Raw genomic sequence first — 144,179 nt, forward strand, 5'->3', positions numbered from 1 at the left:
CAAGGGAAATCTTGTCTACAAAATGCTGTATTTTTTACTGACAGAAGAAATCTGGTATTAGGGCAGCTTGATGGTGCGTATGGGCTGGTATTTCCTTAGTGCTGATGTTGTGGAAGAATGGAAAGGAACCAGCTGGAGAGCGATTTTATGTCAAATTTGCAATAAAGCACAAATGAAGCACAATCTCAAAGCGATTATGATTAAATCTCAAAGCGGCTCTGTGCTTCTGAAACTACCATCAGGGGGCTCAGGAAAAGGGCTCAGTAGGCCTCGGCGGGGCGGGGCTGCTAGGAGACGTGGTTGCTAGGGGCGGGGCTTCGAGGGGGCGGGGCTTCGAGGGGGCGGGGCTTCGAGGGGGCGGGGCTTCGAGGGCGGCCGCCGGCAGGCGGTCCCCACCCGAGCGCGCATGCGCCGGCGGCCGAGGGGCTGACGGGGCTTGTTGTGGGGCGGGGGGGGGGCAGCACGTGAGGAGCGCAACGTCACCATAAACACTCGTAGGCAAGATGGCGGCGCCTCCGAGCGGCAAGGTAACGGCCGGGACGGGACGGGACGGGGGCGGCGGGGGGAGGCCGCTCCCGGCGGGGCCCGGCCCCTCTGCGGCCCGCTCCGCCGGTGCTGGGCCTCACGGCTCGGCCAGGAGCCGCCTCGGTGCGGTGGGGCGGCCTTGTGTCCGCAGGGGCGGGCGGGGGAGGTGTGAGTGCTCGGGGGCTGCTCGGGGGGGGTCGTGACTGCTCTGAGGTCTGGTGGGGGTTGAGGTAGGCGCGCTGACCTGCCCGCTGCTGCCAGGCAGGTAAATGCAGCCCTCGCTTGTGTGAGGTAAGGCTGCTGTTACGTTCGTTCTCTGATCAATCCTGAAATTGAAGCAGACTGTTTTTGTTCAAGGCTCTTGGCGTCTTGATGCAGGGATGCTCATCTCACTGAGGAATGTCGTGGAATCACAGAGTGGTTTGGGTTGGAAGGGGCCCTAAAGCCCAGCCAGTTCCAATCCCCTGCCATGGGCAGGGACACCTCACACCAGACCAGGCTGCCCAAAGCCCCATCCAGCCTGGCCTTGAGCACCTCCAGGGATGGGGCACCCACAGCTGCTCTGGGCAGCCTGTGCCAGGGCCTCACTGCCCTCTGAGTGAAGAATTTTCTCCTGACATCTAATCTAAACCTACCCTCTTCCAGTTCAAAACCATTACCCCTTGTCCTGTCATTATCTACAGGAGTAAAGAGCCCCTCTTCATCTTTTTTATAAGAACCCTTTAAGTATTGAAAGGCCACAGTGACGTCTCAACAGAGCCTTCTCTTCTCCAGGCTGAACGTCCCCAGCTCTCTCAGACTTTCTTCATGGGAGAGGTGCTCCAGCCCTCTGATCATCCTCATGGCCCTCCTCTGGACCCATTCCAACAGCCCCACATCTTTCTTGTGCTGGGGGCCCCAGGCCTGAATGCAGCACTCCAAGTGGGGCTTCATGAGGGCAGAGTAGAGGGGGACAATCACCTTCCTTGACCTGCTGGCCATGCCTCTCTTGATGTCTTTCCAAAAAGTCTGGAAAATAAACTTTGAAATCTTGCTGCTCTTTAAAAATCCAACTTAAATGAAATTTGTGATATTTGACCATTAAAAACATTCAGTAGCTTATTGGGTGTTAGTAATTATTTTCATATTTTTTCACATTTTTATTAGTCTGTCTACTTGGGACTTTTGTAAGTCTCTTAAGTTGCTGCAAGATTCTGTTCCAATTATTCTGCATCTACAGTGCTCCTGCAGCTTGTTAACATGACTTCTCATTGTGCCCTTAGCGTTCAAGCACTTTAATTGTGGTATCTCAACTAAGTAAAAGCTCTTGATACAGAGAACAAAATGACAGTTGTGTTTTCTAAAACCTCACAAAGTCGCTGATTTGAAGTTTCGCTGCTGTCATTAGAAGCAATTTCACTTTTCTGTGGCTTTCCCCACCTGCGTGTTGCACTTCTGCTTGTTTGGATACTGTACTCGTTTGATCTCTAAGTGATTTGATTTAGCAAGCTGAAAAAAAATACATAAAACTGTGAATTTATTTTTGGGTGGGTTCATTTTCTTTAGTTTGGGGAATGCGCTGGACCACAATTTTTTTCTTTGGACGTCAGCAGAATTCTAGACGGGCTCACAGAGTAGTAAACCTTCACTCAGGTGGAATGAACAGTGTAACTTGGTACAGACTCAGTATTCTCATATAAGGCATTCTGCATTTTGGTATGTTTCGAAACTACGAGTGTCCTAAATCGATTCCACTTTTCCTTCTGGCTGTGCGGTGTTTTAATGAGGTATTGCAGGTGGTAGGTGTCTGGAAGAGTGGTGGGTACTAGCTCGTGGGGTGCTTTAGTCGCATTTGGTGTGGTAACATGAAAGTGATGTATTCTGATGTATAAATTCTTTTTTGAAAAATATGACACCAGGTAATTCCATAGAGTGCATGGGGTGATAGATTAAATTGCTGGGATAGCCTGCATTGTCTCAGACTTCATGAAATCTTATTTCAGCAAACCATATAAGGTTGAGGGTTTTGGTCGCACCACGTTCACTTTCCTTTCTGTCATGTTTATTTCCCAGACATCGTTAAAAGAAATGGATTCACAACTCAGCTATTTCATATTCTCATCTCTTTTTGCAGAGCTCTAGTTTCAGCTTCATATACGAATGTGGTATTAAGTGTAAATTTAGTCACCTCATGTAACTGTATGTACTGCTTACCTTAGAATTTTGTCTTTTTTTTTTTTTTTTTTACTGTGAAGGTTCTTTGGTTCTTTTCAGTGCTTTTCTATATACAGTTAACTCAATTCCAGAAGACTGAGGTTATCGCCGGAGTTCTGGAGTCCTGACTCATCCTTTATTAATGACCACTTGCCCTAGAACAGTGTGAACTTCATTTTTTTTTGCCCTTCCTTAGAGCTTCTCGGTTTTTCTGTGTGTAACTTCGCAGTAAGGTCTTTTGGTTTCAGTGCTTCTTACATGAAAGCAGGTGTATTACCTCTTTTTGTTGCTTAGCAAGTGGTATTTTGTTTCCCTGATTTCAGAGAAGTCTCTGGACCGTCTCTCACCCTTATAACAGAAAACTATGTTAGAAAACGAGGCAAAAAGTTGTGTGTGGGGACAAGTATAAATTTAGCCTGTCAGTGTATAGGCTATTATTACAGCCGGTCTAAAGGCAGAAATGATTTTTGTTTCATGTTCTTGGAGTTGAGTCTATCTTCAGCATATGGGCTGTTAGATCTTCCTCAAATTACTAGTTGGCACACGAGCTGTCAGAAGTTGTTTTTCATTTGCTTGTGCCCTTCCTCTTGAAGTTAAATCTTGGTCTAAGCTCAGCTATTTGGCTAGTGTAGAGCAACTACAAGTGTTCAAGTAGTACCATATGTGTTACTAAGCAGTAATGTAAATGCTGTAGTGTTTGGGGGGGGGGTGTGGTTGAGTTTTTTTAATGTTAGGATCAACAAAGTTTTACAATACCGTCTGCTAAAATGAGCTTTGTGTCCTCTAGGTAGTTTGTTGGCACGTATGCAGCAGACTTTTAGATGTAGATATACTCTGGTGTAAGCAGCGTTTTGTTGCACCGTCAACTAGTTGAATTTTGGGGCTTCAAAACTCCCATTCTGTGGGTTGTACTATGTTATGAAGCACTTGATTTAAAGTCTTCATTATATCTTTTTCACCCTTTATCATTTACTATGGATAGAATCGTAATCATTGCTGAATATTTTGTACTTCATACGTTTTACCTGTGAACAAAGCCTCTGCCTGCCTTTGCCTCTTTTTAATTTAGTTAACGTTTCATTATGTTTGACTAAAGCAGTTCACTGATCATTCTGAAATTCTTATATATTCTTTCCGTTTTTTAGTTATTCATTAAGGGCTTCTCTTGCAGAAGGGTTTGTGGTAGAAATGCTGTGTTCTGTCTCAAGCACTTACTCTACACGTGTATTTTCGCTGATACCCCACAGCTGTTGCATAAGTAGCAGAAATACCTGATTCCTGAAACTTGCAGAGGCAGAACTTGAAAAACTTACTGTTGTAAAGCAGGAAGCCTTTTCTTACGACATGTGGTTCCCACTGTTGGGAGCTTTGTCATATTTATCACAATATGAATATTTGTGCTTTTTTCCGCCCACTTAGAAACTTGGTGTGAGAGTTTCACGCTTCTAAGACCAGCGGGGTGAGAAATTTTACTGTCCTAGGAAGCAGGTTGAGCACAGGCGCAGCAAACACGACGTACACGGGTATGGTTTTGTACTCTTACTAAACCTTGAATTCAAATGCCAGAAGTTCTTGGGTATCTTTGGAGCAAAAGATGATGTTGGTCAATAATGTTAGCTTGATGCTTGGCAGAGCACTTGAATGTAGTGGTCTCTGGGCACTGGAAGCGGGCTGTTGGTGCAGTTTGGATGTGCCCACTGACAGCTCAGCAGTGGTTGTGTGACTGCGCTCTGGGGAAACCTCAGCTATTCCAGAGAGGGAGGTGGAAATGAAAGCAGCACGATGCAGATCTTTAAATTGAGATTCATTTCTTCTGACAGCTTATTTTAGAGCTTGGCTTTATTATGTTTTGATGGTGTAAGGTATCTCAGAACAGCCATTGACTAAATTGAATTTATTCTACTGGCCTGTAGTTGTTTCCTCAGTGTTGCATCTTTTGTTCTGTTTACCTTCTGTCAGGATCTGGAAATAACAGATAGAGCAGCTGATTACCATCTTGTTAATATTTGCAGACAGACCAATTTTTTACTTAATTTGTAGTCTGGGGAGCATTCAGACTTTCTAACGGAGTTACTTTCTTATGAGCATGCCTGCTTGCTACTTCAGCTGTTGAATCCATGATGAGGTCCTTTACCTGATGCTATAACATAAGGCAAAAATGAAAGAACCGCTCTTGAAAAGTTGTTAAGAGACCAGACTTGCACAGTGCCACAATTGCTCACTGACCCCAGCGTGGTGGCAGTTTCACTGCGTAAGTGCTACCGGCTGTGTCTGTCATAAGCTGGATGGCATCTGGTGGAGTGACAGCGGTCCCAGTTCGTACTCTGGCAGAAAAGGAGAATGTGATCAAGAATATGGGGAGAGAATATGAAGTATCTGAAAGATGGGACTAGTTCGTAGAGTTGCAGTGCTTCTCCATTCTCTGAAATGTCCTGTGTTTGATGGGTTGTTGGTGTGCGACAGAGGTAAGAGGAGGAATGTGAGGTACTAACATTGCATGTGGTATCACAGAAACACAGAATGGTTTGGGTTGGAAGAGACCTTAAAGATGACCCAGTTCCAACCCCCTGCCATGGGGAGGGACACCTCCCGCCCCATCTAACCTGGCTTGAACACCTCCAGGGATGGGGCATCCACAGCTTCTCTGGGCAGCCTATGCCAGTGCCTCACCGCCCTCTGAGGGAAGGATTTCTTCCTTACACCTAATCTAAACCTACCCTCTTTTAGCTTAAAGCTGTTACCCCTTGTCCTATCACCACACTCCCTAACAAAGTCCCTCCCCAGCTTTCCCGTCGGCCCCCTTTAGGTACTGGAAGGCTGCTGTAAGGTCTCCCCAGAGCCTTCTCTTCTTCAGACTGAACAACTCCCAGCTCCCTCAGCCTGTTATAGGAGAGGTGCTCCAGCCCTCTGAGCATCCTTGTGGCCCTCCTCTGGACATGCTCTAATACATCCATGTCCTTCTTGTGCTGGGGGCCCCAGAGCTGAACGCAGGGCTCCAGGTGGGGTCTCAGGAGAGCAGAGCAGAGGGGGACAATCCCCTCCCTCGCCCTGCTGCCCACGCTGCTTTTGGTGCAGCCCAGGGCACGGTTGGCTTTCTGGGCTGCAGGCTCACGTTGCCAGCTCCCGTCAGCTACTACTTTGTGCCCAGCACAGACAGGATGGGAAATGGCAAGTAAGGAGGGCAGGAGTGCCCTGCTGTGGGGTCGCTCTCCTTTTTTGTTGCCTACACCTCATTGTCTTTGGATGCAGTGTTGTCAGTCTCTCACTAGATGGTTGCAGAAGGCCGTAAATTGCCTTTGAATGACAAGCATTTAATCCAAAAACCTTGCTTGTGTTCTGGCATATGTTGTAACTGTTGGTGTGGTTTTGGTGAAGGCCTTCTGATGGATGTCCCTGGCAATAAATGCTGTAAAAGTTGCCCATTGAGTCCTTATTGTAAACAGCATAATGAGCTGGACATAAACATAAATAAATAAAAAATTCCATGCTCTGTCCTTACAGTATTAAGAATGATACCTCCTGTTTCTCAGAAAATGTTACTGGGATAATAGTGGGACTTCAGAAAGTTACTCTGCTGGACAGGGATTGTAAATACTTGAACAGTTTTCCATAACCTGAACGAGCATAAGCCGTGATGCCTCCCAGAGGAGCACAGCGGAGGGTGCTTCTCAGGGGGCTGTCTTGGGTAAACTGAGCCGACATCCTGCTTCTTCCTTCTGCTTTTCATAGGAGGTGGTAAACAGCTCTTCTGCGGCTTTCCTGAATTTTGTGCTGTGGTTCCCTGTTTCTGTGGACCCTCTGTCAGTTTACTTGGTAGAATAGCTGCTGTCCCCACGTGGCACAGAGTTGTTCATGACAGACCGGGATGAATTGTGAATTTGCCTTTGACTTTTGTAGTACTTAGAGGGAAAAAAACAAACAGGTCAAGCAGTGGCTTTTTTCCCTGTAAGTACAGGAAAAAAAACAATGAAACAAACAAAACAGGTGGCTTAATAGTGTTTGGGAACTCTTGCATCAATTTTTTATCTTTTGGTAAGGTTCTGCATGAAATAGGCAGCGTGTCTCATTTTCATTCTACAGAATTAGGAAAATAGACGTAGTACAATTTCATGCTTACAGCCGGCAAGCGTGAAATTTTAAGATTATTAAAAAATACTTAAAGATTTTTTTTCTCCACCATTTTTTTTAGGAAACAGTTGCCAACTGAATGCTTTTACAGTGATAGCTCTCCTTAGATGATAATACTTATTTAAACGTTTGAGGAACTTAAGGATATCATAGATGGATAAACCTGGATTTGGTTACACTTATTTTACTGTGGTATTAAGGAAACTTTTTCATAGAACTGTCTGTAAGTTATAAGATGTCTAAAAACCTTTGAATTATCATATGTGCAGTTGCAAGACAATTCAAATGTATTTAAAATCAAGTTATTTGTAAAGTTGTTTAGCTTGTCACGTTACATCTTCATTTGTTTTAGTTGCATTTGTGTTGAATGTTCTTCCGTTCATTCTTCATTTTATTTTAGTTGTGGGACCAGCAGGGTCTGACTTCTTATGTGCGTAGTAACATCTAAGCCTGAGGAACTCTGGACAGTCCAACATACACTTTCAAACAGGCGTAGAAAAAAGCAAGTACAGTTGTTTAAATCAGTATAGTTAGGTTGGACAGCTTTGGATGGACAACTTTTCTGGCCTCAAGCAGGTAAGTAACGTGCTGCTTTGCTTCCCTGGGGTTTTGTTTCTATGACCCATCCTTTGACTCTGCAGAGCACGGCTTTCTTACTGGTGGCCGTGGGGGTGGACGAGTGGAAGGGCTGTAATATTCGGATAAGGATTACCTTTGGGTTTAAAATCCTAGGGGCACGTCAACTTACCTAGTCACCTTTGTTGTGCGCTTATTAACCCCAACTTTTTCATGATGGGGTTGTTAATGTATAGATTCAGAGGAAGTAAAAGCGATGGCTTTAATCATACGAAAAGAAAACGAAAGATTAAGCTAGATTCCACCTTCTTCTTCTCTTTGAAAAAGAGACGGATGAAATATGTAAAATAAGGAATAGTACAAAACCAAGGTGAGCTAGTAGCACGCCTTCCTGCCTTGTAATACAAGAAGCATAGTCAACGAACTGAACAGGTGGGGCTCCTGAAACTGCTGAGTTCTTCCACATAGCGGATTACAAGACCTTTCTAGATCAGACCTGTCACTGAAGCCAAAAAGTTATCAAGATTTAAAGGATAACAGGATGCTTTACTGCACAGAGGGTGTTGACAGGTAACACTGATAGGATTAAGTTATGTTTTGGGGATCACGGTTACTTTAACTGCTAATAATGGGGCAACTGGAGCTCATTATGCTGCCCTGCTCATATCACTTCCTTCACTGTCTATACGTACCAGGAGCTCACTACATAGATTTTGGTTGCACATCTTACGCAAGTCCTAACTATTTTAATGATGCTTCTGATTGTTCTCCAGCATTTGCTGTCTGTTCTCCCTCATCTTCTTTAAAGGTTCCCGTCGTACGTGTTCTGCAGTAAAGTGCTGTTCAGGCAAGAGACAGTAGTTGCTGCAATTGCCTGGTTTTGAAACATCAATTTTCTTGGCCGTTCAAGAAGTCTGTGTGTGGTGATGAGACATTCGCCTGATCGCTGGGCTGCGAGGCACTGAGCAAACACCTTTGTGGGCTGCATGGTGCACTGGGTCAAGTTGTGCAGTGTTTTAGTAGTTGTCTACTGAGGGATGGCTTTTATTCAAATCTAACTATTGGTATACTGGCTTTTAATTTAGTAGTTTCCTTAGTACGTGTATGTGTAATTTAACGTTGCTTTCCATCTTTTAATTGACTAATAGCTTGCCATTGCCGTCATACAAGAAAACAAAAATAAGTCACAAATTACATCTTGCTGTAACGTGCTGTAAGAATACTCATGGAATTTTTGAGTTCTCAGCTCGCTAAGAACATTGTGTGAAACACAGCCAAGTGTAGCCAATCTTCAAGTGCTACCACTATAAAATCATACTCTCAAAATCAACTTATTCAAATTCAGTTATGTAATTACTTCATAAAGTGCAGCTAAAGAGAGCAACTCAATATTTCAGATAATTCAAATATGATGACTTACAAAATGTTTTGTAATGGAATAAATTGTTAATGCACTTTCTAGGTATTCTTTTGTAAGATTGATGCCATATTTTTCTTCAAACTAGTTATGTTATTGCATCTTCTAGACTACCACCTATGTGTGACTCAGAGTCCCAGAATATCCTGAGCTGGAAGGGACCCACAAGGAACATCAAGTCCAACTCCTGGCCCCACACAGGACCACACAAAAATCAGACCCTGTGTCTGAGAGCATTGTCCAAATGCTGCTTGGACTCCAGCAGGCTCCGTGCTGTGACCACTGCCCTGGGCAGCCTGTCCCAGTGCCCGACCACCCTCTGGGTGCAGAACCTTTCCCTAACACCCAGCCTGACCCTCCCCTGTCCCAGCCCCATGCCGTTCCCTCGGGTCCTGTCGCTGTCCCCAGAGAGCAGAGCTCAGCGCCTGCCCCTCCGCTCCCCTCGTGAGGGAGCTGCAGGCCGCCATGAGGCCTCCCCTCAGCCTCCTCTTTTCCAGGCCGAACAGGCCCAGTGACCTCAGCCGCTCCTCATAGGTCTTCCCCTCTAGGCCCTTCACCATCTTTGTAGCCCTTCTCTGGGCACTCTCCAACAGTTTAATGCCCTTTTTGTATTGCCCTTTTGTGGCACCCAAACCGCGCACAGTGCTGGAGGTGAGGCCGCCCAGCGCAGAGCAGAGCGGGACAATCCCTTCCCTCGCCCGGCTGGCAGTGCTGGGCCTGATGCACCCCAGGGTGCGGGTGGCCCTCCTGGCTGCCAGGGCACGCTGCTGGCTCGTGTTCAGCTTGCTGTCAGCCAGAACCCCCAGACCCCTTTCTGTGGGGCTGCCCTCCAGCCTCTCACCCCCCCAGTCTGTATGTAAAGCCAGGGTGCCCCTTCCCAGGTGCAGAATCCAGCACTTGTTCTCATTAAACTTCGTATAGCTGGTGATTGCCCAGTCCTCTGATTTGTCAAGATCTCTCTGCGAGGCGTTTCCACCCTCAGTTGAGTCAACAACTTCTCCCAATTGTTGTCTGCAAACATACTCAGAACACCTTCTAGTTCTACATCCAAGTCATTTATGAAAACATTGGAGAGACTCAGCCTTCTTCACTGATTGAAACAAGTTTTGTTTTTTTTTTAAAAAAACACTCTAAGCTCAGTTGTGTTAAATACTTGATAACAATTGGAAAAAAATACAAGATTATACCTGTTGTTGAATAAGGATAAAACCTGACAGCTTGACTTTCTGGTGTTTGAAACTTGGAGAAACTTTTTCTTGAGTAATGGTACGAAGGAAATAAACTGCATTGTGGAAAGTGCTCTGTTTTACAGATGTCCTCTTCTGAGCATGTTCCTGGTTCTTTGATTTCATCATGTTATAACAGAGGTGGATCTGGTACGCAGAGCAATATGGGATTACATCGTAGGAATAGGTGTGTGGAGCAATGCAGGACTTTCCAGTTAGGTGACCGCTGTGGCATGGAGTCAAAGAACCGGGGCACGGGGGTCACTTTGTCTTCTCCTGTGAAAGGAAAAGTTTGTCCTTCTGAGAGATCAGTGGATGGAAAATAATAAAAGCATGAATTGTTATACTGTTAGTAGTAGGGCTGCTTTGATGGCATGGAATAACTGGTATAATATGTTAGACGAAGTGTTTTTAGACTGAGGAGGTGTACTTTGATAATTAGTAAAATTATTGGCAGAAATGCAGGTCTACCAGAGCAACTCTGATACGGGCGGTTTGTCTGTTCCAGTGATTGATTGCTTCTTGGTTCAGACTTAATAGATCAGGTCCAAATACCAGAAGGTAAAACTGAAATGAATGTACAAAGTTGCAGAGTTTAAACAGGGACTGAATTTCAAAGCAGGTTTTTGGTAGGTACAAAGGGGGGATCATTTTTGGTAGAAAAAAGAAAACCTGCAATAGAGAACAGGAAAGAAGACTGAGTATTTGGAAGGGAATTTAATAAAGTGTTGGCAATAATCCTTCATGAGGGAGATTAGAGTAAGTAACCTCTAAAGGTCTCTTCCAAGCAGTATTTTTGTGATTACACCTGACAGTTTAGAAATTTCTTGCTTCTGTTGAAGAGAAATTTAAGAAATATATATACAAAAGCAAGGAAAAGTAAAACAGATTTTTATTGGTATTTTTCAGTACTGTTAAGCTTACATACCAAAACTTGTAGCTTACTGGCCTGACTGCAGTTGTGATGATTTAAAAAATTTGATGAATGAGTAAGTTGAGAAAAAGAGATACGGATGTTTTAGTACTAAAGAAATGTAATCTCTCTTTCTGATAAAATGAGAAATTATTTTATTTTTAAAAATATGTATTTCTTGAAGCAGTGGTTGCTGCTTGGTTTGAAAACCTAACATTATTATAGAAAATTACTGTTACTTCTTACGTATTTCACTTCCCCAAAATCTTAGCTTGGTGTATTAGGGACTTTTCTATCTTCTCTTGAAGAGCTGTTTAAAAAAGAACTTTTTTATGTTGTTTATACGGTTCTTAGGAACTCTTATATAGAATGTAGCTTTGAAGAACCTGCTGAATCTTGACAGAAAAAATGTTAGTTTTATTATATTAAGAGCATTATCAGAATTTTATGAGGAGCGTTGCCCCTGGTTGTATTTCCGTTAACACTTAAATGCTGCAGTTTGGTGGGCAGTGCACAGTCCTGCAGGCCACTCTTATGTGACTCACACATTCTACATTTGCAGTGGAACCTTTGCTATTCAACCTGAGTGTATGCAGCTGCTATTTAGTTTAAGGCTGCAATTTTAAATGTCTTTGGAGTTCATCTTTTGTAAACTAAAAAACGGACAGTTTAGTGTAAATTTAGGTTATCATTTCAACGTGCTTAGGTAACAAGTGGGGAAAAGACAAACTATGTAAGAGAGCCTTCAAATGTTTTAAATGCTGTGTAGTGCTCAAACTTACTGCTTAGAGAATAGGTTTAATCAGTTCCAGTTTCTATTTTTTCTTGACTTATGTGAAAGACTCTTATCTTAGAAGGGGAAATAAAAGGAGAGGTAGGAAACTGTAACAACTGCTAGTTGATTGCTTCAACTTAAGTAGGTGAATCAAAATGCCAATATAACAGGAAATAAAATTTTAAAATCTTCTATTTCTTCTTTGTTATAGGTTGTATATGAGCAAGAAGGAGTTTGCATTCATTCATCCTGCGGAAAAAACGATGATCAGGACAACTTAATATCAGGAGTATTACGTGTCATAGAAAAGGTATTGGTGTGATACAATTATGGAAACTTCTTATATTTGTTGGCCAAGCACAAAATGTATTTGGTAAATCTCAAATGTTCTCAAGTACTGGAACTCATTAATGAATGAACATTGCATAATGTTTGACACCGTCTGCATCATTTATATATATATATATATGTACATATATCTATATATATATATATATATATAAAAAAAATGTAAGTTATACCTGAATCATACTGTGGGTGTATAGGGAGATGTGTACTTTATGTAGATTGATTGTTTTTATTGTAGGAAAATGAAGTAATAGTAGACTGGAGGCCACTGGATGATACTTTGGATACTTCTAATATTCTCTGTGCTGGAAAGGTATGTTTGTTAGTTGTGAGTGTTTTTCTTTCTGTTTCCATTTTGTGGTAACTTTGGGGTAGATGATCTCAAAACTGGAAGGAAAATCTATTTCCATGACTATCGGTATTAATAGCTATGTGTAGGAATCGCATTTGTGGACTACAGCCTGGTTCGGGTTACTGGGGTATATATTTAGGCGATTGTGCTTGGTTCATACATGAAATAGAAGGGAACTATCTGCTTGAATAGTAAAGACCAAATGAATGTAAAGCAAATCACAGTCACTGGTCCCTCTGCATCTATTATGCTGGGTTCTGGTGATTCATTCTTCAAAACAGAGAGGCACTGTTCTAATGCAAAGTAAAGAAAAAAGTCTATGGAGGTTCCAAGAGCCAGTAATATTTAAGCAGTATTAAGAGAATGTGACTAAAGCAGAAAGATTAAAGTTTTACATTTAAATAGAGTTTTATGTTGGTAGAGTCTGTGAGAGAGGCTAGGATATTTTAGCACTAAATTTGAGTAAAACCTCTCAGTCTTTGTCATAAGTAAAATTTCCTGTGTTGAATTGTGTTGTTTCTTAGCTCAATTTTCATGTCTTGTGCTTTTTTAACGGTTACCTTTTTCGCTTAGGATTCCAGCTCTGTTGTAGAGTGGACTCCAGCTCCCAAAGAAAAACTTGCCCGAGGAGCAGACCGTCCAAATAGCTATGAAGCAGAATGGGACATGGTCACCACAGTCTCTTTTAAAAAGAAACCTCATTCAAATGGAGGTACTTCAAAAATAAACGGATTTTCATTTTTCTTTGTATTAACCTGTACCTGAAGAATTGTCTGCTATATACAGTATATGAGCGTAAAAAAACAAAAGCCCACAATGGAATACCTGTCTTCTGCTTCCAATCTCATTTCTTCTTTAAATTAGTAGAGAAGTGTATAGAAAGTAAATGTTAAATCTAACATCATGCTGTCAGGATCTTTAAATGATGCAGCAGTTTTATGTGCATTGTGCTCTTCTTAAATTCTTTCAAACAAATGGAATTTGAACGTGATGCTTTACTAGGAAGGAAAATGAAGAAGAAAAGTTGTTTACTCAAATGCATTTCAATATTGGAGCAGCAGGGGGAGATGGAATGTACAGATATATTGGTACTTGGGTCTCTTTATGTGAAAGCTTAGAAAACCTGTTTTTGTCTAGAGAAGGTACTTTGGCAAAATAATTTCATGGCTACATTATTCAGGTTACACTGTTGCAGTAGATGTGCTTAAAAAAAAATAAAAAATCTCCAGTCAGCTTTTCCCTCTGATTCTCTTAGTGTGTAACTGGAGACACTTGTTTCCCCCCCGTCTGTGATGGTTTTAAATGGTGCTAGCTGTCATATATGTTGTCATATGTCATTTATGAGTTCAGGGTTTGGACTTAAGATTGTGAAAGTTTGGGGGTGAAGCACAGTCTTTGTTTACAGAATACTTTTTTGCATTTTTAAGAGGTAGAGTACAGTGAGCGTTAGTGACAGGGATGATACTCTTTGTCACTTTCTGCTTATTTCCAGTTACTGTAATTTGATCAGGGTAGGGTGGGATATGTGCCAGTCCTTGTAGGCACTCTGGCAATTTTGTGTCCCACGGTAGCGTAACCAATCCTTTAAGTTTTTAATGTATACAGTCTTGCACAGTATTCTTGCATAGAGTGTATATATACTTGCACAGTAAGAGGTGTGGGCGAAGCTTTTCAATTCCTTCTTCTGTGTCTTGACTGCAGCCTGACAAGACATGTACGTGGTGTGCAGTGCACAGCATACAGTACTGTAATGTATATTACATTTAGCTCTAGTGAGTACTACTACCAGGCAGAGGTGCTGATGGGATTCATCTTGCTGCTGCTATTTGATACAGCAGTTACATACTTACCTGTTGGATTGCTTTCTTAAACTGTTGACAGAGCTTTAGGGAAGCAGTCTGACGGAACTGCTTATTGTTTTAAGGCCATAGAAGACAAGAAGGCACAATGAGAAATCATTGTAGTAGTTACAGTACATTTTATTATTAGAACTAATGCTGGATTTTGAGTTTTGTGTGTGTTTTTTTTAGTTTGTTTTTAGAAACAGTGACAGATAAATCTTTGTAGTTGCTAATAATGGAAGTCAAACTAAAATCATGTGGTAATTTTGTTTTTAAGATGCTACAGCTCATGCAAACGGAGAAAGCAAGTGGTCGTTCCTGTTCAGTTTGGCAGATTTGAAATCAATCAAACAAAACAAAGAAGGCATGGGATGGTCTTATTTGGTGTTCTGTCTGAAGGATGATGTGAAGCTTCCAGCTCTTCACTTTCATCACGGAGATAGCAAACTCCTCATCAAATGCCTTGAAAATCATGTAGTGCTGAGTGAGTAAGTATCAGACAACTCTTAGTTCTGATTTAAAATATGGATTGTTTGTTTACTTTTTTAAAATTCTGCAGTGAGGTTCAGATTAATGCATCCTGATGTACTTTCATGTCCCTTTTCTATTAGTAGAATCAATTGTCAAGGTGACTAAACGTACACACTCAGAATGTGGGCTGAAGCTTTAAAACTTGGATCAATTTATAAACTAGCTCAGAATCTGCAGAAGTGTAGCTCCCTCTAGTGGATACAGAAGCTTCTCATGAACACTCAGATGATGTAAAGTTAAATCCTTCTTCATGAACCACTACGGTTAAATGGGATAACTTGTTTAAAATTTTGGATCTCCTACTATAAGTAAAATATCTGAGTATTGACATTGCTCTGTGAGTTAACTTAAAGTATTTTCAATGGAATCACTTTATATATAAATATTTTGCCTCAGAACTCAGTTCCCTTGTAATTTCTTGCTGTGGGGAATAGGTACTACATTTGATCTTTATTCTTCAAATCAGTTTTTTGAAGGTAAGCATAATTAGATCCTATCATGGTGTTAAATACCTGAGTTTTGTTATGTATTTATATTGTATTACCTCCAGGCTTTTTACCTGGATAAAAGCTTTTTTAACAGACATAGTGTAAACACAGAATAAAATAAAATGTACTGCTTTCATCTTATAGTCAGAAGTATAATTTAAAAAGGCAACAGGGTATCTAAGGGTAGGTAGAGCATGAAGAAACCATGATGTATTTCATCAGTATAACAGGTGTTGTGTTTTCAGATGTGGTTTTTTTAGCATCACTTGCAACAACATATTCTGATGAAAGATTTGAAGGCAGATAGTGAAGTGAATTTGAGAATGCTTATGGAGAACTGTTCTCATGTTGGGAGCATTGAGAAGGTCAGAATTTTCTTCTACAAGTAGTTAAAGCTGAAGCCTTGGTAATATTGTTAGGTTGGAGTGCAAGCCAATGGGATATGAGTGTAGTGTAGTCACTGAGTTGATTTGCAAAAGACTTTGGCAGTATGGTGGTGATTGAATTTGGGATACTGTGAAGTTGTCAACTGCTTGGAGAAGGTGGCACAGTCAGTGAGATGAGCTGGTGAAATGGTACTGTTGGTAGCATTGTTGGTGGGCTTTTCAAGAGGGAAAGTTCATGAACACCAAAGCAGGAGGGCATTAAGGAGCCAAGGTAGAGGTAATTAAGAATATTCTCTATATAATTAGAGACTAGGAAATCCTGGATGGCAAATTTATTTACTTCCAGTTCTACAGAGTCATGTGGTACAAATAATTGTAATTCATATTGCTATGTAAAATTGGTGCTTCTTGGTGAGTCCCTGAATGGAAATGGAGCAGATAATGATTTTTGTTTCTGTTCAAAAGACTCTTTCACATGGTCTGTGGTGAGTGATTGGGCACTTCAACGTTCTTTTCTTTGATCCAGTAGATGTTTGATTCTTGCCCTTCATAGCCTCTTGCCAGGTAACGTGGATGTTCCTGCTGGGACAGTGCAAAGCAACATTTCTCCTCAGGCTGAGGAGAAAAGTGTAGAAAGAGAGGCTCTCATGTTGGTTCTTAAAAGAAGGCAGTGCGTAGAGCTTGTGCAGTCTGATCCAGCAGGTGTGCCCACTGGAGGGTTCAGGAGTGCTTACCAGATAGAGTTCCCTAGCCAGGGAAGACGGGGAAACTTGAGGGCATGTTCAGGCATTTGGCATGTGCTGAGCTCCGTAGTATAGCTGCCTGAAAAAGTACTGAGTGTTGCAGAATGGAACAGCAGATAGTTTGGAAACTTTAAATAAAAAGCTGATGCAGCTATGGAAATTAAATTTGCATGAAGTCAAGCATTGAGTTGAACAGGAACTTCCAGTTTTAGTTTTCTTACTTAGATTCCTCTTTTCCAGTTAAGATCTGTTTTTGGCACCAAAGTCTTTTCTGTGGTCTAGTCACATATGATTCTTTTATGATTCTTTTCTTTTTTTTTTTTAAAAAAAAAGATTATGCCACAACTTGTGCAAGTGGCGAACTTTATTTTTTAAACGTTCCTGTCCTTTCCTAATAGTTACTTATGCTTTAATATATAGTGTATGTAAGCTAACAGTCTCTTTTAGGGAAAGATGCTTACTCAGTTTTCTGAATTGCATAGGGAAGTACATGGCAATGTAATTACTTGTTCTTCCAGCCTCTACATCTATCTAGATAGCAGGTACTGATGTTATGACAGAGCAGTCTCCTAAAATACCTTTCTATTACTTCAAAGCTTTTTGCATTTCTTTAACACCATTATAAAATGTCATGTCATTGCTGAAATTGGTATGTGTGAAGTAACTGAACCTGAACAAGATACTTGTAATCTCTTGCTTTAGAGATTTTTTTTTTTTCCTAGTTTGGCTGCACCAGGGTAATATTGAGGAAAATGCCACACTGATGACCCTTTCTAAGCAGTAGTATTATGAATAAATGTTTATTGAAGTGTCTAGCTCACAGATATGTTTTGAACATTATCCAAGTAGCTGCCCATATTGAACAAGCTGTCCAGAGCAAATGTTTAATTAAAATGGAAATATTGTACAAAGTTTTTGTTCTTTTAGTTAGGAAAAGGCATAGTACATGACTCAGCCTGTGCCCCTGTGCTGCTTTTTTAGCACAAGCCAGCTGAGCTTCATTAACTGTTGCTGCTTCATATCTGTGACTATGGTGTGTGGCTGTTCCAAAATGAGATCTCTTGTCGGATTTCATATCCGTCAGTGTTAACAGTGTCCTGTCATGTTGGAATTGAAGACAGATAAGGCTTATTAAAAAATTCTTATCATTGACTTTAATAACATGGCAGATGATGCAGGTACTCATAAAAATAAAAGTATTTTTTTCTTTCTAAAACTACAAATAGTGGATTTAAACTTTGTGAGAGAACAACAGAAAAACATATTTTGTAAATGTAAGTCTGTTCAGTGGATTAGGATCAGATGGCAAAATGCTTAGTTTTCTCCAGCCTGGCTACTAACTCCAAGGCTTGTACGTCAGAGTGACTTCTGAACTGTTCTCTCTGCTGTAATATATTAAGCTGTAAACTGTGGTGATTCAGAAGCCGAATAATGAATTGATCAGGTGTCCATACCAGAGGAGTGAAGAGGATGTAGAGGGAATGAGAACAAAAAAAAAATGGATTAAAGAAAAAGGAGCAGCATAGTCCCAGCTACCTTTGCTATAGTTTTCATCTGACTGTGCAAGCCTGAAGTACAAGACTATAAAAAAGAAAAAAACAACCCCCAGAACAGTGAATTAAGTCAAATCAGTTGTGTTCATTTAGCATTTGGAGTCTGCACAAAAATATGTTTGTGTGGCTGTAATGAGGTGTTCCTGTTTCACAATACAGTGGCTGCGGTGTTGATAAACTCTTACTGATATGAATTTTAAAAATACGTTGACAGTAGCTGTTGTAGTACTGTTGGTTAGAAATTTGTTGATGTGCTTTCGTACATTGAAAGGCAGTTTGGATTCCTTTATGTAATGTTTTACAGTATATCTTAATGTAAGATTTACTGATCAGTAGAAAGAATTTCTTAACTGCTTATGGTGACATGGGTTCTTTCCATTTGCCCAGTTACATTAGAGGTGTTTCAGTGTGTGTATTGGGGTTGACTGTCTCTCACTCAATTTCCTTTCCTGTGTCACCTCTCTTTGTCCACTATCAAGCGTAGAAAATACTTGCTCTGAAAAATAACTTTTACAACTCACATGTAATTTCTCAGTACAGCATTGTAATATTTTGAAAACCTAAAGAATGTAATTGAGAATGAGTATGACTAATCTTATGGAACATGAAAGTCCTGTTGTATATGTTAGCATATGGACTTTTGCCAAGAATGATCTTGTATCAAGCCTGTTTTCCTCGCACAAAACCTGAAATGTGACTTCCAAAACCTTTAAAAGTTCTAAAACATTTTCAGGAAAAACTGGTGGTACTTACAGAAACACCATGCTTTGATTTTCTCGCAGATCTCCACAGGATAAACGAATTCTTCTTGTGAATTCTCAGAACAAGTCTCTGTCTCAGTCTTTTGAAAATCTCCTTGATGAACCATCATATGGCTTACTGCAAGTACGCGTTGTTTGACTTTTTTTTTTTTTTTTATTCTGAACCATTTATTGAAAGAAAAAAGCCAACCTTTCTGTATCATAAATATCCCCTGAATCATTGCCATTCTGGAACCGTTGATAGTATCCTAAAACAAATGTTTGCTATAGAAAGTACGCTTAATTGTAAGTTTAGTATGCTACTCCTTTCTTTACCTCTCTGTGGACTATTTCAAACCTATTCAAGTTAATTTTGCCTGTGTACATTTAGGTACAAATAGTTTTAGAAATCGAAAGAAGGAAAAAATGTAGGTGTTATCAAAATGTATCAACTAGGATTTCCTAAGCTTTCCGTGACCAAATATTCTTTTTCTGTTTTCTAACAGTTTTGAAGGGATACTGGAAATACACCAGCAAAAAGCACAGTATTGCTTAAGAGGTTTTTAATCTTAAAACTGGTTGTCATTAGGTGGAGTTTGTGGCCTTATGAAAGTTAGCAGCAAAATTTCTAGTGATTGAATGAGGCCAGAGTTCTGCCCCACTGGTTCATTTAATTAAAAAAAATCTTCATAAGTGAATTGCATTAGTTTCTCAACTTACTTATCAGAAAAAAGTTTTGTGTGATACTGCTAGCAGAGTATGTGGTGTTTCAAGATGCTTTTCCTCTGCAGGTAGAGAAGGTAGGCAGATGGAAGATGTTTTGTGGCGTTAATCACAGGAAAGTAAACACTAAATCTGATTTTATACATACATCAGCATACTGCTATCCAACCTTTCAAATCAATCAGTAGTATTATCTTAATACTTACGATCTCATACTTCTTTTTATTGTATAATGAATGTACTGTATGAAAGTACTTATACATGAGACTTCAATAGCTTTGAGACTTACTATAGATGTTAATACTTTCTGTCTACGTTGAGTACAAGAATTCCAAATAATCTGAGTTTTTTCATATTTTGCTTGTTTTCCTTATTATAACACAGAAATGGAAGAAAGATCCATACACAGTAACAATGGGAAGATTTTCCAAAGTCACAAACTATATTTTTGACAGTTTCCGATTAAGTGACCCTTCAACTCAACGGCGACCACCCTCAGAAATGGCAGACTTTCTCAATGATGCTATTCCAGGGCTAAAGATAAATCAGCAGGAAGAACCAGGATTTGAAGTCATTACACGAGTGAGTGTGTAAACGAATATGATACAGATACGTTGGTTCTTTTTATGTGTACGTTTAAAGGAACTGTAGGACTTGAAGCTTGATGAGTTGTAGTGTTTGTTTGGCAGCTGTGGCATGTTCTGCCCTGCCATTTGCTGATGAGATTAGGATCGGCAGCCACTTCTTGAATATCAGTTTTATCCCTGCAAGTACAAGTTTTGTTTAAAAAGAAAATTGTCACAGCTGAAACAGGGAAAATCCTGATTATCCTTATCTTGTAGAATAACTGCCCTACAAACCGAGCTGTCTCGCTTCATGCTTAGTGTTCCCTCTGTGGTCAGATAGAGAGCAGTATTAAGTAAAACTGGGGTATGCAAGCTAATACCTAACTTTCATGGCTGATCACTTTAACTTTTCAATTTGTTTTAAGAGATCTAAGATGGTTTAAAAACATTAAAAATGAAATATTTAATTGGATGATTAATGTCTGTGGTGTATAAATGTACAGATTGATGTATCACTTGAACCAAAACTAGAATGAACTTGTAATTGTGTCATGAATCGCTTTTGTGGGCTCCTGTTGTTGTCTTCTACAGATCAGTGGAAAAGCTGTATTTTTAAATGCTTGTGATTACTATTCAAGCAGCTCATGTTTCTAGTGTTTCACTGTTTTGTCAGTTTTTCCTTGAGCTCAAAATAGTGTTAATGGCTTGCCAGTAACAGTATGAACTATGTATGAACTACATATTAAAAACAATACTGACCTGTTTGTGTTAATCTGGCTAATGCCTTTGACTTCTCAAAGTCAAAAACTTTGAAAATGTGAAAAACAAATTGGTTTGGTGGTTACTATCATTGAAATGATTCTAGGAAATAAGGTTCAGCTGTCTGCTGAGTTCTTTGGTGCTTCAACATGCAACTTGGAGTGAGACTAAGAGCTGAACTATGGAACTTTAGGCATTAGGAGTTCTGAAACAATTTTGTTTTTAAGGGATAGTGTACTTCATTTGATCTTAGAGCCACACTGTTTGGACTGTGTGGGCATAACATCTGCAAACCTGAGTTTGTTCTCTCTTAAGAGAACGTGCTTTTGAAGGGAAGCTCCCTGTTGACCTTGTTTGCTGTGCTGCACATACCTAATGCAATTCTGGTTGCTTAGAGGCATTCAGTCCATGGGACTAGGCTGAAGTCAGTTCAGAGGTGTCTGGGGATGGTGGAAGGCTATTTAAAACACACAACCTCCTCCAAAATCTGCAATAGTAGCATAGATAGCCAGGTTCTTAGTGCAAAGTGTCTTGTTCTTTCTGCCTGTATTGGTCCACGCTACTTGCTAATGTAGATTTACTAACTGTAAGGATCTATGGCTAATTTGAATATGCACATGGAAAAACATAGTTGAACTAAACATAAGGAACTGGCAAGCTTGTAGTATTTGTGTGCTTGTTCAAAAATACCGAAGCATTTCATTGGGATTCATATAACACCTTTGTGTTTGTTTCAGATTGATCTAGGAAAACAACCTGAAGTTAGTAGAAGAGAGCCTGTGTCAACCGAAGAATGGGCTAAGAATATGGATTCCGAAGGAAGAATTTTAAATGTTGACTACATAAAGCAATCAATATTCAAAGGGGTAACTTGTTTTTCTAAAGTCGGCAAGACCTGTGGCTGGCTTCTGGCCCCTTTTTTCTCCATTCCAAACCATGGTTATACTGTATTCTTTATATATGTAATGTTTTATATGCAGGACTTCAGGCACAAGCCAGGCGGTATTGTTGGAGAGACTTTATAAAAAATGATTTAATGTTAATTGAATACCTCCTGAGTCTTGCTACCAGACATTGTGCTGTAGAAGTAGAGAGATCTTACGGTGGATGGCTAAAGGGTGTGAGCTGGAAAGACAGAGGCCTGAGTGATTGAGGGGAGAAATCAAAGTGCCTTTCAGAAAAACACTGCAATGTTAGGCTATCTCTTTTATTCTTTTCTTCTTAAGGGTGTTTTCTTTTTCCAACAAAAGGTTCTTTCTTTGCTGAGCAGTTTACCTGGATTTTTCCTTCAGTACTCATCATCTGCTGATATTTATTATTGAACTGCAACATGAATGTGAATTCAGTCTCAGCAGCACAATTTTAAAAAAATTTAACTATACTGTAGCTATTCTACCCTATATACTTGGTTTTTTTTTTAAACAGAAGTGTTTTTTTAAAGGGAATCCAGCTGCCTTAATCATGCATTCTTTGTGCACCTGTCAGTGCATGTGTATAAGCATGCCGTCTCCTGTTCTGGGAGTTTAAGCAGGGATAGAGAATAATAACATTGAAATTACAGACTTTTTCTTAAAAATACATATTAAGGAATGTACTGTGAAGAGGGAAAAGCAAAACTGAGGCCCTTTACAGCTTGTTTGACTGTTCTTTCATATACTTTTGCCCTGAGGCATCCAGTTGAGGACCCTTCATGACGATTCCTATAAACTTTTTTTCCCAGCAGCTGAAGTTTCCCTGTCCTCTCTGTTGTCCGTTGCCAGAGGAGTGAGTGACCAGTGTTATTCGTGACTCTGGAACCAATGTAACTTCCAATACGTTAAATGCAGATTCTCTTATAAGAGCATGATTCTCCTAAATTGTTTGCATGTTACTGGAAAAGTTCCAGTTACTGCTTGGCTAGAGCACCAAATTTCAGTGGCTGATGATATTTGCAGCAATATCTGCCTTGCCTCAACTTAATGGTAAGTGAAGAAATACAGTGAGGCATCAAGCATTGTGTCCCCAGCATGCAGACTAGCCTTGGACTGGTAAATTCTGGAGTGTTCTAGCAGAAATGCTTTATTCTTGTGACTGTACTGCAGGAGTTGGAAGAATCTCTTTTGATAAGTGGTATAGGATTCAGCTACTGCATTTTTATCATATAGAAATGAATTTTACTTAGATTTCTGGAAAATAGTGTCCTTGAGTAGACAGTGGTATTTTTGATTGGATGGAAGGTTCATCTGCATGTTGGCCATATCTTGTTAGATGTAACTATTTGTTTAAAAAAAGTAAAATTAAATAAAAGGCTAGTACTCAAGAGCAGTTTGTGGAGAGAGCAAAAGTTTGGCAGTTACACAGCATCATGTTTAAATATATAAATTTTAAAGGTACTTTTTTTTTTTTTAACTTCGTAGTATCTGTGATGCCCTTAAGGTTTTTATTCCAAGCAGTGAAGCAAAAATATATAAAGAAACACCTTTTGTAAAGTTTGCTTTATGTTCTAAGGATAAATCGAGTGCTTCTGTGGTTTGTGGGACATGTTAAACTGGTTTTCATTCCAGTTTTTTTACTAGTCTAAGTTGTATTGCTTCTTAATCATATTCTCTCCCTCTTTTTCCTGCAACTGTGTTACGTAGTTAGCAGATAAGATTTGACTACAATGTAGAAAGAAAAAACAGATTTTTTTTAATGTTGCTACTTCGAGAAGCATTGTATTCATATAGAAGCATTTCCTCCCAAAATTGAAATGGTCTTTTTGTTAATGTTTCATATCTATTTTTTCCTAGGGACTCTGCCATACTTTAAGAAAAGAGGCATGGAAATTTCTTCTGGGATATTTTCCTTGGAATAGCACTAAAGAAGAGAGAGCAAATTTGCAAAAGAGGAAAACGTGCGTACGGTTTTATTAAGTTACAAAATACATGAAAAATTTCTTTTAAAACACATCTTTAGAGACAGCTTTTAAAGTTCGTTCAATGCAGTGAAGTGTTTGATAGACCTTAAAAAGATTGTTCTATTAAAGGAAAGTAAAAATGTTACATAAACAGATTGCTCATAGCCTGTTTGGTCCAAATAACAAGTGGAATGAACGCTTAAATTAAAAAAAAAAAAAAAAAAGAGTAATGATTGAGCATGTTTTGGTTTCAAAATGATCTTTCTTCTTCAGGGATGAATATTTCAGGATGAAACTGCAGTGGAAATCTGTCAGTGAGGAACAGGAAAAACGAAATTCAAGATTAAGAGACTACCGGAGTCTTATAGGTAAATTTAGTTTCAGAAACATCTAACTATGAATTCTCAAACACGTACAATTCAACATGAAATTGAAGAAATATAATCTTGAGTAACGTGCATGAAGAAACGCTAAAAAATAACATGCTGCTATTCTCAAAGGTGTCTTAAATTCTGTTATACGCTCAACATTAAAACTTCTTTAACCGGTGTAATTCAGAGCTTTACACCTTAGTATTACAGAAAGGTTGGACTTTTTTACTTCCTTAATAGCAAAATGCTTTTTACTTCATGTTGTTACATAATTTAATTCTACTTGAAATTTTCATTAAATTAATGGTGATGTAACAAGGATTTTCTATGCTTCTTTATATTTTAAAGTTTCTGACAGGGATTTGTACATAAGCATTCTGACTTTTTTTCAGGTACTTTATTAAATTTCACAAAGTTCTGCTGACTGTATTAGCAATTTGTATCCTTAGTCCTTTTTGGTGGTAATGAGATGAGTGATTTGGTGGTACCAATACTTAAGACTACTAAACGTATAAATAACTGTTTCTGGATATAGGGTAAGATTTTTATGATAACTCTGAATTATCAACTAAACTTACTCAGCAAATTATTCAACAGACAATCTAGAGGTTGAGAAGGGTCTTAGATTAGTAAACTGCCTTATTAGAGTCTGTGTGCTTGTATGTGTTAACAGGAGATAACTTTTGGAGTTCAAAAAAGGCTGAAGTTCTGTTGCAATTGAAGGAGTTCTGTTCCAAGAATTTGAAACGTAAAAGAGAATAGGCTTTCGTAAACTAAATCCAACCCTACAGAATAGTCCCTTTCTTTCAAGTGCGCTCAATTTTGCTTGTTTCAATACATTAGTTTTGAATTTCAAATTATTAAAGAATATACTGTGTGTTTGGTATGTTTGAAGCATGAGAACTGTCTGATGAAACAGGTGGTTTCACCTCAATATGGGTTATAGGAACTTGTTAAAAAATATAATGTGCTGTAGTGAACTATAACAGTGTCTTTTTGCTGATGTTGTCGTAACTTCCCTACTGTGCCTTATGCTGAATATCATAAGTATTCATAAATAACATTGCATCTATAACTTACATAATATTGTTCTTAATCCCTGTAAGTAAAGAACATGTCCTCTGAATCATAATCAGTAATTATTCCATTAACAAGTTTAACTTTTTTTTTTAAAGAAAGGGTTTCAAATCCATTTACAAGTGAATCTTTTCATTCAAGACAGGAAGGATTATTTTACTTTATTTCAAAATGACATTCAGTGATGTAGTTGTTGTCTTACAGTATTCAAACCTTTGCAACATTGTTTGACAAAAAAATCACTTAAACTATCCTGAATTCATTAGATGCTGGCTTTGTAGAACATGTTTTGAAAATGTTTTTAACTCTGAACTGTTTTTAGAGAAAGATGTAAACAGGACAGATAGAACAAACAAATTCTATGAAGGTGAAGATAATCCAGGATTGATTTTACTTCATGATATTTTGATGACCTATTGCATGTATGACTTTGACTTAGGTAAGTTGCATTCCTCTGAACTTAGTCTTTTTAGATTCTGATTTACAGCTTTAATTGTGTTAAGGACAGTTAATACAATTCAACTTGTTTTAATTACAATACTTTCTTCAAATGTCAATGTTTATATTTTAATAATGTAAATAACTTTGTTTCCTGTCTGCTGCTTCTTCCTCTCTTCTATTTAATATCACAGGCATCTGAATTCAGCTGAGTTGGGGTTAGGACTTAAGTGGCAGTCTGCCTTCACAGTAGCTTTACTGTTGTTTTCGTAGAGTTGAAGCAAGTTTGCTTTTCAGAGTTTTATCTGGGGTTGGATATTTGGAGTTTGAGCATTATATACATTTTTAAGACTGATACACTAATTACGATTATAAACCAGCTGCCACTGCTGTATTTAAAGCTCAGCATGCTTAACCAGCTATTTGTAAACATGAGTGTTGTTATGAATACTCCAAAAGCTGATTCTCGAGGAGTACACTTAGCACTCTGTCAAAAACTATGATATAGAGTATGCATCTGTTGCGGAAGGAAGAGTTCATAACTTCTTCCTTTAATTACAGTATAGCTGAGATGTCTGTCTTGACTTTTTTTACTTGTCTTGGGAGGGAAAAGAGATTTCTAGCTGGTTCCCCTTCCTTCACCCCTGGCATGACATTGGGCTGTTCTGTACTTGCAGGTGGGCTGGTATTCTGTTTCAGAAAAGTGTTGGGATTCTAAAAGTCTGCTTTGACAGATTTTGAATGCACAAAGTAGGAACTAATCTTTAATTGCTAATAAACTTGCTGCAGAGAGTAGTACTTGCCAGATTTTGTCCCTTCTGTCAAGTCTGTAAAGACACTTGATCTTTTGGCTTGAAAAAGGGAAAATTAGAAAAGACTCTGTCTAAAAGTACAGCTCTTCCCTGTCTTCCCACATTTCTATCTGCATTAGCATGCAGTGACATATATCTTAGTGAAATAAAGGCTTGTTCACCACCTACACAGTGGTGGAAAAATTATTTAGATGGCTTAAAATTATGCAGGGGAGAAGTCTTATGTTTTATAAACAAACAAGAGTAATGGAAATGCGGTACCTTTGACACCACTCACTGTCCAGGGTTTATAAGCTACTCAATTGTTGATACAATGCTGTTGATACAACCTATTGATACAACATTTTTCCGAATGAATTCCTCAAGTCAAATATTAATAAAACTGTTTTTGATCGTTAAGGGACTTAAGCTGTCTTGAACAGCATTTTCTCTGGATTTATTTTAATTGGCTTGTAGTATTAAATTCAGGGAGCAGAACTTTTCTTTTGACCTTTTTGAATTATTTATCTGTTTTCCGTTCCTTTCTCTGTTTTTCCTTCTCACACCTGCTCCTATTTTCACATTCATTGACTCCAGTTCTCTTTGGTTACTCAGTTATAATTGCATTGTGAAGAAGTGCAAACAGCCAAGCTTGAGTCTAAGTGAGAAATGTAATGTTGTGTTAAACCAACCACTGATGATAGACATGCACATCAATTATTTTCTCCCTTGCTTAGAAAAGTCTCCAGCAGCAGTGGGGCAGTAGATAAGTTGACTATAGCAGCAGTTGTAAGGTAGCTGAGAGGGTGAGAAGGAAGGGGAAACAACGAGCCCTAAAAATCCTTTTCTTCTACTCTTCTTAAGCGTGCTGTTAAGTACAATTATAGTGTCTGTACAAACCTGAAATGCAAAACTTGTTTTGCTTGGTTATTCAACACACTTGAAAAAAATTAACTGTTTAACTGTTGAATTTAACTAAATTCCTATCTGCCTTTTTTGTCTCCATCGAGGTTATGTCCAGGGAATGAGCGACTTGCTTTCACCTGTCTTGTATGTTATGGAGAATGAAGTAGATGCCTTTTGGTGCTTTGTGTCGTACATGGATCAAATGGTAAAAATAAGTTGGTTTTTTTTGGCTTGCATAAAACAAAAAAGGAAACCTAAAGCTTCAGATAGCATTTGGGCTTAATTTTTTAAAAAAAATGAAGTTTATAAAACAAAATACTTTTAAAACAAAGATCATCTTAAGTTTGAAGCCAACTTTTTTGATTGTTGACAGAAATTACAGTGGGTTGATGGTATTCTTACTACACAATACAGATGAATTTAGCTAGTACTCAAAAAAAATTCCGAGGTAACTCAGAGCCAGAGTGCCCAAATTCATATCAATCAGGAGTCCTCCAGAAGGATTTTGTACAGGGTAATGGTTCTCTGTCAGAACTGCCTTTTGGTACTTGTTAAATGGAATTTAGACTTCCCAGAAACAGAAGCTTTTCTGAATTGTGCCTGTGGTGAAACAGTATGTGGTACAGCACATAAAAACTGGTACAGCAATAAAAGAAAAGTTTTTTTTGTTTGAGTACAGTGATGCTGCAGTACAGAGTGTGGGCTTATTTAAAATATCATTTATTATATACCAAAGTAAACAATGTTGTTAGAGAAACACAGTTCACTGCTTTACTCAAACCTTTCAGTAAAAGGCAGACATTTCATTAAATACAAGTGCAATCTTTTAAGTGCTCCACACATGAAATACGTAAAGGGTGAGATCCACTTGCTATGATAAATTTTTTTTTGTTATAATTAAACATATCTGCAAATTTTAATCATCATTATTTGATTGATATAAATGACACTGCTAATATTTTATTTAATCCAGCATCAGAATTTTGAAGAACAGATGCAGGGTATGAAGACACAACTAATTCAGCTGAGCACTTTGCTTCGTTTACTAGACAATGGATTTTGCAGTTATTTAGGTAGGTGTGTTATTCATGCACAATAACTAAAAGAACTTACTGCATTCTGTGAGCACTGATATCCTGATCAGTCTTTAAACATATTTCCAATAATAATATTAAATGTACACAGGACTCATTTACTGGACTTCTAAATTAGAGACACCTATGAGATTTTCATAATTTTTCCGTGAGTGTTGAAAAAATGTTATCTTCTTACTGAATTAAAAAATACGCCATCCTCCACCAAGCATCATTGATTTTGAAGAGGGACTACCATACTAAAGATCAGCTGTATGATTGTGCACCTGTAAATGTGTGTGTGTGTGTATATATATATATATATATTTTTTTTTTTTTTTCCCCCTCTGTCTTAACCAAATCTGGTATTTTTGACATGTAACACTCTTATTCCTAGAATCTCAAGACTCAGGCTACCTTTATTTTTGCTTCCGATGGCTTCTCATCAGATTTAAAAGAGAATTTAGCTTTCAAGATATTCTTCGACTCTGGGAGGTAAGCAGGTATTTCATCACACAAACTCCATCAGTTTTTGGATTTCTGTAAAGTACCCTTCAGTAGAAAAGCATGGATCATTCTACAAAGTAATTAATAGGCTCATAGAAGAAAAAAAAAATCTGCATCAGTGTAATAAAGAGAGAACATTAGCATATGTTATGTCTTTTTAGCCAAAACAACAACTTGGGAGTTTAAGGAAAAAATCCTTCTAAGATGTGATGGGGACAAGTCAGCTTTTTCGTAAGGTTTGGATAGGATCTCTCAGGTGAGGCTCATAAGTGAGAGTAGTTACTGGAGAATGTCAGCTTACTTTTTTTTGTGGAAAACAGAAGAAATAGCACTTGTGTCTCTGATTATTAGTTACTCATCTTTCTGATACTCGGCTTGATATTGGTGTTGCTTTATAGATTATGAGGAATGAAGCTGTGGCAGGTAGTTTTTGTGCTTGCCAAAGCCATAACCAAATCTTCTGACATTATCCTCTTTAACCTTGATGATGAGGCTTCATGATGCCAAGTAACATACTATAAAGGATATCAAAATGTGGAAGTTCTGATAATTCCAGGTTAATGAGATTTTTTTTTTTTTACTGAAGTGATCTTGGGTTCAGATAGCAAAATTAAGATGAACAAACTTCTTTGAGCACTGTTTAATTCTTTGTTTCAGGAAGAAACTCTAACAACAGTACAGCTCTATTGTCCAAGATGCATTTAACAAGAGCACAGTATACACACACTTGGGAGTTTTCCACGTAAACATTCAGATGAATGGGAGCAGCCTGGAAATGAGTATTTTCTAGGACATAACATCACATAGAGTTGTGCTGGGGAGCAGAAGGGTTATGAAAAGAACAGGACCGAGATGCATAAGATTTCTCCTATAAAGAAAACTAATGTTGTTTATGGTATAATGAAATATAATGTCGGTGCTTCATTCATTTTTTCCACTTAAAGAGGAGGACCAGTATATAAAACTGTCTAAAGGAAATCATTTAGAAGTTCAGTGCCTTATATCGAAACAAGGAATGGAGAAGATTCTTCACAAGGCTGGCGATGAGATGTTCACCCTAGAGATGGGGTATATCAGTCTTTATCACGCTGACCAGTGGCTAGAACCTTACACTCTCTAAGCAAGAGTTGTAATCATCAGATTGGGGTAGAAAATGTAGGTGGTTATATCATCACTGCATGGGGCAGCAGGGTGTGCTAGGCAGTGCATGCACTAGAGGGGCGACATTTTACCTTGTGTGGTTAAGTTGGGCTGCACAGCATGACTGCAGAGTCATGTGCAGTGCTATGAGCAACATTATATACTCAGCATTTTTTACAGAAATATGAATGCAAGTTAAGTTGTTCCGCTGCTCTGTCTGGGTGGGATTATGTACAGTGTTTTAGTAGTCTCTCCCAAATTCAGCCCAGATAGCATACTGACCAGCTGCTGAGATGTCCTAAAATTGAGAGCAGCTCAGTCCTTCCTTCACACTGGATACCCTCGACATACAATATTACCTGGTAATTCCAGCCAGCCCTTTGATCTTTTTCCCTTCCACAAGCGAACTGCCTCATTCTCAAGATGGCACAGGAAGACTGGGTAGAAAAGGAAGAATTAGGCATTTAGTGATTCAAACTTGCAGTTGTCACTAATTGGCTAAAAGAAAAGTTTTAAATATTTCTAGAAATACTTAGATGCCATCAAAAATAGCTTGTTCTTAAACAACTAGGCTTTAGGGCTTATTGAAGCTTCATTAAAATATTATTTTCTAACATTTACCCTTCTTCTCAGAGGAAGAACATAAGCATTTCAAAAGTTTTTCTCATATTTTAACAGGTCATGTGGACAGAATTGCCTTGCCAGAATTTTCATCTTCTTCTCTGTTGTGCTATCTTAGAATCTGAAAAACAGCAAATAATGGACAAGCACTATGGCTTTAATGAAATATTAAAGGTATTAAGTTCTTATGCATTATTTTAAATATTAATTAACTTTCTGGAGTGAATACAGTATGTTTGCATTCATGTTTAGGGGGAATAGGTGTAGGGAAGGTACATACTATCTTCAGAAGTGTTAAATTTGAATATATGTTTTTCATAATTTCAAAAAGGCTTATTGGATGCCTGTGGATTGTAGTAAGATCATTAACAGATGGTTCTCTTGCTTAGACTGCTGCTTAGTATGTTTATTCTTAATATTTGCTTTGTCTTCTATAGTCTTATTTGATAAATGTCTGAAAAAGTGAGCTGGGGTTAACTGGAAAGGCTGGGTAGTTTGTCACATTTGAAAATACCATGGATTCTCCTGAAAGGTCTCAGATAGTGATGAAACCTAGCTGTTAAACGCATCTTTCAGTACCTATTTTGTTAATGCAAATAGAGTATGTTTAGCACTTCACAGCTTAAGGGGAAAGCCTGTGATACTTATTAGCAGTGCAGCACAGTATTACTATATTTTACAATACAGCATATTTCACACAGCTTGTTACACTTACTGTTATTTGTGAATGTATTTTCAGCATATCAATGAGCTGTCCATGAAAATTGATGTGGAATATATACTCTGCAAAGCAGAAGCAATTTCTATGCAGATGATGAATTGCAAGGTAACGATATTTTGAATCTATCTGTGAGCATTTCTAGACAGTGAAAGTAGTAGTTGGCTCTAATTGTATATGTATGACTTGTGAAACAACTAAATGTTTGGGTGTGATAAAGGGTGTGCTGTATCTATATGGCACCTACGTTCCAAAAGTCTATAAGCAAGATTAATGTTACAGGGAAATACTGTTCACGGCGGGGGGGAGAAACTGAATTGTGCCTTTTGATTGTAATTTCTTAACTCTTACTACCTTAGTACAAGTAGTTTGATATTTGGTGTGCTCAGAAAAGATGAGGTGAAAGATCCATTGCACTGAATGCATACCGAATGAATTTGACATCACCTAATGGTTCACTTGATTTAAAAAAATATAATTTCAATAATTTGAAGTGTAATTATAATAGTTATGTGGAGTTTTATTTTTGTGATGAAGATGATAATCAGTAAATGATTACTGAGCCTTTTACTGTCTTTTTGAAAAGCAGATGCAGAAAACAGTCTCCTTAATGGAAATAGTGCTGGGAGAGATGTTTGCAGTACAGCCAAATTCAGATGAATGATCACTTATTTTGGGGAGGGGGGAATTTGTAAATTTTATTTTTAAATTTAATTAGTGTTGGGCTGTTTTTCCTTCTCTTTTACAGGAATTGCCTCAAGCAGTTAGTGAGATCCTGGGCATAGAAAGCAGTTCCGTAACACCAGATTCAGATACTGGAGAGGATGAAAGTGCAACAGTGCTGAGCTGTCCTACGTCGTTGTATCAGAGTATCTCAACACCTGTAACTGCTGCCAATGGAACAAGAGAAAGCACTCAACAGATGTCTGAGACGCAGAGCTTGACACCTGCATAATTACAGTTGATTAAATTGAAGAAAGACTTTACTGAGCACGTTTTTTCCAAGCACTTGAGAGATGGATATTTAAATTTGGTGTTGATTAAGCTTTAAGGTTGGAAAGAAAATCTGTACTGTAATGCTCTTGCATTAAAGCTTTACGACATGACTCAACTATTTTTGTAGTTTATTCTACCAAAATAGCCTTTTGTTTTCAATAACATTCCTTAATATTTTTGTAGCCAAGTGCATTTTCTTTTTGCTGGTGAACTGGAAATGAATGGTGATTAAGAAAGAATTTGGAAAGTACATATTTGCTGAGCTTTCACACATTGATCTAAGATGGTGTGAGTTCTTTGATTTGAGCAGATTCACAATAGGCCAGCTGAAGCTGCTGTAAAAAAATTTCAAGCTGAAGAGATGCTGATATGTTAAAGATCATTTTGTAAATGAATGGGTTTTCCTTATCTCAAATGTTTACAAAAATATTTGTAAGTATTTGTTGCTGGTTGAATGTAGATTTGAAATGGACATTTTTACATACAGTTTAATGTCCAAATACTGAATTTTGTGTATCTGGGAGTGGATGAACAGTATATTTTTACATTAACATATCTTCACTTTATATATGCATATATATATATATTTACACACATACACTATATACACAGATGTTTGTGAATACTAGAAGGATAGTCATATTTTCAATATCTGAATAAGCTTGACTGTTCATTCATATGAATCAGTTTGACCAAATTAATGCGCAGCTCAAACTTGGGCTCTTTTTCAAAACTATTTTCTAACTGAAGGAAACTTTCATGTGAATACATTCAGTCTTACGCTTGAGGTCATTTTGCAAATAATTTCTTGCAAATTTACTAATGTTTATCTTTGCTAATATATTAACGGATCAATTAACTACTTACACTTTTTATGCCAAGATTATTTGGAGAATTAATAAGCAGGTTATTAAAAAAAGTAATCACAATTAACGTTAATGCATTTTTTGTATATGCAGAAGGCAGTGTGAGTTTATTCCATGCCACGATGATGTCCGTTGACGTTATGTGAAATTTAACATAACTGATTCAGTGTATTCATTATTTGGTAACTACTGTACATATATAAAATAAAAATCAAAGCTGATTTAGTGTTTTTAATTAAATCATATTTAGAGAAAAAATCTAGTTGTCTCGTTGTTGATCTAATCATGAGATAGAGGGGACAGCTAGCAACCATTAGTCCATTGGTATATATTTTATGTGTAATGAAGAGCAGGGGGAATATCTGTTTCTTGTGGAGTGAAGCATGCCTGTCATCTCTGGACTGTTGATGCTGGATACGGAGGAGCTTTCTTTTCTTTTGGAGCAGTTTGCTATTGCAAATGGTATTTGTAACACGTAAAGCCAAATACAAGCAATACGAAAAGGCTTTAATATATAAATCAAGTTTCTACAACAATTTGAGACCTGATCAAACTTCTCGCACCAGTTGTGAACAGACACTGAAGAGCTGAATCAGTATAGGCTTTGTTTTTAATATCGTCAATGCGCTATCTCTCATCAGCTAATAAGAAAATCTTACGCGTTGAAAGTCAAGGATTCACCACAGCTCAGCATATCTATAGCCTTTCATTTCCTGCTCAGGAAATTACTGTGAAGCATCATGCCTTTGTTCACTGTGGAGCATTGTGCTTCCTGGCAGCTCATTTAACATGGTGTAGAATACAAAAAGGCATTAAAATTTATATAATCAACACCGTGGTTCAAATATACTAAGCAAGTTAGTTTCAGTATTTTTGGAGCACCTAGTTCACTTTGAAGTGTACTTGATAAATAATTTTTGACAAAAATAAGATGAAACTAGGGAAGGGAAGCATCTAAAACTGGGAAATGTAATGCACGAGTCTGTCAATTAACTATGCATGGGTCTTAGTTATTCGGGGTATGCAGTCACAAAATTATACGCAACATTAGGATCGTGAAGTAATAATTGGGTGAATATTTAAGTGCTTAGGAAAAGTGTATTTAAGGGGGATTCTGTAATTTCTTCAAAAATTTCAGTTGTGACTAACAAATACTACCAGCCCTGTGAGGGGGAAAAAAAAGTTTGCCTTTGCTTTTTGGGTATAATTATTGACCTCTTCCCTTTGTATGAAGCACTTGGAAGTCAAGGATGAGAAGGCTGCTCCTGAACTACAGAGAGCAGCTGCTGTAGAAGGCTTGGAGTAGGTAGGCTTACTGTGCTTCCCAGCAGTGAAATGCCCATTGCAGTGTTCGTTATCTGTAGCTTCCTTCTGCTGACAGGCAACTTGCAAGAGTTACAATCAAGAGCAACCTCATCCTCCACCAACCTGTTCCCGATCGTTAGGGATGGATATAGTCTAGGCTGAGACTGCAGGCACTGTGAAAGGCCTTAATCAGGATTGTGATTGTTAGCAAAAATGCCATGGGTTGGAGGTTCTGGATGTGTGATTATGTATTTTTTTTTTTTTAATTCTTGCATTATTTAGATTGCTTAGAATTAACAAATATGAATTAATTCCGAATATAGTTTTGGCTTCAGTTGTTAGGATATAAGGCAATAATTGTAAGCAGTTTCCTGCAAACCTGTTTTTAATGCTTGAACTTGAAGATAGTTATCTTTTGGGGGTGTGTATTTAAAACTTTATGATTTTCAGTCTTAGTATTCTAATAGTACGTGTTTTAAGGTAAGATTTACACTTACATACTCTTCTCCTTAAGAGATGTTTTTCCCTTTTGAGCCTGTTTGGGCAATTTTATTTGCCTAGAAAGTAATTTATTGAGGCTTTGAGAGCAAGAGGTTACCATACAAAAGAGAATTTTCTAAAGGTTCTTGGGGGTTTGGACTAATGTCAATGTTTATAGAATGGATTTGGTAGTGGCAGGCCTAAAAATGTTATAAAAGGGTGTTGCTGTACTTTATTGCTCATCATTAATACTCCAGTTATATTGAATAGATTTAGCAGAGGTGTGCCTGTCCTGTTCATCTATAATCACTGTATTTGTACCCGGCAAGCAACATAGCAAGTGGCCTTCAAACCCATGTCAGGAGTGGAGGTCTAGTGTTAGTAACAGTTGTGGGTAATTTCTCTAAATATCAAGGCTACATATAGTAACGGGTCCTGACTGCTTTAAGAACCAGATATGGAAATCCTGTGATGTTGACTGTATTAGCAAGTTGTTCCCATTGATCTGTAGTTTAATTAAAATGAAGGTGTTAATGTTCAATAAGGCCAGCTTTCTTGCTAACTTTTTTTTTTTAATAACACATTTGCTTTTTTTTTTTTTCTAGCGGACAAACTTGTAATGTTGATGTTGCCTCCTCAGTTACTCTCTCTAGGTTTTTCTCACATATTGCTCCCTGAAAAATTCTTCGGCTCCCAATCAACCTACGCAGTGAGGATACTTTCAGATGCGTTATTGAGCGCTGAATCGAAGTTCCATTGTGGGAACTTACTAGAAAGCAGTCAAAAGTATTCTTGCAACTTTTACTTCTAAAGACAACAGTTCAAAATAAGTTTGAGACACTTTCTTCACATTTTAAAACTAATTTTCTGCTACAGGACTCCCCGTAAACTTGAAAAAGAGATTTATTGTAAGTGATTTGGCATTCAGAATGTAAACCACAGACAGAAGTTTTGGTACCACTGACACAACTCGTGCATGTCCTGGTGTGCTGCAAATGGAGCCTTGCTGAGTTATAGGGACTGCATTTCCATAGGCAACGTGTACGTTCTCATCTTGTTCCATGTTGGACAACAAAGGAAAGTGCTGATGAGGTTACCGGAATTTTAAAAGTATTGATTGACATTATTGACATTAGTATTGATAAAAGTATTGATTGGCATTAAAAATGTGGAAATGGGTGATGTAACTGGGCTATGAGGAGGAATAATCGCTTGCTTAGGACAAGTGTTGAGCATTTTTCAGTCTCTCATTTAACTGATATTTTGGTATAGATGCAATTTAAGACTGAAGTTATTTCTTCCATGTTCATATGGCAGAAATTCTTTGAGCTGTTCTGTGGTGGGAAATCCCAACCCTGGGTTCTGCACGTGTGCTCATGTACCTATATTGTGACTGTACATGAACATTGACGTGACACAGCTACATAGCAGAGCATTCAGATTTCATATATGCCTGCAATTAGGTTTCATTTAAAGATACTTTCAAATGCTTTTTCATGGTATTAAAAACCCAAATGAATTGTGCTTCATGTTTAGTGGGACCTGATAACATCTGCTATTCAATTAAGTGATGTTATTGCAGTGCATATCTCATATAAATTAAGCTTGAAATTCATTTTTCATTTAAGTGGGGATTTTAACCATAAACATTTTCTAGAGCACGTGTGCTATGTTTTCATGTTAAATCACTATCTTCATCACAAATTGGATTTTCTGATGCATTCCAAACAAAGTAGATTGTAGGGTGTCACTTTTTGCCTCATCCCAAATAAATTTTAGAAATTAGTCATAAATGTATATTTCAAACTGTCCTTGTAATTCAAATAAATTAAATCTTCTAAAACAGTTATGTTTTGAAGGAATTGGATTATAATGCACATTTTGATTATACAGGGTACATGTGCCACACGGTAACATTAGTCCTTTTCCATACGTACCTTATTATTAACCAGCTGCCTGCCTGCCTGTTGGTTAGAACTTAACTTTCTGCCCAGGTGAGCACTTCAGGAGACTGCTGTCACTTGTTTCCTCTGTGTGCGGTGTGGTTGGCCCCAGCAAGGAGCCGGGCACCTGCTCAGCCTCTCACTCCCCTCTCATGAAATGTAGAGATAGTTGGAGAAGGTGAGAAGAGCCATGGATGGAGACGATGACAGGGAAAGCAAAAGCTGCTCCTGCAAGCAAAGTGCAAAGATTTCATTAACTACTTCGGTCAGTTTGGGTCAGCTGTCTGCTCCCAACCTCGTGTGCATCCCTGGGCTAAGAAGAGACAAAACCTCAGTGCTGTGCACGCACTGCCCAGCAGTAGCCAAAAGCCGGTGTTACCAGCACTGCTTTAGCCATGAATGAAAAGCACAGCACCATGTGGGCTACCGTGAGGAAAGTTACCTTCATCCCAGCCAGATCCAGCACGATATGACAATAGCCACACCTGATGGTGTGCGACCTCATGCTACCCTAAATTAATCCTTCCTATTGAAGATCATACTTTTTAAATGCCCATTTAGACTTGATACCGAAATGGTTGTATTACATACAAGCAACTTTTATTCAGTCATTCTGTTGCCTGTCATTAACTCTGCAAGGTGAAACACCAGAAACTTTGCCACAATACTCTTGGTATTTTAACTAGTCCACTTGTCCCTTAAGTTACTTGGGTGCATGCCAGCTTCGGGCATTGGCGTAGGAGAGCTTCAATGCTCTTCAGGTTTAAAAGACTCTTCTTAAAAGATTCCACACTCTTCAGTTAAAGTAACTGATGCAGGAGACCAAGAAGACCTTTAAAGTATAGGTATGTGATTTCACGGACTTGATAATTCCTCAAGCAGTGAAGCAATACAGCTATTGCTAGAAAAAGTGGTTGTCCAGATTGTTTGTTCTCTTCCTTGTGCTACTACCCTGTTTGTGTGGGTATGATCAATTTGTGCAGGTGTGTGTTAAATCATGTAAAGGATCTGATAAGTTTCAGAGCTAACCAGTTCTCTTAGCCAGATCAACCATCCTGCACATTTTTTCACCACGAGTGTGTATACCTGAGTATACACATACAGCAAGTTTGTTAAAATCACGGATTTGCAACATTGGAAGGCACTTTTAAAAGCTTGTGACTATAGACTAGCAAGAGCATCTGTTGGAAGGCATATCTTGCTTCTGCCAGATGCTTTCTTGTCTTAGCTCTTCTTAAAGGCTTCCAGTAACGCTGGGTCCACAACTGCTGCAGACAACTCTTCCATGGCCTGGTGGTTCTTGCTGTCAGAAGGCCTTTGCTTACACTGAACTGGAAGAGCTTACCAACAGGGAAAACAGTGCTTCTTCCAGCAATCTTCTGTGTAGCTAGTTTTGTCCTTTTCTCCTGCTTAGGCCAAAACCCCACAAACAAACAAAAAAACCAACCCAAACAAACCCTGCCATAATTGCAATAGATTTTTATGTACAGATCACCCTTCTTTGCACTCCTATAGACGTTCTCTGGACAAGAGATGATCCATATATATTTTTTTTTTCGATCTTGGGATATAAACTGGCTGGAGTAGCCTGGGTGAGATCACCATATTGAAGAGGACTGGAGAATAACTGTAATTCTTGCAGGCTATTACCCAAACACTTTTCAGGTGTTTGTATGCTTCCATGGTAGATTGAATGATCACATTCAGCTGGTGGTTTTCTGTAGCCTCTGACTCCCTGGATATGAGCTCTGCTTTCTCTTGTAATTGTGCAGCTGGTCCGTAAGTAGCTTGCCACCATCACCTGCCCAAGATCTATTTAGATTTTTGGAACTGTTGAGCATCTCTGAGTTAGATACAATCTGGAAATTCAAGGGTGGTCATTTTGTGGTCCTTTGGCCTGTTATTAAATAGTATAGGAGTGAGGGTAGGTACTTGCAGCTCCCCTGTTCTCTACACCCTTCCATTTAACTCTGAACCCACTCCTTTGTCCCATCTCTTGGTTTCATCTGCATTTTTCCTTATCCGTCTCGTGGGATTGTTATGAGAGACCATGGAAAATGCTTCACTACCATCAAGATTGATGATGTGAGTTGTTTTGCCTTGGTCCACAGGACTGGCATAGGAGGAAATGAGATTTACTTGATTTGATTTGTTCTCAGCAAATCCATCTTGACTGTTTAATCATCTGTTATCTTTTAGGTTCTTACAAATAATTTTGCTACTACTGTTTTCCCCCCAGAATTAAATTAGGCTGGTCCAGAACTCTTCAGCCCTTCCTACCCCCATATCTTTTCAAAGATAGGCATCATTTAAGTATTTTTTCATGTGTCCATCCTCTGAGTTATCAAAATAATTATTGATGGCTGAGATTTAATGCGCCTACTCTGTTAGCATAGTTTCTGCACCATGTTATTTCCTATGATCAGATTTAACCCAAGTATTCTCCAATAAATTTTATCCTGTGAAAAGCTGAGAGCTTATCTATCTGTCCCTGCTATTAATTATGATAGCCCCCTGGTCACAGTAGATTCTTTTAGCAAAGCATAATTTAAAATAAAAAAAAACCAAAAACATTCAATACTTTTTTTTTAAAGTTTCTTTTCTGTCTTGTCTTTTCCTTGTAGTGGGCTAATAGTTTCATTATTTTCTGACTGCTGCTGTATTTATAGAAAAAAAGCAATCTTTTGATGTCCTACACTAGCTGCTGTGAATTTTGTACCACAGCTTTTGTCTACATGTTAATGTGTTATGCTGTTTGTATGTAGAAGCTCAGCCCTAGTTTTCATCTTGTGTAAGTTACTTTTTTGAATTGAGGGAAATGAAACTAATGACTTATGATACTCGCAGTAAAAGTATAGTAGAAGACCCCACTTCATCTACAGTGAAATAGTGTCCCAGTGACACTTTAACTTTGTCCTTAAGTGAGCATTGCAGGTTAACCTCAGTAGGGAGCTAAGCCCCACACAACTGCTTGCTCACTCCTCTCCAGTGGGATGGGGCTGAATCTGAAAGGTGAAAGAAAACTCTTAGGTCAAGGTAAAGGCAGTTTATTAGGTAAAGCAACGGCTGTGTGCACAAAGCAAATAAGGAATTCATTCACTACTTTGCATTGGCAGGCTATTTCCAGGAAAGTAGGGCTTTGTTGTAGCATAAGTACTTAGGAAGACAAGTGCCATAACTCTGTATGTCTCACCTTTCTCCTCTTTTCCCTTGTTTTTATTTCTGAGCATGACTTTGTATTGTACAGGACATCCCTTTGGTCATTTGGGGCCAGCTGTCCTGGCTGTGTCTCCTCCCAGCTTCTTGTGCACTCCAGCCTACTCCCTGTTGGGGTAGCATGAGCAGAAAGGACCTTGATGCTGTGTAAGCATCCTTCAGCAACAGTTAAAACATTGGCGTGTTATCAGCACTATTTTGGTTACAAATCCAAAACACAGCACCATATGAGTGACTACGAAGAAAATTAATTCTGAGACAAAGCCAGTACTGGAAGGAAAAGGCTGTCTTTCTGCACTGGGTTTCATCCCTTTGGAAGTTGTAATAACTCTGAATTTATGGAAGTTCTTTAAAAAAAAAATCTGAAATTGTCAATTTCTGCTTTCTTTTCTGACCTTTCTGCTGAAGATCATGAATTCATTTTATGTTCACTGTCACACAGTCCACATTCTGCATAATATTTTTCAACCAGTTTCTCTCTGTTAGCTCAAATCAAATCTATGAGAGCCTTCTATTTCATTGTTTTCTTCTAAAACCTGCATCAAAATTTACCACCTGTACTTCCAGACCTTCCTAGTCAGTCTATCATTTGGTAGATATCTTTTACCAAAAGCTGTTTTTGATTAAAATCTCCTTAGTGCTATTAGAAGCTCTAAACTAAATTTGTAGTTTAGCAGTATTCCCAGAGCCATATACTGTTTGTTGTACTGCGGCTAGGAAAAAAAGAAATAAACATTTTCTGTCCATAAATATGTGTCCTTCATTCTGGCATTGATATGGAAAAGTCCACCTACAAAACAGAAGTTACAAAAGAATAATTTCCTCTCCGGGGATAGGCAATCTGTCTGTGGGACTCACGGGCAGGCAGCATTGTTAAAAGAGTTGAATCATTCAGTAGTCCCTGCCTGTTATATAGTTCATGCTGACATAAAGTAGCTTTGTTTGGTTTGCATTCATGAGTCATCCTGAAGAGGTTACGAGAGACAGAAAATCTTTGCCAGCCTCTAGTCACCAAACAGAGCTGTGATAGATAGCAAGGCTACTGGGTAGTGGGGTCATCCCTGATTTGTGTGGTGTCCCAGCTGCACAGCTAGCATCTAGCAGCAGATAAAATCATGCTCTGTCACGATGATAGGAGAAAAGCCTAGAGTAGAGCTTGTTTTTGTCACTGGAGCGTTTGGGGAGTGCTAAGCAATCTTGCTCACGTAAACTGTTCAACTGCGGGAACTGTGTCCAGGTATCTCAGGCATAGCAGACAGGAATATCAAAGTCTAAAGACTCTGACTTGCTTTCCCTTTATTAAAAATACTGAATAAACATGACAGAGAATATCTCTTGGTAACTTTGGATATAAGGCTGAACTAACACATGTAGACATGCTTTCCCCAGCTGGGAAAGCAAAGTAAAACTTCGTGGGTTAGCATAATGAAAATGATTGGTTTGCATTACAGAAGCAAGTAGGGGAACCAAATATAATTACAAGCTTATCGTCAAGCAGAAGAAAGGACCATTATTACATTTTACACATGGGAAACTCTGGAAAAGTGAGTCTAAATGTGCTTGCTTCAGACCTTACGTGAATACTGAGGCAGCTGCGAACCCATCCCAGTCCCGAATATCAGGCATGACCTTCCCTTTTAAGAAAGGGGTTACCTTTCTGACAAGGGCCAGTTTGGACTTGAAGCTTTTGCTGGTTTCTGTTAATTGTAGTAAATGATAAGATTCCATGGTACTCCACAGTCTCAAATCTTTTGTTGTGCTTCCATGCTGGTCTCTTTTTTTACAGGCAAAATGAATTCCTCAATAAGGCAGGTACATAAACATTAGGTATAAGATGCTGAGGCTAAAACCAGAGATTTAGACTTTGTAAAGTGAGGCAAGCCACAGCTGAGTGTTAGATGTGACGTGAAACTTAGCACCATGAGCACTAAAGCTTTCTGCTTCTTTACTTGTGTAACTCCCTGTTCAGCATTTCAGCTTCAGTGGCTCTGATTTTAACTTTTTCCTCTTGATCTATGTGATCTTTACATATGGCAGTTAAGGCCACATGGTGCTAGCTGTCACATTCAGCTAGGCTGCCCCTGCCTGGGGATGCTGCAGGGAAAAGCACCGCTGGAGGCTTGCGGAGGGACACAGCAGCCATTTAACCCCTGACCAGTGCTTTAGAGCAGAGAAAACTGTATGTATTTGAACAAACCTTAATGAAATAGTGCTCCTGATCCAGTTGTGGTGTTCAGTTCTACATTGTGTAAGATGGGTAATAGACAAGTTCTGGAAAACAGGAGAAGTGAGGAAGAAAACACTAGGAAGAGAAAGTGACAAGAGTAAGTGACGAGTATTTGACTTGAGTATGTTAGTATAAGAGAAATAAAGAATCCTAACACGATTTCCCATGTAGACTTGAGAGACGAAGACATTACCTTAACAATGCAGTGAAATTATTGTTCGAGCAATTACTTTCTGCTCATTTACAATTTCTGAGCTTAAACGAGTCTGAAATTAAGTAGGAAACAAACTCTTTAGAAAAAATCTTTACCCTTGAGACATGAGTAATTCAGAGACAAGTGAAGTTGTCTAATATATAAGCAGACCTCCAGGAGCCATACAGGATTGTTTTTACCTTCACAGATGATTAATTGCCTTATTGATGTTGTGGTTAGAAGAGAGTCGTATGAAGAGTCTGGCCCTTATGTAGCTCAGGTAGAAACCACAGCCATTGCTGCCTTGATTAAAAAGCTTTCTCCAATTAAGCATTCTCTTTCAGTGGAAATACTCTTTGCAAGTCATCAATCATCCTTTAATGTAAAAGGTTTGTTAAGTCTTTCATTATATCCCCTATCCCTTAATGCTTCCTCTCTGAGCCAGCCTACATTTTTATAAAACGGGGAGAGATGAGTTCCTACATCAAAGAATTGCTCACATCAAAGTCAATGTGAAAATATTTCCATACAACTTTTTGTTGCAGAAACTCAGCCACTACTTTTTCTTGGCACGCACTGAGTGAGGCCAGCTGTCCCTGGGGCCCCCCAGGGCCACCCACAGGGACCCTGGTGGCTCTGGCTTGTAGCCAACACCTATTGGCACCCACACTGCAGTTTGGGCTGCAGTCACACGTTTTTAGGTTCTCCAGTCGAGTTTGGAGCAGCATTCCCTTGCCCAAACCGTTAGTCATAGGTTTGTGCCCGGTGCACCCCGCCATTAAGCACACAGAGTCGGAATCCACATGAAGGTGTTTTAATTAAACAATTAATGATCCAGCATGCCCTGCTGGGCCAGGTGACCTCCTGCTGCCTCTTTCGGTGCCCCAGCCCCTCGGGTTGAGGAGCGAAGAACCGAACCCGCTGCCCGGGGCCGGCCCTGGGGAGCCTCCCCACAGCGGCGCCCTGCGGGGTTTCGGCCGCCTGCGGCTCCTGAGGGGGTCCCGAGGGGGCTCGGGCCGGGCCCTGCCCCGGGGGTTGCGGTCAGCGGAGGCCGTGAGCGCCCCCCTGCCACCGGCGCCGGGTCGCCCCATGTCGGGTTTCCGCCGGTGTCGGCGGGGGCGGATAAAAGGAGGCGCCGCGGGCGAGGCTCAGAGCGCGGCGCTGCCCCCGCCCGGCCTACCCATGCAGCCCGCCATGATGATGTTCTCCAGCAAGTACTGGGCGCGGAGGGGCTTCTCGCTCGACTCGGCCCTGCCGGAGGAGCGCCCCGCCGGCCTCACCGTAAGTGCCGGGGCTGGGAGCGGGGGCGCCGAGGGGAAGCCCGGTTCGGCTCGGTCCCGGCTCGGGAGGGAGGGACGGGAGCCGTGCTGCCCGGGCACCCCGGTGCTCCCGGGGGTCGGCGCTGTGCGGGCAGGCAGCCGCTTTGCGGTTTAACCAGCTGCTGCTTTGGAAGTGGCTTCGAGCCTCAGCAGAAGTTTTGCCGGAGCCGTTCTGCTGCGGTAACAGCAAAGCGCTGGGGTCCGGCTCCGGTGTCTGTGAGCGCTGGCGTTTGAAAGCCCGGCGGTGCTCCCGGTGTCTGTGTGCTGTACCAGCAGCATCCGTCCTGTCAAAGCGCGTGTAAGCCTCCTAGAGTGGTGTTTAAAACACTTCTATAGTAGCAAGTCGTATGAGCGTACGCCTGGTGCTGGCACCTCCGTCGCTGAGCAGCTTTGATGGAAGTGGGAGCTTCCAGGCGCCCATCCCCGGCCCGCAGGGGTGGTGGGACGTCCTGCAGCCTTGTGTGGGGCAGGTGTGGGCGCTTCCCCGCCGAGGTGGTGTCAGGAGGCAGGAGCAGCCCTCCGTGAGGCGACCGTACGGGTGCGACAGGTGCCTGGGTGATCCCGAGCACGGGACACGCTTCTGTGTGCTCACAGGTAAAGGGATTTGAGCAGGTTTGCTTTATTAATCATAAAGAATGTTAACGGATGCTATAACGTAATCTGCTATGAATATGTTAAACATTTAAGGTTATCAGTAACTAGCTCCTATAAAACTTTATGCTAAATCCGCAGTGTGTGGAGGCTCTGATAATTTGAATAGATCCAACAGAATACGCCAGTTTGTACCAGTCGTGAACCAGTCTTTATAGTAAAACATGAAATGCCCTTTCTCTTTCCTGTACGTGCTTTATTTCTGTTGGCAACATTGAATGAACTGTGATAAACTCATTTCACGGTTTTTATATTGGAGTTACTTCACTGTGTTCTGCTGTAGGTTGCTCTTTCATTCTTGAGTATTCTGCGCTTGCTCTAGAGAATTTGTTTTCGTTAGGAAAGTTGATCTGCTAGTCATTATTTAATTATAAAGTGTATTAATAAGCGTAGGTGATAAGATTTGAGTTCTTGCAGTATCACAGCCCCCTGCTAGACCCATATCAATTAGTTTTCGTATACTTGAGAGAGACTTTCAGTCATCACTTCAGGTAAAGCTCACTTGGAAGTGTTGGTGAACCTGGGACTGTCTTGGAAGGTGCTGAGTGCTCGTTTTCTGGAGGAATCAATGGTACCGAGATTCTCGGGCACTCAGCTGACCGCATGATCCTCTGTACGTAGCTTCCAGAAAGCAGCACGCAGTGGAAAAGCATGGATGCCATCTAAATAGTATCTTTGCCGCTTTGTGTGGAGGTTGTGTTCTTGGTATGCATGAAAATTCCTCAGCCAAATCCCAAGTACTAGTTAAGTTAATCCCAACTATATTGAAGTTAAAGCCAAGGTGACCTTCTCCTAAGCAACCCTCCTACCAAGCAGAATCGTATAAGCTCAATTACTGCAAAAATTACTGCAAAGTAAATGTTTAAAACCCTACGTATGCCATTTTACAAGCAGAATTACTTTTCCAGTTTGTGTGATCTAATAAAGGATGAGAAGAGACCACAAACTCTTCAGCATGCCCTGAAAGGAGTGTGGGTTGTTTAACTTGTACTGTTTTAAAGAGTAGCTTTTGGTAAGAAGATGCATTTCAACTACCTCTCCTCTTAATTCAGCGCATTCTTGTGCTTTTTTTTTTTCCTTTAAAAAAAAAAAGCCTCAGAATATCGAGTGAGAGCTGACTTGAGAGCTGTGGTCTCATTCAGCAGTGGGAGATATTCCAGTTTGACGTGAACCGTGTGGATGCACTGAGATGGATGTGATGCAAATACTTCCTCTGTCAGCAATATCTATTTCTAAGAAAACTATCTTTAAATAATCCAATTTGAAGAGGAATTAGACTAAAGCTTACTGACTCTTTTTTCCTGGGTCATGGAGCATTTGATGAAATCTTCTAAAATCTTTTAGAAGCACAGGGAGACTTGTCTGAGGACCTGTGACGATGGGCTTCAGACATTATGCAGCTGGGATAACCTACCTTGACAGCCCTACATGAAAGGCAAAAAAGCAAGAATAGAGATTTATCTCTGCTTTAATCAGCTGTTGAGACCTGTTTAAAAACTCCATTTATCTGGATGCTATTTTCCTTTTATTTCTGTTCTACAATTTACCAAACAGTTATGGAATATCTGTATATGAATCTTAATTTCTAGGATCACATTTTTTCTTTAGTGTTTATATTACAGGTGATGCTGTTATTCAAAAACCAGTTACCTTCTCGTTGGGTATGTAATTTTTCCAGGAGCCACAACCTGGGCATTGGAAAATGCAGACTATTTTTTGAAAACTATGGTCAGCGTTATCAAAATTGTCTATAAAGCCTGACTCACTGTACTGTGAGTGATAAAACATGATAATTTTTTTCTTTTTGGAAGCTACTGGATGAAGTATGGCTTAAAGCAAAATCTTTACCCTGTAAATTAAGAGAAGGTTGTAAGAGTGGCCAAGGATGGTGTGATTTCCTTTATTTTTTTTAGGAGTTCCTCAGCCAGCCCACTTCTTGTGGGAGGTGCAGTCTCAGCTTGTGTTTCTGTCCTCATATGTATAACGACCAGGGTTTTTTTTTCCTTGGGGAAAAATGACCTTACATAGCAACATTAACTGTGCTATGACAGATAATGTAAGTGTTATGCTGTGAATGTAATGACCGTGACTGACCACTAAAACCCTACCTACGAGAGAGGAAGGCTCGGTGGAGGTGGGCAGGAGGATGTGCCAGTGAAGCTCGGGGAATCGTGCGGGGTGTGACTGGCCACAGCAGCTGCAAAGAAGCTGATTTCGTCTCAACACAGAGGGGAGTTCAGGTGAACAGCTGTCAGCAGCGAAATGGATCAGCTGGTGGTGTAAATATTTCTCCCTGAGTTCATTAGAGGAGTGTGAATGTCTCCCTGAGTCCCAGAGCTGTGAGAGGGGAGTGAATGCACAGCTCAGCCCAACTTGGGGTATAGAAACTAAGCAACGAACGGGGGTATTTCAGAGATCGGTGGGCTTGAGCTGGCTGCAACCCTCATATCCCTTCCTGGGGATTCTGTTGTGTGGCAGTGTGACAGTGAGTGTAGCATAGGGACCAGTAATGCAAATTGCATCGGTCCTGTGACTGAACTGTGGGTTGTCTCTCCTGTGTTTTGCTAAGTGTAGCTTACCTTTGTATTGCGTCTTCAGTACATTGAGTATCATACTGGGGTAACATCAGATATCTTCAAAGAAGCAAATTTGATATTAAACGTTACACTTGCCACGTGTGGAATATCTGAAAGCAGCTGGACAGAGAGTATTGGACTCTGACAATGGATAGTACAGAAATACAGACCAGTGTAAATGAGCATAAATTGACTCCTACAAATTACAGTAGCATCACCACAATTAGTGGTTTTGCAGTAATTCTGAAAATCTCTGTTCACTTTTATTGCTAACAATAGCATTGCCCTAATAGTATCATTATACTTGTATCCTATGCTTTCATATGCTTTTTCTTTTTTTTTTTAAGAACTGAACTTTTACACAATCATCTCTAACAGATGCTTTTGAATTGTGATTCTAGTTTCAAGTGAATGAATTAACCTTTAATTTAAGTCTGGATGGGTTCCATTCAGTTATTTTTCTAACAAGTATTTCTCTTCATGTACACAGACTTAATTTTGGGAAATGCCCTTTTGCATCTGAAATGATGTTCTTTATCCACTTGCAGCTAAACAGATCAACTTCTGGGAAAAACGAGGAAAAGAAAGGGAATAAGGGAAATGGGAAAGGTGAATCGGCTTCTGAAGGTGGAAAGACAGCTGTGGTGTTTTCCTTGAAGAATGAAGTTGGTGGGTTGGTGAAAGCTCTCCGGCTCTTCCAGGTAAAGTCATTCTGTGGACCAGACTGAGGAAGGTCAGGTTGTTTGTTGGTGTAAATTAATGCACCGGGGAGTGCAGTTACTTTTATTGAATTCTGCAGAGTGTAACTTCAAATTTTATGGATCATTCAACAAAGCATTTTGGACTCACAAAGAGTTTTCTGGAACAAAGTTTAACGGTGATGTTGATGTTCACACCATTCACTTTAGATTGCCAAAGTGTGATTCTCAATACCATAAATTAGGTTTGAAGTTCTCTGTACGGACTATGATGAAAGAAAGCACTTTCAGAGAGCAGTTCAGCACCTAAGTTATGTGCCTGAAGTCAGATGGTGATGGCAGCCTTGCTGCAGGACAATGTTTGGTCATAAATTTAAATGCACCTTTAAGTGCTTGCAGGGTCAGGGCTTTGTGTCTAACTTGAATGTAAATTGTGAAGTATTGGTTCCCATATAGATCCCCATGCAATTGGTGGTTTTCAGTCAGGCTGCTGGTACTCGATGTAGTCTGCTTACCTCATTAATAAACTGGAGAAGACTTTGAGGCATGTCTGAGGATAATTAAAGCAGAGCAGTGTGATGGAAGTCTTAGGCTGTAAGTCTTCTCTTCTCAACCCAGGGTATATGAAAACCACTCTTTCTACTTCTGAAGAGAATATCTAAAACTGTTAGCACTGTGCCAGCTGGAAACATGAAGAGGAGTCCTGTGGCCTGTGTTACTCAGAAATTGATCATCAAAGTGATCCCACTTGGCTTTATAACTAGTCTACAAATAGCAGATTCAAACCCCTCAGCAGATGGAGGCTTTTCCTTCTGTGAATTTGTTAGATAAACGAGTTAGCTAAGGAGATGCATTATATACATTCCTTACAGAGTGTGCCAGTGAAAGGATTATCTACTATGTAAGTCCAGAGGTAGACTACTATGTAGTCCAGAAGCTGCTAGTTGGCTGTACCAGAGGGGACCTTCATCTGAAACTCGAAAAAACCTTCCTAAAGAACATGCCATCAATATTACCATTCTAACTGATATGGCTATACTTAATCCATTATTTCATCTTTCCACAGGAGAAACATGTCAGCATGGTTCATATTGAATCACGAAAATCGAAGAGAAGGAACTCAGAGGTGGAAATTTTTGTGGACTGTGACTGCAGTAAAAAAGAATTTAATGAACTAATCCAGTTGCTCAAGTTTCAAACTAATATCGTGTCTCTCAATCCACCAGAAAACATCTGGACCGATGAGGAAGGCAAGGCTCCTTTCATGTCACTCGCTTTAGACACTGACAAACTTTTTGGACATGTATCTCAATCTCATACTCAATACATTCAACTTGCATTCTGTCTTCTGCAGATCTTGACTGTGTCCCTTGGTTCCCCAGGAAGATATCTGAATTAGACAAATGCTCACAGAGAGTTTTGATGTATGGATCTGAGCTCGATGCAGATCACCCTGTAAGTGTAACAAAAATTGTATTGTAGATAATTTCTTCAAGTTGTTTGCCAGTCAAATAAAAAGCCTGCTGACTGCTGATTTTGAGTACTTTTCTGAATTCTCAGAAGGTGGGGATTTAGTTCTCTTCAGTGTTCTCAGTGAATCAATTCTCCTTTTCTGTAGTTGGACATGCAAGAAGGAAGTCACCCAGAAAACTTATTCACTCTTGAACAACTTTGTTCCCTTTTGTCCTGCCTTCACTTATTTATTTTTTAATTAGCTGGTTGATAGAAGCTTTCAGACAAACTGAGGAGTTTAAATCAATGCGACCTTAGGTTCTATCACAAGTGGCTCTTAGATAAGAACTGATATTAACCTAGGTGTCAGAGAAGAAAGAATTATGGAGAAAGACATCCTGGCCACTCAGAAGATAATTACAAAATAGAACAGAGCCACATGTTCCTTTCTCTGCATGGATGCAGCAGGTGGGAAGGTGCTTCACATTGTTTCCTGTCTTTAGTGACAGGAGACAAAAGCTTGCATTTCACATAAGCAATATCTGCAGTAGTACCAAATGTTCAATGCAAGAGGCAAATAAAAAGATTTTTTTTTCTTATATCCATAAATGCTTAACCTCTGAGTTGTTAAATGCTAGATGATTTCAAGCGTTTGTGGTGGAAGTTTTTTCACTTGTTTCAAATCAGTTTCTGCCTTTGGACACCTTGGCTGAGCATTACTGGTGTCAACTAATTGTATTTGTTCCTACTCCAAAGTGTTTTTTTTAACCATTTGAAAAAAAAGAGGGGTTCAACTGATTTCATAGGAAACTTCAACTTCCAGATGAAGGGAAGTAATGAACTAAAATACCTGACCATAGTACTGTCTTGTTACAGATTCAGATTAAAAACTAGTTGTAGGCTATAGTCTCCTTTGCTTTTTGTCACATATCTTTTCATTGGTGGTGTGCAGGACAGTTTTTAAATGCATTCACATAGATCAGTTCAGTGTAGGGGACTCCAGAGGTGCATTTGTGCCATACCATGGTGTTACAGTGCCTGTCCGTGCTCTTTGCTGGTGGCTGCCTTGGCTAAGGAGAGGAAGGCACTCCTGGTGGCCAAGTGCTTAGGGCTCTGTGCAGCACACAAGTGGCAGTCAGACCGCTGCCTCCTGCCCTGGCTGCTCCATAGCTCCTACAGCCACGGTGCTGTGGCAGGGTCTTGGGTGCAGATATGCATGAGCAAACTGGCATCATCACCATGTCCCCTGGCACTCTCATTCCCCTGTCCCTGGTGTCACTTGCCTATCAGCCACGATAAGCATCAGCACCTTGCTTGGTTTCCAACCACCTCTGCAGAGCATGAGCCCTTTCTGCTCTGTGGGCCCACAGTTAGGGAGCATGTTCCTGGGTCCTGATTTCTGCCACGTGCTTCTTGATGACAAGCTAGGATTTACCTACTGTTTTCTTAGAATAGAAAAATCTGTTGATTACCTTCAGCCATTAACAGTAATTTGGTTCAAACAGAGGCCTTAATGGCAACTCATTCTAGGCTTGAGTTGATGATTGTGACAGGCCATTTGATAGTGTTTTATGATCTGAGCGGGTGCCTTCATTAAATTCTTGAGTGCTTTGCTGAAAATCTGCATTCACTTTTACAGACAATGAAAAAAGACATTTGCATTATATGAATATATATTTTACACTTGGGGAACTCGTATAAACATAATTTACACACCATTTGTTAGCCTATGCAGCGCACTAGGTATTAGAGGTGGGGGAAAAATTCTTAAAATCTGTGACTGGCCTTTGAGATGCTGGTTCTGGTGCCTGCTCTGTTCCTTCATGCTGGTATGTAGATGCCAGAGGACCAAAGAGAATTACCCCATTATGGAACCAGAATAGCACCATTTTAGATACTAACCAACTCCAAACTGGCTAATAGTTTCAGTCTTGATTTCACTGCACATGATGGACCTTTATGTTACCTGTGCTGTCGTCCATCCCATTTTGTCATAGAATATCCTGAGTTGGAAGAGACCCATAAGGATCATCAAGTCCAACTCCTGGCACCGCACAGGTCTACCCAAAATTTAGACCATGTGACTAAGTGCACAGTCCAATTGCTTCTTAAATTCAGACAGGCTTGGTGCAGTGACTGCTTCACTGGGGAGCCTGTTCCAGTGCGCAATCACCCTCTCGGTGAAGAACCTCTTCCTGATGTCCAGCCTAAACAGCCTTGTCTGTTGAATGGTCTATAGCTGAGTAACATAATGATAATGTCAAAAGGTATTAAGCAGACAAGGATATTCCCCAGAATTTCAGCAAATTTTTGTCTATCAAAAAGCTTTTCTGTGTAGGCAGTGTCATTATAACGTGTCATTCTGTACTCTTCAGTTGCATTTTGCAGGGGGAGCGCTATGCTCTGTTGAAAGCAGGCCACACAAACATAGGTTCAGAGAGGGCAGATATGTGCTTGATTTTATGAAGTAACTGATCTCACAGTAGGTATGTACAGCAAGTCAATAACCAAATGAATGCCAAGGAAGAAAACGGATTGTCTGGTGCCTGAATGGTGTTGTATAAGGCCTTTGCTACCTTGTGTGGGAGCGGAGGCTTGGAGGTTTTCTGCAGTCCTCTGACATTCTCCCGTACTCTGCCCTAGCAGCACAGCTTTGGTTATACGGCGGTAAAATACCTTCCAAGTTTTATTGTATAAACTCATACAAACATTTCAAATCAAGACATTGGCTTTTAATTCCTTTTGTTGAGTTGTGTTTGTGTATGTGAGCTGTAAGGAAAAAAAACGTCATTTTCTTTTTCGGCCGTGCCTAGGTGATGGGAGCAGCCCATTTAGGTCGTGACACTTGAGGAAATTTAAATGCATTTTCTGGGCTACTAACTGTGGAGCTTAGATAGCTGTTTACTCTCTTTCATCTTCAAGAGGTTACAATTCCTGCTTTGAAAGTAGATAACTTTTGTAGTCCAAAACCTGAAGCGTCCAAATCTTTTATAGGTACAGAAGAAATGATGGTTTAGTTTTGAATAGCTTGAAGGGCTGTAACTGACTGGTGTGCATGTTTTATACAGCTCTTTTGTGCTAAATATGCGAAAGGTAAGAGCCTGCTGTAGTCTATAGTCTGAAGTGTTTCCTCTGTAACTCAAATTGAAGCAATGTATGTATTTGTTGTTGGAGGCTGATGGTTCAGTCCCTGATGTGTTGGTTAAGATGGCAACTGCTGAAGCAGCATCTTCAAAATGAGTTACTTATGAACCCTGAGCACTTCAGTCTTCTAGTGATGACAGATGCATTAAGAAAAGGTCAATTATTCTGCTTGATGCCTGCCTGTAGATCTCCATTCAGATTAAGGAGAACCTGCATGAGATGAAATGACAAGGAAAAAGTTTCCCCTTTTCGCTGTTTTGGCTGAATGACAACTATGCACAAACCTGTCTTGAAAATACTCCTGTGGGACTTTGGTGGGGGAAAAAGAAAGAAAATCCTTGTCTTCTCTTACAGTCCAGTAGATGGTGTTAATCAAAATACAGTATAATTTGTTATTAAATAAACACTTCAATGATTTATTTTATAATTCTTACAGCTAATTTTCTGTCTTTATTATAAATTACTGTCTTCTTCCTCACTTAAGGGATTTAAAGACAATGTCTATCGACAGAGAAGAAAGTACTTCGTGGATGTTGCCATGAGCTATAAATAGTAAGTACTGGTATAATTCTTCCCTGTGCTGCTGACTAGTTAGAATTCATGCTCTACTTAATTCTGTAGGATGAAGTTTTGCAGCAGACAACGTCATCCTTTAAACTTTTGCTAGTGTAGCCTATAAATCACAAACCTGATGCTTGGAATCCTCTTACATTTTCAATACAGATACAGGCAAGTAAAGCACTCGAAATGTGAGCTCTATCTTTTCCACATTTTATTCATAGCTGGTTAAACTTAAGGAACTCTTTTATTAATGAAAAAGTGATGTACTACTGAATCACACATAGCCAGTGTCCCTGCATGGTCACTGGATGCCAAATCATTACTCACTATTTTGACCAAAGAAAACGGTGCTTGTTGTGAAGAGAATTGCTACACATACCTGGAATGGCACCCAGAGGAAAACGTTGTACATAGTAGGAGTGCTGTACACTTCCCCTGCTTCATACAAATGTTGTGTTTGTCACAACAGTTTGATTCCTACCATTGGTATAGGATGAGCTCTCAAAACTAGTCAGTAACAATTATTAAATAACTCATATCACTACCTGCAGAAGCGCTGCCAGGACATAAGAGTCGGGTCCTGAGGGTGTTCAGAACCCCCCAAAACTACATATTGACTTAAGGGTGAGCTCCTTGAGGTAGGAGCAGGAATATGTTGTTGCATAGGATACTCCATATGTGACAAACATGACACAGAGGGGAGAGAAAAAAAAGAAAAAGAGAAGGGAGCTGGAAGGAAAACTTGAGTCTGTACAGGCTAGCCAATATAGGGAGCAATGTTTGAATCCCTGACAAAGAATTACTGCTCCTTACTCTTACTGCTAGAACGATTTTTGATTACTAAAGAGAGTTGGTGCCCAATACAGTCCTGACCTTGATGCGGACAGGGGCTAAAGCAATTTCTTCAGTATTTGGATGTGCTGTGTACTCTGAAAGAGTCTATGAACCCTGGATGCTGTTTATCTGTGTTGTTTTGTGAAAAATCCTTGACATCATATCACAGTACAGTTGTGGTTTAAAGAGTTTTATTTTGAAGAGCCCAGCAGAATTAGGTGTCCCCCTTGACTTTTTCCCCCCCCATACATCAGTAGTTTCCATAGAGCCAGGAAGATATCAGGGCCTCAACTTGCTGAAGCCTGAAATTTTTATTTGGTTTTTCACTGAAAAAGGAGTTACGATTCTTTTCATGCACTTAATATGCTGGATGCTGCAAAATGCTTTTTATGAATTTTGCCACCACAGCTGTAAACTTCTCAGAATTCATTCAGTGGGTTTCCCTGTAGTTAATGGACCTGGTGCCCGCACACAAGTACACTCTATGTGGTTCCTCCTTTTGATCTTTTTTCCATGTCAAGTCAGTATTTTCAATTTGCTGCCGTCCCTGGAAGTTAGGAAACTTTCTGTGCTACCTACAAATACCTACTGTGTTGCAATTTTCTTGTCACATAAGCATTCAACTAATTCTAATCATACTGTTCTGTTTGCCCTCATTATCAAGGGAGAGAACATACTAATTTCATGTTCTTTTCCATTTTTCCATTTTACTTTTTCAGATTTTTAATTTTTCTCCACTGAGATTTCTATGTATCTTGTTTAAAGGATACAAAGTGCAACAGTTTTTGCTGCCTTCACAGAAGGCACATCCTGTCAGGAAGCAATTCAGAAAAGGATTTTTGAAGGGATTTTGGTTCTACTTTTTGTTTTTGATGTAAGGCTAATCCACAGGCTGCAGAAGGCTAGGGGTGGAGTCAGGAAGGTTAACTCTGCTTTGTGACCATATAATCCCGATTATGTTTCTTGTTTCCTTTTGTCCCATTCCTGTTGTTATGCCATAACCAATCTAACAAATGTCCAAGTGCCAGTGTTTGGTTCCCCTTTCTTCAGCCCATGGTGGCATTTGTTTAGCTGGGTGCTCATGGCAGTCATCCAGCACACTGGACTTCTGCCTGCTGGGCCAGGGTGCTGCTTGGTGGAGAAGCTTCCTTGCTCCCTTTGACTGGGTAAGTCCTAAGTTAGCCAGTTTTCAAATATAAGTTGAGACAGGGTTTTTGTTTGTTTGCAACTGATCAATTTTTTTTCCCCAGTCTAATTCCTGCTGTAGAGTTAGTTATTCTTGCCTAGCATTTGTGTGAAGTGTCAAGCAGGTACCTGTGGATGAGGGCAGACTGTGTGCTCTTGTAGAGCTCTCTCAGTAAACTTGGACAGTTCTCCATTTATCCATGGTGGTAGCAGTAGTGCCCTGCATTTCACAGTTGCTAAGCTGCTGGAAATATCTTCCTCCCTTCTTCCCCTCTTAGCTGCCTAAGTGCTGAAAAGGTTCTGCTGGTTCACTGAACAGTGGTTTGTCTTCTGCTACAAGGATTTTTTTCCCTCTGAAACTAGTGAGAAATGTCTTCTTAGGAAAATCTTTCATGTTCCCAGAAAAACAAAAGCAAAAACAAAAAACAAACAGATAAAGGAAATGAGAATTCTTTTCCTTCCTTAGATTTTGAAGGCTCAATGAGCATTTCTGTAGGCAAATTACAACAAACAAACAACCCCAAAGAGAAGTTATTTGAAGGCCAGATGTTGTACTTCAGCAAAGCGGCTCGGAAATACTCCCTCATCCCGATAGTATTTTCAAACATCTAAAAAGTTTTCAAACTCTTCCTGGTATTATCAGCAGCAGGAAAACAAGATGCTTTAAGTGTTTTTATCCAGGAACAACACCAAAATAAAAATGTCTGAGATGCCAGTAATTAGAGCAGTTACCTAAGACGTGGTTAAAAACCCATGCATACTCCTCAGGTCTGCTGAAGGAGCTATCTTCACCCCACTGAAGTGCCATTTCCACTGGGCTGTGCAGTCAGTCTCTCTTCCCAGATGTCTGCCCTGCAGAGGCAGCCTGAGATGGGGTATATCAGCTCCGTCAGGACCCTGTGCTGCTACAGCCAAGCTATTTCTGCTACCCATGCTGGTGCATTCAAAACTAATTTAGGTGTCTTGACACTGCATTGCAATCTCGTAACACCCTCTCCTGCAGTCTGATGACTATTTACTTATTTATACAAAAAGAACAGCTTTGGCAGGAAATGTTGGGAGAGCTTCACGGTAATGTAGATGACAGTTCTGGTATAAGGAGTGCTTCCCTTTGAGACAAATTTAGAGCATTGTCTTGAACCTCTCAGATTTAAAAAAGAAAAAAAAAAAGATTTGGCTACAAAGAATTGGCTCTAAGTAACTGGCTCTGTCAAAAACTGTTGAGTTGAAAATCCCTGATTGGCATTTCTTTTATGAGTTGCTATTGTTCTGTAGCAGGAGATATTCTGCTTTGGTGGAACATAAAGAGCCCTCAGTAGTGGAAGGGGAGAAAAAAACCACTAAGAATCAAACCTGGAGGAACAGCTACTTGCTGGTGCTAGGTGTTAAAGCCAAAGACATGTTGATAGAGCACATCAATGAAGATCAGCTGTATGAAATAAATGGACCAAAAAATAAATATTCCTCCCTCCTCCAGTTAGCTTCTATCCTAGAGATAGTGAAAATGTGTTAATCTTGCTAATTAGCCCTTTGAGACTGGGCTTGCAATTAGGGATTGAAAAAGTGTTGAGAAAATTAAATCTGGAGGAAAAATATGAGGTTTATAGAGGGAATTCATAATGGGAGTTGATAGCTCATGACCATGGCAAAATGGAAAGACCCTGTTTTAATAAGAGGAGATGAAAAATCAGGTCAGGTTAGCCTGTAGAGTTGTCTTCCTCAGCCACAAGAAAACTGTTTTTGCAGGCTTGCCGCTCATGTGATTTATTGGGTGATGAGTTGCAAGGTGGGGTTTGCTTGCTGAAGTAAGAGGGTGAGAAAACTGAGCTTTGCAGGGCTGAGTGAAAATGGCATAGTCCTCCCTCAAGTCTGGCTACTGTGATCTCTGTAAAGCAGCATCACCGTCATCTGGAAATAAGACCAGCCCTCCTAGGCATAAATTCTAATAAGGAATTAATGTTCAGTGAACCTTATTTCAGTACTAATGAATTAATTGAAACAGTAACAAAGTTATAAACCTCGTAGTGAACAATGAACAAGGTTCAGGTCCTTGATCTTCTTTATACCTCTCTAGTGACAGGCTAAATAGAAACTTGATTTTTTTTTTTTCATTGGTGCCCAGATTTCTTCAGCTTTGCTGACCTGTACGGGCAGAATGTTGATGATGTTGTAGATGTTGGGTCTGAGGAAAAGGGAAAATACCTGGTGTGCATGGTACAATTTGGAATAGCTCTGTTGTGCTTTCCATCAGCTGGCAGGCAGCATAAGGTTGGTGGAGTGTACTGGTGAGGACAGATGGTAGATGTGGAGGGCTGACTCCCGCTGTATAATGGACATGGAGCTAACGCAGCTTCTACTGGTGAGAAATGCTCTGCTAAATGCATTGCAATTCTTGTCAGGTCTGCAAAAGCGTGGCTGAAAGGGAACTAGCAGATTTAACACATTGTATGTTCAGAGAGTCTTTGACAAGTGTGAGTGCCTCACACAAAGTAGCCTTTAACTGACAGGTACTGCTATGGATCAAAATACCTTGATGTAGTGAAAGGCACAGGGATTAATTAGTAAGTTTTCAATAAAGGACAGCCACAAACAAATGTAGGGCAGATGCTCTTCTCTAGTGCGTATAGGGACTGCATAGCAGCAATTGCATGTGACACGAGGGCTCGTTCTTTGTTACCTGGCATGGTGGAGACTGGATTATGAACCAGGTGAGAGCCAGGAAGGAGACAGCCTGCTGGCAAATGCACAGCGCTGCAGCTCTCCTGCTGCAGTGGGACTTCCCCATGCCTGGTGCACCCCTTTGGTGGGCCAGCCACCCGGGTCTGCTGTCTGGGACACTGAATGACACTGCAGCACTGAGCTGGGGGTGCCCTCTGTGGCATGGGAGTGGGAGATAGGGACTAAGGGGACTGGAAGGGGATTCTGTGAATCCCTTTGCTCATCTGTGCTTGGTAATGGCCTGGGAAAAGAGAAGGATAGCTTGGAACATAGCAGATTTCATGATTACATACAATAGCTTGTGAACATTAAATCCAGAGAAAGATCGTAAAGTTTCCAGCGGGAATTCATAATGTGAGTTGATGACCATGCTGTGGGAAGTTCCTTAAAGCTAAATACAAGGCAGTGCAAGTTGGAGGGAGCCCTTCACACTCCATGCTGTCAGTCAGCTTTGAATTAGCTGTAACCACTAAGGCAAATCTTGGATGTCAGAAACAGATTAGCAGGCACCCTGGGAGGCTCCTGCTTTGCAATTTCTATGCATCTGAGTAAGGGAGAGGAGGCAGAGGAATCGTGCAAAAGAAAAATATTGAGATGTATTTAGAGGCTTAGTTTCCTTCAGGCTAGGCTGTTGGCTCTGAGGTGAGCTTCCTTGTCGTGCAGTCCTGAATTCGGGGTTCCAAACACACCTACACATTTAAACATCAATACAAACAATAAATATATGTATTTTGATTGAATCCTAGTATTTCTAAACATCTACATAATTGCCTAATCTTCACTTTGTAAAATTTTAGGCAATGATGCTCTGTGAATATAATGCATGTTACAGAATGGATAGAGCATGAAGTCTACTGATGGTCTTACTGAGTATACACATTAGGCTGAATTAGGATCTTCAGCTAATGATTGCAAAGGCATCATCAGCAGAAAACAGAGCTATTAGTTTGGTATACAAACACATTATGTAAGAAATCCATCTTTCTAATATGATATATACAAAGATTAAGAAATAATCTCATTGCTTAATAAGAAACACAGTTCTTATGAAATAAGTGTGATATGTACAATGTAACATAGGGAAGAAACTCCAAGAAAGAAGTTGTTATTTCAAAATATTTTTTAAATAAGCTCTATGTAGTTTTGTTTAATTAATACTTTTAACAGAAATTTTGTTATCCAGAATCTGTCTAGAATCTGTTTGCATTCAATTTTTTTATTTTTTTTTTATTTTCCAGTGGTCAACCCATTCCCAGAGTGGAGTATACAGCTGAAGAAATTAAGACATGGGGGGTGGTATTTAGGGAACTCAGTAAACTGTATCCCACCCATGCTTGTCGTGAATATTTAAAAAACTTTCCTCTGCTGACTAAGTACTGTGGATATAGAGAGGATAATGTGCCTCAGCTGGAAGATGTTTCTATTTTCCTTAAAGGTAAGATTCATATTTGATTTATCAATAGATAGTGTTTCATAAAAATGCTTTTTTTCTGTTAGTGTGTAATACAAAGCACATTGAATGAAAAGGCTCCCAGTACTGTCAGCCAACTTTGGTTTAGGCTGGAGTATCATTCTGTGTTTGATGTTCTCCATGGGAGAGAATTTGCTGAGTGAAGGCAGTTGTATGTATTTGCAGGTATGAAGCTGAGATGAATTAAACAACTAATCATGTATCACGTTGATGCTATCTTGCACAGGGAGAAAAGCCCTTCAGTATGATGAAAAGAAAGCTGAGTTAGTTCTGCTGTTGTGATTACCACAGGGTAGGTGTCCTGATGACCACAGCATGCATCCCCCAAACATACAGGCAGTTTAAAATAAATAAATAAATAAAATAATTGTCAAGATAACTGAATTCCAAGTGGAGAGCAGATTTTGCACGTTGATGTACAGCCTGAGGGATATGAGGCTCTTCTGAAAGCCCAAAACCTCATGAAGCTGGTCACTACATTTGGATGTTGAAAAAACTCAGTGGGACTCCATGGGTGATATGGTACTTCTTTCATGTTATTTTTAAGGGATCAGAGTGTTACACAGTAGAGTTTGAAAATACTCTGCTATCTTATCTGTAATGGAAATGTATCCTGTGTGGAAGGAGAAGCGGTAGACTGTTGTTTTTAACTCTAGAGGAAAAGCCGCCAAAGAATCCAGTTAAGATTTTCTCTTCTCCCCAGGGGTTCCTCCAGACACATATACTTATTCCTTAATCCTCTTGCTCAGGAGCTCAGGAATTAAAATATCACAAAGATATGTGTTCAGAAAAAATATTATGTGCTGTTAAGGGCTATGGAGGGGGAAGGAAGAAAAAAAAACACACCACCTATTTTGTCCCAAATGCGCATAGCAAACTTTTAACTACGAGTAATGTAACATTTATAATAGAAGGCTTACTTTCCCTTGTCCCTGTTTCATCCTTAACTCTTGTTTGTGAACACCTGCATTTACTAATAAAGTACTTACTGGTCTTTGAATTTTGTTGTGTCCTTCTGGATCTGTCATGTACTGCGCTATGATTTCTAAGGAATGATGCTAAAGTCTAGAGGTTCTTTTTCCGTAACTGGAAACTCAAAGACTCGCACTTCTTTCAGAAATGTTTTCAGACTAAATAGAACAACAGTAATGTCTGCTGAAGAAAAACTTGAAGCAGTTTTTCTCCTGTAAATGCTTGGAAAGAATAAAGAATGAATTTGGGAGAGAAATGTCCTTTGCAAAGTTACAGAGTCTGAAATAACTCCCTACTGGGACTTACCTGATGAAGAAACACTTTCTTAAATATTCAAATGAGGACCTCAACTTTGAAAGGCAGTATTTTATCTGTAAAAATAAGGACAGGTTTGGTTTAATCCTGTTTTGCTTTGTTAGTTTTTAATACATTTACAGAAGTCATCCTCTGTTCTGGATACTTCTCTCCTGTTTTGCTACCAGATGTAAAAATCAGATGCTTTGTGATTTGAGAACGTCCCTTATGGTACCTTACCTTCTTTTCTATACAAAGTTATTTAAACAAACTTTGAAGTACCTCATGCTGTTTTCATAAAACATATGCTAGTAATGCAAAATAGTTCTTGTACTTAATAGGTGAAAATTATATATGGTGATCTTCAGCCAATATTCTCCATGTCATGCTTCTGGTAATTAACTGCAGGCCATTACCTGTCTTCAGAAATTGATGTAGTGATATATAATACGGTCTTTTATTATCTCCTTCACTTCAGAAAGGTCTGGCTTCACAGTGAGACCAGTTGCTGGATACCTCTCTCCCCGAGATTTTTTAGCTGGCTTAGCATACAGAGTCTTTCACTGTACTCAGTATATACGACATGGCTCAGATCCTCTCTACACACCAGAACCGTAAGTCGCTACATTTGCTTTAGCGATTGGAAAAAAAATGCTCACAGAATTTTTAAAAGACCCAATTGAAGTTGCCAAGGTTGAAAAGAGGAGGCTTACTGCAAATGTAGAAATGTAATTACACTGTCAATGACAAAACACTTCACTTAGGGGAATCAGAATTTAATTAGGAATTTTTTCATGGACTTTTTACGAGGGTCTTAAATAGCTGTGTTATTTAGCTGCTGGGTCAAAAATATCTACCTGAATTATTTTGCAGTGGAAAATATAAGTTTTCAACTAAATATTTTGAAAAAAAAAAGTCTACAATTTTCTGGTGGACAATTAAGGAAAGAAGTTTGAACGAAAAGCACCAAATCCCTTGAAAACAATCACTTTCAGAATTATAATTTGATCTTCTTGTATCCCCATTGATCTCTTTTGGGCCAGACTCCACAGCCAAACTTCATCTCTTGCCTGTGATACACCACCAGCAAGTCACGAGGCACAGTTCTCTCACCCAGTAAGGGTATTAGATATGAAGCCCTTTACAGAGAACATAATAGAAATAAGAGAGCCTTTAATTATGGCTTTCATGGGACAGCATTGTGGCTTTTCGAAAACAGAATACTGTGAGTTTGGAGGAAATATTTTGGCATTTGATCTCTTGGTGAAAAATGGAGGGGGGAAAAAAGATCAAAGGGATTATAGCTCTTGTCTTGTATTATATATGTTGTGCTCTGTGCAGTAATAACAGAACAATTCATGTCAGGTAATATGGAGGTAGTTTCAACAAAGGCACCTGCTGATCTTGTAAACCACAGGAATGACATTTATGCAGTGAATCAGTTATCAGACAGCTACCACGAAACTACATCATTGTTTACTCAGCTTGTACTATTTTGGTGTATTTTATTTTCGCCAAAATTTACACAAAAGGTTCATGTATATGTATTCAGCTCCAGTTCTGTAAACATTTGGACCCATGCCTAACTTTGATTTCATGAATAGACTGCTGAAACCATGGAATAATATTTTTGGATATAAAAGGATTAATGGAACTGCACATTAACCTGGATTTATAAATGCTCTAACATTATTCTGACCGGAGTCAGCAGGTGGTGCTGTTATACGCGCATCTACCTACTCTTTTCCTCAGCATGTGAACAGGGCAAAGCATTTGCTAAAATGCTGTGAGGCTAGTGTTGTGTCCGTTTTCCATTGAGAAAGAGGTGGTAGTCACTGAAGGAATGCACTTGCTACCCTAATCTCTGCAATTAGAACTTTAATCTCTGCAAGTTTTAGGGAAATTACTACAATGTTAAGTCCTGAAAGAAAAGCTTGGATGTATGGTGCTAGATCTCTTCTGGTCTGAGAATATCTGTAGATATTTTAAAAAATAAAAATATATACCTAGGAAATACCAGGCTTTGCACCAATTATTTGCTCTCCTGTGGGAAGCCAATGTCTCAGTTTGCAACACATGCTGATACATAGCAGGTGAACAATGACATTATTAACTTAAAACTAGGAGTATATTTTTGTCTATTGGTAGGGGATTTAAATACATAACTCCAACAGGAACCAAGGAAGGAACATCTTTCAGAAAGCAATTAAGCATGCCTGTATTTTTACTGATGTTCTCTGGTTCATTGATTTGTATATTTGTGTCCTCTGTAGTCTCCAGGATGCTGCTTATGTTCAGAATTATGCAGCGTATCATGGCTGAGCTGTAGTAGTAACTGCAGCTACTTTCTGTAACCTTTCTGGTCATGGTGTCTGGGAAATCACTGTCTGGCAATACTAGTTCAATTAGAATTAATATTTTTGTTTTCTATTCAAGCTAAGCTTAAAAACTCAGATTTTGATCTTAACAACTCTAACTATGACTAACAGAGGAATGAAGTTGTCATGCCCTAATTATGCTACTTTCTTCCTGCAGGTCTGCTTGTTCAGAAACCACATAAATGAAATAATATGCACTGACTATGAGGAACTCTACTGTAAAATTTTGAAAATCCCTTTAAAATTGTATGTGATTTTTTCATAAAATAGAGCATAGAGTAGGTGTTACCAGAAATGTAGGAGTTGAATCCTGGCTTTGTTGAAATCAATGGCAAAACTAAACGGACTTGAGCAGGGACAGCTCTTCATCTTCCACAGCAGCCGCAATGGCCTGAGATCTGCTAGCTGATATATGGGGCCATAATGAGGTTTGCTGCAGGTCCATGGCTTGGTGAATGTTGCATTTCAGTGATATAAACCTGGTAAAAAGACTACTTTTGACTTCAGTGGGCTTTCCATCAGATTTAACACCCAGGCTATAGAGCTAGATACAAATTAGAGAGTTCATTTGGTTTGATCTGTATCACTACTATATGCATTTTAAAACATTTCTTTCTGAGTTTCATTATGTTCCTACTACATTCACAGAGCTATATAGATTTCCTCTGCTCAGCTAACTAATTTAGTCCAAGAAAAATCTTTTGCTGTGAAAAGTGCATTACGAAAATCTTATTTTCTCTGAGCAATGTGTGTGAATAAATTAAAGGAACTTAATTATTTTCTGAATAAAACAAAACAAAAGAATCAAGACTTGGTAGTTAAGCAAAGAGTTATATTGTTTAGACTATCTATAAAGGACCAGACCGGCACAGAAATCTAAGGGACTCCAATGACAATCCCAACTGCTGGTTTGTGGTTCTGCCTGGAAGCTGTGGTGTATTTTATTTTATTTTATTTTATTTTATTTTATTTTATTTTATTTTACTTTATTTTATTTTATTTTATTTTATTTTATTTTTGTGGTTGCTGTTCATACACTTTGTGTTTCAAGGTCACTTCTTTATAACTACCTATTCAAAATACTTTGCACAGTTTTAAAGGAAAAATCTACAAGCTAAAGGCATAAGAGAAATCTTTTCTGTCTTCTCATCCTCTTTTCCTTTCCAGGAGCGCCAAGTTAGTAGGGCTGGCCTTTGTTCTCATTTTGTGTGCAAGGATGGAAGTGGCACAAAGAGCCTGTGCCCCAGTGCTGATTGGGGAATAACACATCTTTGCTTACTTGTTTCTGGGAGCTACAACTTCAGCACAGGAAAACAGGGATGTAGGCACTCACTCAGGAGCCAGTAGTAGTGATGCAGCTGTGGAAGCCTGCATGGAGCCAAGGACACTTACCTGAAGCCAGGAGCTTGAAGCCAGTCCCACTCTATTTTCTTTGCTTTTATCTGATCTACTGATATGAAGTCACCTTAAATATGTCTGGACCAGTGAAGTATTTAGCAATCAGTGCAGATTTCATTGAAGATGGGAGGTGGAGGTAGGGCTCTGGACTTGCAGAGAATGGGCTTTGTGGCCCTTTTCAGTATTGAAGGTGATAGTTAGAGGAATCGGGTTCCTCCAGCAAATTGCTTGGTGCTGGGAGTTCTCTGAGTGCATTCATCAGACTGCAAACTCTATTTCCCTGCAGTCCTTTGTGTTGTAGTGAGCTAAATCTTGCAGGAGATGACAAGAAATTGTTGTGACTGGAACTGAATTAATAAAGAAGGGTCATTAACCTTTGATGATTATCCACTCAAGTGATGCAAACCATCTCCTGAACAGAGAGTTGATACCATGCAGAGCAAGCCAATTTTTCATATCTGAGCTCCAATGAGGAAAGCTGGGCTATCTAAGCTACAGCTCCTATGGTAGGAAATGTTGATCTAGTAAGTCTCAGAGCATCGCCAATCGAAGGGGTGAGGAGATGATTAAAACAACAACAAAAAAAAGCCTTCTTGCCAGCTGGTTTTGAATAAATACAAATAAGGAGAAGTTGTGAATTTCCCAGGCTCTTGAAGGACATGCAGTGATGTAGGAACAAGGAAGGAAGATCTTAAAGGAAGGGCAAGCTTTCGCAGGCAGTGGATGGGGTGGGGGAAGCAATTTTCCTTATGCAAGTCTGATGCTGTTCCTGGCCACCTGTACGTATCAGAACTTCATAGAACACAGCATAACTATATTGGCACACAATAAATTTGAGCACTCAGTTTATATTGCTGCAACTGAATCTCCAGGTAACATCTGTGGAACATGTTTGTTGCATCGTGTTTCATGAGCATCCTCTTACCTGTACCCTTCTTTGGGAAATACGTATGTCTAGGAAAGAAGATAAGTGAGATTTGGAAATTCTTCTAGATGGTTGAGTGAATTACCTGAATGTGAGCTTGGCTCCAACTTGTCATGCGCACCTTCTGAGCTGTGCCTGTCTCACCAAAAAGTAGGAAGGTAGCATAAGCAAATGTTGGCAAGCATCTCTCAGTGAGGCCAGCTGGGCTGAGAAGAGGGACTTTCAAGTAACCTTATGATACTGGAACCATATTTGATCAGCTTTTGGTGAGGTAAACTAGGAATGCCAAAATGCTAACGTTCATTTGCATGCAGTCAGAAACCATTACCTACCTAGGCACAGTTGGCACAGGCTTCATGGTAAAGAGTAGTGAGTAAGAATAGGAGGCTTTAAATTATATAGAGGTTGTTTTTCTGTTTATGATTTATCTGAAGTGTCAGGTTCTATGTCTTTTAGAACAAAAATAGTTTATAAAAGACAAATTGGATGATTTTGGATAGAAGGCAGAAAGCTTGATGTTTTCTCCCTGCCTTTAAAACATTTGTTTACAGCTTAAAAAAAAAAAGAGAAGTGTCTTTGAAGAGACAAAAGCAAAGGAAATGTCAGATCCGATTTTTAAAGTGAACTTTATTACCAACTCCATTATTTTCTGTGAACAAATGCACCAAAACTTTCAGAATTGTTTGAGAGCTTTTGTAGATGATGCATGTGCACTTTTGTTTGTTTGGTTAGGTTTTTTTTTAGACTTATATTTGTACTTTGTTGTGACTAATAATGCACTTACAGGTGTGGACAGTAGTTTTTTCTGAAACAAGACAAGTTCTCTGCTTTTTCTGGAATCTGCTTGGTGAGAACTGGACTTCATAATAAAAGCAACTTCTTAATTTCAGCAGGAAGTCACGGCAAAATGAAAACCACAAAGATATTTCTGTAAATACTGCCCTAAATTTCCTGTGGCAAGTAGCAAAATGTTTGGTTATGGAGCTGTACCCAGGTGTGGAAAGGGTAATGGAGAAGAAGAAAAGTGTAGGATTTTGAACTTGATTCATGTGGAGAGAATTGCCGAAAACTGTACGTATGAGACAAGTGGCTTTCCTCTGGGCAATTCGCTCTTCATGCAATTGAGACTGGAAGACAACAGTGATCATGCCCTACCAGTCAGTCTGGAAATGATGGAGAAATCATGGAACAGGTGGTGTTAACCCAGTTAATAGAAGTAAACCTGTGTGTTTCTACAGAACCATACAGAGGGAAGAGGTAGCCTGTAAAAACATGCTTTGTGGTAAGACTTTTCAAGTAGAGGTCAGACCCATGTAAAATGGTTTATGTCAAATTCATTATGGAATTTATTTCTGTAATGACTCTCTTCTCATTTCTATTCCCCTAGGGATACGTGCCATGAACTCTTGGGACATGTGCCTCTACTTGCTGATCCAAAATTTGCCCAGTTTTCGCAAGAGATAGGACTCGCTTCACTGGGAGCATCTGATGAAGATGTTCAGAAATTAGCCACCGTGAGTCAGTTCATTATGTGGCATGCTCCCTCTTATCTGTCCTCCTTTTTGGTTGATGAAGTGACATGTATTGTCTTATGAGAGCTGACGGTGTTTTCAGATGACTATGATGTGACAATCACAGAGCTTTAGGTGTTTTTCCATTATTTTTAATAAGAGCAAAGCTGAACACATCTTTAAGTAGTCAGTTTTATTATTTATATGCAATAACCATCCAATTTCAAGGGCTAGCTGGAGATGGATTTTGTCTGCTTTAAGGTGCTGAAAACAAGTAAGCAAGGTAATTTGCAAGAGGGGAGGGGGAGAAAACATTTTGGTGTGCGCTCTCAGCTCTACACAGTTAGTTCCTCCACAGGTGGCCACTTTGGCTCTTAGCACTGCTATTTCTGTACTCACTGATCAGTCTTGCAGATGTTCACTGTATTGTAGTGTGATAGATTTTGAGATGATTTTGGATCCTTGTTACTGCTCCTGTTGGAGAACATGTAGTTCCGAAGCCAAGGCTGTGCAGCAGTAGTTTTAGACTGAGGTCAAATGCCTCAGTAGCTGTGAGTAGCTGTGAGCTGGATTTTATGTTTCATCAAATGAGGCATGTTCCAAAAGAAAGTGAGAACAGAAGAGGCTGCATGTTAAAGATGTTAGGTGACCACCCAACTGGAACCTTCCTGCCTCTTGTGTGAGGGTTTGCACTGAAGGGCTATGTCAAGCTGCCAGGACTCTCTGCTCCTGCCCGCCTGTCAGCCCTACTGCAGTGCCATTTTCCAAATATCTCACGTGCTGTCCTTTGCATCATTACATAGATTGGTGACCCCTGGGCTATACTGCTTGCTCAGCTCAGCTGTCCTGTTTTAACTTGCTGTGTGCAGCTTGCTTTTGTGTATTCTGTTAAAACCAATGCTGCAAATAATTTCATAAACATTATTGCATTAGAAGACAACTCAATATTTAAATATTTCATCTGATGAAAAATTCTGTGAGATCCAGCAGAAAAATTGGTTACCTTAAAACTTACCCAGTGTACTACTGCTTTCCTACATGAGAAGCACAGTGAGGATTTTCATGGTTGGAAGTAACTTGGATCCATTATTGAAAGCAGATTCAAAAAAGGCTCTGTTAAACTGTCATAGTTTCGATGCACTGGCTTAGCGCTGTCTTAGAGTCCCATCTACTGAGTCCCATCTACTGAAAAAGGAGTTTGTTTGTACCCTTTTTTCTTCTTTCTTCTGCAGCCCTCCAGATGAGGCCACCAAATTTATTTAATGGAAAAGCCTCACTCCCTAATTATACAGGTTTGATACCCTACTCCTGTCTGTTTCCTCTCACATGCTTCAGGATGTGTTCTTTGCTTTTCTAATGGCTGTCTACTGAGAAGAAACGGTTGTTCATATGGAGGACTCATGAAAGTTGTGTGTCTATATGCAAATTTGCTAGGAAGGGACTTGGTAGGAAGCAGACTTACCTTGTCATGACTTGCAGCCTCGAGAGAAACTAGCTAACTGGCTATTTCTGCAGGTATTTTGAGAAAAGTGGTGTATCCAAGTCTTTCACCCCTTAATAACTTTAGATGGCACAGGCCTGTTGCAGAGGACAAGGTTGAGACTAATCTGTTTGGGAGAGATATTAATCCAAAATGACCTCTGAATATTATATAAATGCTTTTACTTTCTCCCCTCCCAGAAATTCCCAGTTATGACTGACTTTGTCATCTGAACAATGAACTGCTCCTGAATCACAAAGCCAAAAATAAAAGAAGACAGCTGAGTCACTTTCCCTTATCACACTGAGAATTTGATATCTGAGTCAAAGTTGATTTCTCCTCCCATGCTGGAAATAGCTCTTTCAGGTGGAAGAGGCATTTAGAAAGAACCTTATGGTAACTCAGGTGTTGTTATTTTTTGTAGAAGCACAATGAAGGGCTATACTCCCTGGGGGCAGGTGCTTGACAAATACAGAGACATTACTTGTCCTAAAATTTGCAATGTAAACAGAGTCAGTTTGAGAGCAAGTAGAAAGAATATCTCTCAGCAGAGAGGGTGAGGAGGCCAAGAAATGCATTTAGTTGTGCACCAAATGTCACCTGATGTGCTATTAACTGACTTTTGCAATATTCCGTCCCATTTCCATCCTAGATTTATATAAAAAAAAAAAAAAGCCAACAAAAACCAGCAAGCTGAAAAATGCCAGCCAAGAGTCTTAACACAAAAAAACAGCGCAGGTTCCAGCTAGGCAACTTCAAAGTAAATAGAGAAACAAATGAATGGAGGGAGAACATGCATATTAATGAGCTCGAAGCAATATGCTCAAGGCAAGCTTGCCATTATCATGACCTGTTTCAAAAGATAGTGACATTAACAGCTGAGCCCTTACCGGGAGGACAATAGCTTTAGGAAGAGAGGAAAACGCCTCTTAGGAATTCAGACCAGAAAGGGAAGAATTATTACAGGTGATTTGCTAATCTTCCGCTCCAGTCTGCTCTCAAAAGCCACCCTGTATCTGCCTTGATAGATCTGCTCTTTGTGTGCCATCAGTTGTGAGCTGCGAAGGAACGTGCCGATAGTTTTGTCCCTGCAGAGCTGACACGGTGGATGGGGAGCAAGCAGGGGTCTGGTCCCCGGGCAGACCAGAATGGTTTGCCAAATGGCAATTAGTCACCCCTGTGCAACCCCGCTGAGGGCACAGATTAGATGGGAGAGCTTGTGAAGGTGCTGGCCAGCTGCAGGGGAAGGCCAGCTGCAGGGGAAGAGGGCTGAAAAGGGAGGGATGTGAGTGTACCTCTGCCTCCTGCTTGGGTCTGGTAGTCAGGCTGGGGCAAGGGGGAAGAGATGGCTGCTGCTCCTTTTCAAAGTTAAGCACTCTTACCCTGAGAAATGGCATATTGAAAGAGCCAAAAGACCATCTTAGCAGTGTTTTTAGAGAGATAGTGTTCCCTTTGCAATGTTTTAGGGGAGTAAGAAAAAAAACAACACACAAGTGAATGAGAGACAGATTACTGCAACAAGGCAAAATATTTCCACAATCCATTTTTTTGCTTGTCCTGTGGTACAAAACAGTTAGTAGTTGAGGAAATATAATATTGGCCATGTATGTCTGGGTACTAATTATGATCATCATAACTAATGTCTTGAGCTACTGTGTGTGACTTTGTAAAAAATGGTTTTGAGTTGATTTTTCAAGCGTGCTTGGTCTTTCTATTTTCACATAGTACTAATAAACAAAGACTGTCTTTTCTGCTTACCTATCAAACTATATGCTGGAGGGAGGACTTGGCATGAGGTGTTTCAACTAATTTATGTAATATATCATTTACAACACATTTAACAGCACATAATATAAGGTTCTGTCAGGAAAATTGTGCAAAAAATACACCTCGGTTTATATTTCAATATTATCTTGTAATTTGTGGACTTGGGAGCCTGAGAGCGGCTGTCTTTGTAAAGCTGCAAGCTGATAAGCAGGATTCTCTCTCTTGCTGATGGCAGGAATGACTCCCAACTCCTGCTGAGCTCTTTCAGCATAGCTCAGGTTGCCCTTTGCAAGGCAGTAAGTAGTGGACATGTATGTAAAATTGAGTGGGGATTCAGAAATTGGGACAAATTGGTGGTGATTCAGAAAAGAGGAGGTTAGGGCAGTATCTGTGGTTTGTATGCGGTTTATTGTGAAATCTTTCCATCCAAGAATTTGTCCATTATGGACTAATTAGCCCTAGTAAGTTTTTTTTTCTTTTTTTCCCAATAATTTCTTACTGTAAGGTACGTTTAAACCTTCAGCTCTCCAAAACTGAAAAATTGTTGCCTTTTCATTTTTCTTAGCAATATTTTTCCCCAGTATTTTTGTAGCATGGGGCAGCAGAAATCAAGCAATTTCTCTTGGTTTTGCTAGTCTTTATGCAGAAAATCACAATAGTGAATTGCTTCCTAATTTGAAGGAATTGTGTGTGGTGAGGTCTTGCGAATACATTTCAAGGTTGTTATGAATCTGAATGTTTTACCTTGCCTGGATAATGACTGAGGCCAATGGTGTATTTCTGCTGATGACCTTAATTTATCTGTGTGTGAATCACATACAAAATATTTTAGATACATATGCTGGGATAAAAAAAAAAAGTTCAGAACCTCCTATCTGGCAGAAGTCTATGGCAATTCATGTGAGCTTACTTGCCTGTCTTCCCTGAGGATCTCTGCTGTCTGGTTTTGTTGGCTTCATTCAAGTTCTTCTCCTACACTGAACAACTGGCACATGATTCAGGACAATTACACATTATGTTTAGAATCATTCAGGTTGGAAAAGACCTCTAAGATCATCTAGTCCAACCTTTAACCTAGTACTAAAGTGTACCACTAAACCATGCTACTAAGTTGTACATTTACACATACCTTGAAGATCTCCAGGGATAGTCAGTCCACCACTTCCCTGGGCAGCTTGTTTGAATGCCGCACAACCCTTTCAGTACAGAAATTTCTCCTAATATCCAACCTAAACTTCCACTGGCACAAATTGAGGGCATTTCCCCTCGTCTTATCACTTGGTGCTTGGGACAGAAGTCCAATCCCCACCTTGCTGTAGATAAGGTCTCCCCTGAGCCTTCTTTTCCCTAGGCTGAACAACCCCAGTTCTCTCAGCTGATCCTCGTAAGACTTCTTTCCTGCACCCTTCACCTGAGGGGGAGATGACCAGAATGGAAGAAATGGGAGCATTGCAGATAAAGGCTGAGTTGCATTCGCTAACTTTGGGTAGATACAGCATTTGTGGTCATACTAGACAGCACAAACTGTTGTGATCTCTCATCTTCAAAACAACAGATTAGGTTTTCCAGAGGGGCTATCGATAGTGTTAGGCTGTAAGTACAACTTGTGAACTGGGTAACTGTCTTCCTCCGTGAATGAACAAATGGAGCAGAGAAGAAAACTATGAAAATACTTGAGATTTTGAACACTCCCACTGTGCATCTGGAAAATCAAGGTTTCTTGAATGTTTCTCATTTATACTTGCAAAATGATAGGCAGCAAACTAACCACTATGCTAGTCTGTGATCAGATCCCCTGCTGAAGCCGTTCTACCATATAAAAATAATTACGTATTGGCCAACCGAAACCTGCTATTATAGCCCAAGAGCTATGGCATTCACTGAGCATATTGAAGTTTAACATTCAATTCTCTACTTGGTCTTTTTTCCGTATCCCAAATGTATGCCATAATTGTGTGACGAATGCCAGGAGTGAGCAGAGTGAGTACCCTAAGTCCAATGGAGGCATAATGGAGTTTCTTGCAAAGGAGTTGCTTCCAGCTGCACCTGTAGTTAATTAAAGAGCTGCAGCATGAAGAGCTGGGTGTGATGAATATGATTTAAAAACTGCTTGAGTAAATTTTGACAGACTTATGGGAGACGTGAAACAACTCTGATTGGGGATGCATGTCACTTAGAGAAGATGAACCAATTCCCAGTGTAAAACCTCGGATTGTAAAGCTGAAATATATCTGAAGGAAAACTACACCTAGACATTGTCCTGCCACACAGCATGAGACTGAAAATGTTGTCATCCATATTGTTCATCAGTTGAGAAGTATGAGAATATGGTGTGGGCTATGTCTGTTCCTGACTTTGACCAGGCGAAAACACCTATATGTGGATATGTTTGGAAATTGCTCAAATGTAAAATCTGAAGCTGATACAAAAACAGAAGACAGTGCTGATGAGACCTTGTGGTCTTAATCATTGCAAAGTCATACAGGTCTGTCTGAATCAGGAGAGAAGGCTGACGTACTGATGGATTACTCTCCTTTGATTGGTGAGGTGTTGCTGAGCCCACAGACTGCAGCTCTAAAAGCATGCCCTAATCTTAGGTTTTGCTCTCCGTAATATTTTGAAGGAATTAATAACAGATAATAGTTTGACCCCAGATTTTAAGGGCTTATTTTAAGGACTAGTTGATAAACTAATTGAAACAATGATGTCAAGTCTGCATGTGTAATCAAATAGGTAATCAGAAAAGATAGTATAGGACGTTTATCACAGAACCAGATTAAAGGGGGAAAACTGTAGATTCCAGAGATCAATATTTAATATTTTAGAATACTGCAGTGTTTCCTTGCAGTGCATTTTCATTGTCATCACATCAGAGATTCATGGCACAAGAACAAAATCTCAGCAGCAATATCTAACTAGCTTTGTATCTCCAAAACAAATGGTTCTGTACTACATAAAAATAAGCTGGCACTCCAGAGAAGTTGCTACAGGGAGAATTTGAAGAGCTGATGAAACAGGAGCAACCCCTGTGTGTTTTCTGCAGGAATTGTGGCAGTCTGTTGAAGTCTTTGTTCTGGGTTTGGACAGCATTGCCAGGTTTGGGTCTGGAAGGACTGCTGTATCGGTCAGCCCATGTGGCCAGTGCCTTGTTCCCAAGGGCAGTCCTGAGCAGCTGCTTAGAAAGGGTAAGGAGGGGACAAGCATGCCTGATTCTTTTTGGATGTTTTCCAGCTTTCTGACACTCAGGGACTCTTAAGCCAAATGGGGTTTCTGTGCATTTAATTTTCTAGAATGGATATCTGTTCAGTGACAGCTGTCTGTATTTGAAGACATGTAGATTTTCAGTTCACACAATACCTTCTGCAGAGAGCTCTGTGACTCAACTCTTCACTGTCTGGTGAACTATCTCCATCAGTTGTTTCTAACCTGATTCTTACTAGCTCTTTTGATGCCATATAGTTTTATATTTGAAGAGAGAGTCATCAAGTCATCCCTATACACTTTCTCAGTGCCATCATGACTCCACAGAATTGCATCATACTTTCCCTTAGTTGTCTCCTTATGTGCATTGAAAAGCAATAGTTTTAGTTATTTGTCATGTGGAAGATGCTCTGTAACTATGTGCATGCTATTTCTTCCCTGAACCTCTTCCACTCCTCTGGCTAGAACCGGAACAGAAAAGGAAGAGAGAGGGTATCTCAATCATCATGCTGGGCAACGGGGTAAATGAACAGTTCCAGCCCTAATGCCAGTTTTGCTTAAGAGCAGCACTACAGAGTTAAGCCAGTTTTGAGTGTTCTTGCTATAGAAATGAGAGCCCATATATTTTAAAGACCTTTTGTATGGCAGGAAAATGGACCTGGTAGCTGACATGGTTTGCTGCTCGGGGATGAGAGAAATGGGCTGCATCCAGGTGCAGGAGGGGAGTAGGAATCAGTGGATCCATCTCTATCAACTAGCATCACTATTCAAGCATGTGAGTTCCTACAGTTTCTGATCAGCAGAAGGTACAAAGGGGTGCTTCTGCTACTCCAGGTTCTGTGAGGGGATGGGAGAAATAATTTAGATGATGGAGAAATCATGTTGTCAGCCACAGCAACAGAGGTGGGGAGTAGGACCGCTGCTGTTGGAATTTATTTTTATTTTTTTGCTTTTGATTTGTAGAGGGTGGCATAAAATATTGGTTTGCAAAATATTTTATAAACAAACTTCCTGTTTTGTGTAGTTTCTAGGCTAGGTCACAGGATGGGCTACATCTGGAAATGGAACGTTTCATGCTTCGTATGGTGTTACTCAAAATTAAGAACAAGAAGGATAGTTCATCTGTTGTTATGAGGGTACACAGGATGAATCTGTCCTGCATTTTAGCAGTTGTTTGGGTGATTGACCTGCCTTTTGAAAGGATCTCAAGTTGCCCTACCAAGCAAAATTTTGTACCCGCAAGTAACTTGACATAATGTTGTTTAATAACATGTTTGTGTGTTTGTGTACTTGGGTCCTATCCTGTAAAGAGGAAGCTAGATGCAAGAGAGAACTAATTTGACTTAACTGGGAGCAGGGAAAGAATTAGAAATTGTTGTGGAAATAATATAACTCCTTTTAGACAGAATGCAGTTTATGAAGATCAAGCACTAAGCAGTTAGAAATGCTGAAGAGAAAGCCTCTAATAAAATAACAAACTATAGCCAGACACTGGATTTGTTTTTATTTCTTGTAGGATTATATTTCCAAAAGTGGTTAGACCATGATCTGCGAGGTTACTGAACTGCAAATGCAAATTTACATGCACACAAGTAATACATTTTGACACATAGGTTAACAAGAGAATGGTGCACATTTCACACAGCACTGGCTTGCTAATTACGTTTGTTTATTTTCAGAAGCAACTTCATTTTCATTAAGAAATTGCAGATTCTGCAATAGTAATCTCTGCTGGTACTTCAATAGCTCATACTGAATGTGTGCTCTGCTACTGCAGTGATGAAAGTGATCCTCAAAAAAACAGCTTGGGAAGAATTTGTAGAGTTTAAGAATGCACACGAATAGCAAAGGTCTTCAGTGCTGCATCCTGGTGAGATGGGTTGTGGAATAGATGGAAGCAATCTACGAATATTGATGGTGGTTTTTTTTTTTCATTTTTTTTCTCTTTTGACCTAGAGTAGGAAATATATTAACAAAAGGGCATAAAGAGTGTTTTATACACAATATGAAATGAGGACAAATTGTTGCTTCCAATGAGCAGCAATTGCACAAGTGTTTTGGGTAATAACCACTAGCAAAGCACATAACTTATGGAATGAATATTTAAAGAAAATGGGGGAAAAAAAAAAGCATTAGAGGAAAGAGGATTGCGGTGAAGTGAAGGAGTCCACCACATGGCAACTAATTTCAGATGTGTTTAGGTGTCACTTAGGACCGAGGGATTGTCTGTGCTGTGAGTGTCCAGATGGGAGAGTTAGTGTTACCCATGCTTTCTGTGGAGCCAGAGCAGCTGAGGAGTGCTGTGGAAAAAAGTTTGGGTGACTGCATGTGGGGCCGGCCCTACTGAGTCCTGTTAGGATCAGCCCCATGAATGCAGCTGCCTGGTTACCTGGCTAGGATCTGAATGCTGTTGGGGTGGGCCAGCTCCAGCTTCCCCTTGCTCAAGCATCTCAGCACTCTGCTGCACTGCGGAGTGCAACCGTAGCTGCAGCCCTGCACACCCAGCCCTCCTCTTGAGGACTGGTGGGACCATCTGGAGAAGAAAGCCAGGAGATTCTGCTTTCGGGCAGAAATCAAACTAATTATGTGTAATGAGCAAAGTCCTCAAACCATACACTCGTCTTTTAGCTTGTCTGGAGTACTTCAGTAAAGGATTTTGCTTCCGGAAAGACACTGATACTTGTAGCTACTATCTATAACCCAAATACTATCATTTTATGGAAACAGGCTAAAAATTCATGTTTGTGCAGAGCTGAAAAGATCCCAATTTAATATTCACAACTGTGCTAATCTGAATTGTTTTAAATACAGGCTCGAGGACTAAGCATATCATATGTATTCAGTCTAGTTCTCTCAACAAGCATTTTCCTGAGTAGTTTCTTTGTGTGCTCAGAGAAAAGTAGGGAAGTAAGACAAAATATGTCTGTTACCCATAAAGAGCTAACTATGCCGAGGGCTCAATTACTTGGTGCTACAGCTTTTGAAGTGGTTCTTGTGCCCATTGTCATCTTTCTATCAAATGGCATCAGAGTGCTGCATAGAATATGATCTCATACATTTTTAATTCAGATATTTTTGGGTGATCTGACAATATTTTTGTAAGTATATCTTAATTACAGGACCAGTCCTGACACCTCAGAAAGCCGAGGATAGGTTTGCCATTGCTTTCAAAGAGTTAAGGCAGGGTTCAGCCCACAGACCTACATTTCCATGTAGGTCTCCCTGAAAGTCAATATGGTTGTACACATGGAAATGGAGGTAGGATTTGCCGTTGTAAAATTAACAGTTTTTGACAAGCAAAAGATTAATGTTATTCAGAATATGGGCTTCTGCAGGAAAAAAGTCAACTCCAGAGAGCACGTGGTTTTACAGTCATGCGCATCTTTGTCAAAGGCAAGTGCAAGTGGTAGGGCATGCCTCAGACTCGCTTAGGTGCTTCTTAGGGCTAGTAGGCCTTTCAGTGTTATTGTATAAAGGGTTTTTGTTGATGATTTTGGGAAGTTAAAGCAAATACTCTAAACCTCAGGGTGCTGTTGAAGCCAAAGAGAAGTCTGCAGAAAAGGGCCTTGTATCTGATAATTTTGGTTGTTTTGGTTTGGTTCTAGCTGTGCCTGACAGTGCCGTAGGCAACGTGACCAGAGCAGCACCATGACAGTGCTGCTTCAGGCAGTACCCTGCCCCAATCGGGCCATTTCTTTGGTTCAAGCCTGGTGTCATTTTTTTTTTTTCCTCAGACAAAGCATTAATTTTGACAAGATAATTTTACTTCAGTTTGTATCTGTAAGCTTTATATTTTCTGTATTTTGTGGAGAACTTTCTGCAGATCGTCATCGTGGCATTGATAAAACATGGTACCCACTAATAGCCCTAGATAAAACAGTTTGGATTTCTTTTAAAAGAAATGCTGGAAAGAGTGGGTGCTCCCAGGTTATCCTTTTTTTCCCATAAAACATATTGCTCTTTTTCTAAAGATTTTTCTTCCCTTTCTTGAATCAGTAGGCCACAATTGTTACAAATGTATAATTTGACTGTATAAATAGTTAACATTATAGCTTACACCACATTCTACGTTTCTAGCATGTAAACACCTTTAGAGGATTAAATTTTCAACTCTCAAGAAACATATTAGCTTATGTCATTCGTCTGCAATGAATTCAGTACCTATATGAGAGCAGAAACCTTGCACATGAGTGGAAACCTGGTCATTAATGATTGTTTCAGTGACCTTTACGTTTGGTAAGTCACTTCTGGGCTTCTAGAGCTGCTGTAAACTGCCTGTGCTTTTGTCTGTACAGGGAAGATCTGCAATTTGTGCTCACAAATACTTGCTTAGTATACCTTTTTTCCACCTTGCTGAATGCATATTCATATAATTTGCTGTGTATTTACAGATTTCTGGCAGGTAACCCAGTGGTGACTCACTTGACTAATCTGTAGTTATGACAGATTCTTTTTACATGCCCTCGCAGCCTAAAATCAGTGAGAGACAAGGAGATACTCAACTGTACTTGAAAAAGATTTTGTTTGAGGCTGTGAAAGCTGTCTCCAGTTTGGATATATTTTTAGTGGCAAAATTAATAGATATTTAAAATTCCCTGAGCTACTTTTCTTCTTTGATCCATCTGTCAGCTTGACATGAATAGAACTTGCACTTGTGCTGATGCCTACTATTTTTTTATTTTTATTTTTTTTTGTGCAAGGCAGGTTAAGCAAATACATTAAGAGCCAGAAAAGCTTTTGGGAGTCCCCTTGCATTTATGTGTTTAAAAGAACATTGGGTTTAAATGCAGTGTTGCTGTTGGAAACTGTGATGTTTGAAAACAGATTTTAGCTATCTGGTTATTAAATCAGTTTTTAGTAAATAGACACAAGCGTTTATTTATTTTTAAGTTTAGAAAATTAGCGTGTGTGCTGTTATTTTTGGAATGAAGTCCTCTTTTTTTTCCCCTCTCCTTACAAATAAATGTTTAAGTGGATATGACTGCCAAGAAATAGTGCATTTTTTCCTTGAAATAAACGTTTGAAAAATGCATTGGCCACTTGTCACCATCTCTTCAGTGTGTTTCTGCACCCCCAATTCTAGAGCTTGCCCAATTTCTGAGATCTTTCCAGCTCTGGGAGACTGCTCTGCTTTCTGGAGATATTATTTCTCCTCGTTAGCAGATACATTAGGACTTCTGCTGTTGATCATGTACTTAAGAACCTCATATCCCTCCTGAGCTAAAATGTCATGGGAGGCACTCAGCAGGCTAGGAGAGTCTGCATCACTCCCTGCAGTGCAATTGCCATACACAGTAATTGGTCTGGCAATTAGGTGGGATTCAGCCTGCTCCAGGGAATGGCATCCTGAGAAACATATGTGCCTGGTGCCTTCCCCAGGGGAACGCCAAGGGTCTGTCTCTGGGCTGGCCAAGGATTGCTGTTAAAGAGGCCTTGCAGCCTGCAGTAACTCATTCTGACAGGGGACAGACATAGGGCAGTGATTCAATAAGCTCTCTGTTTATAAAATGAGGACTGCCTGGACTGTGATTTGTTGCTCCAGCTTTGCTTCTCATGAATCCGTGGATTTATCTTGCCAGTCTATCAAAAGCTTTTCTTAGGAAGAGTGGAAGAGGATCTGGTGCCAGTCTTCTCCTTATACAGTTTGCTTATAGCATTCTAGCATGCAAAAAAGGACAGATTATGCCTCCCCAGTCCAAAGAGGCTTTCTTGATGTTTCAGGGAGCATTACAACTTTACACCTTCTGTTCTGAGTCTCCTTCTGAGATTGCTTGCTGGGGGTGGAAGATGGTTCTTTTAGAGAGGGGGAAACGATGCTGGACCAGTGCTGAGGTCCACAGGTAAATGCAGGAAACTGTTCTTGAGGCCTGGGCTAGGCTTTTGCAGAGATGTTTGCCCTGAATGTCAGATGAAGAAGTGTATCTGAGATTGTTCTTGCCTCATCTCTGGAGGTTCTAAGCAATGCATTTCAGAACTGGGGCACCAGTACTTAGGTTGATGACTTCCCATAAAATGGGGATGTTGGCAGGTGAAGGACGTCTCAGTGACCTCTCGTACATGTATTTGTTCCAAATTCTGCACTTGCTTGGGTCATGCCAACGTGTCACTCAGTCCCTGGCACCTTTGCTAGAGGAGTCATACAGGCCTGGCTGCAGTATGAGCCAAGATGCTGATGGGGCGCTTCCAGGGTGCTGGTCCTTGCCTGTAACAAAGCATAAAATTAGCAGTGTTCTTACTTTGCTTTTGTTAATGCAAAGTCCTCATTTGAAAGAACAGCAGCACAAGATCTGGAAAACAGGGATGTCAGAGCCTTAAAGACAGTCTCTGCTTGCAGCCCATGAATCCCTGAAGATCCTGGTGGATCAGGTGTGTCTCATGAAGCAGTGCAGGCTGAAGACTATGGGTGGGCAGCAGTGACATATGTTGACCCAGCCTTTTTTTTAATTTTTTGGAAATTCAGAGAACCGTATTTCTTGGAGACCAGCAAACATGTTGAAAGACCTGATTGTGCCTCTTGAGCTAACTGCGTGAAAGGTCTCAACAGCTGAAATTTGAAGCAACAGCTTGAAAAAGAAAGGGGAAAATATTCACGTCAGCTGCTGTAGGGAGCGCTGAACATGAATTCACATTACATATTGTAAAATAAATTGGAAAGGGAATGGTTCATTATTGCACATCATTTGTTCTTAATAACTCCATATGAAATTAATAAAGCTTTGAAACTCTGGGTTTTAGAAGTTCTTCAAGATAAGAGTCAAATGAAAGGGAAGGAGAAATAGGAAGGGTAAAGCATTAGGGCTTCAATGCCTTATGTTTAACAAATGATCTAAGCAGCAGTTCATAGTTTCAATGGTTTCATCTCCTTAGCTAAATACTAAGCTTTAGCACTATTAGTTAATTACATTGGAGAAATTAGGAATTATTCTTCTGACAGTGTTAAGCAAGTTGAGGTGAGTGTGCTTTTGGCTGCCTTGACAGGAAACGTCAGACCGTGAATGTAGAAACTCTTTTTGCTCAAGCGTTGAGGTGCTTGGTTCTGCAGCTCTGAGTCTCCAAGGTTTTCGACTGAGGTAAAATGAGAGAGGTGGACAAATATCTCAGCACAGAGCAAGCCTCAGTTCGGGTTATTTAGGAGTAATTCACACATGGAGTGGGATATCCAATGGCTCCAGTTCGGTGGGAACTAGCTTCTTTTGGAGCAGCAGCAGTGGAAAGATCCCAGAAGCGCTTCACCCTCCATTCTCTTGGCCCTCTCTTCAGAGTAGCAGGAAGGTCTCCTATATCTGAGAATGGACAGCGGGACACATTCTCTCAAGAGACACAAAGGTGCTAGTAGGCCCTCCAGGTCTACAGATTTGCGTCTGCAGGTCGGCATCCACCATACCCATTTTCTTACCTTGGGTGAGCTCTCTCGTGTTGGGTGGTATAGAGTTACCTCCTCACTGATGCCACCGGAGTGCTGTGTTGGTTGTGCTGCAGTTTCTGCTTTGCAAGCTCAGGATTATGATTTTATTTTGGTCACCATTATGAGATTTTCTCCAGAAACTCCTGAAAAAAGAAACGTGTTTCAAAGTATTCGCAAGGGGTTAAGACCCGCAATGCTAACTTTAGTGCATGCTTCCTCAAAAGGTGTCAAGCCACTGCATTAGAGGAATTTGCATGTAGTGATGCTGTGTGCTATGGCTGTCAACAGAAATGTGAAGGCTGGTGTGCTTCTAATCCAGAGTGCTCTAATGAGCATCACCACATCTACTCAAACTTCTGTTTATAAAAAGATTGTTCCAAACACCCACCCTTAGTGAAAGGTCTGAATGCAAAGCAGTCAGATGAGGGGAAAAAGGAGAATATTGTTAAATATACACACTTTGAAATCCCTGAAGGAAACCTTATTTCAGTGAGCCTAAGTACATTTCAAAGTGGCAGACTAAACAAAATACTTCAAGAAGGTAACTCTGAAAAATTAAACTTTGTTTTCTTATTTAGAAATGCTGTTGGTTGTGAATAGGGTCACTCCCTTTCCTGGAGGTAGATGAATCATCTATAATGAAAGACTTATCCATTGAATTTTTCTTCTTTTCTTCTTTTGATCTATTCACAAGCTCATCATGAGATTTATTTGTTGTTCAAAAATCTCCCTGCATTTTTATGTAACGCTGTTCCCACATGAATAGCTGTCAAATAGCTGGTATTCCTTGATGTTTGGATGCCAATGTTGGGCTGTACTGGCTAGTTGCCTGGGTTACCTGTGTTGTATCTGTCTGTTTCTTGTAGTGGAGCATTACTGACGCTACCCAACAGGCTGCAAATTTTGAATAATTCGGTCAAATGTGGAATGCTAGCTTTTTAAAAATATTATTATTGGTGGCTATTGATACCTTGGAGATTGCAAAAATAAGAATTCACAAATTTGTTTGTGCTAGCTCTGAATAAAGCAAGCAAGCAGAAACAAGTCACAGATGGCTTTGAATCAACATTTGCATTCAATCTGAGCAACTTTTACAAGGGGAAGAAAAAACCTGTATTTCCTTAATTCTTAGGATTAACTTCTAACAGGGATTTTTGATAGTCTTTCAGTTGTATGTAACTATCCTCTTACAAGATAATTACACCTATGTGAGAGATTTAATCTCTAGGTGAGTAATTTTAAAGCTAAAGCTAAAGGTCTTCCCTTCTAAAGAAAAAGGAATTAATCTTTGCAAATTATTGAATATATTACACGTGTTTAAATTAAGAGTAGTCCATTCAAATATCCTTTGAAATCATAAATCTACTAGAAAGAATGTAAAGATTTTTCCTTAAGGATATTTATTTGGCACTGGTCTTGTAAGTATTTACATACACTAGTATTTGTACTATCTTCATTGCAACTAATTAAATCTGTACTTACATATAAGTGATTATTTCAGGTGCTGCATGTCAGCTTGGGGCTCTATCCTCATCCCATTAGTGGTTCTTGAAGTGGTGAATATTCTTGTCCATATGATGTGCTTGCAGTCATGCAATTACTCAGTCCTTCCTTCTTGCCCCTTGTGACAAGGAATGCAAGTGAATCAGCTCTTGACCACGGCTGGCGTTCCCAGTGCTCATCCTGAGAACATCTTTTTAGAGAACAGATGAAATCTCATTATTCATCATACTGAAACTTACCAAGTGAACACAAATATCACTCTCTCAGCTATACCATAAGAAACCTATGTGAAAAGGAATGGCTTGAAGGGTCTTTTTATGGACAAGGCAGATTTTGAAGTACTGAGTCTGTGACATTAGCACCCAACAGCCTGAACAAGCTCTTTGCACAGGTCCCAGGAGGGAGATTCCCAAATGCAAAATGATGTTGAGGAGTGATTTGAAAAAAATCTTCAAAACCAGTCAGATGTGGAGAGTTGCAATTACCAGACCTCTTTTCTACTTTTGCAAATTTCTATATAAACTTGAATATATATATATATATTTATTAGCTGTCATGTCTGTAACTGAACCTTTTCTTGTTTTGGTAGTCTGGATTATAATGCAAGACTGTGCGTGAGTGTGAAGAATAGACATTGTGTTTTCCATGAGAGGAAGCTTGGAGTTTGCCAGGGCATGATGTGTTCTCTCTCTTTCTTGTCAATTGTAGATGTCTGGAGAACAGGGTAGGTCTAAAGACTACAGTGGTGATATTTTCCTGGTACAGTGCTGTAGTTGGCAGTGGCCATTGGTTCATGGATTCTGAAGGAAGAGACCTGCTGTATTAGCATGTAATAGCACTTAATAGGTTTTTCTTCCATGGATCTATTTATGCATTTTTGAACCCACGTGTAGGCAGCATTTCATGAACATGACTGTAAATTATCATTCATATACTTCAGTTAGATTAGGGAAATAAATTAAAATAACATCTCATACTGCATCAACCTCCTGGTACAGTCTTCATCATGACATCGGTGTCTCTTAACTTAAAAAATTATTTTTAATCCTTCATTTGGCACTTTAATTTTTCATTTTTGGTCATTTGGGTAACAGAAAGGCATTTTAGTGGAGGGCTTTTCAAGAATTACGGAATTTATACAAGATAGGAAGACATCTTTTCTACTCTTTTGCATCATCCTGCTGTTGTTGTGGCTCACCGTTTGCGATGGTTATTTTGGCAGGAAGCTGCTATCTTTCTGCTTTAAATATTAGACTTCTTCCTTGACCTGCATTTTCCAGTTTGATTTGCTGTCCATGGATGTGAATGTTATTGTTCGTGTTGATCTCAGCATGAACTGGATCATATCACTGCTTAAGACCAGTTCCTGTGCTAGCTGATAACTTCCATGGAGTGTTAAGCAATGCCATTCTCATTGCTGCTGTAAATGTATGCAGAAAGATTTGTGAATGGAAGCACCAAAAGTTTATCTGTTCTCCTATAAAATAATAATCTTTTTCCATCAATGAGAAGGGAGGTGAATAGAAGGAGGAAGAGGGAAGAGTACTTGAAAGAGACTAGTGTGGAAAAAGCCAACATAATCTGTTGTATTTAGTGTAATTCTGGACCTTCTTAGTGGCCACCAAATATGTTTGTTTCTTTACGTTGTCTATTATGGGGTGGTAAACTGGAGCAGAGGGCTTAAGGTAGTGTTGGTGTACGAGGAGAAGGAAAACTCTGGGCAGTGAACTGTAGGCATGGGACTTTTGGGTGTCTTGTAGTTTGGGGGTGGGGGTGGAGAAGACGATGTGTAGAGAAGGGAGTGAATGAAGGGATCAAGAGGACAGTCGAGGAGAAGGGAGAGCGTCTGGTACTGAACCCAACAGAACTCCAGGAGCCCACCTGTAGGATGTAGAAAGCTGTATTTCACTCCAAAAGTGAGGTAGAACTGGAAGTCATGGGACAAGACAGGATGCTGATGTAGCTTGTAGAGGAGCCATGTGTTTGGGGCTGCAGGGTGGGGAAAAAGCTGTAATTTCAGTGTTTTGAGTATGCCAGAGAGAGGTCAAAGATTTAAATCAGAACATGAAGGCCTGAACATCCCCATTTGTGCTTACGTTCACCAGTCTACACATAATGATGATGTAACTATCAGCTGTTTGCCTTCAGGGAAGGCTTTTACAATTCTGTTCATCTAAACAGCCGTTACTTCATTCAATCACTCCAACTGCAGTAGCAGTTATTCTCTCTGTAATATACGTGTATAGCAGTAACTACAGTTACTGTCGTTGCTCCATACAAAGAGAGGCCTAGAGTGGGTATTTGTATATAGTGGGTATGTGTCCGGTCTATTAAAAGAAGAAAAAGAAAAAAGGTCTTTACATAGTTAATATTTAACCTCCTTGTCAACACGTTCCAGTGTTTGTAGACTTCACCGCATGGCTTTCCAAAGCCTGCTGAGTCTCACAAGGCACCGAGCCTCCTCTGAGTGGCTGTGTGTGAGTGGGAGGGTGGGGGGAGTCGTGTATTTCTGAGTAATGAGCTGAAGATGGCAGCATTGGGTGTGCTATTCTCATTTCCTTAGCTAAATAGAGCTCTCTTAAAATGTAGAAATTGTAGTTGTTGCATATGGCAAATTTATCAAAAAAATCAGCTTTTCATTTGAAGGGCTCTTCTTAATACCGTAGCTTAATACCACAGGTTAGTAGTAGGCAGTCATGTTTTATCATCAGGTCATTTTGTGTGCACGCTATTTAGGTTAGATATGTTGAGAGTGCATGTCTTATCAACATTGAAGCAAGTATTGACTCATAAATATGGCTCCCTTTTATAATAATATTAATAGTTTTGCAACGTAAGTTAAAAAAAATATATCTCATTATGCTCTGTTTAGCCATCAAGGGAGAAATGAAATTGATGTCTGCCTCTGTCATGTGAACATCCTACCCCTGAGCAGCAGAGATTGCTCTCTCCTGTGCTCGTTTTATATCTCCTCGCTTTCTGCCTCTTCCTTCCCCATTAATGCCCATCTTCAGAAAAGTGGAGAGCATTTGTCTACCTCCCTTCACTGGCCTTGCAAATTGCTGAGAGGGCGTTCTCAGCAGGATATTCATTTGGTCCTCTTCAGGACCACTTACAGGGACAAAGTTATGGCCACCATGGTGGATCTATAATAGAAAAACAGCAGACTCCCCCCTTCTAGCTGTTGTCTGTTTTCAGAATGAAAATGACTGTGATCATGGTGTTTTGTGAGGAGCCCAGTACAGCTGCATGTCTATCAGGATGTTCTTGTTCATAGTGTAAAAATTACTAACACGTTTGTTCTTTTAAGAGAGTCGAAGGGGATAATTCAAAGATGCTAGTGGGGTTTAAGCATATAGCTGAGCATTTCATTGCTGACAATGTCGTCGTGTACGGAACCAGAGCTGTAACCCCCCCAAAGGTTTTTCTAGTGAAATATTTAGGCAAAGAAGCTAAATTTGCTCTCTCCATGGTGGCAGGTGTCTTAGCTTCACTCAAGTCCTACAGTGATGCCTGTGTCATTCTGTGCATCTGGTTGTTTGTTCCTGAGATGTCTTTTTTGGAAAGCAGTTGCCTTGGCCTTCCTCTAAGTGATGACATCAGCTAATTGCTAATGAACAATTATGTTCCATCTTGGCTTACCCAAGTCAATAGCAAAGTCAGAGGTGGAACTTTGATTTCTTGTTTGACAATGTTGTGCTTTCACCTCTTCTTGTGGATATCTGTGATTTGACTGCTGTGGTGGAACCTCACTAAAGACATCTTAAGTCACTACAACCTTTCCTTCTTCCCGGTCTAGCAGGTTTAGATCAGACACAGGCTTCATGGTCTTTATTCTTTTTTTATCATGCATTTCTATGTAGTGGTGGGTGAATCAGTGGCACTACAGGAACTTTTATGAGAGGCAGAGAAATGAATCATTTCTCAATTTCTAAACATTTGTTGTTGAACTTAAAAGAGCTGTTAATTACTGCTCTTTTGCATTAGGGATGGAGATTCAGCCTAAAAGAGTGGGGTTTGTAAGAAAAGTGGGAAATGGCAAATAAATAGATAAAATCATCTGCTTAGGGTCTATTTTTAAGATATTCAGAAAAGTTCAAGGTTTAGTACCAAATGCTGTGTTGAAGTTTATCCTAAAAAAAAAACCGCAAATATATATAAGCTTCACCCACAGTACCTGCTACATAGTTAAATGAAACTGTAGTCTAAATTGAAATTTCATACAAAAGCATGTAAGGCTCTTAGTTTCAGCAGAGTTGTATTTCTGTGCACAAATACTGAAATTGTCGAATAAATGCACACACACACACACACAAATAAATGTGTGTGTATATGTGTATGCTATATTTTTGTAGAAGTTGATTTCTAACTTCCCCAACCTTCATATATAGAAATAGTTACTGACTCAATCTGATTTGTTTGATCTAACATCAAAAAGCCATCTTGATGTGTCATAATAAAACCAGCTAAAACTCAGTACCAAAGGAGCAGATGTGATTGTCCTTTGTATTTAGCAGATACTGGACTATCTGTACTGTGAATACAGCAAAGTTAGATGCATTACTGTTATACTGATTTAGCCAACCTCCTTCACAATTTCTCATCAGCTCAGATATGTTACCTGCCTTCTAGTTATGTTGATTGAATATAGACCTAGAAAATAATTGTAATGGATGAGCCAAGTGAACTCACTAGCCTGAATGTAATTTTCTTTGTCATTCAAGATGCCAAATGGCATATTGGTTCTTCATTTTATGACAGAGTAAAATCTAATGAGGACTAAGACATTGGCTCAAAAAAGCTCTTATGCACTTTTGTATGTTTATTCTAACTCAAGACAGCACTTAAATATGTGCCAAACTTGAGTGCTCTGAACTAGATCTCAGAAATCTTCAGAGGTTTGTAGGCAGGGAGACCACGTGCCTTGTAGGATTTTCTTCTAAAGCAACTTATTTATTTCACAAATCTCTGTAGATTTCTGTTTGCGTCTTTGATACCTAAATGCTCTTGCTTGTCTGTTCCTAACTGGCTTTCCCTGTCAAGTGCCTTGTTGCTCAGAAGAAAACAGAATCTCACATTTTTGGGCAAAGCTCCCTTACTGCAGAACAGGATGTTTAAAATACTTGGTGGTAATAACGTACTTTAACAGAATCTACGTTAAAGCATGAAATTCTGAAGAAGTGGGGCAGTCAAGTGACTATAGTGCCAGTTGTCTTGGCTGAAATGCTTTTTTGCATCTCCACTGCATATATCTGTATTTCTGTGTATTTTACAGTGCTATTTTTTTACGATTGAATTTGGCCTTTGCAAACAAGAAGGACAGCTACGTGCTTATGGGGCAGGACTTCTATCTTCTATCGGAGAACTAAAGGTATGTTGGTTGGTATGTCCTTTAAGGAGAATCAAGTTTCTTTTAATAATAATAAAATAATAGTTGGATGTAAATATTTTGACTTGCAAATAAGTTAAAGTTCTCAAGATAAAAAGCTTTCTTTTAAAATGTGTTATTGACCTGAATCCTTTTATCAAGTACCAGATGGCATTTGAAGCATGAAATGGATTTGTAAGGACTGAATTACCAAAGTAACAACAAACTACAACATTTATTTCTGTTTGAAATTAAAAAAAAAAATAGCCCACAAGACACTTGCATTTCCTGTAAATGGAGGCTCAGAGTTAAGGGTGTTCTGGGCTCTGAAAGCTTTGCTTAGAAGAGACGCATACATTTTTAGTAGGTGAAAAAATATTATTTTGCAATCAGACACAATTCTGTTGTAGGTAATCCAAAATACTTCAATGGATTTGTTATTGATATTAAAGCAACAGCATTTATTAAGGTACTGATTCAGTAGATTAGTTGTATTTAGAATTAAGGAATGCATAAAAGATCATGCTAGACTTGAGGCACGTGCCTATGTTGCAATACATAGAGAACTATTCTTACAAAGGCAAAAGTGTTTAACTTTGCATGGTGTGAGTAGTTGTAGTGGATCATTTATTGCCTCTTTTCATACATAGTAAACACAGTGAACAAGCAACAGGTATTTTGTCACAATTGTAATGTTTTGAGATGTAATACATCTCTCTCAGCAAGATGAGAGGGAAGGGGAAGGAAAGGGGAAGGAGAGGGAGGAATACCATGTTTGCTCTGGGACCCAGATGAACTCTTGGCTTTTCCTCTAAAGGGTTGGTTTCAGAAACCATATATAGAATAGTGCTTACAAACTGTTTTGCAATATATCTGTTGTTTATTTGCATTTAAGCATCTTCCCACCTCCGCTGGTCAGCTTTCAGTGAAGTACCTGGCAATGTAATAGAAGTGCCTCCGTCTCTTTTTGCTGTTTTACCTGTAACTGAGAATATTAATGGTGAAGCTCAGTAGTCAAATTGCTATTCTTTTATTAGCAAGCTTGCAGAAAGGGATTAAAAGAAATGCATAGAAAAAAGGTCAAAGAAAATAACTTTCTCCAGTGTTTTTTTTTTTTTAAATTTGATTTCATTACAGTTTTTCTCAGTTCAGTGCATACGTCAGCCACAGAAGCATTCAGCATCAGCATGGAAATGTTGTATCTCCACAGTGCGAAGACGGTTAAGCAGATGAATACGTCCCACTTGTTTTTCCCTGGCCCAACAAAATCCAGAGCTGAGCCCCAAACTCACTGCAGGATTCTGCAGAGAATCAGGCCCTTTATTTAAACTAACAGTTACAGCCATTAAGTGATGACCCTGAAAATACCTATCACATCATTTACAAAATCTAAAGCATAAAAACAAGGAAATGGATAGTCAAGAACGTAATAAATCTTACACCATCAGTGTTATAAACAAACACATTATTCTTGTCAAGTGTGCACATTCTGTTACCATACAGCAATCTTAACTGTGATCCCAATTCTGTGTTCATCACTCAGCAATAATCTCAGAGTATAAATGCAAAGAATAATTCGTTTGAAAAGCAACAGTAAAAATTAAATCATGTGTACATTTAATGGACTGTACTGATTGGCTTCAAAGGTAAGGCCATATATCATAATAATTTTGCCATAAATCAATGATACTATACACTTTTCTATTACACTGTGTATATATTTCATAGATCTTAAGCCAGAAGCGACTATATCAAATCATCTGATTTGACCTCTTGTGTATCATAAGCTATTAAATTTCACCCATATCTTGAATACACTGATCACAGGGAGTTAGGTTAGACTAAAACATTTCAGTTATTGAGAGACTAAGCACTTGTGCACTGCTGGTACAGAACAGCACCATACCAAGAGTACCCATAGTATCCATAAAGAAACTGATAAGGTAAAAAAATGTCCAGACAGTCTTTGTGGGACTGTGCTCTAGGGTAGAAAAGAATGTAAGGGGGAAAACAAAATGAAAAAAACCACTATATATTCTTCTAGTCTGACCAGGGGAGAAGCTCTTTCTAGACCAGAAACCTGGCATTGAGAGTGCTTCTTGTCAACAAGATATGTCAGCCAGGTGCTCAGGAAAGAGAATCCCTGGGTACCCCAGGGCACTGTTGCACAGCCTTGCATCAAGCCATTGCTGCTCTCTGACCTTTTGTGGGAAAGCAACCTCCCTTACCTCTGACTTTATCTCCAAGCATCCACTAGGAGGGAAAGTTTCTTTCTTGATCTGAAGGTACCTGAAAGATAATGCTAATGTAATAGACTGTAGTTGAGATTCTGATGATACCAATATCCTGATTGTAACTGAAATGCTAATGGATGGCAGCAATTGCTCTGAAAATTATGCGAACAATGCTAGCTATTCCTGTGGTGGATGGGGATGAATCTGCACCAGATTGCATGGCCGTGAAGCCTGACTATGTGTACAGCCCCCATGCTTCCCACAGAAGCCAGAGGGAAGAAGTCTTTTTAGAAATAATTGCTGCCATTCTTAAGACAACAGCAACTGTTGTCCCCACAGTCCCCTCCATGAAGGTAAAATATTTATTTATCCTTGTCACTGGGAAGGTAGATCTTGTTTCACTGTTGAATCTTGCTATCTAGATTTTACGGATATTTGATATAAATATTAATTTGATATTAATATTGATATTTTAGAAATAATATCTAGAAATTTATAGAAATAACTGAGTCACGGTATTTGCGGGGTAGAAGGGGCCAGCAGGATTTGGGCGTTTCAGATGAGTGAAGGGCTTGTTCAGTCATCTCTGCTTCTATATTACACTGTTCCACTCTGCAAATCTGGTCAACAGCTTTAGCAAAGAAGAACTAAAAGCTAGAGAAATGTGGGCACCATCCTATCAATATAGGATTTCCTTCATTTTTTTTCCCCACTCAGTATTTAGACTTCAACTTTCAGATACTGAAAAATACAACTCCTTATGTGCATGCTGTGGAAACATCAAGTAGAAAATTTGAAAAGCACAACAAAATAAGGAGAAAGAGAAGATTAAAAATGAAGCCTGGGGGGGGGGAAATGAATAATACAGTAAGTAGTTATAAATGTTCTGCCTAATATAGTCAGGTTAACTCTACCTAACGCTATTATACAGTATATATTTAGGGCTTAGAGATAAGGCAGAAATAATGTACATTTCAATTATTAAAACTATTTCTAAAAGGCAGTCCAAATGTCTTTGGAAATTTTAATCCATTTAGTTTGTATGATGCTCTCTTGAACTCTTTGATTAAAGAAGTCTTCCTATTAACTTCAGTTGGCTGTAGATCATCATATATCCTTGTTACATGCTTCTATATTTAACAGAGAGGTGGACTTCAAGTCTTTCTGTATAGATTTTTTTGGAGTCAAATACAATATCCAGTCATGTTTTGTTTTAATGATAGTTTTATGTTAAGAGGAGGCAATATCAGCTGTTATAACCAAAAGGTCTCAAATACAAGGTTTGGTTCTGTTTTCTGAAGAATATGAAGATGATGGAGAAAATAATTCCTGGATCACAGATGCTCATTGTAGGGCTTTTTTCAAATTGAGACTCTCTTCCTGTTTGTCTAAACAATATATAAAACTTACACTGACAACATAAAAAAAAAATCCTGTTAAAGTCAGGTCACAAATCTGGGAGTGTCCTATGTTGAAAAGCATAAGCAGAATAACATTTAAGACCAGGTTTTCTGAGACTGTATTCTCTCACAGAACAGCAAGGTGATAAAACCAGTGCTGGCACACAGGCAACTTCTCACCAGTGTTCTTATTCTGCCCTGCTGTCATCCTCAGACAGTGCAGTATTTATAACTTGTCTCAACTTTACCCCTTGCTAGCTGAAGTTATTTTTTTCCTTCTTTTCTGGTGAAACCAAAAATCTTGAATTTATGTTATTACATTCATTTTTTTATATGCAAAGGAGAAATGACAGACAAAACTGATCTTTCATGTGTCAGTGATATTTGTCATTTAGGAAATGATTGATGGTTGCTCCATGTAAATGTCTGGTGCTGTCTGAGATGCCCTAGTACATCTGACCAGCTCTCCAACTGACATTTCAGAAACGTATAGGTCTTTAGGTCCTGTGCTATAGCTTCCATCCCTGTACAGATACCTGAGACATCCTAGGTCCTAGAGACCTGTGGTTAGGTACCTGATTTGCTTTCTTAGTCTTTGATCTAGTGGGACTGGAGGCATTTCTGTAGTGTTATGCTTATTCCCAACAGGAAGAAATAGTTGCCTAATTCTTGAGATGTCCCATACTCTAACATTACTGCTTTTCCTGGGAATCGGTGACGATCCACTTGGAAGTTTCACTCCAAACTCTTGTTGCTTAAACTGAAGGAGAATCACCAACAACTTTATTAGCATAAGCATTATAACTTCTGTGAGTGGGCTGTTAGAGACAGTTGTTATCATAAACCCACAAGGCGGTGAGATGTTCTTTTTGACTGAAAGCTGTTTTCCATATTATCAATATCCTTGACTTCTCATGAAGGTGGATAAATTAAGAGATTTCTAATGGAGAAATTTGTATTAGATACTTAGGCATTTGATTTCACTGAAGAACTGTATATCCAACCAAAACATAAAGGAACGGCATTCATTAGAAAAATACAGGTCTCAGGTCTTAAAAGCTTTTGGACTCACCAGGTGAAATTTCTTTGTTGTTGAGATTCTGTACTTCACAATGTTGAGAATGCCAAGGAGCAACATTTTAGAGCACCATAATGTTTCTGAAAAAAAGCCTCTAGTTCAGCTTTGAGTCAGTGTCCCAACCATCCTAGTTCACGCTAAGCAGTTTATGGTCTGTATGAAGGTTTTTCTGCAGCCTGTGTTCTGTTGCTGAATGGCATTGCTGGTGTCAGCACACCAAGTCAGTAGTAGACTTTACAGACACCGGGCTGCAAAGTTTCAAAACACTATCAAGAACTGCAGGATATTTCCCATTGCTCTGATCATCATGACAATGCCTGATTGATCCAGGAGCCAAAAGGCCATATCCTAGAAGGGAAATATGTATCTCAGGTGGGAATTCAGCAGAATTTAGGTACTTAATTCCAAAACTGCAATCCTAACAATAATAATTGATCAAGTCTCAGCTAACTTGGAAGGCATGTCAGAATTTTTTACTGTGTGTTTCCAGACTGCGTGTTTCCTGGTGTCTGCACATCCGAGTTGCTTTGGAAGGAGCAGCTCTGTTCATGCACAAACTACACTAGGATCCACAAAGTAGGAGCCATTTCATGTAGATAATCTGAGAAGAAGAACCAGAAATGCCCTCTCAGAGGATATCTACTGTGATAAAGAATTAGCTTTTGCTTCTCTTTAAACTCTATCCTTTCATGTAACGAGGGCTCAGTGATTCAAGCAGTTTGTGATTTTGCAGAATCCCTTCTCACCTTCTTACCATATTTCTGTCCAAGGAGCAGACATGTACCAGCAGAGGCCATTTGTGAGGGGAAGAGGAGAAAGACCTGTGACACTCTTTCTGTTCAAGCTGACACAGTACAGGAAAGAATCCATGTGCCAGAAGTGGTCACCTACTAATTCATTTCCTAAGAAAGCATGGCCAGTAGCACTCTCTTGATTTCCTACACAGGGCTTCACTCTCTCCATTCAGAGTTTTCAAACTTTGTCCTTTAGACATTTGAAGCATCAGGTCCCATCTGAAAGTACAGAGACACCTTAGGAGGAGATACTGTTATCCGTGGTTAACCCAGGGAGCTTATTATAATTCCAGTCAAGACAAACAAATTCAATTCAGTGGAAGGAGGTAAATGCCTACATTTACAGGTACTGGATCACAACGTGGCTCTACAAGGAAATAGTGTCAGGGTGAGGCTGTTCCTGCAATCGATTTAGAAGAGGGTGCTGGTTGACGTAGACCATTTTTGATCTTTGTTTTCAAACCTGTTTAACTGATAGCTGGCCTGAAACAGCAAACTTTGTGAGAAGGAGATGATACATGTACTAAAGAAAGTTAGTTCCCTGACATTTTAAGATACCATGCATTAATTTTTCATGTATTTATTTTTGGAGAGAGAGAGGGTGGGAGGAAGAGGTTCTTGTTTCAGTTTTATGTCCTGTTATTTGGCAACAGCAGGTTGAGAACTGACTAGTGCGCTATTTTCACAGCCTTTCACATAGATTTAGAGATGAGCATAAGCAAGAAGAATTCAGGTAAACAGTGGTGAATACCTCAAGGCTAATACTTTACTCTGCTGTAAAGTATGTCCGTGCAGAAATAAAAATAAAGAAATAAGAGGCGCCTTCATATCTCAGGGATTTTCTCTCTCCATGTCATTTCTCAGTGCTTTTCATGCACGTCTTCCCTGTGGATAGATATTAGTGGGCTAGCAAAAGTTGGCCTATATATGCTTTCCTTCCTCACCTTGTACTTTAGTACAGAGAGCACTGAGAATGAAAATGTATGTGATCTAAGAGTTAAAGTAGATCCAAAAGCTAACACGAGTATCCAAGGGGAAGGAGGAGGTAGAAATAAATTTTGTTGTTAAAATGTCTCAGTACCAGATTTTCAGTTTTTGAAACCTCTGTGTCATCTCTAATGGTTTTTGCCAGTCATGTAAAGATGAAGGCTAATCTGAAATCTCTTCTCTGGGCAGCAATATTTCATGCCTCATCTGCCTAGTGTCTGCTTTGTACCTCTCTCTGTCTGTTTTTTTTTTTTAGTTCCTTTTTTTCTTGCAATATTAAAACCAATGATCATTACTCAGGTGTATGTAGTGGGAGGGCAATGCATTTCATCAGCACACAATACATGGGCATTAAATAATGGATTTTCAGATATATAGTTTCACTCTAAGTCACTGTCAGGAAAATAGTACGTGAATTTGGCCTGAAAATGTAATGCAGATTATGTGAATGGTTTGGTCAGGCTCAATTCACCTACCAAGATGATCAGTTCTGCCAGTTAAGTGACATTTGGGGACATACATATTTGTAGTTGTAGATAATTTGTCAGGAATGGTTATTTTATGACTTTCTCATTTCCATCTGAAGGTGTGTATGCCTATATGGCAGGTAGATTTCTAATCTGCTTTTTATTATTTTATTAATTATTTCTGGGGGAACATTACTGTTAAAAACAGTTTTTTCTGAGTAACAAATGTTTTGTTCTATTCACACTGAAAGACCACCGTACGTAACACAAGAGAGGCTACCAACTAACGGAAAAGATACAGCACAGTGAAGCTGTATATATGAACTGTAGTACACATACAAAGCAGTATCAAGATATAGTTTAACAGATCCTGTGTTTTATTTTGCAGCATGCTCTTTCTGACAAGGCCAAGGTGAAAACATTCGATCCAAAGACAACCTGTTTGCAAGAATGCCTTATCACCACTTTTCAGGAAGCTTACTTTGTTTCAGAAAGTTTTGAAGAAGCCAAAGAAAAGATGAGGTAAATTATTTCCCTTGACTCTAAAATCTAATTTTCTCTTCTTTAGTGGTAGAAAAAAAAATGTGTTAATTTTCTTTTTTTCTTTCAGGGACTTCGCTAAATCAATCAACCGTCCCTTCTCTGTGTATTTCAATCCATACACGCAAAGCATTGAGATTCTGAAGGATACCAGGAGTATAGAAAATGTTGTCCAGGACCTCCGCAGCGATCTAAACACTGTATGTGATGCATTAAGCAAAATGAACAGATACTTAGGGATTTGATGTGTGTGGCACTGTGATTTGCTGTCAGCTGCTTTTTCTGTAGCCGGTCTAGTAACATCACATGATATGGCAAACTTTTCAAACCCATCAATTTTCCCTTTTTAGCTTGGCCTGTGGCTTGCAACATTGTGTAGCTCTGTCTAATTGTAAAGTGCAGACAAACCAAGGCAATGCTAATTTGTAAACTCAACATGGAGTGTGGCAAAATATAACCAGCAATTCCTCAACACAATGTTGTGTACAAGTACAACAGTAAAAGCTTGCCTGGCAATGGTTTTGTTTCCTTAAGATGATTCCCTTTGATGTATAAGAAATGGTGTTGCTGATTTCATTAAGCCTGAGTTTTATTTCTTTGCAATCCCTTTCCTCCCCTAAGAATCCAGAAAAAAAGTATTTGCAACATTTTCCATTTTCTTTGTAAGAGAATCTGTATTTCTTTCTGTAGTGGTGAAGACAGTGTTTTGCCCATATATTTGTAACAGAACTGAGTGTCTCTTGTGACTGAACAATACAATTTATATACCAATGCAGAGATCAGGAAGGCTATGTAATAGTACTAAAAGGTCTGTAGAGGTTACAGATTATGAGAATTTACAACTGACAAATGTTCAATGTGGCTGAGTAATTGCAAAACAATAAAAACAAACAAACAAACCAACCTCTGACGATTCATGCAGAAAGGTAGTGGTAGTTCATACATGTATTACCTGTGACAATCCTGAGCATACTTCCACTGCAGGGGATATCTGGAAACAAGAGTGGAAGTGCCTGTGTTAATTCCAGGTTGTTAGATGTGAATATAAAGCCCTTCTACATCATTGTGTGCCTTCTGCATTCCCTTTGAGCATAGTCCTCTATTGCATTTCATGCATAATTTGCCTTTCCTCATTATCCCACATTCAACCTTGACTTGGGCATGCATGACTGAGTCTACGTCGTATCAGTACATATAAAAAGGTGAATATGGAAGTTGTTATTTAATTATAGTCAAGATGATTATCAGGTAGTAGATTACTTGTGGGGTGATTAAATCATAGAGACACCCAAGCTGCCTAGCTTGTACCAGATGGATGCAGGTAATGCCTGAGTTAATAAACCCTAAGTTAGCAAGCTCTGACAGAAGTACAAGCTCTGTCTGGGGAGCACAGCATAGAAATATTTGAGCTAGCTCTTATCTGGAAGCAATAATTATGCATGTCTTTCCTTTATCTGAGTTATTCTATTCTCCTATTAGCCAAGATAATGGAGAGTTGACTATGCTGTATGGACCCTTCCTAATGGAAACCACATGGCTTATGCAGATCATGTCAGTGTGGGTGAAAATGTCATGGCTTGTCTACATATATGGAAAATAGATATCTATTGAAGCTGCTCTCCCAGCTGAAAGAGTCAGGCAGATACTCTTAAGAGTTGCTAGCAATTTCAGCATAAAGAGAGCACCACTTGATAGTATCAGCACATCCTTAAATAAGAGGCAATCTATAAGGATAATTTTCATAGGGAAATCTGCTACCTCCTCAAAGATAACTATGAGATAACAGAAAATGCTTTTTTCTCTGGATGGTCCCTGCTGCATTCTAATTCTGCTGTTAATAGGGTGTGGAAAAATCTAGTTTTAGATTTAACTGTGACTGCCACTGTTACAAATGAAGAGCTGTTGAATTATCCCATGGGGATCAGCATGCTGGAGGAGTTTTTTAACTTCCTGACATTAGTGCTGACTCCATTAACTAGTACTTATCACAGAGAAGTCGTCGGCAACCTTGGCCTGGAAGTTTCTCCCTCTTTCTTTCCATGGAATCCGATGAACCCCTTGTAGCCCTTTCTGGAGGAGATGGACTGAACTGATATTTGCTTTAGCTGGTCTGAAAAATCATTTTACAAGGAATAGTAGAACTTAATTAATTCAAGATCTGGCAAAGTATTGTTGCTTGCTTAAGTAAAATAAAACCACAAGGAGTAACAAAGATACAAAGCTTGCAAAGTTATTGAGATTTTCCTTTGAATCAGAATTACACAGGAAAGCTTAAAATACTTATAATATCTGGATTTTTTCTTTACTTGCCTGAATAGCTTAGAATAAGGATTCCACAGACATAAAACAATAGAAGCATATCTTTGTTTTGTTTTGTACTGTTAACGAGTAAATCTTATTATGGATTAGGGAGAAACCCTTGAAATCCAATAGTCATTTTAGGACTAACGATGGCAAGGAAACTGTCTACAATGAAGATATAATGTCAATGAAACAGAACATTGTCAAAGGATAATGGGCTCCTGCTGCTAGATATATGCTTAATCCAATGATTTTATTTCTATTATACAAGATGATTAAAAATAAATTAAATATAATGAGCTGAGGAATAATAGTGATTTAGAGAGACAATTGCTCATTGTTCTTACATAGTAAAGCTGTGTTCTTACAGGCTACAGGGCAAACTTGCTTTGGGCTTCAGCCAGTCAGGAACGGGGACTCGGAAAGAAGGCTTTAAAAAGTGCACTATTGCACTTTTATGAATCAAATAGTTCCAGCTTAGCTGAAATTCTTCTTTGCAGTTTTTATTAGCAAATTAAGATCAGCCATGCAGCAATCTCCTTGGATGACAAGCTCATTTAGGCATAATGAGGGAATTATTGACAGTTATCAAATTACACTAACGTTTCATTTAAAATAGGCCATATTTATGTAAGGTGCTTGTTTAGCTTTAGTGAGCTGGACTCTGGAAATTGGACTTCTTGCTTAGGCTCATTTATTTCCTGTGTAATTCTGAACTGATGCTTTATGGGTCTGAGATATATGTTCTTGCTTTGCCTGCACAGAGTAAATGGGCCCGAGCTTAATGAATGTAAAGCATTGCAGTGTTTACTACCATGCAAAGTCTAAAATGAAAAACAGCACTCTGAGACATTGCAGCAAATACAAATACCAAGTTTCATTTGCAAGCCAAGACATGGTTCATGTGTTTCATTTCATTTATTCGGTGGAGGGGATGGAGTGGGGAAGGTGTTAACACAATATATTGTGTTTTCTCTCTCTACTCCTTGGGACCTGTTTAGAAGGCTGTTTTAAGTTTAGGCCTTCGATATGCTTTCATGACATAGGGTGTCTTTTTCTTCTTGTTATGATATCCCAATGTGATGGAGAAAACTCCAGAAACTTACTGTACTGTCATGTATATTTACTGATGTTCTGTAATGGATTACAGAGGAAAGTTTTGTGTCTTTGGAAGGGCAGCCTGGCTCCAGGAGCTGAAGCTGGTGAAGGCGTTCACCTAAAGGCTGCTGGTACAAATCCAGCCCAGTCAGCAGCGGCTGAAAGCTCTCACCGGCCAGCAGCAGTCTGGTCTCCGTGTGATCAGCTGGGAAGCTGGGATTGCTTATTTTCTAGTCGAGGAGACTGAGGGGAGACATGATAACCTTTTTCAAACACAGAGAAATAGCTGCGAAATGGAAGGGACAAACTGTTCTCCGGCCTTGAGAACTAATGGACTTAAATTGCGAGACGGGAGCACCAAGTTCTGTAACAGTGAGGACAGGGAAACTTGGGGGACAGATTGCCTAGGGAGACAGGAAGGCCTCTGTCAGTTTTTAAGAGACCAGTTTAGACAAATCTCTCTCAGGAATGATATTCGCACAGTCGGTCCTGCCTTGAGCCCAGGGGATGAGCTGTATGGTATCCTGAAGTCCCTTACAACAGCTGCCCGGAGAAGGGTTCAGGCTGCTCATAAAAAGGCTCCGGGCGGCCCACAAAAGCAGTAATGGTCCTTGGCCACTGCTGTGGAGCGGCTGCACATCACAGGCACCCCTGCGTGCTCCCGTGGTCTCAGACCAGCCCTGAAGAGTGGTTCTTCATCTTTTCGTCTCCTCTTAGGGGATGAATAGGATCAACAATCTGAGTGCAGTCTCCAGTGGTGACTCGCGGCTCTATTTTAAGTTCATAGGCCGTCTGAGAGAGCACTGTGTGTGAGTTGCCTGCTTCTTGCAGCTACCCAGAGGCGGAAGGCTGATAGTGAGCAACCAGCACTTGTCCTTTTTTCTGAACAAGGTTTAAAGCTGCTCAACTTTGTAAACAAAGCAGAAATGCATATTTCATCCTATCTGTGCCTGTGTTTGGGTTGTCAGTTAGACTGTGCTCCCTTTGAACAATCTGGAGAGCCTGGAGCTCTTTCAAGCTCCTGAGCCTGAGTGCTCCAGCCACGCACCAACCTTGTATGGTGGTTAAATTTGGGCCTGGAGCCATCTGTTCTCCCTAAACCCCTGGTTTCCAAGGGAAAGAAACCCACTGGGGTGCTCCAGAAGGGAGCTTTGGTTCGGTCCCCTGATGTAGCTGGCCGGAGAACTTGGGGCCCACATTTGCTGCTCGGCCCAGTGTCGTGTTAAGGGCCGGGTAAGGATCGATGCAGCACTCTTTGATCTAGGAAATCAGCTTTCTGACCCAAGCTGGTAACTTCTTTTATTGTTTCAGCAGGACAGTCTGTGCCTTTTTAGAAATACAGCAGGTTCCCTTTTATCTCACTAGAAGCTATTATCATATTTCCAAATCATTTGCAAAGGGAGTAATTCTGGTATCGCTATGTAATGCCTATGCTTTGTGGGATCAGTCGCTTAATCTCTGGAGATGTTTCACCAGGCAAATTCCCACATTCTCTGTGAAAAATAGGTCAATAGTGACAGATTTCTCTGCCGGACTTTGAAGTACATTTAAGACATAGAGCTAGGAGGTGGTTGTACTAGCAAATATTTGTTAGTAACAAGTTCCTCTAGTTGGCATAGTGAAGGCTGCAGAGATGTCCTCGGCATCCCTGTTGGCATTTTCCTGTAAATGAATTGAGCTTGGAGATTAAATAATATTCTGCTAGGTTGAAATATTCCACAAAATGTCTATTGTTTCATTTCGTATCTGGTTGTAGAGAAAGAGTAAGTAAATACAACATAATCGGAATTCAGTGATATCTATTTGAAACATTTTGCAACAACTAAGTTTAGTTTAAAAAGGCACTCTAACACCTAAGAATAGGAATTCATATTTTTATGCCAACGACTGAGATGTTAAGATGAAACAAAAAAATAAGCGCTGACATCTTCTTGGGATTTGGCCCAGAGTGGACTGTTCAGGTGAAATAAATGTCAAATGGGTTACATAGTCACATGCTTTAAAATGCAAGTGGGTGATGGATATTCAGATGGACATTTTTTTAACGTAGTCGTAAATTTCAAATGTCCAGAAAAAATAATGAAGAAGAAGTTGCTGTTGTCACACTCCACCTTCAGAGGAAAAGAGTTCACAAAGCAGCAGGGGGTAGATTTCAGTCCTTGTTAAACTGGCACATGGCTTGAAATACAAACCAAATAACGCCTACATCACTGGCTTCTGCATGAGATCCAGCATGAATACAATTCTGATAACAGAGCAACAATAAAGTACTTCGGAGCCAAACAGCCCTGCTTCCCCACAGGAGACAAAGTGGGTGATTTGAGACCAGCGTGGCACAAATCAAAGCACTTTTATATCCTATTAAATCAATTCTGTTTTCTATTTCTTTTGCAAAACAGCTCTGGAATTGTGTTACTACTTTATTTTTTCTGTAAGGATTATAAAGAGATATATTAATTATGGAATGGTTGATGTTCCCAGCATCAAGCTTTTCTTGTTGCCCCCAAACTCTCTACTGACTCTTGTTAGTATACAAGGAAGTAGAGTAATGCTGAAGGTGTGATGCTGTCATTTCCCAGGGGCTGACAACTTATGGGTACACCTAAAATACTGCCCTCCCTCACCATCCCTCCTTACAGTGAATTGCTAACTTCAGAGAGGTTAATAAGACCAGTTAACAGTAAATGAGTTTGAGGTCATGCACACAGTGGATTTGCTACTCTAGCAGAATTTGTTGGGAGGCTCAGTTTGGTTGAATTCCCTTTTGCTGATTACTCTTGATAGATCATCACAGGTAAAGGTATGAAAAAGCAGGTGTCTCACATCAGATGGGGACCAGGCAGTCAAAAATCACTGCTCCAAAAGCAACACAAGAGGCGTCATACTGCCAGTACCCACCAGTTTAATTAGGCCTAGCTCAAAATAGGTTTTGTAGTTAGTGGACTGAAATGCTACTTTTTACTTCCAGGTCTCAGCCCAGGCTCTGTTTTCAGAGAGAGATCTGCATCTGCAAGAGCAGGAGCTGGAGCTGCAAGACAGGCTTGTCAGGCCTGTTTCTTATTTCATTTGCAGGCATTTTTTAAAAGCCTCTTTTGCAACGTTATTTCCAGAATAGAAATGGAGTGTGCAGAAGATGTGGAGGAAACAAGGTCTGATTTTTTTCTGAGGTCTCATTGCTTCCTTACAGTGTTGAGCAGCATGGTGAATGCAGCCAAGGGAAGAGTATTTGGGCCCGTGCTAATCGATGAGGGCAGGAGTTAAGAAGCCACCTGAGCCCCAGAGAAGGGGTTCACTCCTAGCTGCTCTGTGGCCTCAAAACCCCCATTGTTTTTCTGTCTTCTGCAACTTGTTTTTAGAGAGCACCTCCTCAGGATTTGTCTGGAGGTGTTTTTGTAGAGGGATGAGTTAACGTATGTTGACATATGTGCAGGAAAGGTAGTAAAAACTGGTTGAAAAGCACCAAAAATTTAATTTCATCTCTCTCCTTCCATATTTTTCCTTTTGATACACAGCTTCAGCTTGAAAAAAAATAGCACACAAGAGGCCCACCAGCACCATCCCTGTAAGCACCAGGCAGAGGTGACAAAGTCATCCTTTCTAGACCTCCCTCCCACTGCAGTCACCCTGCAGAAACAGTGCCCTTGGCCATTCTCAGCCATCCGGCGTAGCCCCCTCTTCTCTGAGACCAGTGGCAGCCCACAGAGCAGCTGAACTGATGCGTGAATGCTCGCTTGTCTACATGCCCGGGGCTATTTCACTGCACGACACTGACATGCAGAGTTGGGTAGCCTGGCGAAGGTCTCAGGATGAGTACAGTGTGGTAGAACACAATTCTCCCTGGGATGGTGAGACCTGCCTCACTGCTGGAGCGAAGCCCTGCAGGATAGACAGGGCTCTCAGCTGCAGCAATGCTGTCCTCCTTGCCCTGGTTCAGAACCAGAATCACTTTAAACAGCTTGCTCAGCAAGCCTAATACTTGGGGACTATTAAAAGCGTCAACAGATCCCACAGACTTAAAAACACGAGGAAAGAGCAACTGTGTGGTAACTGCTGGCGAGTATTGATTTTCTCATCGCAATCTGAGCACACAATCAGGCATACTAAGGACATGGGGTTCCTGTGAATTCAGTTTTGATATGCAGTCTCTCAAAAAACTCAGGAGAATCAAAACGGGAGCTGTTTGCAGCTGAATAGGCACAGGGTTCTCTGTAATTCTGTGTGTTTTCCTGCCATTACCTTATTTCCAAGGAGAGGAAGAGCACTGTATTCATGAATGCTATATAAGAGCTGTTGCTTTTTCACAGAGCAATAGCTTGGTTTGCCTGAGTTGGGAATGAAAACCTGGTTAGAGGGAGTGAATTAAATCTCAAATGTAATGCCTCTGATTTGCAGAAGGGAAAGGGGAAGTGCTAAGTGAATGTAGGAAATTGCAGCATTATGTGTTGTGAGAGCAATTCTTTCCATCCTTGTAGCTAATGGACTGAACAGAAAGTGAACAATTTGTTTCATACAATGATTCACCAACACTCTGACAGGGTTTCCAATTCTGAGCTCAGTTTCATATTCAGCTCCCTGTTTACTAGTGAAATAGTACAATTATCTGTCTACCTCTTACATTTTATAAACAGGCAAGCCTGCAGTATCTGAAGAGAATAAAAATAACTGTATAAATCCTGGCTGTTTAAGGCTGGAGGGAGGGGAAATAGAGCAAGTGTTATCTTGCCAGTAGCTTATTGGAACACTTGTCTAAAAATGAAGTTAAATTTCCTGAGAAAATAGGTGCAAAGAAAAAAATGCCAACAGACCTCAGTTTTCAATTTCTATTTAATGTTTTCCCCATTCAGGTTTGTGAAAGGAAATCACAAAACATTTCCTGTTTGAGTTCCCCTGTCAAATTGTCAATAGTAAAATAGCCAGAACTGTTACAGCTGAATTGGCCACATAAAGCTCTGGTGAAAACGGGATGTTTCTCCCAGAGGCATTTGGTAAATGTGCTAAACTGCTTTACAAGATAGGATGACATTTTTCTGCCTTTAACCCCAGTTTTATTTCAGACAGGAATCACTTGCACTATAAGGAGTTTCAGCTTTTAATCTGGAAACGTTTGTGAGCCTGCCCTGGCTGCATACATTTCTTGCTGATACAATCAGAGTGCTTGAATAAGGCAAAATCTAAAAACGTCCTTCCAGAATAGTGTAATTAGTCGCTTGTTAATATTGACTATTTATGATGCATTTGAGCTTATCAGGGCTATTTTACAAGCAATTCTGGAAAAATATATTGTGAAAGGGCTGTCCCAAAGCATGTACTGTATAAACTCAGTAGACTTTTAAAATCCCGTGAGAGTCAGGGGGTTGGATGGAAGAAGGAAATAGCTATAAAGATAGCTGTGAAGCCTATTAATAAGGGCAACAGCCTGCATAGTTGAGGATTTAGGAGTTTTATTTCAAAATGCATAGATAAAATACAAAAAGCTAGAAGTCAGGAGCAGCAATTACCTGTAGTAGACCCTTCTTATAGGTAGTGATGAGACTGACAGTTCATGGGAGCATCTAAGTCCATCCCTAATGCTCACTATAAACGATGAGTATAAGGCTCATGCTAAAAATGCTTTTAGTCTGAGAGCCATTTAAATTGACGGCAACAGCAGCAGTCAGTGTGGGTGCTGAAATACAGGATCGTGCTGAGGAGGTGCGGGCAGCAGAGGTGGCCTGCCTTGCTGGGATGGCGCCTGTCGGTGGCTTCACAACCACACACGACCATGAATTTCATAGCAGCTGTCTTGCACATTGTTCCTGGTGACCCCAGAAGGTAAAACCTGTGAGAGCTTTTCTCAGTAAAGGTAGCTTTGGGTAATCAGCACGAATATAGCTGCCTGAATTATTAGGTGAATCTCACCCCATATCTTTATGACTGCAGCAAATCCCATGCAAACCTTGCCTGTGGTCTGAAACTAAGTGGATCCTGCCCTTTTCTTTAGCTCTGGAATAAATCATATATCTGGAGGAGAAGGAGGAATCTGCCCAAACAGATACCATGCTGTGATGGCCCTTTGCAGTTAGCTAACTCTTTGAGCTAAGAAGCAGAGATCACATTGGTCCCAGGGCTGTCTTAAAGTATGTCTACGTCTGGGCAGAATTTGCACATAGCCATTCTTATGATGAGGTAGCTACAACAGATTTCTCTGCTTTCCCTTAAATTCCTGAGTTTCTGTTTTCTACTAGACATGGCATAAGGAAAAGAATCCAAAAACTCAAAAATAAAGTGTTTTGCCTCTGTTGGTAACGTGGGGCAAACAGAACCCCCCTTTCAAGCACCACTGAATTCAAGAGAATGACTGTATCACACAGATCACAGTATCACAGATTTCTAGGTTGGAAGAGACCTCAAGATCATCGAGTCCAACCTCCGACCTAACACTAAGTACTCCACTAAACTATATCGCTAAGCTCTACATCTAAACGTCTTTTAAAGACCTCCAGGGATGGTGACTCCACCACCTCCCTGGGCAGCCCGTTCCAATGCTTAATAACCCTTTCAGTAAAGAAGTACTTCCTAACATCCAACCTAAAACTCCCCTGTCGCAACTTTCGCCCATTCCCCCTCGTCCTGTCACCAGGCACGTAGGAGAACAGACCAACCCCCACCTCTTTACAGCCTCCTTTAAGGTACCTGTAGAGAGCGATAAGGTCGCCCCTGAGCCTCCTCTTCTCCAGGCTGAACAAGCCCAGCTCCCTCAGCCGCTCCTCGTAAGACTTGTTCTCCAGACCCCTCACCAGCTTGGTCGCCCTTCTCTGGACTCGCTCGAGCACGTCCATGTCCTTCCTGTAGCGAGGGGCCCAAAACTGAACACAGTACTCGAGGTACGGCCTCACCAGAGCCGAGTACAGGGGCACAATCACTTCCCTAGACCTGCTGGCCACACTGCTTCTTATGCAGGCCAGGATGCTGTTGGCCTTCTTGGCCACCTGGGCACGCTGCTGGCTCATATTCAGCCGACTATCAACCAATACTCCCAGGTCCCTCTCGGCCAGGCAGCTTTCCAGCCACTCATCTCCCAGCCTGTAGCTCTGCTTGGGGTTGTTGCGCCCCAGGTGCAGGACCCGGCACTTGGCCTTGTTGAACTTCATGCAGTTGACCTCAGCCCATCGCTCCAGCCTATCCAGATCCTCCTGCAGAGCCTTCCTGCCCTCGAGCAGATCGACACACGCACTTAGCTTGGTGTCATCTGCAAACTTACTGAGGGTGCACTGGACGCCCTCATCCAGATCATCGATAAAGATATTAAAGAGGACCGGCCCCAGTACCGAGCCCTGGGGGACACCACTAGTGACCGGCCTCCAACCAGATTTGACTCCATTCACCACAACTCTCTGGGCCCGGCTATCCAGCCAGTTTCTCACCCAGCGAAGCGTACGCCAGTCCAAGCCCCGAGCAGCCAGTTTCTTGAGGAGAATGTTGTGGGGAACTGTGTCAAAAGCCTTACTGAGGTCAAGGTAAACCACATCCACAGCCTTTCCCTCATCCACCAAGCGCGTCACTTGGTCATAGAAGGAGATCAGGTTCGTCAAGCAGGACCTGCCTTTCATAAACCCATGCTGACTGGGCCTGATCGCCTGCTTGCCCTGCAAGTGCCGCGTGATGACCCTCAAGATAATCTGCTCCATGAGCTTTCCTGGCACTGAGGTCAAACTGACAGGCCTATAGTTCCCCGGGTCTGCCCTGCGGCCCTTCTTATAGATGGGTGTCACATTGGCTAGCCGCCAGTCAACTGGGACCTCCCCCAATAGCCAGGACTGCCCATAAATGATGGTAAGCGGCTCGGCCAGCTCCTCCGCCAGTTCTTTCAGTACCCTCGGGTGCATCCCATCCGGCCCCATCGACTTGCGCACATCCAAGCTCCGTAGCAGGTCGCCAACCATTTCCTCGTGGATAGCGAAGGCCACGTCCTGCTCCCCATCCCCTCCCCTGAGGACTGCTCCTCATCCAGCCTCCCTGGCACGCTTACCTCCAGAAGTTGTCTCAGACAGCATTTATTCCTTGTGATTCCTTCTCGTACCTTTGTTTTCAGTTGCCAGGGGCACTACCACGTGGTGAAAGGTGACTTGTGTTTCCCTTTTAGAAGATGACTTCATCTTTGCTGTTGCAGAAAGGACCTTTATTTCTTGCTGATTTCTGAGGAATGTTTTGTGATGAGATGACAGACCGTACACCTACTTTCACACATTTGCGTAAGTGCAAGCAGCTTGCACACAGCCTTCACTGTTGGACATTTCCCAGCACAGGGATCTGTAATGCCCAAAACAAGCCCTAACATCTTTTTTTTTTTTATTATTATTATTTATTTTTATTTTTTATTTTTAAGAGATGAAAGCTAAAAAACAAACTGATATTTTATTGCTCTCTTTCCCTTCTGTGTTTAAATTATAATTTCCCCTAATTAATCTTGTGTCTGACTGGCTCCTCAGTTAGGCAATACAGCTGAACTTTTATTTTTCAGTGTTTGTGTGTATGTACATGTAAATTATAAAGAGGCCATATTATTTTCTGGGCAGATTTCTCCATGGTCTCTTACATCAGAATGGCTGCACAGGGCTCTGCAAAGCTGCACATGTGGTTCTCATGCAGCAAGCTGAGCAAACATTACATAAGTAGACCATATTGACTACCAGATGCCTCGAAGTGTCCAAGACTTGTAGTAAATTACTGTTTTCTTAGGTCTGCATCCACTCTGCCTTCTGATGTTTTCCCTCTGATGCGGTGTGACCTTGTTGCGAATGCGATGCCTTCTGCTTGGTGCGTGTGTGGACAGATGGACAGCGGTGCCAGCAAGGGACCGCAGTGTTCAGCCCGTTAGACTCTCGCTTGTCATTCCTCAGATTGGTGACAACTGATTAGCTAAAGCTAATGGCTTCAGACAAGTGCTTAACTAGATTTAAAGAAATACTGTCTCTGTGAAACAACAGTTTTTTGACGGATATTTGAAACTTCACTTCTCTGCCAGATGGATATGTTAGTAACCGTACTTCACCAGCTGATCGCATCTCATAATTACAATTACTTGTCCTAGCCCAGGGAAAAGCTCAGTTCATTTATCCAAGTATTGATTAACTGGTGTAATCAAGATCACTTTACTTCACAGAGGATGGATAACCATTAATAATGTTTATAATTACAGAACAGAAAGTATGGTGATGCGGGGCTAGACCGAGGCTTCAATAGATAAGGAGACAGACATATATATTGTTTATATAATCCTGAAAAAAAATATAGCTATTATGTAAAAGGGGGGTTGTTGACCCAGGGAAACCGCTGGTGGCAACCCCACCTGGTCTGGTGAGGCAGGAGGGGAAGGAGAGGCAGAGCCTTACACCCACAGTAGATGCTGTAACGCAGGGTGGCACCAGGGCTTCCTTCTCCTTTCCTGCCTCGTGCAGACACCTTCGTGCTCCAGCACAGCCCTGTGTCTCCCAGTGCTCACTGACCCCATCGATGTGACAGCTCTGATTTGGTGGCCGGCTGCCATGCAGTCCCGGAGGGAGGAGGAGGGAAGGGATTTATCAATGTGTATGCGTCTCTCATGGGAGGAGTGTGTGTGTGTAGGGGGTGGGGGGAACAAAAAGGAGACAGGCTCTCAGGGGTGCCCAGTGACAGCAATGGGCACAAGCTCAAATACTGGAAATTGAACAGAAGATTTTTTTTTTTTTTTTTACACTGATGATGCTCAAATTCCTATACGGGCCATCCTGAGAGGCTGCGTCCTTAAAGGCACTCAAAGCCCGACTGATCCTGCTCTGGGCAGGAGGTTGGATTGGACAACCACCAGGCATCCCCTCCAGCCTCAGCCGTTCTGTGACACTGAGACCAGGACATTTCACAAATGCTGCTGACACATTCTAATAAAGCTGCCACCCAAAGCTTTGCCATCTCTTTCTAAGCCAAACATGGGCAGTGTTGTAGATTGCATCTAATTCTTGTAGTAGGATCTATAGCACTACTGTCTGCCTACTGTTTTCTTCTGTGAACCATCTTCCATGCTTTTGCCTGAGACATTAATTACTGATCATTAATCAGTAAGCTCTGTTCCTGACAGAGTAAGATCTCTTCTGATCTCCCATGATGGGGCTAAAGCAAGCTTAATCACATAAAATGAAACAACCTTATGCATGGAGGAGTGCAGTTTTGCAAAAGAAGGCAGCAACTTGTGTCTAGTTTAGTTTGTCAGCCTGCTGCTGACTTATTCCTGTAACAGTTCAGAGCGAGCAGCACGTGCCCTCTGTGCAGCCTGGAGGTCAGAGTCTAACAGCCCCTACAGCTCGAGAAAGAAATCCCGTGAAGATCCTCCCCAGGTGGTCAAAGATCAGAAGAATTTTCTTAGTGCTATGGGTGTCAGAGCCCAAAGTCTGAAGACCAGGTCACTTTGCCCTGGTCTGAGGGTGCTGGAAATCTCTTGGGTTGGAGGGATTTGCAGGGAGTTGCAGATGGGACCTCTTTCTTTTGAACTTCTGGAGGAGGTAAAGTAGGACATGCGCCAAAGGTGAGGCTTTACTGATGTGGTAAAAACTGAGAAAATTATTATCTGGACTCAGTAACTCATATGTATCAAAAGAAGCGTGGCCAGCAGGGTGAAGGAGGTTCTCCCCCTCTGCTCTGCTCTCATGAGACCCCACCTGGAGCCCTGCGTTCAGCTCTGGGGCCCCCAGCACAAGAACATGGACCTCTTAGAATGAGTCCAGAGGAGAGCCGTGAGGATGATCAGAGGGCTGGAGCATTTCTCCTAAGACGACAGGCTGAGAGAGCTGGTGTTGTTCAGCCTGGAGAAGAGAAGGCTCCAGGGAGACCTTGTTGTGGTCTTCCGGTACCTAAAGGGGGCCTGCAGGAAAGCTGGGGAGGGACTCTTTGGCAGGAAGTGTAGTGATAGGACAAGAGGGAATGGTTTTAAACTAAAAGAGGGTAGGTTTAGATCGGATATAAGGAGGAAATTCTTTGAGAGTGGTGGGGCACTGAAACAGGTCACCCAGAGAAGCTGTGGATGCCCCATCCCTGGAAGTGTTCAAGGCCAGGCTGGATGGAACCTGATCTCCTTCTATGACCAAGTGACGCGCTTGGTGGATGAGGGGAAGGCTGTGGACGTGGTCTACCTTGACCTCAGTAAGGCTTTTGACACCGTTCCCCACAACATTCTCCTCAAGAAACTGGCTGCTCGGGGCTTGGACTGGCGTACGCTTCGCTGGGTTAGAAACTGGCTGGATGGCCGGGCCCAGAGAGTTGTGGTGAATGGAGTCAAATCTGGTTGGAGGCCGGTCACTAGTGGAGTCCCCCAGGGCTCGGTACTGGGGCCGGTCCTCTTTAATATCTTTATCGATGATCTGGATGAGGGCGTCCAGTGCACCCTCAGTAAGTTTGCAGATGACACCAAGCTAAGTGCGTGTGTCGATCTGCTCGAGGGCAGGAAGGCTCTGCAGGAGGATCTGGATAGGCTGGAGCGATGGGCTGAGGTCAACTGCATGAAGTTCAACAAGGCCAAGTGCCGGGTCCTGCACCTGGGCTGCAACAACCCCAAGCAGAGCTACAGGCTGGGAGATGAGTGGCTGGAAAGCTGCCTGGCCGAGAAGGACCTGGGAGTATTGGTGGATAGTCGGCTGAATATGAGCCAGCAGTGTGCTCAGGTGGCCAAGAAGGCCAACGGCATCCTGGCCTGTATAAGAAGCAGTGTGGCCAGCAGGTCTAGGGAAGTGATTGTGCCCCTGTACTCGGCTCTGGTGAGGCCGCACCTCGAGTACTGTGTTCAGTTTTGGGCCCCTCGCTACAGGAAGGACATGGACGTGCTCGAGCGAGTCCAGAGAAGGGCGACCAAGCTGGTGAGGGGTCTGGAGAACAAGTCTTACGAGGAGCGGCTGAGGGAGCTGGGCTTGTTCAGCCTGGAGAAGAGGAGGCTCAGGGGCGACCTCATCGCTCTCTACAGTTACCTGAAAGGAGGCTGTAGAGAGGTGGGGGTTGGTCTATTCTCCTACGTGCCTAGTGACAGGACGAGGGGGAATGGGCTAAAGTTGCGACAGGGGAGTTTTAGGTTGGATGTTAGGAAGTACTTCTTTACCAAACGGGTTATTAAGCATTGGAACGGGCTGCCCAGGGAGGTGGTGGAGTCACCATCCCTGGAGGTCTTTAAAAGACGTTTAGATGTAGAGCTTAGGGATATGGTTTAGTGGAGTACTTAGTGTTAGGTCGGAGGTTGGACTCGATGATCTTGAGGTCTCTTCCAACCTAGAGAAATCTGTGAATCTGTGAGCCTAGGCCAGCCTGATCTATTGGGTAGCATCCCTGCCCATGGCAGGAGCATTGGAACTAGGTGGTCTTTAAGGTCCCTTCCAGCCCAAAACATTCTATGATTCTATGATATCTTCACTTTCTTTGACCCCGTTGCCATAGACTTTACTTAATTTCAAGGACCTGTTCCAAAATTATTGTTGAAACATAGTCAGTAATCTGTTGTTCATCCATCACACAGAAAAAAACACGACAATTTCTACTGAGCAAGTAATTGCTTGTGGATGGTGTGTGTGCTTGTATGCCCTTATACAGCCCGTTCTTCCACACAGGTCTATATTTTCACAAATTTTTATGTAAATTCATGCTTATCCGAATCTCTTTACACATGAGCATACTTCACCCAGCTGATAAGGATCAAGGGAAGCATCCCTTGCTATATAATTTATATCCAAACAAGCTAGGGGTTAATTTGATGCCAAGAGAACAGCTTTTAATTCTCTCTCTCAAGACATTAAACTACCAACATTAATTTGCTATGCTCAGCTCTTGGGGTCTACAAGGATATGGTGTGAGCAAATTTGGTAGCAGGTATATTGTCATGTGAATGTAAATTAGGTGGAGAGCTGTAGACAAAAGGAATCTCAAGTTAAGATGGTGTGTCATGCTTTCCAAAGAAAAAATGACCAAACTAAGTTCAAGCTATATTGTTGTTGTTTTGTTGTTGTCACAGTGTTTATAGTTTGGGTGTTTGATATGAACACTGTAGAAAATTGTTCGGAAATAATACATCAGGAGTTCTTTTATTAGTGAAACTTGCAGTGCTCTGATGTCCCACTCTGAAATGTAAAATTTCCTTGCCAGTGCAAGTCTTACTTGCCATTCATTTGATTAATGTCTATCAAGGACTGATTTCCCTTCATCTTCCACTCTCCTTAAAGTTCTTCAGAAAGATACATTCTCTCATTTTTCCTGTTTTGGATGCATAATCCTTTGGTGTACTTTTTATTTGTAGCGTAAGTGCTGGGAGGTAAAACAAAGACAATCAACGATCTGACACACAAATACTGATTGCACACCCCCTCTTTACCACTGCCATCATCACTACAAAAGCTTTTTTAGATTTTTTGGGATACTTGCAAAAATCAAAAAGTTCAAGAAAATGTTACCTTCTTATTAAAGATAAGGGAAAATATCCTGAAGCTCGGAGCCCTCTTTAGCAAAATCATTGCAAGCAGTTCCTTCTCTTTCTTAAATTGGCAAGGTGACAGCTTGAGAGTATCCACTGAGTGCCACCGTGACAGTCTGATCACCTGGGGACAGAAGCGTCTCTCAGACAGGCAGATCCCAAGCCATTTTGGTAATTATAGGTGAAAAATAACAGCTTGCCAGTGCAGATTCTTGAGTGCCCAGGGCACATGCTTTCAGTAGGAGCCTCCGTGGTACAACTGCTGCATTTAGTGATTCTGAACTAGCTCTCTGGGGGGAGCTTCTGGGGACTCCCTGGGGAGAGCGTGTTATAAACAGAATAATCAGGAAGTAATAAATGTAATGGACAGCAGTTTTGCAAGCTCCTGACCAGCTGGAGTTGAGAGACCCCATGCCAGCTAATGCAGCTACATGATTGCCAGATGCGGGCTGGGCATATAACCAGACCTTCTGGTTTCAAACTTAAGTGATGCTCCTTCTATCCAAAGGTTCTTTATAATGTTTCTTGATTGCTTCTCCCAATAACATTTTCATTTTCCACCCTCCTAATCTTGCTTTTTCTGTAGCCTTTGCTAGGCACTGAATGAAGTATTGGTCTCACTATGGGATGGAGAGATACTGTCAACCTTATCATCACTTGTATCGTCACTTGCATCAACATTAGACATACTGTCAGGCTGTCAGTTTTCTGTCTTTGCAAGAGTTAATTCAACTGATAGGATAATATCCATGTCTTCAGCAGGTGTTTCCTTGAATTTAGATGTCAGTACCAAGATGCAGGATCTGAATGTGTAGTTTAGGCTAAGCGTACATATCTAAGTTCAAAAGCATGGAAATTGCTGGCTCCTTTCCTGCTTACACTCTAGAGGTATTTGAATTCCTTAAGGACAACCAGGTTTTACTCTGGTATTTCCTGGTGCCTACATTTCTGGAAAGACCTAGTAGTGCCATTGTCAGGACTAGGTGCCTGACTTAAGTCTGTGGTTTCCATTCAGCTATTTCCCTGAGCAAGTCTCCTGAAAGTCATGATCCAGTTGGTGGGCTCCATTGGAACCAGGAGGACTGACTTCACAAAATCAGGAGTGCGTGATCTTTCCCTTTTAAACCCCAGGCACGGAAAGTCACCTCCTTCTTCCCCCAAAATACCAGCTGGGAGCAGAACTGACCAAAGCTGTAAGAGGATTTTGGTTTTCTACCTGAAAGAAGAGAGCCCAGCACCTCTCACCTGGGTGGGACATCCCAGGCACCACTGCATGGTTAGGAAAGGGCATTCTCCATTTCTCCCAAGGGATGTGGCTCTGTGCACCAAGAACTGGAGTGGGCAAAATGAAGCTGGACTGTTCGAACATGGTTATTTGGGTTTTACTTCTTCTCCCTTAGCTTAGCTACTGCTGCTTTGAGGGAGTATTCTCACCAGAGGTACAGGTGAAACCTGAATTAATGTCACTACTCTCTTACCCTCGTAAGATAATATTCAGATTAGAACTGCTCTTAAATGAGTACTGTATTACTAAGCTATAAAGAAGAGCATGGATCAGAGCTATCTGGAAAGGTTCCTTTGTTTAGAGAGAAATTGTAGTTCTCCTCTGTAATTGTAAAATAACAACTTTGTGCCCAAGACTCAGGCTGTTTGATGAGTTAACAAGACTGGTGTGATGGTGTCATAGAGCACCAAATCTAAGCTTCTGTTAAAACAAGTGAATTTCTAACCTTTTTGTTTGCCAAGAAAATCTTCCCACAGCCTAATTAATGTAATGTTGTCTGTCTGAGTCTGCAGACAGCCTTAGCAGAAAAGTGTGAACCTTTCCACCCCATTCATCTCAGGGAAGTGCCAGCTTCACACTCCTTGACTTCACTCAATGTCAGTGCTCCTTGTTTTATTGCTGAGTCTTTTATCAGAAGGTTTGGAAGGGGCAGGTGTGCTGGGACATGCAGGGAAGGAAAAGCACAGAAAAGAAGAGCACAGAAAGCACAAAAAAAGAGAAAAGATAAAGAAAGAAAAGAAAGAGAAAGAGAGAGAGAGAAAGGAAAGAGAGAGAGAAAGAGAGAGAGAGAAAGAGAGAAAGAGAGAAAGAGAAAGAGAGAGAGAGAAAGAGAGAAAGAGAGAAAAAAGAAAGAAAGAAAGAAAGAAAGAAAGAAAGAAAGAAAGAAAGAAAGAAAGAAAGAAAGAAAGAAAAAGAAAGAAAGAGAAAGAAAAGAAAGAAAAAAAAGAAAAAGAAAGAAAGAAAAAGAAGACAATGGAAAATAAATTACAACTGAAGATGGGAGAAGTTTTCTCTCAGGAATGCTTGTGGTGATAAAGTGCTCAACAAATGAAACCTAAAAGTTGAGTTGCTACATAAAGGACAACCCTGAGCCCTGATGAATGCACATTCTCCATTGGTAAGACGGTGGCTGCGCAGACTGGGAGACCGGGTCCTCAATTCTCTTGCTGCTCAGTGGATTGGAATTATGTGTAGATTTTGGCCTTTTCTTTTGAGTTATATTCTCTCCTTTGGATTCCTGCACTGGACAATACTGTGCCATGTGTGGCTTCTGATAGGGTGTAGGTTTTGTAAAGCACCCTCAAATTATTTGAAATTTATGTTAGAGGCATTGTGTGTGTTCTGAGAAGAAGAGCTAATTCCTGGAAACATACAAATGATGGCTACCAACTGGTAAGTGAAAAGAAGTCTGTAGAAACAGTTTAATGATGCTGCAATCCACAAGGAGTGAATACACTCTTTAGTGCTTGGATGTGAATACACATTAGATACATTGCCTTAGACTGGGCCTCTGACAGTCAGGGCTGGGACAGAGGGAGGTAGCCCAGCTGCACATTGGCTCTGGCCAGAGGAGGTACACTGGCTGGAAATGCCTTTCTTAAGATGTTCATATGGCTTCCCTCTCTATAATTTGCCCTCTGTCCCCCTGCAGTGCCTGTGCCTGAGGTCTGACTGCTGCAGTCCCTGACGCACCATGGGTGGGCACTGGGACTATTGCAGTGCACCAGCCGTCCTCTGCACCTGGGTGGTGGATTGGGCCCCTCTGAGTGACTGCAGAGCAAATGAGAGCTAGAGGTCTGGCTGGCTCCTCCATAGCAAATTCCTCTGAGAACAGCCCCTTCATATGTTACACTGCTGCTGAAGCTGGAAATCTCTCCCATAGCCAGCTGAAACTGTCTGTCTTGCAAAGCAGGCTGGCTGCCTCTTGTCCTGCCTTGTCCCACTCTTCCTGCTGCAGAAATGAGCCGTTGAGATCAGTGTGAGCAGGTCTGTGCAAGTATCCCAAGAGCTGCCAAATGTCGGCATTGGCACTGTCTGTCTGCCCTGCACCCAAAATGAAGCAGTCTGCCTTTGGCTTCATCGCCATTGCAGTGGCACTTTGCTGCGTGGGTGCTCCCGCAGAAGACCTCCCCGACCTTCTCTCCATGCTCTTCTCCTTGCCTTTCCCCAGTGGGTTTTCCAGACACTGCAGTCAGCCACTCTTCTCCACACCGCAGGGATGGGACCTTCCATTTTCGTTTCCATTTTTCCCTAAGCCCCACTCATGGTCTGTTGCCAGAGTGAGAGAGGTGTGGCCATTCCAGGGGGCCGTGACCTCTGAAACTTTTCTCTAAGGCCTCTGGAGCAGATACCGTAGCTTCTTGTGTTTGGGCTTTGGCACCTTTGTAATGAATGCCCACAGTGTTCCTCCTCATGGAGAGGAAAATTCAAGGCTGTGCTGCAGAATGGCTTTCTTCTTTTAAATGTCAACCCCATGATTTTTTCACATCTCTCTCTGTGCTGTAGGTTTTTCACACCTCTCCACTTCAGGGCCCCTTTAGATTTACAAAGAGGGGTCCCACTTCTTTGGAGAAGAAGTGGTTAAAAAGACACAGGACTGTGAAGAGGAGATGGGCTTGGGGGGAAGCTCCTGCTTCTCCGAGCAAGGCTGAGCCAAGCCAAAGGAAAAGGCAGCATCGGCTGGAGTCAAGGAGAGGTAGGGCCTGGAGGGACAGGGGAGGAGAGGCTGCTGGAGCCTGTCCTTCATTGACCGAATAAACAACCCACACAGCAATAACAATAAATAATTTTGTGAGGAGCTAGATAAGCTTTTAAGGGGAAAAATGTTAGGGGGTGTAACTGCAAATTGAAGAGGAAGGCAGCCGAGATGGGTTTCCCTGTTGCCGTCTGTCCTCTATTTGGCAGCAGCTCGTTTGCGAAAAAAGCAATCAAGAGTAGTTTATGATGCTAAGACATTTCAATGACTTGCACTCGGTGAAAATCATTGATGTTCCTTCTTTAGCTACATTTTGCTACTTGCAGTTGAAAGCATTTCACAGCCTGAAATCCTATTTTGCTAAACCTGGCAATGAGTAAAATCACAAGTTCCTGAAGAGAACCCTCTGGGGTTGCGAGAGGACGTGTTCATTACCTCTGCAATTAGCAGGAAAGCTCCACCTCGAAGGGGCACCCAGTCCCTTCTGCTCCCCTCCTCACAGCTCCCTAATCGCCAGGTGCCAGTCAGGTTGGAGATTGCCACCGTTTAATGCGTTTGGTAGAAAACACTGATTACATGTCACTGTGAAACACTCTGAAAGCCAGGCCATAAATATTTCCATCAACTTGTCTCTCTACTGTCCCCAGGACTCCACTTCATGCAATGCAGCTAATCCCTCAAAATACAGTTTGGGTTTTGATTTCTGTGGAGCTGACCCATATGCAAAGGAAATGTTACCTTGGGAACAAGGTTAAATGATAGGTTTATGGACTTACTCTCCTTTTCTCCCCTTTATTTTATGATGGAAATGTAAGATGTTGAGATTGGTTCATCATAACATATGCCAACAAAAGCATGCCAAAAATAACAATCTGAAGCAGCACATGGTATGTAACGCTTGCATACTTCTCCCAGAGTTAGAGAGATCATTGAAACAACACATGTCAGATGCTATTACTGTCATATTGTTGGGGCCATCTGTTAGAGCCCAAGATCAAGACCTGCTGCTTTCCCTGGAACAGCAGCTCCACAGAGGACTGTGACAAATTAAACTAAATCCGCTCAGGCTTGTTGAGTTCATCTGAGGGGTTTGCTTGTTTTATTTCAAGATTTCATCAGGGATGAAACCAACAGTATATTTTGGATATTGCTCCAGGGAAGTCTGGGAAAAAGCTTTTTGATTTTATTTTTATTTTTATTTTGTTTATTTATTTATTTATTTAGAGTAAATAAAAGGTACAAGATAAGAACTGAATTGTCAGGATGTAATGTGTACATCTGCACCCAGAGGTGTGCTTCTTGGGAAAAATATGTTTGTAAATAAGGCTCATACAAATGTGCACATGCAATTATTTTCAGCTAATAAATGATAATTTGACAGAAAGCTGCAATTGTAAATGACTGATTAATGCAGGTGACTACACACACAGGCATTTTTAAAGCAAAACAAATGGTTTTGAAGTTGCATATGGAATTTAGATGTCAAATCCTCCTGGTGGTTTTCAAATTCTCAGCTAGAAAATCTATGAATCTGTATATAATATGCAAGATGAAGTTCTATGTAATTCTGGATCCCCAAGCATTTTTGCTACTGACAGCAGTGGGCTGGGTTTCACATGCATGCTCACTGTATTGATATAGCTACACACACACACACACACACACACACACACAGAGTCTCCAACATGTGCACAGATAAGTATGTGTTTTCAATAGCATCGATATAATGGGACAGCTTTTAGTTCCACTGTATTCACATATGCTTATGTAAGGGACATATGTTTTAGTGATGTGTTTCATAACAGTTTTAAACAATGTCCTTACTGGCACTGGAACACCGAAGAATTAAATTTATTGATGTGGAAGAGAGAAAGTCTCTGTTATCAAGACAGACATGATTCAAATGCCATGAAGTGGGAGTAGTTTTCAAATATGGGTAAGTGACATCATAGATCTGGAATATTTTTGCGGAGGTTTCATTTTGCCTCATGCTGGTGAAAGACTTGGGCTTGTCTCCTACCCATTCTGCACTTTGCAGTTAGTGGGGGACCTTGCACCACAAAAAGCCTGCTGAGCTTTTTGCCTTGGTGCAGAACAAGCTTCGGCTCTGACATCTCAGTCTGTGCTGCAGCATATGGATACTTTTCCTACAGACTCAGGATGCACATGTTCACTGTGAGAACCTCCTTCTGCTCCCTGAGGAGTCCAGCACAAAGGGATAGGATAGAGCCCTGGAGAGGAGGAGGTTTGAAGCTGGTATTGAAACGAGGAGGAGGCAGCAGGGTGATGCCCTGTTTGTCTGTGGTGGAGGAGGAAGATGTGTGAGGAAGAAAGGACTGCCTAATGGTTGTTGCATGCGGACAGTTGCTAGAGCTGGGGTAGGATCCAGGTCCCCATTTACAGGAGAGCACTCCTAGCAGTGGGACAGAGACTTTGAGATTACCAACTGCACTGTCAGGTCCTGGGGAGGGAGCTTGTACTCGTGGAGGTCAGGTTGTGGGAAAAGGAAAGGGAACTTTGTACTCCTGGTGATTCTGTAATCTCCTGCTGTTCTGTCCTTTGGGTCTCTTACAGGAGCCTGGTGTCAACAAGATGCTGCTGCAGCTACTGCAGGTGAAGAGGAAAGATCCCAACTGCAGCACCTGCTCAACACATGGCACTATCTGGGGACACTAACAGCGTGAGCTGATTATGCAGTGCAAAAGTATCTAACAGCCTCCTATTTATTTCCTTTGCAGGAGAAATTCCCCGAGTAGATCTTTGTCACTCCTGCCAGACTTTCTTGCTCCTTGCAGTCTTCAATGAGAAGTGTTTGAAATAATTATTTGCAGCCTTGTTTAATTGAAATGCATTGTATCCAAAGTAATTCAGAAGAGCCAAGACTGTTTTTGTGACAGACTGTACAACTCTTGAGTCCTTGGAGGAGGGAGGCGAGGTGGAACCAGAAGATGATGAAGGAGTTCTGGGGGCAGGCAGAGGGCACGCTGTGGGACCACAGGTACTCTGGAGTCATTTGTCACCCTCAGGAAGAGCTGGTCTAAAAGAAAAGCTTCCATAACATGAAATAGCTCCTACTTGTTCCCTCCCTCTCCAGGTTAGATCTCACTGTTGTTTGGGGTGGAAGTGTTTTTCTGGTTTTGAAATTTCTGCCAAATGACAAACTCCCAGGACAGGGCGCTTCAGCTCAGTGAGACTGATGCTCTTGTCAGTTTTACTGCCACCTCCAGCACAAACGGACAGCAATGCCAACTTCCCCGAGCAGCTGCTGGCGCCCGCCACCAAATGTTGTCTCTGGAGGGGACCCACCAGCAGACGGACCCACGGTTTCCAGCATCTCCAGCCCGGGGCAAGTGTGCCAGCAATCGGGATGGCCGATCTCAGAGGACCATCTTGGATTACACAAAAGCTGGAGCTGCTTTCAGTGGCCCTTTGCAGGCTGCACAGTTTGGTATTTGTTGACTAATATTTATTTTGACAGTGCTTTTGAGCAATTGTGCAGCCTCTCTCAAGAATTCCCACGAGCTAAGTGCTCACATTCCCTCTTTTCTTGCACATCAGAAAGGCTCTCCGATTGCATTTAATATCCAGCCTGCATGTGACCAGAAAAGCTTTTGAAAATAGGTCCACTTTTAAGGTCATGGAGAAAGAATGGGCAATTCTTTAACAATCTGACCACTGAGCACTGAGGCAATTCCTATATATTTCATAGTAAGTGGTAATAAAATACCTTCATAAAGAAAACCCTAAACCATCCCAAACTGCTCTTTCCATGAATGAATTCAAACACAGCAACAGCCTGCCTGCAGTCTGCAGGGGTTCAAACCTAAGATGTGTCAACATGAGCGCTGTGGCCAGTCTCAGCTATTGCTCGTCCCACTGCCAGGCACTAAGTAATTCCTTGCTGGAAGAGGTTTGTGCTCTCCCAGCAGGGAAAGAGGCAGCCACGCTGTAGAGGCTATCCAATTATGAGGATTTTTTTCAAGAAATGCTGTAAAAATATCTTCCTTCATGAGCTTCTTTTCTTGAGTTATGTATCTCTGACAATACAGTATTTTTGTTCTGCATGATTTTTTGCGGTGTTTAGTGAAGTGGCAGGTTAAAAAATGCTGATGATTAAAATATGAAAAGGTGCACTGCAGACGGATGTTTTATTTGTTTGCTGTTTTTTTGCTTGATTTTCGTTAGGTTATAAGTGGGCTTCTGACGAAGAATTCAACTAAACTCTTCCATAGAGCAAAGCCAAAATATATTTTTCAGTGTTGAAGAAATAAAGGCTTCTTTGTTTACACTGGGAATGTTCTTTAATGAAGACAATCCGCGAGGTAATAATATATATGGGAGAGGCCAGGGCTGGAGTTATTTCCCCTAAGGGAATTGTGAATTGATATGTGTTCCTCTATCTCCTTCTGTTAATGGTAAAAAGTGTATCCATATTTTAGCTTTAGTCTGTATGGTTTAACATCCTAGAATGGTTCCTCCTTGGGACCTAGCAGAAGTAGGGAGAAGGAGTGTATTTAGAAAAGGAGACGGTCTGTCAAGAATTAAAGAGCATTTTGATCAAAACAAGATCCTTGAAAGAAACACGACAGTGATGATTTCAAATCAGTTGTCTAGAGTTGCAGTTCTGTGCTGCTTTTGCTGCACCCTTTGGCTTCTGGAGTCAGAGGCAGAAGAAGTAACGTCAGCCTTACCAAGTGCCAAACAAGCTGCCTGTGCGGGTCCCTGGGGAGAGAGCACAAGAAACTGGGCAAGCCCTGAGGGGTCCTCGCCATTGCCCAGCACTGGTAGCTCTGCTTCGGCGATGGGAAGCTCCTCTCCTGACCAGGAAGACCTCTGCCTTGTGGGGCTATTGTCCCACACTGACCACACTTGGGGGGAAGCCATTTATCCATTCTATCTGCTTCTTCCCTTGAGAAACCAGTCCAAAGCTGGACATGGCATCAGGAAAGGCTGGAGGAATACTGACAGTTCTCACTTGGCAGCTTTTCAAATGAACCCATTTCCCGCTGCTGCTGGTAATGTCTTCATTATGCCTTTACTGAAATTGTTTTGATGTATTTATGGTCCAAGAAAAAAAAAACAAAAAAACAACATACTCAGGAAAAAGCAGTTTTCAGGACCTGAAATATTTTAATAATGGTTTGTAACTGACTTGGATTTTTTTTTTTTCTTTTAGTCTTTGGCAGAAGGAACTGGAAAATTCAAAACCACTAATGCAATAGTCTCTAACCTATGCGTTTCAAATACTTCAGGGTGTATTTTCTTATTTACTGTTGCCTCTTCTTTAAATTTGATGTCCTTCTTTTTTAACATCTATGGGCAGCTGGCTGCGATGCGTTGTATCTTCTTTCCACACAACCCATTTATCTGCTATTTTCCTATTCTCTTATCACCAGGAAAAAATAAAAGCACTGACATAGACTCTTATGATTCATTTTTAAAATATCCACCTGATTCAGTTTTATCATCTCCTCAGTTGTTGAATCCAGAGTGAATTAAAATAGGGACTTTAGCATCTGTTTTGAAATTGCAGGGATTAGCCAGAAAATTTTGTAATGATTCTGATGAGCAGCTGTCAGTTATTTTATTTTACTTTTTTTTTTTTCATGGGGCAGTGCTGAGAGCTTCCAGAAAGACCATCATGTCTGGTGTCTCTGGGTCTGGACATTTCCAAAACCTGGGATCTGTTCTGTTAATTGTGCTCTGTTACTTGGGTACAGTTCTGGTTTTAGTAATAGATGATGTGTAGCTTTTTCTTTTTTTTTTTTTTTTTTGGAAACTCATAAAATAAGTCCGATTGAGAGCAATGTCTTTTCGCTTACTTACCTTACGAGAGTTGGCCAATTGCTGCATCCAGCTCAATTAATGTCCAAATTTGCTTTCATGAAAAGAAGGTTGTTGGTTCTATCCCAGAGGTCACATTGGACTTAGAAAATAAAGGTCATGTTGTATCTTGAATTCAGAACGTACAGATGTTACATGGAGATAAAACCTGAAACCCAGAGGAAGAGGAAGACATATTTGCAGCTATCCTATGTATATGTAAATGGAAAGCAGATAATTTAGTGCTGGAAGAGTGTGGCTTCCTTTTTTTCTTTTAACAAAACAATGTCATAAAAATAGGCAAACAAGAAAAAAACAAAATGGACAAATAAATTACAACACATACTCAATCACTCTTAAATATGAGACTGGGGGAATAGATGCTAGTTTCTTAGGATATGGGCAGTAAATATATAGACCCTTAGTGGCAAATCTGGCTTCTCAGAACATTAGTTCCTATATCACAAATGAAAATAAGGATATAAACATCAAAAATGAAGAAGAAAAACAATGCGTATACCCATGAGATCTCTGTATAATCCAAATCAGTTGTCTGTAGGAGAGTTAAAAATACTTTATGCATTGAGGGAATACAGCTTTCCATTGGAGAAATAAAATAGATATATATACTATATATCAGGGCCAGTCTCACATTTCCTTTCTTCTGGAAATCATATTTCCTCATATCTCTTCTTTTTTCTCTGATTTGATTTCATAGGCGCAGTGCTTTTCCCTTTGAAATTCCCCGTCCTTAGCTCAGCTCTACCTAAGAGGCAAGTTTCAGACACAGAACTCTTGGCACAGTTTTTGCCAGTGCTGTAATTTCATCCAGTTTTACATTTCCAGTCTTCTTCTCTGGTGAGACACGTCTGATGCCTTTCAAAGAATTGTGCTCTATGAAGAAATTGCCTTTTCAAGCTGTTTGTCTGGAAATTGGTGTGGCTATCACAGACATTTATCTATCTGCCTGTTTGTATTTATTCTCAGCTATCTTCAGGAATGTGGCTGTAATGGCTTATGCATTTAGATAAGTGTCATGCTTAGATATGGGCAGCTCTACTCTTTGTTTCATTTGTCTTCTGAGAAGCAGACCCCCTGCACACGTGCCTTCAGCACGACTGTGGACGGAGAGCTGGGCCACCCGTGACCTCCTCAGCTGTGCTACAGGCAGACACACTCAAAGCATGTGGATTTACCTGAGAACTAAGGCTGCCCAAGTACATTTCTTGGCAGAATTACAAATCCTGTAGAGTGAAAAAAGAAAAGAAAAGGAGGCAGCATCCAGTGAGCTTCTCGCTGGAGGCATGTCCAAGCATCAGCTGGCTGCTGCTGCAGCTCATGTGTACCATCCCACTAGTGGCCCCTGAGCACATTCACCTCCAGCACAGCAATACCAGCACTGTGCATGATCAAGAAAGAAAAAGCATGTTATAACACACAGGTTTAAAGCTTTTAGTACTTGATTAAACACAGATGCTTTCAGTCTTAAAATCACAAAGTTTACCATACAAGAAAAAGGAAGCAAACTGATTGTTTTCTCATATCCTCCTATGCCTAAAATATGTTCTTCAAGTATTAGTATGTTTAACCATAACATGTTTTTTAAAGCAATGGACAATTCACTGTTAACTGAACCCCCTTACAAACTCTTATTGCAATCTACTTGTTCCTTGTTTCTTGTTCGTATTTCATAATATACACGGCAGTTAAGTGAGTGTTGTCTCCAGGTGTCAGTGCAGGATGCTGTGTTCACTCTCAGAAATACAGCACTGAAACACAGACAGAATAAATGAGTTCCCTGAGGTTGCATGTGATGCTTGCAATAGGAACAGGAGCTGCACTGATCTTCCCTGATAGATCATTAAATACAAGACTATCCTACCCATGTCTTTCACTGAACATCCTAGCAAGCAACCAGGGCCAGACACAGGGATGTTTGTGGTTTAGCATGCGCATGTGTTTGAAGGCTAGTTCATGACATGATAATCCAATCTGCTTTTGGAAACTGTTAATGATTTTCATAGGTTTGTATGAGCATCAGAGCAGACTTACAGTCCTGTGTCCTGCTTCCTATGCTTCAAAAGATGGTGTAGAGGTTCTGCAGCAAACAGGGGTGGGACTTGGCTCCACATGGTGCCTCATCTGAGTCCCAAAAAGAGATCAGCATAACCTTAAAGCAAGATATTTGGCATCTCTTCCGTAAGTATGTTCAGCAAAACATCCTAATATAGAAAAACACCTTTTGAGCTGTGATATATGCTCAGCCTCAATCACAGGCTGATTACACTTTCTGTGGAAAAAAAAAATCAGCACTGAACAGTACTGAATTCGCTGTCCTTTATTTTATAAAATGTATTCTGGTTCTTGGCACACAGAAATAGATAAAGCAGAACAAAACACAAATATAATTTACCAGCATAGATTAGAAGTCCACACACACTAGAAGGAAGTCAGCTGTCACCTCTAAAAGCTCTGGAATTGATTTGTTTATCTTAATAGTATAAATATTCTTAGAGCTATTCCAAGGGTGATTTTAAATGATGGATTCATATACTAACAGACTTTGCAACGTCCATGCACAAAAATTTACTCAGTATATGGTGCCTTTCTTACAAGGATGAAATCACAGTGGTTTAAACTTAGCTGTTAAAATTTCAGTACAAACTTTGGAATCGATCTATTCTGATGTCTGCTAAATTCTAGATTGTTTATTGCTTTGTCTAAATAATTAGTGACCTGATAGTACTCCCAGTCCTTTTTAGCAGTGTGACTAATGATGTCTTCCATTATTGATGTTTCAAATGTCTCTCAGACTGTATCACAGGGCAGTGCACCTTTCATTTAATGTGACACTTCCATGATAACCCGCTCTGGGTTTTCACAGGTCTGATCATTGTGTCGGAGAAAAAAAGTTTCTTTTTCATGCATGTTATTTAGCTTTTTAAGGTCGATAATACCCAAGAAAATGAAGATTTCTTTTCTTGTGTAGGACTAAGTAGCAACCAGTGTAGGGGTTACTGGAGAGTTAGCAATGGTGGTCTGTTTGCTCTCGATCCATGAGGAGGAATTGTACCGCAGCAGTACAGCAAAGAAGGGTAAGTGCAAAGCAGCTCAGTTTGAATCCATTCCTGGCTGTTTAAACTTCAATTTTATTCTCCATTATCCGCTATTAAAAGTGAAGTGTCTTTGCGTTTGTTAAATCCTTGGTCTCTGGGTCTGCTGACCTGACATTGCAGCTGCCTGTGAAGTTGACTTCAAGCCACCCTCTCCTTGGCTCAGGAGCAAACAAAGGCCTTGGGTCAGCTGATGGTGGTCTTTGGAACAAGAACTTCCCTGGTGGCCTGAGGGTAAAGGAGTTTGTATCTGCTTATTGGTCCTGTGGGGAAATTCAGGCTGGGCCACTTGATTGAAAAAAAAACAACAACACCCATGTCTCATAGTAAATACTAAACTTTGCTTTGGATCTGAATTGATCTAGCTAAGGGAGCCAAACGACCACCTCTGACCCTGGTCCTCCTTGTCAAGCTGGACTTGGCGTTCCCCTCCAACCTGCACCCAGGGTTCCCATTGCTGCAACCCACGAGCCAATGCTTATTGCATATCTCTCTTCAAGCATTCCTGCAACACAGCCTCGTCATCACAGTCCCCTGACAGTACAAGAGTGAATTTTAAATAACAAACAGAAGCTGTCTTTGCCTTTAGTACCCTGTCGCATCTGTAAATATTTTCAGCTCTCCCTTGTGATTCCAGATAACACCGTGGTGTATACAGGGAGACTCAGTGCAGGAATCACCAGAAGTCCCTACTGCCCTCGCCTCACAACTCCTCTCAAAAATCTCCCTGAAATTTTCTGTATGATAAGTTGTCTCTAAAATATCCTCATGAGTATCATTAGTACAGCATTTCAGGTATATTCCTGCAGAGATGGCAGGACCATTGCAGGAAGCATGTCCCCTGGATCTGCTGCCTAATAACTCCTTATCTATGCTAGAACTTAGCACAGGTACTACAGGATGAATAAATTGTTCTCAGTCACCTACCTGTGGAAATTTCTCTTCACAGCATCACTTTAAAAAGAAAGCAGTTCCCCTAAAATGTTAAATTGATGTTCCAGCTGAGAAAAATAACAGTAACTTTTGAAAGAGAATTTGATTTTTATATTCTTTTGGTTTAATAGCCAGCAGCCTTAGGTATCTGCAAATACGTCCTGAATGCATAATCAGCCTGTGCTGAAAGTAGTGCAGGTTTTTACATATCTCTTATAAACGTAACTCCTAAAAAGGGCATTTGCACTACAGCAACACAGAAATCATTGCATCAGCTTACAGAGTGCTCTGAAAGCATACCTATAGTAGGTCGTGCTTTCAGGTAAGTGACATTCTCCAGTATTGTGATCTGTTACATGGATAAACGTGTGATTTACCAACTGGGAGGCATCCACAAATTTTTGTTGTTGCAAAAGTTTGATTTTCCAGTTCTTGGGATTGTAAAATAAATTACAGATTGGTCCTAGAATTTTGGCAGAATTGACAAATCATTAATTCTGTTGATTCTCGCGGCAGAGAAATGTACCAAACTGAAATCCATTTGTATTAGCAAAGAAGTTCATATGCAATAGTATATATATATATATATATATATATATATATGTATATTTTCCTTTTACAAGGCACACAACAGTGCTTAAAAATAACCTGGAGTCATAGATTATGAAGTCTTCTACTTGCTCCCTCCCAGTGAACTTAATGCACTTTCTGTCAAACAACAAATATACCAAATGTCATGGAATGAAAATATTTGCCAGTCCTCAGACAACTTTGGGAGGGGCAAAGGACCACATGCAGCAGGTGAACACACTGTGGCTCTACCACCCCAGCCTGCAAGCTTCACTGACACACAAGCCTTTAGCAGGGTGTCAGACTAGGAACGAGTTTCCTCTTCTCTTCTCGATTTCAGAACAAAAACACTCTGATTCCTGCTTGGGTGTTTTTCTACCTCCCCAATAGGTTTTTTACCCTGGCTGGTGTAAACCACATAGCCCCAGTTTCAGCAGCACTGACAACACTGGTGGGGACAGCTCTGCTGCTGCACGGATGCGCTGGGTTTCCATGGGAGCTCAACCATTGAAAGCCTTTGAGGTGCATGAAAAGAGGAGGGTTAAGGGAGACCCTGATTAAAGTTCCATTTACTGATGCTCTTCACCAATTTATATCCAAGTGTTACATCGCTAATTAATGACTGCTCATGAAACACCATGTGTCAGCAATGAATCACTTACTTTTGTTGCACTTCAGTAGTGTATCGTTAATGAGCAAGGACAACTCTTATAATTAAAGCCTAAAATAGCCCTGTCTGTAGGACACCATCAAGTGTTTATATCTTGCTGTAGTGGGTGGACCAGTTTATATCACTTTCCTGTCTTTGTCTCTGGTAGTTTTGTTAAAAAAAAAAAAAAAAAAAAGAGGATCGAAAAAACATGGGGCAGTATTTTTTTTTTCAACTATAGCAGGAAGGGGAATTGAATTGCATTTTGAAAGAAATAAAAACCTGCCAGTTACCTGGAGGAACCTTAAACTAAGACTCTCTTAATTATCACCTCTAATGGATGACATCAAAGCTCAAAATGGATTAAAAAAATAAGAGGAAGAATTGGCCTGTTTAGCGCAGAGGGCAGTTTAGTGCAAAGTTACTGTTAAATCAGTAATTTTGTGCTCCTCAGCTGCAGGTAGCTGTGAAAACTAAGAAACAGAGTCAAGCCCTTTGTGAATGTACCTAGGCAGCTGTTCATTCTTTGAGCAACATTTTGAAAAAAATGCAACTGAACCAGTAAGGCAGTAAATAGCATTTCTCCTGCTTGACCTGGTCAGTGCTAGCACAGCTGGGATTTTGCATTTTCATTCATGAGAGGTGAGACCAAGCCTTTGGAGAACATTTGGTCCGTCCACGCACCCTGCTTTCCTTTCTCCACAATGTTATTTTACATCACAGTCTGAACCGCTGATGCATACCACTGATTTCTTCACAGACGGAAAAAAAAAAATCATATTTCTAGGAAAGTCAATATCTACTGTTACCCAAATTACCCCACACTCGCAGTGACATGCAAAAATTACTGTTTTCCAGATTTAGCAGGTGGAAAACTGGGTCCCAACCCTTTGCCATGGGGTAAATCTGTCTCTTGTGGACCTATTTATTTTGAAGAGCATCAGGAGGGAAGAAGGGGAGGGATCTATGCAGTCTATATTGAAAAAATGAGACAGAAAAAGAAAGATGTGGAAAGGCAGGAAGAAGAATGGAATTTTTATTTTAGTGGTTAAGATACAAACTATTACAATGTTTAAGGGTTTAATTTTGTAATGAAAAAACAGTTTCACAGAAACATTGGCATATGTCACACCACAACGGCCCTAACATCTCCCTCCTACAGCCTCTTACACAAAATTACGTGGAAACTCAAGCTTCTGTGAAGGAACAAAAAAGCTTGACCGAAAGTTATGACCATTCCTGCTGGAGAAAGCAAGAAGTTACTTTTCCAGGAAAAGAGCAATAAAGGTGAACATCCGCTTTCCTTGGAACAGTTTCTGAATGCTTTCCCATTGTGACCAGACCAGTCCCGCAGCTTTGCAGTAAGAACAGCAAAAGGTCTCCCATTCTTGCTAGCACGACAGATCAGCATTTGTCCTCATCATTGTCTGTAGCAAGCAAGAGGTAGACCCTTTGTATTGGCCTCATACAGAGATTAAAAAAACAACAACACACAAAATGAGGGTGTTTTCTGAAATGACTTCTACAAATTCTCAGAAAAGCTTTGTGAGTGCCTGACAAAGCCCTCCCTCGACTGCATAAAGCACAGTGGGATTGCCAGCTGTGTGTGTTCACAGGCTGGTCTAGGAAAAACACTCAGCTCAGGTTGAGCAGGGAAGATCCGAATCTCCTTACTCTTGAAAACGCTGCAGCCCTCCCTGCCTGACATCTCTTGAATATTAAACTACGAAGACAGACCTGCTGCCTGCAGCTTATCCCCTTCACAGCCCCTCTGTGATCTCCAAAGACATCATGACACTGGATGGTTCCCTAATGATAAATTGGGGAATAATTCCTCTTGTCGACATCTGCTCCTTCACATTTGTTTAGCCCTTTGGACGCTGTTTGCTTGCGTCAACAGGAGTGTGGATAACCACCCTCCCTCTGAGCTACGAGACGGTGAGAGAAGACCTTGTATGGAATTTATTCAGATATTTTTGGTCTCCTGACATCCCTGTTGGATAAGTCAAGGTTCTGTATAACTACAGAGTGGAGGCAGGGATAAAAGTGTGAGACTGACAGAGCATCTGCAAAATGGGCACTTTATGTTTTTAAAAAACATGCACTGTTGTGGAACAGAAGCATAATATATGCCATTAACATTAGTGTCATTGAGCAGCCTCTAAATTGCAGATTGGTGGGAAAAAATTGATATGAAAATGTAAACAAGAGAAAATGAAAACTGTAATAAGCTCTCTGCATAAGAAGGGCAATCTACAATTAAATATAAAGGCTAAACTGAAAAAATGTGAAGGATGAGACATATTTCCTACTTTAATGCTAAGACTGATGCTGTCTCTAACCCCCAAAGCTGTGACAAAAACTTAATGGTGTGAAGCAGAGACGCCATGTCAGACTTCACTCTGCATTCCTGGCTTTGGATGATTTATCACTTGCAGCCATTCTGTTTGCCATTAATTAAGTAGAAAAGTTATTTTAGTAAGTTAGGTTGGCAGTACTGCGTCCCGTTCTGAGCTTAGTTGAAAGTGAAAACAAAAGGCCTTTGTTGCAGCCACTGTAAATTCAAGTTCCAAATGCATCCCTTTGCATTTGCACACTCATAAAACAGGGAAAAAAGGAAAAGGAAAAGGAAAAGAAAGAAAAGAAAAAGAAAAAGAAAAAGAAAAAGAAAAAGAAAAAGAAAAAGAAAAAGAAAAAGAAAAAGAAAAAGAAAAAGAAAAAGAAAAAGAAAAAGAAAAAGAAAAAGAAAAAGAAAAAGAAAAAGAAAAAGAAAAAGAAAAAGAAAAAGAAAAAGAAAAAGAAAAAGAAAAAAAGGAAAAGGAAAAGGAAAAGGAAAAGGAAAAGGAAAAGGAAAAGGAAAAGGAAAAGGAAAAGGAAAAGGAAAAGGAAAAGGAAAAGGAAAAGGAAAAGGAAAAGGAAAAGAAAAAGAAAAAGAAAAAGAAAAAGAAAAAGAAAAAAAGGAAAAGGAAAAGAAAAAGAAAAAGAAAAAGAAAAGAAAAAGAAAAAAGAAAAAGAAAAAGAAAAAAGAAAAAGAAAAAGAAAAAGAAAAAGAAAAAGAAAAAGAAAAAGAAAAAGAAAAAGAAAAAGAAAAAGAAAAAGAAAAAGAAAAAGAAAAAGAAAAAGAAAAAGAAAAAGAAAAAGAAAAAGAAAAAGAAAAAGAAAGAAAAAGAAAAAGAAAAAGAAAAAGAGAAAGAGAAAGAAAAAAGAGAAAGAGAAAGAAAGAGAAAGAAAGAGAAAGAGAAAGAGAAAGAGAAAGAGAAAGAGAAAGAGAAAGAGAAAGAGAGAGAGAGAGAAAGAGAAAGAGAAAGAGAAAAAGAAAGCAGACGATTCTATGCTGTAGATGCTCCAATGCTTGGTATAAATATGGTTATAAAAACTGATTATCTCTTAACAAATAATCTACACATATTGTGGCACATCCACGAGGATAGATATGGTCTGGATGGGATTACAAGCGAGTTCTGTCATTGTGTCCTCTGACAGTGACCATAAGAGCCTAGAGTTGTGTTTTGGAGGACAACGAACTATTGACAACCAAAGGATGGGCGAGTGACACCAGATGCTGAGGGCTGGCTGGACATGCCCCCTGGGAGGCAGTGCTCAGCAAAGCAGGTTATTTCTTGGAACTGGAGCTGTCTGCCAGCCAGGCTATGTCTATAGCTCTGACTGCTTTGGAAATGTCAATAATGTCAACCAGAATGGGAGGCTCATGAGCAAGGAAGACAGAGCATCTTGCTGAGCTATGGCAATAATTGATTTGCTGCCGAATGTGAGTTACCACTGCCTACCTGCACAGCTTTCAGAGCTGAGTGGAAAATACATCTTTTTACACAACTTTCCTGATGACATGTCTGTTTGTTCATCTTCATTCCCACTCTGTGGGAAACTGGAAACCTGGATAGGCATGTATTTATGGCAAGGAGATATGTTTTCTCAGCTCTGTTGGGAATGCTTTCCTGCTTCTCCTGTTCTGTCAGAGGAGTGCTTGTCCTTTTCTGTTTCTTCTTCTTTTTTTTTTTTTAATCTTTTCTTCTGCTCACATAATATTAGATTATTCATTCACATTATTTTTCTTAATGTGAGATAGGAAGAATGAAGAATTTACTCCGATAAAGACAGCTACAGAGGTGTCGGCGGAATTGGATTTCTTGCGATTTAAACCATGCTGGGGTAAAAAATACAAAAGACAAAACTGATGAATGATGTGGCTTTTTGTTTTTCAGTCAGCCACTTACAAGGTAAATGCTTCCCTTTTTCTTGTACAGTGATGGCAAATTGAAGACAAGATGTGTTTGGGAGGTCCAGAGGACTAGGCAGTACTCAAGCCCAGGATGTGGAAGAAGATCTTGTCCCTCTGAGCATCGGAAGGTCCCACCGAGCCCTCCTACCAGAGCATCCCTACGCTGGTGGGAGATGTGTGGCGTGATTGAGCTGAGAAAGAATGCCAGAGGCACAACAGACAGTGGGTGTTAGATACTATGAACAGCTTTCAATCCTTTCCCACAATGTGTATCTGCTCTCTCCTACGAGGATCTCTGAGATTCACTCTTTGTATGGGCAGTGATCATACAAATCCAGCTGGAGGCTTCGCATCACCCTCCTGCTATAATGGTGGGGGGTTTTGGGCAGAGCTGAGCCTGGACCCTGCCCTTTACCATGCTGCTGAATGGTGGTCACAAGGCATTTCCCAGTATAACTCATTTCTCTTTCTACCTGGAGCAGTGTATGTGCAGTCCATGCACAAACCTCAGCCAGCCAGGCCCTTCGGATGCGGGTGGGCAGTGCATGGCTCAGCCCTGCAGCTTCTGACGTGTGTGAGGACAGTCCTTCTGCTGAGGCCACCTCTACCTGCTCCAGTGTAGCAATGCTATGCAAAAAGAGAAATTTTTATTTATATCTAATTTTTATTCAGGCTTTGTTCAGGATTTACATGCTCCTGCCTAACTGCACACCGAAGAGCTGCTTGGCAGCTCCTTGTGCTGAACTTTGGAGGAGGCAGTCCACAGCAGGAGCTCAGGGTGCATTAACTAAACCCTCTGCTCCTGGAGTCATCACTAAAATTTAAGTAATCCAGACAATTTCTCAACTCCCAGCACAGCTCATTAAGAAGTATGGGTCCCCAAGAGCACCAAACACAACGCGGGATACCTTGTATGTAGTACTTTCATATGCTGATTTTAACAGCTCTCTGAAAAAGAGTTTCAATTACAGTTTGCCTGCTTGGGAGAGGCTTTCTCTCCAGCTTCCTGAGCCCTCTCAACCCCCTGCTTACAGGCCAGGGTTTGGTTTCTGCTCAAGGAGGTTCAGTCTCCACGCAAGAGCCACCAACTCCAGCTCCTGCCAGAGCGCATGCGATGAGCGTGGGGAAGCACCCGGGGGCCTCGGAAGATAACACCCTCACAGAGAGGTAATTGTAATGCCCAACAGACTTTCCCAATGCCAGAACTGCTTGCTTTTCTAAAAGTTAGAATTTTAGCTGGTTGAAATGAGGATACGTGATGGGAAAAAATTAGTCTTGATGGAATAATCTTTAAACATTTTATTATTGCTTTTTGCATTGAAGAGTCTTATTCTATCTCATGAGAACCATCGTTAGACATTTTGACATACTGTCTGTTCAATTCAGAAATTAACACAGTGGTTTTAGTAAATTTAAGATAAACCCAGTATGAATACAGGGATACAAAACAATTATCTTGTTCTCCAGTCAAGAAGAGAAACATGGAAAAGCCTGTCTGAAGATTACAAAGTTAACGTCAAAAAAAAAAAAAAAAAGGTGAAAGTATGAGCACTGATATCATTGCCTTGAATATTATGAAATTTGCTTTATGACATTTGGCTGTAATCACAATTAACAGTACTCAGGGCTGTTTGCTTGGCTGTGTGTGCAAATCTGAATGTGTGTATTTAAGAGAGTAATAGTGGCTGTATGAATTAATTTTCTTGTGAAGATCTGATTGCTCCGCCTGTTATAGTCTGTCTACATCCTATGTTCCCATCAAGTGTCGCCGATTAGTTCACAGAATGTAATTGAAGAATGAAAATAGAAGAGCAAAATGTCTGATTTATAGACTGAATTGGTTATGCCCTGTGATTTTTTTTGATGCTGGTTTAAATATTCTGTTATTAAATTGATTAAATAATTAAATGCTGCTATAAACATGTCAGATGGTGTTTCACATCAATTTTCTACTGCTGAGCGGAACTCTCATTTGCTTCCCAATGTTGTAAGTAGCACTGAAGTAAAGCGGGTGCTAGTCTTGAGCATGACTGTTAAAGAACACTAAGGAAAGAGGGAAGGGTTGGAAATGCTTTGAAAGAAAATGTAAAGGCTGAGAAAACCCAGGTAGAATGGCAGAAAATTAGTATAGCAAACTCTTACAAACATTGTCAGCTGTAGCCAGAGAAAAGGACACCAGCTGCTGTGTTGCTCTTCAAGCAGAGCTAAGGGTAAAGATTGCCCAGGGAATGGGTAAATTAAGAAGTGTGGGAGCCCACAGAACCCAAGAGTTTCCTCCTACAATGGCTTCATTGCGCAGGTTCTTTGTTACACTCCATCTTGCACCGTCTTTCTGGCTCAGTGGTCTTTACAGAACCCAGAGTGTCTCTGCTCTTAAGAGATACTTGGAGATTTTTCTGGGTTTTAGATAACATCCCATATAGATTTTGTTTAATGAATACATAGCAGTTACATGCTTTGCATTGGCAGCTGCTTCATGTCCAGGTCCCTCCAGTGAAATCAGTGTATTTGGGGCTGTGGAGCAAAAGGCAGTACTGCTTCTAGTAGTATAACTGCCCACACTTCAAGCCCTTCAGAGATATCAGCCCCTGCTTCCTCCCAGTTTTTGAAACCTTCAGCACAAGATCTGATGAGGAGAAGGAGCCATAATCCTGAAAGCATAGGTTGATCAGGAGTCAGTGGCAAGCCGAGTCAGGAAGATGTGTGTGTGGATGTGAAGATGAGCCTAATTTGTTGTGCTTTTACAGCCTGTGGTGGGCACGAGTGAACGCGCTGTGATCCCCACAGACACCCTGTGGATGACTTGATCCTCCCTGGCTGGGCATATGTGGGCATATGGAATCCTGTGTACCCTACAGAGAGACTTCACTGCACCTGGAGCAGTGTTATCACTAGTGTTGGAGACCTGGTGTTTGGTCTTGGAACTGGTTGGACATCTCATAGGGTGATGGCAAGGATGAAAGGCATGTGGCGTCAGCCAACGCATTCTTCCCACTAAGGATGCCTGACCTGGGGTGAGCTAACATGGCACTAGGTTAAGGAGACCTCCAGCCATATGTAACGGGCCTTGACAGAAGATGGTCTGTAAGATCACAGAATCATAGAATGGCTCAGGTTGGAAGGGACCTTAAAGGTCCCTCCAACCCCCCTGCCATAAGCCAGGAAAGCAACCCACTAGATCAGGTTGGCCAAGGCCCCATCCAGCCTGGCCCCATCCAACCAAGATTTGTGAACGCTGCCTGCAACATGCTTTTCCAGTCCTGCAAGATGGTGTACTTGAGTCACACAGCACCTCCCTGCAGAGGAAGCTTTCATTTGCAGTGTCTATGCAATGCCTAAATATAAAATTAGGTATAAAAATGTTTAAAGTAGGTTGAAGAAATTATGTTCATTGATACACTCTTATGAAGAATATAGCTGGTTTATCAAAGAGGATGGCTCCTTCTCTGGTACTGCTCTACAAGCTGGTCCAGTCCTATGACCCATAACCAAGCTCTCAGAAGGAGTAGATGCATATGCATGGAAGGAGGTGCCATGGCTGATTTTTTTTTTCTAAAATGAGTTGAGAGTTTTTGCTGCTGTGCTTTGCTATGATTTTGTTTTTCATATATCTTTAAATTTTAAGAGCATTCTGCTTGTAGTATATGTATTTTGCCCCTAAGACTTTACTTCTTTTTATTTTTTACTTAATATATTCCATTAATTTAATAGAAAAACAAGGCGGAGGTTGAAGATATATGGATATTCTCTATATTTGGCAAACAGCAATTTCCAAGCACAGGTTTGCCTTACAGCAAATGTGAGCCTCTCATTTTTAAACATCCACAAGAAATCCACATTCCAGGAGTCCCAGTCTACATTAATCCTCTGCCACAGCATCCACTTGCATTTCCTCATGCATTTTCTTGCTGATCGAGTGTTTTGGGAACTTAACTGTTTAGCCATTTAGAATTCACATGTGAAGGCAGGCTATCCTGCTACTGCAGCAGCAGTCGTGTGCTTGGACACCTCCCTGCTCACTGTCATTTTGCAAGTGCAAAGCAGAGGCCTGTCTGCAAGCGGTCATTAATCATGAACTGTTGGACTCAGATACAAAGATTGGAAACTGCTGAATGTGTTTCAGGTTCTGTTTCCAGACCAGTTCTGAGGTGGCACACATGGTTGCTATCCTCTGAATACATATCAGCACGGATTACATTAAAGTCTTTTCTTCACTTGCTGGCAAAGAGATTCATTAAGAACTCATGGTTCAGTGTGTCGCAAAAAAAAATTGGGAATTTGGTTCACTGGGTCTGAAAGCATATATTCCATCTGAAAGGATGATAAAGGAGATAAAATTGTCATTGTGATTTCGAGGCTAAGATTCCTCCAGATTTATTTAGGAGAACAAGTTAAATAATATTGCAAACAAAAGCAGAAAGCTTATAAAAGGCTCAGGATAAATACTGAAAAATAAAATTATTTTTCAGCAGTAAAGAAACTGGAGAAGGCCCATAGATCTTGACAACAAATCAGTAATGCTCACTATAAAAGACATACTTGGAACGGACATCTCCACAATTCAAATGACTGGCTTTACTCCAGGTCTATATTTCTAAGTCTTAAAATGATAAGTGTCTAAATAGCTTCAAAAAGTATTTATTTATTTATTTATTGGTAGAAATTGCTGTAATTAAGATCAAATTATTGGAAGTTGGAAGGCAGCATTTGTCATTACTGAACCTGTTGGCTTATATTTATAGTTCTTCAGCAAGGATCAAGAGTGGAAGGTCTCAACTTGAAACAAATCTGCAGTGTGGTTAGGAAACGTGACAGAGTAGCTCCTCTGAGATGCTCTCTTTTTGTCTTGTAAACACACTTTGGTAATTTTATGTAGTGCATGGAGAGCCAGACATAAGTGTCTGTACATCTCAGTTCATTCAGCATTATTCAATCTGAGGATTGTACTATGGTGTTCATTTTATTAAATGTAAAACTGAGAGACAGAGAAAGCTTCCAAGCACCGTGTCAGAGAACCATATAGTAAAATCACAATTATAAAACTATAATAAACATTTATGCACTTTGTACATATTGTAAACTATGCACATGCATGGAATAACAGGAGACAATAGTGAGGCATTTTCTGCTGTGCAGATTACTTTAGGCTACCACGGCCCACCAGCTTTGAAAGCAAGGTTATTGTCTTTTCAAGAAGGAACATTTTAAGACTTTCACATGCATGAAGAAGCAGGCACATCATTGTATCTCACAAGGAGGATGTACATGACATAATGTGTCCAGAGTCAATGTATTCGTGTGGTGTATAATGCCACTTTTTAGCAAGTAGAACCTCCTCCTCTTCTGTACAAAAGAACTGAGGCTCTTTTGTACTACCTACTAAACGCTCTTTCATTTTTATTTTGTCAAAACAAACTCTGAAATATAAACTTTATTCCTGTGCAGAAAATAAAAGCTCTGCAACCTTTATTTGTGAATGGGAATAAAGAAGGTTGAGAGAAAAGTCTGGGGGCTATAATCATAGAAATGTACAAATGAAACTGTCAAATAATTCCTTTGAAGACACTTCTTAACATATATTTCAGAAAAGGAACAATTTGTAGGATGCCTAGCATCTTTAATTGGAATTTCTGTGCCTTTGCTTTAATAAATTCACTTTAGTTACTTGATCCTTTAAAGTCTTTCTTTAAGTGGCCTGAACTTATTAAGGAAATGGCATGAAGGATGTGATCTATTTGGAAGTCTACTCATTTACTATGTTCATTGATGAAAAGAGAAGAGATCACCTTCACTTACAGTGCAAATATGCAACTGTCTGTGGAGAAGCAGGTGGACAAGGAAGGCTGGTAAGGCTGATGTGGACATCTCTTTCTGTAGGGCTTGGTCATGCCATTCTCTGAATAACTCGATCTCATTCAGCCAAGGACCTGAACATGTGAGTGAGTTATAGAATCACAGAGTCATTAGGGTTGGAAAAGACCTCCAAGATCATCTGGTCCAACCATCCCCCTACCACCAATGTCACCCACTAAACCACGTCCCTAAGCACCACATCCAGCATTTCCTTGAACACCCCCAGGGACGGTGATGCCACCACCTCCCTGGGCAACCCCTCCCAATGCCTGACTGCCCTTCTGAGAAGAAATGTCTCCTAATTTCCAATCTGAACCTCCCCTGGCACAACTTGAGGCCATTCCCTCTAGTCCTATTGTTAGTTATCTGTGAGAAGAGGCTGACCTCCAGCTCCCCACACCTTTCTTTCAGGTAGTTGTAGAGAGAAGAAGAGCCTCCCGAAGGAGGTGCACCATTTCTGGAAGTACTACAATACCAGGACAATGCGTGGAGTGGAGGGAGCAAGCTCCACATCCAACTCCCAAGACCAAAAATCTGTTTAATATAAAGTCCTCTCATTAAGGACGTATCAGATATTAAACTGATAAGAACAGATACTACACTTGATCTTAGCCAACAGGCCGAGAGTCCCATATAGCAGGTCAAGTATTTTAAGCTTGATTAGATTTCTGAAGAATCATCAGACTTATTGTGAGGCTTCAGGGAAAGAGGGCTGGACAAACAATTCCAAGTCCCAGGAGAGGGAACAGGAGTAGGTCTCGGGCCAGACTCAGCTGTCGTGGTAGAACAGACCATTCATATGGACTGGAGGTGGCTTTGCACAGAGATGCACCTGTCAGTGACTGTTTGCCTTTTCAGGGATATCATTCTTATACTTCAATGCACAAAGAGAGATTGAGCAGGTGTACTAAGATTCTTCCTTATTTTTCTTAACACTGTTTCAGCTACTGTGCTGATATTGTGATAAACATAGTATGAAAACATCATATGTAGAGAATATTAGCTTGCATGTCTTCCAGATTTGCAACAAGGTAGTAGTACAACAAGATAGCAGTGCTTGATAAGTGGGTACAAGAGGACACAAGACAATCTAATCATTAATGACATCAAGAATATGCTACAGATCACTCACTCTTAGGCAGGCACAGGCTACAGCCAAAAAAAGAAAAAAAGATTTGTGTAGAAACTTTGTGTAGGGCTTATCACTCCTGGAAAAAAAATAAAAAAATCTCTTCTTAATTGCAGCTTTGCTCATCACGTTTTGTCCCAGACTGAGCATCCAGCAAAGCCTGTTTGACACCCAGGGCAGGTGGGGAGACAACAGCATTGTTTGCCTTTCAGGTGTCAGCCCCAGGCATGCGGTACCTGCAGAAACCACAGCCAAGCTGTTGGCATGCCATGCCAATGCCCATTATTTCTGCTCTTTTTCTGTGGGTATTAGCACAGTGAGGTCTTGGTGCATAATCACCACAAGAAATAAATAAATAAAATAAATAAATAAATAAAAGAAAAAATGGTAGCAAAGCAGTAGTCTAAGGAATCTACCAAGGCAGTGGGGCATTAAGAGTCGCTTCAGCTATCAATTGAAGCTGTCTACCTGGATAACTTGAGGGAGTCAATCACACTCAGGAGCAGGTATTTTGATTGGTCTCATAATAAAATAGCTAAAGATCTGATCTCTTCTGCAGACATGAAATGTACATAGAATTTCATACTAGGTATTAATCATTTAATTTTATGTAACATTGTTTAGAGCATAGCAACAGGTAAAACTATTCCTGAGCATCATTTTTAATGCTATTTGTTTGAAAATCACAACTACTGTTGCAATTCTGTGCCCAGTTCCGAAAGAGCATACCTATTGTCCACAGTAATACACGTCAGAAGGAAGCAAGAGAAGGCTTAGTGTTTTGTGCCAGCCAGATTAAATAAGTGAGCTCAAGTTACCTAAATCACATGAAATCCTAGGGTAGCTCATCTGTTTTATGCTATGTTGTCCAAATATCTTGCTGGACTGATAGGCTTAGATTTAAGGAATTCCTAAAGAAATCTGAAATAATTTATATTCCATATAGTGACTGCTGATGTGAATTAGTTATATCTTCACCTTAAACTGAAAAATAAAGAATACTCAGCCTCAGGCAAACCAAATCATGCTTTAGATTTGTCCTCTACATGGTAGACAGGAAGATAACTTAAATAGCAACAGGGGATCTCCCTAAGATAGGGAGATACCTTAAGGAAAACCGCTGTTTGATGGAGGCTTCTAGTGAGTAAAAGAAATGGCAAATGGGGTCCCTGAAGAAAAATGCTACAACGCTTGTCAACACCTTGTCAAAATTAGGTAGAATAAGAGTTTCTTTCCCTCAGCTGGATTTTCACATTTAAACCCCTTTCTGTTTGATTATCTATTCATGCATAAGCAGATACGTTTTCACCATAAGTCCTTTTTGCTTTACATAATCTTCCTTTCTGGCTCCTTAGGGGAAAATAAATGAATAAAATAAATAAATAAAACAAACAAATAAATAAGTAACTCACAGCATTTGTACTCCCCTGGGCCAAATTAGTATCCCTGTGTTTTCGGTACAGAATTCAGTGTAAATTACTTGTGAGTAATGGACATGAGTAGTTAAGGGTGAGGTGCCATGTTTCTGTTTGAATATCTCGTTCCCCAATTCTGAAGTGAAATGCTTAACTCTTCCATGTAATATGCCCCAAAGTGCTGATAAAAGTGTACCCACACTGAAGGGGAAAACCAAGCAGAGTTACTCACAGGAAGCAGTTCAAGCAGTTACTCATCAGGAACATTCAAGGATGCATTTTCAACACCAGCCTGGAGCTCAGGGGCTGAACTCAAGGTAACAGAAAGGCACCACCATTCTCAGACTGAATTTGTCTCTCTTTGATAGTCCCTGACACCCATTTGATCAGAGAATGGGACTGACAGTTTTCTCTTTCCTTGAAAGGTGGAATTGGTGGGAGATATATGTATATATAACACCTTCCTGGGAGGAGGAGTCAAACTAATGGCTTTGTCTGTGCTCAAGGTCCTGAGCATAGGACTACAGACCTGGTGGAGCTGCACTGGCTTGAAGACCTCTGCAACTGCCACTGATGTTCTTTCTTCCCAGCATCCCTGAGACACACGTGTGGGAAGAGCAGCAGAACGTCTGCTGGTGGCAGCAGTTATCCTTCTCCTCTTCAGGTGAGGGTGTCCCATTCCTTTGCCAACCTTCCTACAAAACCCTTGGTTTGGACTCTGGCAGCAGATGTGGGCTCAAGTGCCTGCAGGATTTGGATGACAAGCAGCTTTTTATGTTTATGCTGGAAGTGAATGGCAGGGGAAGCGCTGTGTGGATTTTTATTAAGCAGGCACTGGAGGGTGCCCTCTGTACTTCACTCCTCTGTGCACAAATTATTTCAGTGGGGATTCTGTGGTCACAGGTGACAGGGACAGAGTCTTACCTTCCCTTCTTTACCTCTGCATTACAACACTTTTTATTCTCTTACACAAATAGAAACCAGTATTTAAAAGATTACTTTTTGGCTGTATCTACTATACCTTTTGCATCATTTGAGGCTGTTCATAGAAAACCTATACGCAGCACTTTTGCGAATTGAAGTGTGGAAGGAAAGAAAATTGCATGTTTATTTGATTTCTTAATTTTGAGAAGAAGGGATAAGTTAATTAATTGACAATGAGGTTTTAGATTTATCCCATTAGCAATAAGGGCTGGCATAGCTGAGCACTTAACTATTTTTGACATGTCCAGAAGATTGGGTTTTGTTGCATATTGTGTTTTCTCACTTCAGGCTAGGCTACTTTTATATTTGTTTTAATATTTGTTGCTAAGTAATGAGAATGTTAATATTAGCTAACACAAAAGGATCTCTGCTTCCAATAGCTTATACCGAATGATTATTTTGTTAGGAGAATAACGAGATGAACTTGCACTATAGTTACATAGCTCTGATTTCACCCCTTCTCAATAGCTGGTGATAGTGAGATTCAGGGTTTTTGCTAGATTCTGGTAAGATAAAGCTAAAGATCAGCTGATGATAATTCGTAGTAATACTGGAGAATGCTAATAAAAAAAAAATTAACTTTATCTGGTAATAATTCTTCAGAAATCTAATCACAAGCAGTGATCCCACTGTGCTAAGTTCTGTAACAGAAATTTGCAGTCAAAATACCCAAGGCAACCAGGTAAGATATTAATGCTTAACTCAATGTAGTCTGTGTTCTCTGTGTTTGGAAGAGACGTTTAGCTGTAAACGTATCACTAAGTGAAAGCATCCATTAAATTTTATTTGGTTGCTCCACAGCCAAACTTGCTGTGGCAAAATTCTTCATAAGTCCTTCAATTTCTAATCCCTTTTCCAGGCCATCAGTGCATCAGGTATGTGGTAGGATAGCTCAAAAGTATTTTTGTATTCCATTCATTTCTCAAATGATTTAATCAAAACCATGAAGAAGTACACCCAGATTTGGTTTGGCTCCCTATATTTAGCAAAACTTAATACCAGGGCTTTATTTCGTCCTAAACTATCTGATTAAATACTGCTATAAATTATTCTGGTTTTAGCAAAGCATTATGTCCTCTTGGGCTCATGTTTCATAACTTTAAGAATCAGAAAAATGAAGAATTTTTTCCTCTTGTTTTCAACATTTGCTTAGGTAGGCTTTGTGACATGCCTGCAAGATTCGTAAAAAACAAGTCTTAAGGGGTGGAAGGACATCAGTGACACTTCGTACTGCCCTGATAACAATGGGATTCTATTGTATAACTTAATTCCTCTGTGACGCATGCAAGACTATGGAGTACTTTGGGCCGGGCCGGGCCTCAGGAGGCCCCTAGGCCAAACCCATGCTCACAGCAGGGTCAGCTATAAGGCCAGAGCAGGTGGCTCAGGGCTGTATCTGCAACGTGGGCTTGAAAACCTCCAGGGGTGGAGACTGCACAGCCTGCTCCATTGCTGCTTTGTTCTTATGGGGAAAACATTTCTTCTGTCCGGTCTGAACCTGTCTTGCTTCAGCTTATGCCCACTGCCTCTCAGCCTCCGGACACGCGCTGCTGTGAACAGCCTGGCTCCATCTCCTTGGTGAGTTTCCCATAGGTGCTGAGGGGCTGTTGTTGGGTGCTCCCACAGCCAACCCCTCTGCAGGTGAACCAGCCCTGGTCCCTCAGCCTGTCCTCACAGGGCCTGTGCTCTGCGGTGACCCCTGGACTTGCTCCAGTTTATCGGTGCCTTTCCTGCACAGGGCAGCCCCAAACTGGATGCAGGGCTCTAGACGTGGTATAAAAGCTGCTGAGTACAGGGAATAACCACTCTGTCCTTCCGACACAGCTCAGGGCTCTGCTCCCCTTTGGTGCTGCCAGGGCTCACTGCCAGCCCATGCTCAGCTCGCGGCCCACCAGTGCTCCCAGGGCTGCTCCCCAGAGCGGCCTCCCCAGCTGCAAGGGCTTCTTCCTCCCCACGGGCACAGCTTTGCATTTGTCCTTATTGAGTTTCATGAGGCTCCTGTTGGCCCATTACTGAAACGTGACCTCAGACAGGGCTGGAAATCAAGTGGGAAACAATTGAAAGGATGAAATTGAATTGAGGGGTTATTCTTGAATCATTCAGGACAGGAATTTAAATACATTAAAGGAAGGCAGACTGTGCAAAGGTATTCCAATGAATCCTTGAAATACCTTGTAAAGTTATAACAGAGTCTTTTGTCAAACTGTGTGTGGTGTTGAGTATAGTGAAAGACCTTGCATTGTGGAAATAGAGCCGCAAACCACCTCACCCAGAGAAAAATCTTCATTGTTTGTCATAGCAAGGAGCCCCATATCTAGCAGTGGTCAGCTACATAAAGTGACCCGTAGGTATCTGATGCTATAGGAGGTGTTGTGCATGCCCTCACACATCTATACATACATACACACAGCATGTCAAAAAAGGACTGACAGTGATTGTTAACGGTGCTGGAAAATGCCAGTGGGACAGGCCTGCAGATGGCTGGAAGCATATGCCTAGAAAATCCCCTACTTCAATATCAAGCCATTAAAATAAAGCAAAACAAATGGAGGCACTTAGAAGGTCCTAAGTATAAACAAATTTACCTAGGCAAAATGCCACTGTTCCACCCACTCAGTAAATTAGGCCTTTTTGAGTGTTATTTAGGATTAAGGAAGGACATGAATTTAAAGTAAAATAGCTATTCTATTTTTTCCGTATAAACAAGCTCTTATTTCATTTTTCTCTGTAATTATTCAGAAGCAAGAAAATTAAAAGACTATATTCCCTATCAAAAACCTTTATTAAGTATTTGGCCCAAATGACTTGATTGTATCATTTTAATGAATACAGAAAAAATTAATCAGCACAAAAATTCATTAATTATAACATGGCAGAAAGCCACTGAAACAGACAACAGTGGTTCTTTAACAGACACATAATTACTCAGGCAGACCATTTCAAAGCCATCTTGCAAATTTGTCCAATGTGTGGGCAACAGATTCACCAGGGGTTCATGACATCCCCTCAGTGCTTAGAGCAGTAAAGGGGCCTGCACTTTCCTTTTACAAACATATTTCAACAGGAGTCACCCCACTAAGGCTGGTTTATTCTACAATAGCCTACATACATAAAAGGCAGAGGAGTTTACTGCAAAAAAATGATTTTAGAAGCCATCTCTCTTTTCACAAATACAACTTGATCAAAATTGAAGACTGTGAAAGAAAGTATTGTGCTTGTAACAAAGCCAAAAATATTCATAGAATCATAGAATGGTTGAGGTTGGAAGGGACCTTAAAGATCATCTAGTTTCAACTCCATCCTTTTCTGAAAAATGGATACAATTTAAAGCTACATCAGTGCAACCAGCTACTACAGTCTTCATAAAATGAGCATTAATTTAAATGTCTGTATGGATGATGTATTTTAGATCTGCAGAACTAAGGACATGATGTTGTTTTCCTGAATGCAGTTCCTTTTGTGGTCCATTTTTTCCCCATAAATGCACAGCAATCAACTTCTGAACAAGTATCCCAAACAACAGAAAATACTAAGTCCCTGAAATCTGAAATTCCACTCCCAGCTGCTTAGACAAGAGAAAATTTGAAGAAGAAAAGTGGAACAAAGTATCAGGAAAAACATCCTAAGGACTGAAGTGGTTTAAAATACATGTTGGCTTCTTGCAGAAAATGGGAATGCTGAGCTCATTTTTTGTCTTTAAGTCTTAACCGATCAAAACAGAGTAGCAAGATTGTGTTGTGGCTGGAAATACCAGAAAACCAGGAGATACAGTTTAGAAATTTGGAGATAATGTTTTAA

At 40.6% G+C, this 144,179-nt stretch overlaps 2 protein-coding genes across 2 annotated transcripts; both read left to right on the forward strand.

Moving 5' to 3' along the window:
- The first annotated feature begins 322 nt into the window (after positions 1-322).
- On the forward strand, positions 323-33,420 carry TBC1D15 (TBC1 domain family member 15). Its single transcript, XM_083803166.1, has 17 exons — positions 323-527; positions 11,965-12,063; positions 12,340-12,414; positions 13,027-13,165; positions 14,572-14,782; positions 18,778-18,880; positions 19,843-20,040; positions 21,521-21,649; positions 23,552-23,655; positions 23,932-24,026; positions 25,429-25,545; positions 27,346-27,446; positions 28,215-28,314; positions 28,712-28,809; positions 30,640-30,756; positions 31,322-31,408; positions 32,049-33,420. Exons 1-17 carry the CDS (start codon positions 504-506, stop codon positions 32,253-32,255), a joined length of 2,004 nt encoding a protein of 667 aa, XP_083659292.1. The 5' UTR covers positions 323-503; the 3' UTR covers positions 32,256-33,420.
- A 9,951-nt stretch (positions 33,421-43,371) lies between these two features.
- On the forward strand, positions 43,372-98,044 carry TPH2 (tryptophan hydroxylase 2). The gene is made up of 11 exons (XM_083803179.1): positions 43,372-43,807; positions 47,621-47,773; positions 48,837-49,020; positions 49,125-49,225; positions 52,851-52,918; positions 58,903-59,099; positions 60,880-61,015; positions 66,490-66,616; positions 87,245-87,340; positions 94,686-94,819; positions 94,908-98,044. Exons 1-11 carry the CDS (start codon positions 43,616-43,618, stop codon positions 95,080-95,082), a joined length of 1,563 nt encoding a protein of 520 aa, XP_083659305.1. The 5' UTR covers positions 43,372-43,615; the 3' UTR covers positions 95,083-98,044.
- The last annotated feature ends 46,135 nt before the right edge of the window (positions 98,045-144,179 follow it).

The sequence above is a fragment of the Anser anser genome (genome assembly GCF_964211835.1).
Source record: "Anser anser genome assembly, chromosome: 1".
NCBI classification, from domain to species: Eukaryota; Metazoa; Chordata; class Aves; order Anseriformes; family Anatidae; genus Anser; species Anser anser.

What these genes read in the sequence shown, in the direction of transcription:
- TPH2 (XM_083803179.1), top strand. Translation starts at nt 43,616, where the DNA reads ATGTCGGGTTTCCGCCGGTGTCGGCGGGGGCGGATAAAAGGAGGCGCC. An exon ending in AAGCTCTCCGGCTCTTCCAG is followed by an intron (nt 47,774 to 48,836) that starts GTAAAGTCATTC and finishes ATCTTTCCACAG; the next exon opens with GAGAAACATGTCAGCATGGT. An exon ending in GAAGCCAAAGAAAAGATGAG is followed by an intron (nt 94,820 to 94,907) that starts GTAAATTATTTC and finishes TTTTTCTTTCAG; the next exon opens with GGACTTCGCTAAATCAATCA.
- TBC1D15 (XM_083803166.1), top strand. Translation starts at nt 504, where the DNA reads ATGGCGGCGCCTCCGAGCGGCAAG. An exon ending in CATGTATGACTTTGACTTAG is followed by an intron (nt 25,546 to 27,345) that starts GTAAGTTGCATT and finishes GTCTCCATCGAG; the next exon opens with GTTATGTCCAGGGAATGAGC. An exon ending in TGCAGATGATGAATTGCAAG is followed by an intron (nt 31,409 to 32,048) that starts GTAACGATATTT and finishes TCTCTTTTACAG; the next exon opens with GAATTGCCTCAAGCAGTTAG.